The sequence below is a fragment of the Martes martes genome (assembly GCF_963455335.1).
Source record: "Martes martes genome assembly, chromosome: 3".
NCBI lineage: Eukaryota > Metazoa > Chordata > Mammalia > Carnivora > Mustelidae > Martes > Martes martes.
The window spans coordinates 160,978,989-161,123,167 of record NC_137890.1 but is presented as its reverse complement, the minus strand read 5'-3'; the positions used below and the strand labels follow the sequence as shown (position 1 = coordinate 161,123,167).

The window sequence follows — 144,179 nt, the reverse complement described above, 5'->3', positions numbered from 1 at the left end:
AGATGATGTGTCTTCTGCTTTTGTCTGTTAAAAGTCAGGTATGTTCCTTTGGCGATGGAAATGCCTCTCGAAGGGTGCTCCCAGCAAAGGAGAGTGCAGATATATTTGTCCCTGCTTCCCAGGCACTGGTTTTGTGCCCTCCAAATCAGGTTGCAAACAGAGAGTCTGTCCATGCCTGTGCACTGTTCTGAGCCCACCAGCTCATAACAGACACCTCCACTGAGGTATTTCTCATAGATCTACATCCCCGGTTTGCTGCACGAGGTTGAAAATAAGTTAAAATATCATCATCAAACAGCAGTGACTGTGTTTCCTTGACTGTCACCTCTCCTGACCTTTCTCCAGTCCCACCAAAAGTCCTGCCTCCTCATTAATAGGAGGGTCATGGGGGTCCTCAGCTGCACCATGGACAAGCTTCTCTGCCCTACCTTGGTAGGGCCAGCTTCTATAAGCTCTTGGTGAGATCTCCTTCAAAGTGGGAGTGGGCCACTGAGACCACCTTCTTACTGGCTTAGCTCTGGCCCCAGCAAAATAGCTCTCCGACAAAGCCATTGTTCTCATCCATCGTCTCAAAGCTGTTGGTTGGTCTCCAGCCAATCCCACTATTGCCCCTGTCCCCCAGCCCTGACCTTCAAGGCCCTTGTCAGATGCTAGTCTGTAGAATATATGTACACATTATACAATGCATTCTGTAGGGGTTGTGTGTATGTATGTGTGTATGTATGTGTATATATATAGGGGTGTGTGTGTGTGTGTGTGTGTGTGTGTATGGGAGAAATTTATTTTTAGGTATTTGCTCATGAAATTGTGTACCCTGGCAAGTCCAGAGTCTGCAGGGCAGACCCATAAGTTGGGGACCCAAGGAAGAGTTGGTGTTGAAGCTCAAGTCCAAACGCAGTCTGCTGGCAGAATTCCCTTTCAAGCAAAAGGTCGGTCTTTTTTCTCTTAAGACCTTCAGCTAATTGGACGAGGCCCACCACATTACGAAGGGTAATGTGCTTTTCTCAAATGTTAATCTCATCTTAAAAATACCTTCACAGAAACAGCTAGGATACTATCTGACCAAATGGTTGAGCCTTATGGCCAAGCCAGGAGACACATAAAATTCACAATAACAGTGCCCTTCTCCTCTTTTATTTCACATTCTGCTAGCCCTCCTTGGTGATCCACTTTCCTTCTGGTTCTAACCCCCAAAACACATAAAACAATGTCTGGAGACATTTTTGGCTGTCACAACTGGGGGGTGCTGCTGGCATCTAGTGGGTAGAGGCCAGCGACGTTGCAAAACATCCTACAGGGCACAGGACAGCCTCCAACAACAGAATTTTCTGGTCCCACATGACAATAATAGCACTGCGGTTAAGAAATCCTGCTCTAAATGACCAGTCCACTTCCTGTCTCTCTCACCCTGTTCATTATGCTGCAGTCACTCTGGCCTCCTTTCAGGTTACAGAACATGCCAATTCCTTCCCTCCTCAGGGCCTTTGCAAATGTTATTCCAGCTGTCTGAAACACTGCTCCTTGCACGGCTGGTTCCTTGGCATCTTCCAGATTTCACCAAGAATCCCGACCCCTGCAAGCCCCTCATCCTTCTCCATTTCATAATCTGATTATTTCCTCATTGGTCAGCTGATATTTGCTTGGGTTACCTCGTTCATCTGGGATCTTTCCCACCTTGAATAGGGCAGGTACCTATAACTATCCCCCAGTGACAGTGCCGGGACGTAGGAAGTGTTCAACAAATATTTGCCAGATCAAGGAAGGAAGGAGTGTGTTAGACAGTGTGAGTGAATGCACTCCTCCCCATGTTTTTGGTTTCACAGCCTTCACCAACTCAGATGTGCACTTATAAGACCTGTCGCCATGACAATTGATTCCATGGACTGTCCCAAAACCCTGAGTCGCTTTCTATTGAATCTAGAATGTGAGCCCAGATCTTTTCTCAAGGGCATCCCTCTCCTAGGACACAACTTGGTCCCTCGTGACAAGATGCCTGGGCTCTCCCCATTTGTCTTCCTAACAGGCAAAGACATCAACTTGGATTCAGAATGGGACCCCTGCTATAGAAACAGTATCTCATTAGAGTCCTGCAAAAGGACTCTCCACAAAAAGAGAGTAGTATGAGAAGAAGTAACACATCATTCAAACAATTCACTTTAAAAATATAACCAATGGTACGATTGGTGACCACAGATCTCACCTCACAGAAATAGGGTAAAGGTCTTCTGGCCAGGACTGACTATGTCCGTATCCCAGCTGTCTATTCCGATTCATTTCCCCTTTCCACCTTTGTTACATTCTGCTCTGTTCTTAAGGGAGCAACTAAGAACTTATAGTTCCAAAGTGACTCAGCGTGTGGTTATTACTGCTTATTTTGGTCCTTTGCTATTATCCCTGTAAATCCTTATAAATGTCACTTCTTACTGCCTTGCACCCTTCAAGGCATTATACACACTTCTAGAAACATTCTCTTTCCTTCTGCATTTTCTCACTGGATCCCTCTGTTCTCAGTTCTGCCCACATGTCTGCCAGCCCCTGAGCTGACCCGGCCTTTGCATTTTTTTTTTAATTTTTTTTTTTTTAAGATTTTATGTTCTTATTTGACTGAGAGAGAACATCTGCCATTTCTAAGTCTGTACTCAATCTTTTTCTTAACTAAGCATCTATCAAGTGGGCAGGGCATCGATTTCACTCATCATACCCAGTGCAGGGGAATAAAGATCCAGATCTTTAAGACAGGACCACCGGGGAGATCATCCACAAGGGCAATAGCTCTAACTCTGGCCCCTCCTAGTTTCCTCCTCTCAAACATCCCCATGCAAGCGTGAGGCAGGACCCACAGCCACTCTGCCCCTACAGGTGCAGAACAAGCAGAAGAGCTGCCTACATTTTCCTCTTTACTGCATGTGAGCCACCCTGACCCTCTGGCTCTACAACTTCCATGGCCATAGCTTGGATTCTCCAACACAGCAAAAGGTGGTGCCAAGAATGGCAGACGTATTTCTTAAAACACTTATAAAAATGAGGGGAGCAGAAGCCACTTGATCAACAAAGGAAAGAGAAACCTGCCCAGTTTAATTTTTTGCCATTTTGTTACCAAACAATCTCAAAGTTGAGAAAGACATTAGAAACCATCTAGCCCAGGGTCGTCTGAGTCATTCAATCAGTTAAATGTCTCACTCCTGATTTCAGCTCAGGTCAGGATCTCAGGGTTGTGGGATTGAGCCCTGAATAGGGCTCTGTGCTGGGTGGGGAGTCTGCCCCCTACCTCCCCCTCCACTCTAAAGAAAAAAAAAAGAAACTATCTAGCTCAATTCTCTCACTGTACCGAGGGAGCAGCAAAGACCCAGAATGGTTGAACTGCATGCCCCCGGACACACACATAAGTTATGGCAAAGCCAAGTCTGGAATCCATTGCCAATATGATCCTATAACAACTGCCATAGCATCCTTTTTTTTTTTTTTTTTTTTTTTTTTTGTCCTGCCTCTGTTCACTTTGTAAAATACCCTGCTCCCGTTCCGTGTGTTTCTGATGGGAATCAAGGATTTCTACCTCTCCCCAACCCCCTGGAAACCCTGATTTCTCTAGTGTGTGGTCAAATAACCTCAGTTGAAATCATGACGATTCTATCCAGGAACTGATACGGACAAGGGCACACGCGTGCTATATGAGAGTAGGCTAGCTCCAGTAGCAAACAACATCAAAATCGCAGTGACTTCACACTTTAGCCTTTTTTTTTTCTTGTTCACCTAACAGTCCCCTATGGGTGTTTGGCCGGTGACCCTCCACACAGAGAATCAGGAAGGCGGGCTCCCTCTATCTGGGAAGTCCTCGCTGGGTCCCCTGCACCTACAGGCAGCTGGGAAAAGGCTGTAAGAGGGAGAGAGCGCGAAGGCCCATGAGGAAGGGTGCCATGAGTCACTCCTGTCCACCTTCCACTCGCCAGAACCCATCACGTGTTCACACCGCGTTGCCAAGCAAGACAGGGACTATCATCTAATTAGGCGTCCAGAGCAACAAGAAGTATGGGTAAGTGGACGAATGAGTTACCAGGGTCCCTCTTTCCTACCATGTGGAAAAGGAGCCTGCTAGAAAATGAAACCGAAACTCAGCAAAACAGGGCAAAAGCTGAGGGAAAAAATATCTATATCTACGTCTATATCCGAGAAACATTATTTGAGCCCCTGTATAGAGCTACGCATGACGTTAGACCAGCTCCTCTTCCTGTGGTCAAAGAAAGCATTCCTGGATTTACTAAAATGCATTCAGCAGAATAATCGTTCCACGGGATGGCGGATAACAAGAATTAAAGCTCCACTAGGATCTGGGTTGGCCAGCGCTTGCATACCACTCCAAACCCTCCGGGCCCATCATTTCCTCCAGCCACTGGGTGTGGAACATGATTCTCCCGTGGGAACTGCTAAGCAATCCTTGATGTGCAACCCAAAGGGGCAGGGAGTCAATACACATGAGGGTTGCCCTTGACCAACACGTTCAAGAGCCCATGGATAAACAGCCCCCTCTTGTCTCCTATATGGACAACTCTGAGACATATTTGATAGGGCTCTAGTCAGAGGCTAAAAGGATAGTTCACAAGATTCAACTCACTCCCTCTCCACTTTTTGCCCTGCTTTCCCATGTTTTGGTTTCATTTTCCAGCAGAAAGCCGGAAAGTACCAGGTGCCCTTGATGTTGCCTGACTCAAGGTTAGTAACATGCTCGTGTTGGCTTTCTCTCCTTCGTGCCCTTCCCTTCCCCACTCCCCTCTACCCTTCGCCCCTGCTGTCTGGCTTCACAGACCCTAATAAATTCCCTGCACACAGCTTTAGCAGCCTCTGTCCCCAAGGGAACCGAGGCTAAGAAGTTACTTTACTGAAGAGGGAAACTGGCACAGAGATTCTCCTAGAAGATGCACATTGCAGAAAAGGTATTTGACTAGGCCAATTTTTTTTTTCCCTTCTAGAAGATTGTGGAACTAAAGCAAACTGCCTTTTCATCAGTTTTGCTTCTTGATTATAAAATATCTAATTTTCTAATTGTTTTATATCCCCAGCCACATCACAAGTGCTGAGGGAACAGACATTGATTCATCCAGAAACCCACACTGCCCACCCCCCAGCACCTGACAAAATTAGACCCACAAAGAATATTCAGTAAACACTTGCAATTAGGTTAACAGGATGCTTTCAGATTGAATAAATACTCAAATTTTGAACCTACTGATATTTCGGTAATGCTTAAATAATCAGAATGATATTTTCAACTTTTGATTTTCAATGTTTTACGTACTTGGAACAAAGCAAAATGTTAAGTTTTGTCTGTAAACCTCTGTGACAGCACAGTTTTATTTTCTCTCCTTTCCTCTTTGTCTCTCATTTCCTCTTTTTTCTCACTGTTTTTCCTTCTTGCCATGCATTTCTTCTACCACCCTTTATCTCCTTTTTTTTTTCTTTCTTTCTTTCTTTTTTTTTTTTTTTTTTTTTGTTTAAAATTCAGAGAAAAACACTCCAGGGAGAGTGAGTCAGTAAATCAAAAACTGTGTTGACTCCCATGGTAGAGAAAGTGGTAGACTACTGAGAATTCCAAAATAGATGTATTTCTTATGGGAAAATCATCACTGCGCCTTCTGCTCCCATAGATTATGATGCTAATTTGCCTGCATCCTTCTCCAGTGGTTATAATTATCTTGGGCTAAGCACTCTTTAAAGGGAGGCTTTCCTGCTTCCCCACCCCCGCCTCCCGTGAACTGCGCTTTTTACGGATGGTGCTCACAGCTCCAAGACTGAGACCTTAATGAGAAAGTAATAAAGGGTTTAGAAGGAATGGTTGATGGCCGTTGGCCCGGCTCAGATTTGGGGATGTAGTTACGGGCAGAGTCCTTGTAGGGCCCTCTAATCTTCATGTTTAATCATGGTTAGCAAATACTGACCATCAGTCAAAACTGAAATGCGTGCATTCTCTCGTGGAGCCCTGAGTGGTGGGAGTTTTCTCTAGTCATTCACTCCTCTTTGATTATACGCAAGGAGGAACTTTGCTGTGTGTAACATGTGATAAATTTACGATCATTGCAAATAGCCACCGTCTAGTAAGAGATGACTGGTTGACTCCACACCTGATCCTTTATGTCCGTGGTTGCACTTAGCTTTCCTTTCACGGGATTGCTACCCCCACCTTGCAGAGGTTGACTAATTGGCCCGATAGCACCCAGTCAGCTAAGGGGCAGAGGAGGGATTTGGACCCACATTTATCTAACTTTAAAACCTGCATGCCCTGAATGAACCTGCATTTTCCTGATATGAGAAAAATCAGATTTGCAGGCTTAAGTGACAATATAGGTGTCAGCACTGCCCAGAGCACACAATAAATCCTCAAAATGGTAGCTTCTATCATTATTATGATGGTTTTCATCATTACTGTCATTTCTCCCACCACTACTACTCTTGTTAGTGTTATTCAAATACTCTGACCCTTCGAGCCTTGTTTCCAGGATGTAGAAATACCTACAGTGTTAAAATTGTAAGTGAAGCTTTAAATGCCTTAAACTGATAACAGGAGATAAGAGAGCAACAAGTCAATAGGCATCTCATCAAAATTCACAAATGAATAAACAGATGAATTTAAATAACAACTATCTCTAAAGGGCTCACAGTTATTCACATAATTTCATTTCCTTAATCCATTTTTCCATGAGCTCTTGAGATGAGAAGTGTATTTATTCCCATTAGGCAAAAATCTTGAAAATGGATAACTCAGTTACTTACCTATGGTAAAAGCACACTGGTCACAAGCTTCGGGAACATAAGGGACAAGTGTTTGTTACTGTGCAAACCAAAGACCCTCTTCCAGCTTCACAATGGACATGCAACCTGATGGGGCCACCAAAATGACAGGGAGACCCCTACAGAAGGAAGTCAATCTCAGCACGTTATTAAATGCTAAGTACTTTACCTAGAAAGACTGTAATTCTCCTTCTCTAGACGTATGAACAACTTCCAACTCACAAACGACCTGCGTCCCACCAACAGGAGAGCTACTGTGTGTCTGCCGCTCAAAATGCTCTTTCACACATTCGATGATGCCGTCAGGTCCCGGGGCCACCCCACGGAAGCCTGTTACATGCACCATGTGACTCAAGTGCTCTGTAGACCCGGCGACCTCACACCATGGCCAACAGGGGAAAGTATGTCTCTCCCATGCCACAGCCCTGGCCACAGGTGGGAGCCACCTGCCCCCTCTTACATACTAACCAGGAAGTAGGAGCTGAGGTCCACTGGGCCTCTGAGGCCTGGTACAATGGCTCTGGTAGAGAAAAGATCAGAAGTATGAGGAAGGGCTCAGTCAGGGATTCCAGACACCAATGACGAGGAAATTCTGGAGACTCTTGGAAGTCTCTGGTGAGGCTTCCTACCCTGTGTGAGTCCCGAGAGTCCAGGCTTTACCTCTTCCGAGGGCTTCACATGGAGATTTCTCTTTCACTTGTACATGGAAAAGAGATCCAAATTTCCCCATGTTTCTTTGGAATTCTCAAAGGCCTCTTATAAGATGTTTTATTGCATCTGACGTTTCTCAAAATGTGAGCTGCAGACACTGTAAGACAGAAGCCCTAGAATGGTGTGAGAACGGGCCTAGTTAACTCAAGCTAAATATTACAGACGGTTTCCTGCCACCCATTTCCCCTGCTTTGGGTTACAGCATGCCCAGTTCCTTTGGGGGAATCCTCCCTCCCAAATGGAAGGACTATGGGTAAAGGTGTCCTGCTCTGCCCCAACCAAGGGGTGGGACTGGGGCCCAAGCCAGACCTAATCCCTCCGGAGACATTAGTTCTTAGACAGAATGATACAGAATGAGAAAAAAGTGTGACTCCCTGTTAAAATTATCAGAACTGAATTGCATTTATTGAATAAATATTACTGAACTCCACTCCAAAACTAGAGATTCAGGAGTGAGCAAATCAGACAAAAACGTCTGCCCTTGGGAAGCTCACATTTCTAGTGGGGAGGTTGCAGAATGGGGGAGTTGTTGAACAAAAATAAAATATATAGTAGTGTAGTATGTTCTGTAGAGAAAAACAGACCAGGGAAGGAGACAGGGAAGGAAAATGGATGGGTTTACAACTGCAAACAGCTGAGAAGATGGTTTCTGAGTGAAGACCTGAAGGCCATAGAGGAGCAAGCCAAGAGGTTCTCAGGGGCTCAGAGATTCCAAATAGGATACAAATATAAAGGCCTGCATGAAAGTGGGCCTAGCAAGTTCCAAAAAACAAGCGAAGAGGCCAATGTGGCTGGAGTACAGCAAGGGAGAGGGAGAGTGGTAGGGAGAGACGAGGTCTCTTACGTGGATGAATGAGCAGAGCTTTCCAGGCCATTGGAATCACTCTGGTTTCTCTTCTGAGAAGCTATTGCCTGGAGAGAACCCATCATAGACTCTCTATAGCATACTACAAGCATTTATTTTGCTCATGTGCCTACAGGTCGGCAGAGCTGGCAAATCAAGGCTGGGCTCAGCAGGACAGCGTAAGTGGCAGGCTGTGTTCATGTCTGCTCCAAGTGTCTCTCATCCTCTCTGAACAACAGGACTAGCCAGGGCATGTTCTCTCAACAACAGTAGGGTGCAGAGGACAAGTGAAAACAGACACTCAAGGTCTAAACTCAGAAGTGATATATTGTCTTTTCTGCACACCTCTCCCCACTTCTGTCTACTTACTCAAAGCAAGTACACGGCCAAGCCATGACTAAAAACTCAGTCTACCAGCGAGGCTCTGTGCAGATAACTGACCTGATCCTTCATTTAACAACATCAGTCTGCTTGGTGTGTCGAAAACCAACCACAGGAGAGCCAAGGTGAAATCCGAGAAGCCAGTTAGAAGCTATTGAACTAACCCATGTGAAACACACTGGGTGGCATAGATCAGAGTGACAGCAGAGACATTAGTGAGAAGTGGTTAATTCTGGAAATATTGGGAAACGAGAGTCAAAGGTTAAAACTGATGGATTGAATGTGAAACATGATTTCGTTTTTGACTTAAGCAACTATAAATATAGAGTTGTCACTTTTGCCATAAAAGGGCTATAGGAAAAGTGAGTTGAGAGGAGGGTAAACAGGGAGCTCAGTTTGGAACACATTATGTTTACATGTCTATCATATATCCAAGCAGAGATATTAAGGAGGTGGCTGGATATCAGATGGAAGCTGAGAGAAAGGTCTGGATTGCAGAGTCATCCGCTTGTAGATGGTAGAGATTCAATCACCTCAAACTGAGGACCTTAAAACAATATCCATTTATGAGCTCAACAGTGCTGTGGGTCAGAACTCCAGACACAGTGTGGCTAAGTTCTTTGGGGCTCTCACAGGCTGAAATCAAGGTGTTGGCTAGAGCTACAGTGAGGTTTCAGTTCTCTCCCAACCCAGCTGCTTGATGGTGGAATTCAGCTGCTGGCAACTATCAGAATGAGGTCCCACTGTCTGGTTAGCTATTGCTCAGGGTCACTCTGAGATTCTGGAGATGCCCACAACTCCCTGACACACGGCCTTGTCTGTAGCAGTTTTCTGCTTCAAGGTCAGTAAGAGAATCTCTTTCTCATAAAATCTCTCATCCAGGAAAGGGCCCAGCCTTCATTTAAGATATCATCTGATTAGATCAGGTGAACCTAGGATAACCCTTCTTCCGATGAACTCAAAGTCCACTGATTAGTAAGTAATCTGTTGACATAAATGATACTCCATCACTCATAGTCTCACCCAGACTCAAGGGATTACATAGGATGCAAATACCAAGGCGTGATGGTTACTTTTACGTGTCAACTTGACTGGGCTAAGGGGTGCCCAACATAGGTAGTAAAACATTATTTCTGGGTCTCTCAGTGACGGTGTTTCCAAAAGACATTAGCGCTCAAATGGCAGACTGAATCAAAAAGGTGCTCCTCATCAAAGCAAGGGGTCATCACCCAATCTGTTGAGGGCCTTTGTAAAACAAAACACTGAGGAAGGGTGAATTTGCTCCATGTTAAGATAGAACATTCATCTTCTCCTGCCCTTGGACACAGGAGCTCCTGATTCTCCAGCCTTTTGGTTTGGATTAGGACTGTACCACCACCAGTGTTCGTTGATCTCCCTCTCGAAAACAGCAGACTGTGGGCTTTAGCCTCCATAATCCTGTGAGCCAGGACTCTGAATGTACTCTAGATACATGTTATATGTGTATGATATATATTTAAATATTTCAGAATGTATATAAATATATCATATATTTTTTATATTTTTATTTTGCTTATTTATTTTATAATCTATATAAAGATGTATCTATATATCTAATAATCTATATAAAAGATATACTTAAAGCAAATAGAAATATTTTATATTCTATAGATTATAAAATATTTCTATTTGCTTTAAGTATATCTTTTATATATATTTATTTTTATATTTTTAATCCACAATATACATAAATATTATTTATAAATATAATTTAGATTTTTTCGATATCCAGATATACTATATATATATTTACAAATACAGTTTAGATTTTTTAACATCCAGAATATATAAATATATAAACATTATATGTAGGTATAAATATATTTTATATTTTTATATCCAGAATATATATGTATATCCAGAAAATATATATACATATATGTATATATCCAGAAAAATATATATATGTATATATATTCTACTGGTCCTGTTTCTCTGAAGAACACTAAGACACAGCCGGTGGGACTCTTGAGGCCCATCGTAGAATTCTGACCTCTAGAGATAAGTTACTTAAACATCCTGGGTTTCAAAGACGTCGCAAACTTGAATGTAGATAAAAAACAAAATTAGTTCCTCCTACTTACACCCCTAGAGCTGCCCGTCTGTCTCCTTTTTCTGGTCCTTGTTCTCCTGGTTTCCCTTTATTTCTGCGAGCTGCCCAAATCCTTGCTGTTTACAGTGACCAGGGAAGAGTTCTGTTACTTGTTACTGAAGAACTAATTGACTCACTCCTGGATGAGTCTTATTCATAGGAAGGTTTGAGAACCACTGGATCAGATCCACACAGTAAGACTGAAATGCAAATAAATGATAATGGGTCTTTTGTAGCCAAAATTCTGAAATAAGATTTATCTACATTTCAGAGGAAATCCCATCTAAATGATTTTCTTGATAATTCGCTCAATGGAAAGCGCTGTGCCTCCAAGTTTAGAATTTGGGAACATGGCCAAATTGTGTCCTAAAGTCTACTTAAGAAGACTGGCTTCCTTTCCTTTTAAATCAGTGACAACCAGTAGTGTCTCTTTTCTAGTTCTGTTCCATTATTTCCTGCTTAGGTGTGGTGGGTAGAAAAGCAAGGGGGAAATGCAATGGGGAGAGAGTAAGGCCACTGTAGGACTCCTGTGACCAGCTGCCCCCGTCTCATCCTCTACCTTCTCCAAACATTGCTTTAAAAGAGCAGCAGGGCACAGTAACAAATGCACGGGCTTCGGTGGGCGTTGAGTCTGGGCTTACACTCTCACACGTTCAGTCACCAGCTGTGCAAGGGCGAGCCCATTTACCTAAGTTTTCTGCATCTCCTTCTCCTCGTCTGTCAAATGCAATAATATCACCATCCTTCCCAGGTAGTGCTAGAACTAAATGACGCAGTGGATGTAAAAGCAATTCTACTATGTACTAAATAACGGTGGTATTTTTTTTTTCTTTTTAAGATTTTATGCATATAATTTAAGAGACAGGGTGTGAGTACACCGGTGGGGTTAGGAGCAGAGGGAGAGGGAGAAGCAGGCTCCCCGCTGAGCAGAGAGCCCGATGACACGGGGCTCGATCCCAGGACCCTGGGATCATGACCTGAGCAGAAGGCAGATGTTTAACCACCTGGCACCTAACCACCCAGGCACCCCAATAGTGGTGGTGTTTGCTGTGGCTCTCGTGCCCGTTATTCTCTCTGAAGTAGGAACTGGAAGGATGACCTCCTTTTATCTCTCAGCATTGCCAGATACACACGCAGGAGAAAACTGAAGAGAGAAAAGCTTGAATAGCGTGGAGGTGGAGCATGGCTTACTCATATCCCTTGGCCTATTCGTAACTCACCAACAGTAGCCAGCCGGCATCCCTCATGTGAGCTTCGCTTCGGATTGGATGGAGATTAACAAGTAGAAAAACAACAACAACAACAAAAAGCAAAAACAAAAACAAAACAAAACCCCAAAACCCTGCACAGCTGAGCTATGCTATGTCAATGCACACTGCAGCAATGAAATAAGAATCGTGACATTCAGAAAAAGTAAAAGCAACTTAGAACATTACAAATCTTTCCTTAACGGGCACCTGGGTGGCTCTGCCGCTTAAGCTCTGCCTTTGGGTCTGGTCACGATCTCGGGGTCCTGGGATCCAGGCCCTGGGTTGGGCTCTGTGTTCAGTAAGGAGTCGGCTTGTCTCTCTCCCTCTGCCTTGGCTCCTCTTCCCGCTTGTGCTCTCTTGGTCTCTACCTCTCTCTTAAATAAATGAAATCTCTTTTAAAATTTTTTAAAAATTAAAAAATAAAAATCTTTCCTTAAGTGAATGTAAATTCTGAATGATTGCCCTGCCCATGGCTTTGCTTTTGTTACCAAATTCCCCTGAAATCAATACAGAAAAACACCACTCAGGGTGGGCATCCGTGTCTGTTCTCCTGAACATTTTTTACTGCATGAATAGAAATATATTGTATGCCAGCTTAAGGAACGCTGTATGGACAAACTTTGCAAATGTTTTCCCACACTTATCTACACTAAAACTCTCTCATCTGGTGTATTTAAAATCTTTTCTTATATTGCCTTCTGCATATTAACAATTAAGATACGTGCCAAATCCAAGTTTTAATTATTCTCAATAAATCTCACGGTTATACTAATGAAGCTAATCTGATGGATCCAGCATTACATGGTTTATTTGAATGTTCCTTGATTCCGAGGATTATCGTCATCCTAAAAGTCAAGATAAGGATGAGTCAGATGTTCCCTTCTAGAGTTGCTCTTATTCATCCGTGCTTTAAATAAATTGGCTGCCACCTGGTTATAAAAGACAAAGTTTAAGTATATCTGAACTCACCCTATCATTTTCTTGAGTGTAAACACCCCAGCACCCAAACCTCCCATGTCAGGAGATTCGAAGACATCATGAGCCACAAAGAGAGAGGTCAGAGTTCTAGGACAAATTTGATTGAACGTTCCCTTAACCTTATAGTTCCTGGTTGACATGTTCTGATTCTTATCCAAGTTTCACCTTAGCTAAATGATAATATTTATAAGGCAGAATAAAGCAACTGCATGCCTGGCTAAAGCAGGGAGGGAGAGATGTTAGCTATCGAAAATCCAAATGTGCACTGGGGAAAATGAGCAAAACAAGACTTGACCTATGAATTCCTAACCTCCACTTTGCATTTTAATTTGTAAGGGCTTATTGAGGGAAACTAAAATAAACAACTCTAAAAAATGATCACCACTGTCTTGTAATTTATATTCTGTACATGAGATTCACAAATAAACATAATAGGTATTTGGGGGCCAAATCAACCGTTTTGTGAGTCAGTAGGTTATTGATTACATCTGCCATTTCGTCAGCTGCTAACTCTATCAGCCATCACACAAATTACCGATTAAACGTGTTCAGGGGTACTTAAGAACCTCGGCGGAATGGCTAAGTGTGCTTACTAAGCAATGCCTACTTTAACTCAAAAATGGGAGAAAAACCGTAGAGATTAGAAAATTATTGCATATACGAACTCTGACTCCCAGTGTTTTTATCTATGTTTATTTTTCTGCCTTTCTCCCTCTACTCGTTCATTTCTGTTCGTTCTTTCTTCTTTTTTTCTTTCTTCCGCATTTACAGTCAGGCATCGACAGTCTCCTGGGTGTTATTAAGAACCAAAGAGCTTATTTGCTCTCAGCTCACGTTATTTAGGATTAAGGATATCTTTTTTACAGTTTCATCACATTTCCTGGGAATTACTTCAGATGTAATAATCCACTGAGTTCGCCATTGTGTGGAATGCATCCCACCCAGTTTCCTTCGAATCAAAAGCAGAAATTGACTCCAGTTGTCAGCCCACTGGGTTCAGAACTCAAAACCAACAGGAAGTCCAGTGAGGTCATGGAGAAGAGAGAGTGGATAAGGAAGGGGATTAGATGCCAAGAAATAAAGCCCTTTTCATGGTAAGAGAAGTCCAGCAACCACAAACAGATAAGGAAGGCCCTGGGGCTGCCTTCCCAAAGAGATGCCAACCAGGAAAACTAATTCTGAATGTCAAGGCAGCCACTGTGTCCCCAGGGACCAGAGAGGCCACATGGATGAGTAGAGAGGTGGCGTGGGTGGTCACAGCCGTGAAGCCCCGAGTCAGAACTCCAACATGTAGACCTAGATTCTTTATCTCCTGCTGGATGGCTCTGGGCCATTCATTCCGTGCATCTCCCTGCGTTTTCATCTTCGTTGCTGCATTTGTACAGGGCAGATGATACGCATTTAGTCCAGAGAATTGTTCTCGGGCTCGAATGAAATCAGGTAGTGGCAGCCCTTTGTAAAGTGGAAAATGGTTTATAAATGTTAATATTAGCTCTTACTATTTGCTGTACTTGTGGCCCAACCTTATGATCTTTGCCTGGAAACACTGGACAAGTCTCTCCATCCCTGTAGCATGATTGAGAGGGTTTCAAGGAAAAATTTCTGAAAAGGAGCCTTTATCCCTGATTGATGGGGGGGAAAATCATATCTCCAGGCTACTCGGACAGAGAGCTGGCCTCCAGTACATTGTGAAGCATGAAAAGTTTATTTCTGGTGTTCCTCACTCCCTCACTCTAGACTCTACCCTATTAGGTCCTCCTCTGGGAAATATTTTCCTTTGACCTCCTTCCAGGCTCTATTTATTCTACTGGATTCAAAGCCTGATCCCAGAAAAGAACACTAACCATCCCATTGTATTAGTTACATTCGCTTTTTTAAAGTTAAGGGTTTGAATGCAGAATGAATGACTCACTTCCCTGGACGTATTGATAAGGATTGGGAGATCCGGGGACTGGACAACGTCACGAAACACTCAGGTTCTTTCTATCTCTGTGGCTCATGTCGGCTTCGGACTATGGTTGTTTTCCCTGTGGTTATAGGATGGCTACATGTGTCACTTAGGGCCATATCCTTCTTCTTTCATGTCTCTCAGAGAGGCAAGGGAAGGGGGACAGGAGAGGGAGAGACAGATAGACACTTCCTCCAGCCTTTGAATCGAACCCTTCTTTTCTGTTTAGACCAACAGATGCCATTAACCCCTAATCTGTCATACATGGAACGTGGTGCTTTGCCTGAGTTCCTGAACCAACTGCTGATAAAGGGAAGAAGGGCCATTGCTGAATGAGACTAATCAGAGTCCTGCCCACCCTGGGGCTGGTGCAACCCCTAAGTCCCTGTTGGGTGGGGTGGCAGTGGGATGGATGTTGTAGAGTCAACCACAAGGCCTAACACAGCACACCCGCCCCCCCACAAAAACACATTATCAGTGACATTTTATCAAGGGAGGAAACAAGACAAGAGAATGTACTTCTGAAATTTAGATTTCAGAGACCTGATGGGGCAAAGCTCCCTTCGTGACTCTCAGGTCCCATACTAGAAGCAGGGAGACTTCTCAAAGTCATAGTATGTAAAGAAAGAGTCCTGGAGAATAGTGTTCCAGGAGGAGTTTTACTTAAAGGATTCTCGTTACATACACAGAGCCCAGAAGGAATGACAGTCCAGGGGTGGAAAAGGGGTCTCAGAAGTTGGATCGAGGCCAAGAAATAGCAAAATAAAGACAAGGCGAAGGTATGAAGACGTAGAGGAAGATGCAGGTCGGCCAATGGGGTCAGAAAATTGGGGACTCACATTAGAAAAACATGGGGACATGAGGTCTTCAGGACAAGGCTAACAGTGGTAGGGTAGCCCCCCTTTACCCACAGGGAATACATCCCAAGATGCCCACTGGATGCCTGAAACAACATCTGGTACCAAATCCCTATATATGCTATGTTTTTCCCTATTCATACATACTGATGATAAAGTTCAATTTTTAAGTTAGGCAGTGTAAGAGATCAACAACCATAACTGGGAATAAAATAGAACAATTGTAAAACACACTTTTATAAAAGCTGTGTGAATATGGTTTCTCCCTCACCCTTCTTTTTGCGATGATATGAGATGAACAGAATGCCTAATGTGATGAGATGAAGTGACGTTAATGAGGCCGACGTTGTGACATAGCGTTAGGCTACGACTGCCCTTCTGCCAACACAACAGACGGCTCATCTGCTTCTGGACCGCAGTCAACCTCGGGGAACTGAAACCCCAAATAAGGGAAAGGCTACTACCTTCTTGGAGGAGGTAGTATTTATAACTACAAGTAAGAAAGAAGTACGCTCTCTTTCGCTTTTGTTATTCTGTGTGTTTTCTGTTTTCTATACCCCTTTGTATGTATAAATCAGCAAATGAAATGAATCAGCTCACAAAGTGGAGACCTTCTATAAACACACAGTGTTTAGCTGAAGCAGAAATTACGTAGGAAAAAGTGTAAAATGGTTCCCGGAGGTCTCTAGCAACATTTATCGATATACTTTGTTGAATGAGCATGACTGTCTCCCAAACTTCCACCTTAGTAGAAGTCCCCTGTTTGGGTGGGATTTGTTAGTCATTATACTTAGGCTTTCTAATCAAGATAAGTGTGCTTTGAAAAAAAAAAAAAAAAAAGATAAGTGTGCTTTGAATGTTGCCCAAACAAACAGGTAACCCTCTGTATTAATCATGACTCCAAGTTTCAAATTATGGAAACCAACTCAAACTAGCTCTTGCAAAAAGAGGCAATCGAATGTTTCTGGAAGGCCTAGAATTATCCCTGATTTCAGGCACAGCTGGCTGGTGTCAGTAACTAAATAATGCCTTCAGGCCTCCATTTCTCCATTCCTCATCCCTTTTGACCTCGCTTGGCTTTATCCTTCCATTTATGTCTCTCAGACACAACCTCCATGGGCTGCCTACCATATTCTCTCAGGTTACCAACTCCAGCAGCGAACAGTTAACTCTGAGAGATTTTAGGGGATGTCATTAGTGATGGGCTCAAATTGGTCCATGTGCCAATCTTTGAATTAATCACCATAGCCATGGCAAAAGGGTACTCTGAACTATGTGTCTGACGAGAGGGCAGACCGATGTGACCCCCAGCCCCACAAAGTTGATGTGGAACGGGCAGGGTTTGCTCTGAAAGAAAAACAAAGATCTGTTATCAGAAGAACACTGGAAAAGCATGCAGGGCAGCAAGAGGCCATGGTTACCACAGGCTGACCTGCTCTCGGGGTCTTAATCTTTATTCTATGACTTCCTGAAAGGTAATCTTAATATGTTCTATCCCCCACCTTGAATACAAAATCATGGTAATAATTCCCATCCACATAAATCACAGTCATAGCAAAAAAAAATCACATAGTAGATTATTTTAAAATCTCACAGTAGATTAAGAGTTCAGAAAATCTAATATAACAAAATGTGGCTATTTAAAGTTTTATTTATTTATTTTTGAGAAAGAGAGGGGGGGGAGCATGAGTGGGAGGGACAAAGGGAGAGGGGAGAGAATCTCAAGCAGAATCTGCCTTGAGTGTGGAGCCCAACGCGGGGCCCAATCTCGCAACCCTGAGATCATGACCTGAGCCAAAAGCAGGAGTCAAACACTCAACCATTTATGCCACCCAGGCGCCTCAATATAACTAAATGTTTAATAATAAACATCATCAAGCAGACCAAGAATACTACCGTAATGAAAGTGTTTACTAACCTTGAGTGAAGTTTAGCCTCATTAGAAGGTAAACACATTGGGCTAGTATACAGAGTTCACACAGGTGATACAGGGGCAATAATCCTGGTCAGGTTTTCCATTTAGGCACATATGTCTCGAAAGGGGGAAACTTTAAAAATAAATAAATAAAGGAGGAAACTTTTACCTAAATAGTTTTGTATATGTTTTGCTTTTTTAATGATTAGCTTTGAAGGATAATACATTCCAGCAAATCACATCATATGAGCAGAAATACGTTCCAGCGTGCCTAAATGTCTTTCAAATAATTCTCCATTAAAATTCTGCCTAGCGCACTCTAACAAGTGAGCAGAGCCAGTGAAGCATAACAATATTGGTTTTATTGACAGATTTTACTGCTATCTGTTATCCAGCTGTGGGTTTTGTTAGTAGTTTATCACAGGGCAATTAAAGACATTGCTCCATAGACACATAGCTAGATTGTTTATTTGAAAGTCATTTTGTTAATTAGAAATTGCTACATTAATATGCATAACTCTTTATAAGTATACTCATCCAAACACTAACTTCAAGCTAGCATCTCTGAGAAACTTCCCCACTCAAAAGTATCTTTGGACACAAATATCTACCTAATACTTTATATATAATATCTTCACCTGGTAATATACAGCAGTTACATTGTTCTCACTTAAAAAAAAAAAAAACAGTTTACTACAAACAACAGTGGATCACACATACAATTTCTTTTACACTTCACAAAATGCTTGCAAAAATAAGCAAAAAGCAAACAAATTTAAAAAAAAGCACTCACCTCCAAAATGAAAAATGAGGCCTGTAGAACTATAAAATTCAAAATGGGTTACATTAACAAGATTATTTGTTATACTTAGAAAAAACAAAAAAACAAAAAACAAGCACAGGCTGTTTTTTTTTTTCTTTTTGGCAAGTGAATACTACAATATAATTCTCCCTGTATAACATTGGCCCCAAGCCCAAAACAAAGCAAGAAGCAAATGGCAACCTATTTGTGGGGCTGCAATGAGCTGTCATTTGTGTAATTGCCTATGCCCCCAGGGACGCCTGACCTTGCTTATCTGAGCATGAGCTTGCCACTGAGTTCAGTCTGGACCTCTCCATATCTACACACGCTGACTGGTAAATTAAGCAGGCCTCTGCACGCAGGTGGCCTGGCTTGCATATGTCCTCCTTTGTAGCCCAGTGACAAATGCTCGGTGCTATGGGCATGTTACACCGCGACGTCCATAGAGACATGGCAGAACTCAGTGGGTCTTAAGTCACAAGGGAAAAGAGGCACATACCCTGGGCTTTTTCATTTCAGTTTGTTTCTATGACTGTTCTATTTTATGCTAGCGCCCATAGGGGTTAGGTTAGAAAAATAGTGATGACAATTCTTAATTTGGAGAAGGAGGAAACTTTACAGGGGAAGAAATATTTCTTGTTCTTGTTCCATTTGTATTTGTGTGTTTGTGTACATGATTTTACAGAGAGAGACTAGCACACAACCTTACTGAAAGCCATGCTTCATAAATAGAAAGATCTAGATTTTAAGGGTAACTTAGGGACCGTGTCCTGCTTATCATTCTATCTCCAGTGCCTAGAACATGGTTGGCACATAAATATTTGCCCTAAGGGTGATCAAACAATAGCTCTCAGAAGTATTTGATTCATAAAAAGAGTGAGCTCAACAGGTGTTTATCTCCATCAACTCTTTTCCTCCTACTGTCTGAGCCTTTGAAAAAGGAAGCTCTGACCTGAGTATCCCACAGTGAAAGAAGCCTGTGTGCAGCCTTGATGTGATCCAGAAACCATCATGTTGTACAGTCTGCCCAGGGAGCTCTGAGAAGGAAGTGGCGTTTGGGCTGGATTGTAATGCCTCCACAGTGAATGGTGGAAGAGAAAGATACTTCTGGGGGGAAACAGAACTAAAAACACAGAGGTGAAAATCCCCATGGGACAACCTGTTGGTGAAGAGGCTAGCAAACAGTGTCAGATCCCGGCAGTTCTTAAAATCCTCAGTAATTACTCTTCTGCCGTGTGCTCCCCGGATTAGCTCAGATGTAGAGCGGTTTTGTGCATGGGGTGACATGCCCCGTGGCCAGAGGTAACGCCATGGCAGGATCCCTCTTCACACCCCGGGAGGCAGTGCTCAGCTGGTGGGCTTTGGAAGCCCTGTGCCTGCTCATAATCCTTTCAGGAGCTTCCTCTTAATCAGTCCTTGTGCTCTGCCTCTCCTGTGAGAGCCAAACGTGAAGTCTTCTGTGTCTGAGAGCTGAGATAATCAGACTTATTATCTGGGGACATAGCACAGAGGTTCAAGAAATGTCACAGACGCCATGATGTTTCCAAGCAGATAATCAGAAGCTTTGAATCTTGGTTGTTTCTGGTGTGTTTTGTTGTTGTTGTTTTGTTTTGTTTTGTTTTGTTTGGGGGAGGGTGGTTTGGGTTTTTGTTTGTTGGGGGGGGGTGGTGCAGGAGGTTAGTGATTGCTTCAGAAAACGGAAGTCCAAACCATTCGTTGAGGACCTTATATGGTCTCAACATCCAACACAAGTCCTCAGATACTCAATAAATAATAGACTTTTAAAACCCTTCCCTTAGCTGAAGGCACAGGGCACCTGGGTGGCTCAGTTGGTTAAGCGTCTGCCTTCGGACAAAGCCCAGGAGTCAGGGGGGGTCCCTGCTCAGCAGGGAGTCTGCTACTCCCTCTCCCTCTGCCCCTCCCCCTATTCACACGCACACGTGTGCACTTGCTCTCTCTCGCTCAAATAATACATAAAATCTTAAAAAAAAAAAAACGCCTGAAAAGACACCAAACAGCCAGAATGGATGTCAGACTTGGCACCACAGCAAGATCCTGGGGTCCCCTTTAGTTGGCAAGTTCTAGGGAATCTGGGGGGGATCCCCTTGGGGACTGGGAAACAGTAGCTATTTAACAACCAGTACGGAAGTATCCAGTTAAAGCACATGAAAATACTGATTTAGACCACATTTGGCCTACAAAACTGTTGATTTCATAAGGCTTCCCTGTTTTCATAACCCACCCACTAATATCGGTATAGGTAAAGGGGTTATGTCTTCCAACATAAGCAGAGTCTGACACTCTGGCAGCCCAGCCCAAGTCAGGATGATCTGGCAAATACCTGGTTAACTTAACACACACAAGCAACTAGATGTTAGAGATCTCCAGTAGAAGTCTGGAGTCAGGGTCTCAATCAGCAGCATCCCATTCCCCCACTCCCCACTCAGAATCCTAACAGCCACATTCACAACGTCATTCCAACTCCTTTATGTGGCTTAACTCATTATATTTTCATACAGCCCTATGGGGTGGGGTTCTATTGGCTCCATTTTACAAATGAAGAAACTGAGGCAGAGAAAGCATCCCTTTTTCCAAAGTCCCCGGCGGGTTGCAGCAGAGGCGGGCTTGGCGCCCAAGCTGTCTGCTCCCCAATCTATGAGCTTCAGCCACACACTAGGGCCGCCCGGGGATGCAAAGGGTGGTTGACCAAGGAGGCAGAACACAACAAGACATTTGGAGCTCCAGACAGTAGCTTGATTCCCAATAAGAAACTGTATTGGAAGACATGACTCAGTACCATCATAAAAGAAAGTGTGCAGGACCCCCGAAAGAGACAGAGCTGCCCACTTAGTGTCTGGGTCTCAACTGAGGGTCTCCTTTACAGGGCGGGCCTCTTTACGGGACAGAGAGACATGGGAAAGAACGCATTGTGCAGACAGGCTAACTGGAAGAGAGAGAAGCCTGCAAAGCAGCTGAGCAGAGAGGAAGAGGCTGCATTTCTTTTCCCCACAAGTCAGCGGGCAGATAACCCACCCCTCCTCCCCTGGAAATGAGTGAAGGAAGCAGAGCCAGAGGTTCTTAACAAGATCTCCCCGGAGAAAATTCAGGGGGCTATGAAATCGGAGAGGGAAAAATTACTTCTTTATTGTCATTGAACTCTATCTGACCGACTCACCTCTAGCTGAAATTTAGCATTTCCTCCAGTTATGAAAGGAGGCAATAAGCCAGACTTGCATGAGCCGTACATGTGACTCTGTAAGCAATAGATGTTTCAGATGCGTCCACACCACGTTATCACGGCGCAGGGAGGCAGAATCCCACTTGTGTGCACCAGCACTTTGAAATTAAGGAAGGCCGGACACGCTTGTAGACCTTGTTATTTAGTATCTACCAAGAAACATATATGTTACATCACAAATTTGGATTTGTTTCAGTATTTTGATAATGGCATTGTGATATAATTAATTTCCTCTATGAAAAGATATAATTTCCTCTACTCACACAGTATATGTGTATACGGTATATATATTATATAATTGAAAAACATTCTGAGGGGCACCTGGGTGGCACAGTCAGTTAAGCATCTGATTCTTGGTTTCAGCTCAGGTCATGATCTCAGGGTCCTGGGATCAAGCCCCATGTCGGACTCTCTGCTCAGCAGGGAGCCTGCTTCCCCGTCTCTCTCTGCCTCTCTGCCCACTTGTGATCTCTCTGCATCAAATAAATAAATAAAATCTTAAAAAGATAAAATAAAATAAATGAAAGAAATCTTCGAAAAACATAAAATAAAAATAAGAACATTATTCTGAGAAGGGGTTCGTTAGCTTTGCCAGACTTCCAGAAAGACCCCGCAACATCTAAGAATCTCTGCTTGAAATGAAGGACCTCCATGTAGAAATGCAGGGCCCTAGGAACCAAGCCCCTCCCCACCCCTGCTCTGCCCCCAAGCCATGTTAGTAAATAATAACTAACTAAATAATCTTGTTTCTCTAGGTTTTATGTCACCTCCCTCCTTTGCCACAAATCCTGTCACATCTTTCCGTCTGACCCCTCAAAAGTCAAGGCTGTGACATGGAAATCTCTTAGACCAGATGGGTGGGTGGGAGATTCTGTTTTCTTACTCTCCTGTCTTCTCTGATAACAGGTTGCTGAAACAAGGCAAAAGTGTTAAATGTAAATTTTTACTTTGCCCTGCCTTCTTCCGAAAATATTTTTAGGGATTCTTTAAATGCATGCCTTTTGGGGCCATCACGTGCCAAAATTCCTAATTACAGTGACTGGAAGTTCTGCGGCTTACTCATGCCCGAGTTCCGTGCCCTAGAATCTGCCCATTGCAGCCCTGCTTTCCACACAGAGAAAAGTGCCAGTTCTTCCAGAGAAACAGGTAAGAAACTGCACATACCAGCAACGAGGGGAGCTTCACCGTTACTTGACGAAAAATAGACTTAGAAATTCTCACTTCCAATACCACTTCATACGTGAACTGCATGTTTCTGGAAGGAAATTTCTTTCCGTCAAGCTCAGAGTTTGTGGGTATCTGCAGAAGTCACGGTGGGGACAGACTCAGCGTTACCCTCAGTGTCCATGACCAGGCAGAGTTCAAACTTTCTTCCCCTCACTATAATCTCATTGCCCAAACAGGAAATCAAAATTAAGAGAGAAAAAGAACAAAAATAAAACCTTGGTGATCTAATGCTGACCTAGTCTTAAAGTCTTCATGTGCATTTTATTGTCTTACATGAACCTCTTTTTTGGAATTTCTTTATTATTATTATTTGATTAATAGCACAAATATTTGCTCCTAAGATTCAAGTCTTTGTCCCTTTTTTCAATCATTATCATAATATCCAATTCTCTTCACTTGTATACCTATTTTGAAAGCCTTTAGAATTTAATTATCTTTTTTTTTAAGGATTGTATTTATTTATTTGACGGAGAGAGAGCACAAGCAGGGGAAAGAGGCAGAGGGAGGGGTGGAAACAGGCTCTCCACTGAGCAAGGAACCTGATGCAGAACTCGATCTCAGGATCCTAGGCTCATGACCTGAGCCAAAGGCAGACGCTTGACTGACTGAACCACCCACATGTCACTCGAATTTAATTATCTCTATCTCAAAACTCTGATTTGAGAAAAAAAAAAAAAGGAATACGTAAATGGGTTTCCTTCCCTATCTCTGGCAAATAGAAGCAATGAGTTGGTGAGCATGAGCAAGCTTGACCTTGTCTTGGGGTACAGGGGGGATACCCTCAGCACTCCGTAAGAACTCTGTCTAGTCTGCTTCCTCAGAGTATCTAAATCACCTGTGACTTTATCAATTGATTCCACCTGGTGCAGATATGTCCATAAAAATGTCTCAACAGGCTCTTTAACTCCGTCCTTTATAAAGAGTCCATTGAAAGTGATAAAACCCATGCAATGAAATTAAAAACTAGAGACAGGAGATATACTAATTCATATAAGCGCGTGCTCCCACACACAAGCTGGACCACAGCTACCACCACCACACCCAGAAAACAAACTGCAAACACTGTTTCATGAAGTTCTGGTATTCTCTTCTAAGTGAATTACTTTCTTACTGAAGATAAAGAGGACACGTATCGCATGCAGTACTGGGTGTTATACACAAACAATGAATCATGGAACACTACATCAAAAACTAATTAAGTACTATGTGGTGACTAACATAACATAATAAAAAATAATAATTAAAGAAAAAAAAAAGAATCGGTGGAAATTCGTAGCCGGGTAGGATTTAGCCTGTCCCTGGCTTCATCTGTATCCTCTCCTGCTGTTAGAGTCCCATTTCTGTCACCTGAAGACCATTTCAAGGGGCTCTAAACCTATGAGTCCTGGTGGACTGTTTCTTTGTAGCGAAGTATTTCATATCAGCTGCAAATGGTTCTCAGTCTGCAATGCGATAAGTGGTGAGTTTAGGTGAACAGTCTATCAACCCCAGTGCTGCTGCAATCGCTTTCATCTATGCCCTCGGAAACCCCGGCTGCTATCTGACATGGGCTTGTCGGGTGCTCTTGAGGCCCTCCAGCTCTGCCTTTACTCTGTACCTTGAGTGATCTTGGCCCCTGAGGCTCCATTCAGCCTCCGCCAAGGGACTGCAGTATCTGGGAGGGTTTTTAACGTGACTGACTGTAACTTACAAGCTGGAAGAGGTTTCCCAGACATGTGGAATTCCTGGTCATCTTGATAGTCCCTGGGCAGCCCCTAAGATATGCTCCCTGGGGCCCAGGCTCAAGGTGTTAGAGTTTAACCCCTTCATTCCCACGGACTAGTAGACAATGCTAGGGGTTCTCATCCATGGGGTCAGGACACTCTGTATATTAGGTATAAAATGCCCTGGAAATAATTCATTACTGATGTTAGAAAATGACTGACTTTTTAAATAAGAGCCAATTCTAGGTTATTCCTCTATCAGTGGTAACTCCACTCACCCTTTCTTTTGTAAGAGAGAGAGCTGTAGACTTCTGTCCTGGAATAAAATACACCTTCCGGCCCACATTCGCTAAGCCAGAGGCTCTTAATTCTTATAATGATAAAAGCCGTTTTTGTCCTTAGTCCCTCCCTTGACTCTCCTCCTATTTTGGAGTTTCAATAAAATCTGAATATATCCATCGAGAGTGTAGCACCTGGAAATGTCAACTTACCCTTGGAGTGCAGAAAGGAAGAGAGAGAGGAGGAAGTTTAAAGAGTCTGAGTTTCTGCTGATCAGTTTTGCAATATAAACTGGGAAATATCTCTTATAAGTAGGACTGCAAGGAATTGCCAATACTTGACCATTTCTGACCCGCAAAAGTAACAATTCCAACTGGTTCAATATAGTATTCACATTGTACTTCAAATGACCCAGGAAGAGACTGAGAAGAATTATCCAGTACTACCAGATGGGTCTGCAGCCTGTGGAAGGAGGCTGCCCACAATGTTTTTATTTTGTTTTGTGTTGTTTTGTTTTATTCCATTTTTATCCAAGGGGATTTCAACAATACACAGCGGTCAAAATGCTTCCTTCCCTGTTTTTACCCATGTTTGGGAATATACATCTGAGAATAGCAATGGAATGTCTTCCTCAGATCTGGACCCTTCATCACTGCAAAAAAGTGCCTCAACAGAGTTTAAGAATGGTCGGTCTCAATCCTCTAGAAATGGAAAGCTATTATTTTAAAGTTTCTGAAAAAGCATCCAACAGAAAGGAACAAATTGTGCTTTTATACTTGAACTTTTCTGACGGGGTTTCTCTACCAGTAACGGGGTACTGTGATACCTGCCACTATGACTTGACCCCAAAACGCAAATAACAATGACATAATGTGTGTAAAGGGTGTAAGAATAACTGTATTCTGTTTAGAATTTTGTTATATTTTCATTTCTCAAAGTGATCGGTTATTGTTGCTAGGAGGGATCTCACCAATTATGTTGTAAGTCACCATTACCATGGCGGAGAACCTTCCACGTGGGAAGTTTTATTTCCTTAATGTGTTTACAGGCATTTATGGAATCAGGTCATCCTCCATGGCCAAGAATATAACAATTATGATTTCAAAACAAAGGTGTGGGTATCAGTCATTGGAACATTGGTAGCCTCCCTCTTCCTCTTTCCAGTACTACACTGCCAAAGACAGGAAAATGCTTAGCTTCGAGGGTCTTGCCTTTAATTCAAAGTTAAAAACCTACACATGGTAGAAATGTTTTAGCAAGGGAAAGCCAGTCCAGATCCGAACAGGTATTAGGGGGAGAGCGTTACCTGTTGACATTTCCAAAAGATTTCATTCATCACGGAGGAAGGGGAAAAGAATATGAAGAGGGAAACAAACGCTTGATTGATCACTCCTTGATTACTCAACAATAGCCAAACAACTTATTTTTTTAACACAACAGTGTCAGTGCTGGTTGTGTGAGTTCGCTCGGGCTGCGAGAGTGGTGAGTGGGTGCAGCAACATACACTGATTTCCCAAAGTCCCCGAGGCTGGGAGGTTCAAGATCAAGATGCAAGGAGATTTGGTTCTTGATGAGGGAGCTCTTCCTGACTGGAAGACAACCCCTTTGCACTGTGTTCTCACAGAGTGGAGGGAGACAGAAAGAGCACTCTGGTGTGTCTTCTGATGGGGGCACTAATCCCCTCCTGGGTACCCTGAACCCATGAGCTCTTCTAGATCCCATTGCCTCCCCAAAGGCTTGACCTCCAAGGCCAACACAGTGGGGGTTAGGGTTTCAACTTAGGAATGGGGGTAGGGATGGGGGTGGAGCATAATTCAGTCCATAGCACTGGTTGACAACAACAAATACCTCTTAAAAGTTCTAATTCAGCTTAGAAAGCACTTCCAAGATCTCCAAGTTTAGCAAATATTACTAGAATAACAGAGATGGCCATTTTAAAACTAATGTCCTCAATGTTCTGGACATACCTGGAATCTTTAGTGAACCAAGGCTATAGACCAAGAAACTCACATTACCTTTCCCTTTGAATATTTATATTTCCTTCTTTCTGCTTAGTTTTTGGCCTTTAAAAAAAAAAACACACACACACACACAATTTGGTGAAGTGTGCTAAAAATAGCCTGTGTGCACTGTTTCTCCTTTTAGCTTCATTGTTACAAACTGATTTCTAATTGTCTTTGAGACTCTGAAAATCTCATATGAATGTACTAAGGGTATTTGGCTGAAGTTCCTGAGAAGGACGGATGCAACCCTAGATTTGGGGCCCTGGTTCTTCAGAGCCCTTCAGTGGGATCATTCCACCCTCCTCAATCACACACTTGTTTGGGATTCATTTCTGCCCATGGAGAAGCTGGGTATTAAATGCTCTGAGTTGCTATAGTTAGATAGACTCTATTTTTAGTTACAAACTGTTTTCCTGAGATACATACAGCTGCTCATTAACACTGGAAGCCTTTTTCACAAAGCTTGTGTTCTCGGCCTTCCTTCTCAATGCCCAACAGACTTATGAGGGAAAAATACAAATGCTGTTATATTTAGTTCTCTGCTCAGCCCTGTCAAGCCCTTAAATCAAGAGAAACTTATAAATACACTGCAAGGAAAATGCTCTCATTTACTTTAAGTACCATTTTAGGGCCACACAGTGTTGTGGTGTAAAGGGAAGTGAGGGTATTAAAAGGGTATTAAAATAAGAGGTCAAATAAATTAGAATTTGACTTTTCAATACATTATCTAATACTTGGAGTTAGTGTTCGCGGTAGAGGGCACTGAAGAGTGCCTGACACATAACAGGCATTCATTCCATGTTTGTGGAATGTGGAAGGATTGACAATCAGCAACAGATCTTCAGCAAAGGTAGATTGCTTGAATGAATGTATCATTTTTGCATGGTTTACCCTTTGAGGTCGGAGAGAATATTCTCTGAAGCAAATTCCCTGCAAAGTGAGCATTGCAGACCCACCAACGTTCAACACGTGTCCAGCAATGGGACCACCAGTCGGAGTCTGCAAGTTGTCTCAGTTGGTTCTCCCTGGTAGTGAGCTTTCCCTCACATGGAGGCAACAAGAGGCACTCCCCAGTTTGAATCACCTGGCTCCTTAAAATTCTCGTACTGCGACCAGCTAGTTGATCCATGATGGATCCCATTTCGCTCTTCAGGAGCTCATCACCCATTTCTGGACAAGCAGCAGGAGCCACCGACACCCTCTTTCATGGTCCTTTTCATCTCTCCAGAAAGGCTCATACACATCGTGACGCCCCGCATCTTCCATTGTTCACCAGTCAATGGCGTGGAAGGGAAGGGGCTTTGGTACTCATCAACCTTGCATTTTAATCCAGACTCACCTCCTTTTACCTGGAGGGGGTGAGGGGGGTAACCTTGAGTGAATTGTTTCAACTCTCAATTTTGGTTTCCCCAGTGAGGCACGCAGGGGGGAGGGGGGGGCAAGCAGAGAGGATCAACTTCATAGGGTTGCCATGAAAGTTACAAGAAGTAATTAATGTCCATCGTCCTGCTCAGTTCCTCCTGTTGGCAGGAAAGGCTCTGTACGTGGGGACAATTATTATCCCCAAGTCTGTGAATTTCACCCCCAGCAGTCATCCTAAACCTTCACTTGATCCTTTTACTTCCTTTCGACTTCTGTCCATTATATATCAGTCTATTTCTCTCTCAATTTTTCTTTCTCTCCAGCAATTCGTTCCAGTCACAAATCCAAACAAGGCTACTTAAAGTTTCTAAGAGCAACCCTACTGCTGTGCCCACAGACAAGAAAAGGAAGGTATTGACTTTAAATAAAATATTTGGAGTGAAGTATGGGACTAGGGCTAATAAGTGCAAACACTCTTGAAAATAAGGCCAGAATCACCCAAATACCTCCTTCAGAATGTCCTCCAAAGTCTCCTCCTCCTTCTAAATGTAATCTGCTTTTCTTTGAGCAGTCAACACTTCCAAACAAAACAAAAAATCAGTTCTTATGCAGTTCTTCAAACTTCATACGTATTTTTGGAGAGCGGAACCGAGTAATTAATATTGCTGTGCTGTGATGTCAGTTTCCAACCAGTATTCCACAGTAGTATTTTCTCCTATTTTTTGCAGATACATCAACTCTATGGTCAGTAAAACAGACTACCAGACATTAGCCTCGGAAGCTAGCAAATTATAAAAGTGCTTCCATAGACAGAGTGTTCCAGATTCCAAATAAGTAAGTTACAGTCACATATGGAAGGACTTGGTAGCAAGTTGAAACCTGCATCGTTAAGCACTTTCTCACACCTAGCACACCTTCCTCTCTCCATTTTATTGTTCTGTTTTGTTTTTCTAAGATGTGTCCCGGGAAGGAGTTAGACAGCTCTCCAATACAGATAAAGTGCAGAAACCCAGCGTCCAGAAACGAATGACAGTAAGAGAGTGGTCTGCTTGCTGAGACATTACTGCTTTTCATCACAGCAAATGCCTGGCCAAGAAATAATCATCAGGCATTCTCAACAAACACCTGTAACTTTAACTTTTTTTTTCTTTCCTTTTCATTTCAGTTCTTTCTGGTTTTTAATGAGGGCCTTATCATCTTGCAGGAATGTGTCTTGTTTTTATGATCAGCACTGCAGAGTCATGAGAAAAACAAACGGAAGTTCCCAGACTTTAAAAACAGACACCAGACGTCGTGCCCATGAATTCTGTATTACACACGAAGCAGGTGTTCACAAATATTCTCACTGTGGTCCCTCTAGAACTGTGTGGTCCAACAGAGAACCCATTAGATACGTGTGAGTACTGAAATTAAAATGAATTCAAAAGAAGCAAACGAAAGAAACTTCACTTTTTTCATCGCAGTAGCCACATGTGGCTTGTGGCTACCCTGTTGGACAGTGCAGGTAGAGAACAGGTCCTTCGCCATGGCAAGCATTGAACAACACGGCTGCAGAGCATGGAGTTTTCGTGGAGATCTGTGCCGGAGCCAGACTGGAGAGAAGCTTGCTGTTCTGGACCGGTTTTCCCATAAAGACGTCTCCATTTCACCACATGACTCTGTGGTCCTGCCCACTGTGTTGCACAAGAAAATCATCTCTCTGCTTGTCTGACTTAGTAGCTCGTTGCTTCAGGAGTCACTGAAGTCACGGATTTCAGACTTCTGACTCTGTTACACAACCCAGCAGGCGAGCGACAGCTAGGGAGTCAACCTTTGTTCTAAACCACTTTGTTCGCAAGCAAATCGGGCAAGGACAGCAATCTGTTGTCATGTTCTCCCCAAATACAGCAGAGATTATGCATCTGCAGCCAAGGCCAGAATGCAGTTCTAAAAATAAGGCTTTTCTTTTCCTCAGTTTCCTGGGTGGCCTTCAGGACACTTACAAAAATGACTCTTGACATTTTCAAGAATCGGAGCCCACGGAGCACCTGCTCAGGGAGGCAGGACTGAAACCAGACAACGATTTCAGCCTTGCCACTGAGCCAGTCTCTTGCACTCGTCATCTTGCTTCAAGCACAGACAATATTCCTCTGACTAACCCTTTTATTATTTGGACGCTAATTTCCACCTTCGAAAACACATCTATTAAATTGGGTAGTCCGATAAGTGTTTGATTAAATATGGGTTGAGCTGGCTTTCACTTAACTCTGCCATGAGCTTATTAAATTAAAAGAAAATTGTTAAGAAGATCAAAGTTCCTCCTTTTAATTCCTTTAGATCCTTTGGGGAAACCAGTGTTTATCTCTGTAAAGTTCAAGTCTGCGTAACTAAAAGTCAGCCAAATCTGACATCCAGCCACCGAATCTTGCAGAGGCCATTTCTCCCTCCTTCCACAGTCTTGGGTTCCCATTCCCTGCTTAGACTACAGTTTGGACGTTGCTGAATGAATTCACAAGGACTACCGTTTGCACTTTCACGCATGGTTTAAAGGCAGAAGTATTAGGTTTCACAGCGCTGGGAGGAAGCTGGCAACAACTTCAAAGTAATTTTGAAGCATCTATGACTTTATTAAGCAAGGGCAATAATGATCTACAAAGTGCCAACATGCTCGTGTTTTCCTGCTCTTCCGGCATTTCATTGCAAATACCGTGGTCTTTCTTTTCCTTCTTAAACACCGGCTAGTACGTTGCCTTTCAAATTACAGATCTGACAGTGATCACCAATAAAAAGCTGAAACCACATAGCTAAGGGACTTATATAGCTATGAGAACTATGGAGGGGTAGGAAAGTCTGTCTCTTGTCACTTTGCCTGTATCCCCACACCTGCTTCATTTCTGCACCGTGTATTTCTACAGATATTGTGAAACCCAAACATACATTACAAATGGTTAGTCCTCACAGAAACTCAACGTATTTAACTGTGTGTTTCCAAGTAGTCTAATACTTGCTAACCTAAGTGGAGGTGGCAGTAAGTGCACGTATTCTGGGTTATACCCAAGAAACACACAATCTAGTCTTGGAGATCCATCTAACTCACCTTAAGCAACAACGACAAATTGTAGATTAACTTACATGTGAATCTGGGGAAATGAATTCTTTTCCCAGTCCCTTTCTACTGTAATGCTCTATGTATTCGAGGACAGCATAAGTAGGGGGCTCCATGATGCCGTTCAGGCTATAAGTCTTGTGGGTATTAAGACCTGAGGTGACAATTGAACTGCTATTCCTGAAACTTGACCTTGCCCCCTTTAACAAGGCTGGTTCTTACCAAGTGATCCCTCGCACTTAGGATCTATGTGTCAGGAGCTAGTGAAATTCTAGCTGAGTGGATATCTGCACTCTCCTCTTCTCTCCCGATGGTCCACCCTGCGAAAGATGCATGGAAGTGAACCACTTTCAAAGCCACAGTGACTGAATTGGCCTTTTGAATATTCTCCAATAGCACTTGGTTCAGTCAAAGTCTTCTGCAAGCTGCTGTAATGAATAATTTCTATGGATGTCACATATCAAATGGGATTATTGGTATACCCATTTATACATAAAATAGAAATGGTTTGGTGATTATAATCCCTCTACCACCAAAAAAATCCAATGCTGAAGAACATGGAAATGGCATCCACTCAGGAACACTGAGGCCAAGTTTAGAGGTGATCGTGCACATAGCTAGCCAGTCATCGGAGCATCTCAGAACTCGGGCCCGAGGCCAAAGTTTGACACACACAGCTGGGTACAGCAGAATCTATAGGGACAGGAGAAGCGGGATGGGTTATGTGTGTCCCCAAGTGGGCACTGACTCTCGTTCGCATGATGTAGGCACTGCCTGATTTTTCTCTTTTATTAAAGACAAAGTCAAAGCTAATTATCTCCTTTGACCACACCAATAACGTCCATGTAATAATTAAGTAACAGCTGAGTTTGTGCTCTTTTCCCTATGAATTTCTTGAGTCAGAGAGGTCATTTCTCAACATCACAGCTAATTGGTCCAATGCCAATAAATACAGAAGCGGAGAAAACATTTCAATATGCAAAGGGCTCTTAGAAGGAATCCAGAGAAACTAGAAAGGAATCCATTTTTACAATCTTGAAGAGTGACTTATTAAGGTGTAATGCTGCTTTTTTAAGCAATTATTTATCCAAATGAGCAATGGCTCTCAACACAGTCATCTTAGGATGTGATGTAGGACAAAGACACAGTTCTCCACACGTTTTTGAACCCTGATTTTTGGGGCACCTGGGTGGCTCAGCCAGTTAAGCTGCTGCTTTTGGCTCAGGTCGTGATCTCAGGGTAATGGGATAGAGCCTAGTGTCAGGGTCCCTGCTCAGCGGGGAGTCTGCTTCTCCCTCCCCCTCTGCCCTTCCCCCTGCTCATGATTTCTCTCTCTCTCTCAAATACATAAATAAAATCTTAAAATAAAATAAACCCCAGGGGCGCCTGGGTGGCTCAGTGGGTTAAAGCCTCTGCCTTCAGCTCAGGTCATGATCTCAGGTCCTGGGATCGAGCCCCACATCAGGCTCTCTGCTCAGCAGGGAGCCTGCTTCCTCCTCTCTCTCTGCCTGCTTCTCTGCCTACTTGTGATCTCTCTCTGTCAGATAAATAAATAAAATCTTAAAAAAACAAAACTCTGGAGTTGCCTTCAGCTCCAGTATAGGAGACACATCTGAAAATCTAGTCCACTACTTTAAAATCCTACTTCAGGCGCGCCTGGGTGGCTCAGTGGGTTAAAGCCTCTGCCTTCAGCTCAGGTCATGATCTCAGGTCCTGGGATCAAGCCCCGCATCGGGCTCTCTGCTCAGTGGAAAGCCTGCTTCCCCCTCTCTCTCTGCCTCTCTCTCTGCCTGCTTGTGATCTCTCTCTGTCAAATAAATAGGTGGAAAAAATTAAAAAATAAAAAATAAAAAATAAATAAAATCCTACTTCAGTGGAGGCCCAAACAGTATTGTCCAGCTTGACCAGTCACTTTATTAACCCACTGTCTCAGTTCATCCAGGCCACTATAATAAAATACCAGAGACTGATGATTTTTTTTTAAGATTTTATTTATTTATTTGTGAGAGAGCATGAGCCGGGGCGGGGGGGGGGGTGCAGAGGGAGAGGGAGAAGACAATTCTCCACTGACAGGCAGCCTGATGCAGAGCTCGATCCCAGGATCCTGAGATCACGACCTGAGCCTAAGGCCGACACTTAACGGACTCAACCACCCAGGCACTCATAGACTGGGTGGTTTATAAGCCAACAAACATTTATTTCTCACAGTTCTAGAGACTTCAAAGTCTAAGATCAAGTCGCCAGCTGACTGTGATCTCAGAAAAGCCTTCTTCCTAATTCAGACCGCCATCTTTTTTTCTGTGTCTTCACATGGTGGAAGGAGTAAGGGAGTTCTTTGAAGTCTCTTTTATAAGGGCACTAATCCTGTGAGAGCCCTCATGACCTAGTCACTTCCCAAAGGCCTCACCTCCTAATACCATCACCTTGGTGATGTAAATTTGGGAGTGTGGGGGACACAAACATTCAGTCTATAGCATCTAGCTTGACCCTGAAACAGTATTGGCTTTTCTCAAAATATTAAATACATTCTCCAGTAACGAAGGATGTCCCCAGTGAAATAGTCCAAAAACACAAGTCACAGTCTCCAAAGATCATTTCCAAAGAGGCATTTCACAATGTTTGGAGCAAAGGTAGTATTACGGGAATAAGTTTACTGTGTCCCAAGATAACTTTGCTCAAGAACACTCATGCAAAAATCCAAGGGCTGTTTCATGCTAGAATATGCCACCCAGTCCCAAGGCTTTGCAGAGTTGCACATTTCTCTGCCTCCATCACCCCTGCCCCATAATCTTCCTTTGTTTCTCCCTAAATCCTGCACCCCAGATCAAGTCCAGTCTTTTCCAGGAAATTTCCCTGACCAACCAGCCTACCCTCCAACAACTCAGCCAAGGTTGCTTAGATGCTCCCTTAGCTCTTTCTCCTTTTCTTCAACAAATAAGTGAAATATATATTCTATCCAATGGTGACAGTTGCTGAAGAGAAAGAAAGAAAGAAAGAAAGAGTATAGACTACAGAGTGAGGGAGGGGGTTGGGGCTGGAAGAGTGCAGAAGATACAATTTTAAATCTGATGGTCAGTAGGAAGGTGATATTTGAGGAAAGACCTGAAGAGAACGGGCTATCAAAACTGAACATTTGGGAAACTCAAAAAATTAAGGATCCACATAGGTAGTTGTTGATCTTCTGAGCCTGGTGTTCCATGTCTGGAGCCCTGAAAATGGCTTTAAAGCCTCCTATGCTTACATATATCTATATATTAATTACAACATGCCATTATAATTACATATATATGTAATATACATATTACATATATGGGTGTGTATATATATATATATATATATATTTTTTTTTTTTTTTTTTTTTGAAAGAGAAAGAGAGTGAGCACAGGGCTGGCAGGGGGCAGAGTAGAGGTAGAGGGAGAGACAGAGAGTCTTAAGCAGTCTCCATGACCAGTGCAGAGCCTAACATGAGGCTTGATCTCACAAGTCTGGGATCATGACCAGAGCCAAAATCAAGAGTTGATGCTTAACCAACTGAGCCACCCAGGACCATTAATCTTTCATTATATGTCTCCCTCAAGAGACTGTGAGTGATTTGAAGGCAGAGATTATCTCACTTATCAATACAAATCTCATAGATTTTAACACAATTCCTGCCAACAGTAGGAAGTCAATAAATATTTGTTGAATATTGACTAAGTCTCCATTCTAACAAACAATTCATTCCATCTAAATTCAAAGCATAGCTTATCTTAATTTGAATCAAATACTGTTTGTGTAGATATATTTATTTTTAATGTAAACATTTGGTAAACATCTTTTAAAATAATTAAATTTCTTATTAAAATCAAATAAAGTTGGCCTCATCTCCTCTTTTGACACTGAACCATGGAGAACTTGCCAAATATGGATTTAAAACTGGGTAGCATATTTGCTACTGTTCAATAAAAGAAGAACAGCTAGTACCAGAAGCAATGATGCAGGTTCCCAAAGGAAAAGTTTAAACTAGCACACACAGTACCAATTTAGCCCTAAAGTTATTAACATGAGGAAAAAGTAAAGTTCAAGTCATCCAAACACTCAGGGACTAATAAGACAACCATCAGTCTCCCTGGTGTGATCATGGTTGTGTAAAGACACAACTTTCTTGCTGGCTTTTAAGTTGGGGGAGGTGAGGCATGCCAATTTCTTCTCAGCAGTGATCTATACCTCATGGGAGAGACACTTTCTTTCTCTCTTAACTCATCTTCAGTTGTCACTTTATTGACTCTTAGACCCCAGAGGCAGAGAAATCTAGCACTCTGTCATCTCGTCATGTGTCCAAATGGCTCTTCACCTGAGAGAGGCCGTCTACTGAGCAGCCCTGAAGGCTGACACCAACTCACCTGTTGATGAGCTCCCTGGCAACAAAGTATCACAAAGAATAAAATCAGATAAAATCACAATCAGATAAAATCTATTGCAACTATAGTCGATACTCAAGCCAAACAAAATCATTCAGTATCACTCAGTGTTCCACTGTGAGCACTCCACAGCGTCTCTCGAAGTGCTGAGAGAGAGCACAGATGACTCAGGGGTCCTGCCATATGTTCCTTGGCCCTGAGCTGGGGTGGCAGTTCCAGCGAAATCTGCTGTTGGCCGCTGGCCAGCCAGGATCCTGTTTACTAGTACTGCTCGAGTCATCAAATAGTTGGCCAGGTCCAGATGTTGCTCTTAATGGTAACTCCCTACGATCCCCAGAGGTGACAAGGTGCCTACAAAAAGCTGCTAGAACCATGCTCACAGCTCAGGCTCCATTGCCCTTCTACTTCTAACCCTCTGGACTCCTCTGGTTTCCCTCCCATCAAAAGGACTTTCTTCCTCTGATGGGCCCTTCTGATCATCAAACCAGCTGGCTGGTTTTATGTGATTTTGTTTTCAGTTTCTGCCCCAGATGCTGCCTCTCCAGACTGTTCCTTCAGTGACGGAGCATTAACACCCGAGGGCTTGGGACAGCCACCACTGGTCCCTCAGGACCATCCAATAAGTGTCTCGGCTCCTGCTCATCTAGGAGAGGACATAGATGGAGTATCATCCAGGACCCCACACCAGAAAATAATATAAAACAGATGAAAGAAAAGGCATGTACTCAATATCTGTGCAACAATATAAATCTTTCATTCTATCATGCTACCACACATTTTAAGCCAAAGAATAGTGTAAAAGGAATCAATATAGGCTCCTAGAGGCTCTGGACTCCAGATATGGCCAAAACATTGGAGGGGAAAAAAAAAAAAGACGTGGCATCAAGATCAGTGGGCAGAAGACAGATGGAGGCTCAATTTTGCCAATTTTAAGTAAAAAGTATTTTTTTAAAGAAAAACTAATCATAGACCATCTCAGGAAGCTTCCAAAATCTTATGTTTGTTTGCGAACACAAAGTTCTGCCTTTAGTGATCAATGAATATTATCTGGTACCCTAGAGATTGCCTCTAAACTGCTAAGCACTGATCCTGGAAGCTTAGATTTCAAAGACTGGAGCTGGGTTTGAATTTATAATTCTTTATTTTACAGGTGAAAAACCAAGACCTGGGAAAGTTAAATGGTGAGCCCAAGACCTTTGCTGGAGTTCACACATGGTTCATATGTTTCACACGTGGTTCACTGTGCTGTGTACATGTTTCACACGTGCCTCTTCTGTTTCATACATGGTTCCTATGTGTCTTGTACGTGCTTCACACATGGTTCATACATGGCTCACACATGCCTTATAAAAGGTTCACAGTCAGTCTCCTCTCCCTCCAAACTCTACCTAATGATAGTGAATATCCCTTCCTTAAAGAGAAGAAACAGCATGTCTTAAGAAATATGTAAATTACATATAGTTTCCTCCAATTTTCTCAAAGAAGGGAGCTCTGAGATTTTTCTCTGACTTAAAACTCCCAGATGGTGCTAGACTTTCACAGACCTCAGCCTGCCCCAATCAACAGTAAACACTTGATTTTTCTCAAAGCAGAAATTGTCCTCAACATGGTTTTCCCAGGGTTTGCACAAAATTCATTATTAGCACTCCATATGCAGTTATTGAATAAATACTAAATCTTTCTAGGGTTAACTGTAGGGTGGTCAGTATTTAGATATATTGACTCCACTGTTCCCTGTCCCCTGTGACTAGTAAACTATCTCAGTTAAAGGATTTCAGGAAAGTCATGTTTGTTTCTCCTATCAACTGGTTACATATGTTCTGCCCAAAGAGATAATTTTAATCTATAATTTCTACTAGTCGTCTTGAAGTTGGGCACGATAACGGAAAAACAATTTGTATCAATTTGGTGTTGTTTGACTTGAAAGTTGTACATTTATAGGATACAATTTTAAGAAATAATTCCCAAGGCTTGTGATTCATAATGCGCCCAAAATCATGCATAGTAACATGATTTATAAAAGAAAGAAACTGCCTGCAACTAGAGAGTAAACACGTGAATTAGAGTACATTTAATAGCTATCAAGTGTCTACAATGTCCAGCCACTAGCCAAACATCTCTGCCCCCATAGAGTTTACATGATTTAAAAATCATGTCCTTAAGAGTTTTTAATTATATAGAAGATGCTTAACATATGTTGTTAAGCAAGAAAAGCAGGCTACAAAATTAGATAGTCAATAAGATCTTATCCACAGAAATCATTTTTAAAGTCAAATTCTTAACAGAACTTGTCTCTGAGTGTTGAAATTGAATTTTTGTTTTTCTTTATGCCTTTCTATATTTCAATATTTAAAAAATTATTTTCAATAAACAACTTTTACAGTCAGATAAGCAATGGAGCAGGTTGGATAATGAGTAAAACATGCATCTGAGCCACAGGAATCTGGAGCTCTTGCTCTAAAAGTTCCCACTTTGTGTTTGTAATAAATAATATCACTTTTTTAAAGTATAATTTTCCCAATCCACAGAGCCATTGTTAGCATTCCTTCATCTGGCAGGGAGGCAGAGAAAGCAGTAACCTGCCACGAACAATTGCTGCTCAGTGTTCAATGTGTTTGGGGCTGATAAGGTCATAAACTGATAGGTCAGTGTAAACTGCATTTTGAGATATGACATATTCTAATACCAGGGAATTATTTATATAATACCACTTGTATACAAAGTATATGGAGTATCTGTGAGCATCATACACACACACACACACACACACACACACACACACAACCAAGGGTAAAATACAATAGTGACCAGGTACTAAAGATTTCCTAAAACAGCCCTAATGTCATGGAATTTTATTTTATCAATATGGGTAAACTTTATTTTTTATTCTTATTTTTAAAGTTCTTATTTATTTGACTCAGAGAGAGAGACATCGAGAGAGGGAATAAAAGCAGGGGGAGTGGGAGAGGGAGAAGCAGGTTTCCTGCTGAGCAGAGATCCCGGTGTGGAGCTCAATCCCAGGACACTGGGATCATGACCCAAGCTGAAGGCAGACGCTTAACAACTGAGCCACCCAGGTGCCCCAATATGGGTAGCCTTTAAACTAAACATTCTTTAATTTTTAATCCCTTTGGAAAACTGACCAAATAGATATTTATTTTTTCCACCTGCATTCATGTATTTAATATGTATTTTGTCACACAGAATTAGTATTTTTCAAAGTGACCATATTGTAAATGAGTATAGTATCATTTAGTGTAGACCTTAGTTTTATTCAGCAGAAATTTGGGGAAGATGTTCATAGATGCTCATAGATAATATCGGCCATTGATTATATTCTCAAATTCACCATGTTTCACTGCTATTTCAAAATAGATAATTAGGAATAACACCATTTCTTCCCAGAATTGTTTAGTGATTAATGTTCTAGGTTTCAAGAGAACTTTATTTTTTTAAGCATACAAGTGTTTAAGCAATCCATTATTTTTTATTTTAATTATATGTGAGTATATAATATATGTTACATATAATATATTTTTTGTATATTTAATATCTTTTTTTATTAACATATAATGTATTATTTGCCCCAGGGGTACAGGTCTGTGAATCATCAGGCTTACACATTTCCCAGCACTCGCCATAGCACATACCCTCCCCAATGTCCATAACCCAGCCACCCAATCCTACCCCTCCACCACCTCCCAGCAGCCCTCAGTTTGTTTCATGATATTGAGAGTCCCTTATGGTTTGTCTCCCTCCCAATCCCATCTTGTTTCATTTTTTTCCCTCCCTACTCTCCATGACCCCCTGCCCTGCCTCTCAAATTCCTCATATGAGAGAGATCGTATGATGATTGTCTTTCTCTGATTGACTTATTTTGCTTAGCATGATACCCTCTAGTTCCATTCACATCATTGCAAATGGCAAGATTTCATTACTTTTGATGGCTGCATAGTATTCCATGGTATATGTATACCACATCTTCTTTATCCATTCATCCGTTGATGGACATCTAGGTTCTTTCCATAGTTTGGCTATTGTGGACATTGCTGCTATAAATATTTGGGTGCACGTGTCCCTTCAGATCACTACAGCAAGTAGATATTAAACACTAGAATAAGATATACCACATTGCATATCTCAATTTTTGCTTCAAAATCTAAGGTTACCTAAACAAAGAGCAGTATATAAATGTTCATGGAGCACCCCAAATGGGAAGTCTTACATTTTAATCCCAAAAATGATTATCACATGTGTGCAAACATATTCAATTGTTCAACTGCCATTTTGCTGTTTGTCTGCAAGTCATACACACACACACATACACACACACACACACACGAAGTTGAGAAAGAAACAATGCTGAGCAGGAAGAGGATGACTTGAGGGCATCAATTAGGTGAAAGTGACTTATAGGACAACGGTATAAAGATAAAAAATTACAGCATCTCAGCTCTGACTAGTGGATTTGGGGAAGGTGGGATATAGGATCAGGGGAGAGTGGTGGTGGATTTTTCTCAAGTATATGGAACGGACCAATCAACACCACTGGGAAAAAAAAAGCTTCAAACACTTACTAATACCCAAAGCTGAAGAAGTTCAAAATTATCTGTCTGAGCAAAAGATTAGCTGTCAGGTAAAGCTAATGACTACATGACAGGGAAGAATGGCAGGCTCACCTTAAGTTCTTTACTACTTGTACACTAAGCAGTGACAACTCTATATCAACCCAGTGATTTGCAGAAAGGCACCACCGTAGAGAGATAGTAAGTAATACAAAAAACTGTTCAAATGTTACTCTAAATTGGTAGCTAAAAGAAAAGAAATCTCTTTCATCCCCAAGGTCTAAAGAGTTTCCCTGACTATGACATATGAACAAGGCGGGCCTGGAGAAACATTAGGGGGGTCAGATCTCAATGAAACAAGGCCACCAATGGCTGGATTCCAAAGACACAGGTGGTAGGAAGAGACCAGCAGTTCTGAGGGAGTGTGTGTGTATGTGTGTGTGTGTGTGTGTGTGTGTGTGTGTTTAAAATAGATTCCATTCCCTAAATAGTTTGCCACTGTTCCATGTAAGGAACACTACAGAAGAAAAAGAGACAGGGACTCAGATTATGTTTTTTTGTTGTGTTCATTTTTCCAATTTGTCTTTGCTGTCTTGGGATGATTTCTCTTTCTTTCTTTCTTTCTTTCTTTCTTTTTTAAGATTTTATTTATTTATTTATTTGACCAAGAGAGACACAGCGAAAGAGGGAACACAAGCAGGGGGAGTGTGAGAGGGAGAAGCAGATTTCCTGCTGAGGAGAAAGCCCAGTGCAGGGCTCGATCCTAGGACCCTGGGATCATGACCTGAGCCAAAGGCACATACTTAACGATTGAGCTACTCAGGCACCCCACTTGGGCTAATTTCTTAATATAACAGCCAGAATAATAATACATGTTTACTGCAGGAAATATAGAGATGCAAAATAACACAAAAATAGGAATAAATGCCACCTGTCATCGCATCATTCAGAGATATTTAATTTAACATTCTGACATGTATCTATCCAGCTGTCTTTTTTTCTTTTTTTTTTTTTTTACAATGTATAAAGTTGTTTGGGTTTTTTAAATCAGGGGTCATTATGAACAGACTACTGTGTAACATGCCTCTTAAATTTTAAATAATATCCTGATCATTTGGCAATGTCATTAAATATTCTTTCAAAACGTGATTCTTCACGGCTGTGTGCAATGCTATCATGTGGATGTCCTCTGATTTAACTGTTACCACACTAACATTTCAGCTGATTCTGATTTACATATAGTTTGTGGCACGTATTCCCTCATACATAGTTTTTAACAAATTTATTTTTGTTTTTCTTCCAGGTAACTTCCTAGAGGCCAAACTGGGTGAATAGTTGTATATGTTTTTCAGGCATTTGATACCTGATGTCCAATTGTCCTCCAGAAAAGTCTGCTGATCTACATTTTATCAACAGTGTGTTATACTTGCCTATTCTCCCCATGTCCCCACTAATAGTAAATATCACAAGATGACTGTAAAAAGAACCTATTGGGTTGACATTTAAATATAAGTATCAATTGTCATTTTAATTGCTATTTCTTAATTTATGGGTTAGGGTTTCCTTATAATTATTCACTCCCTGTGTTTTAACATTAAAGTAAGACCAAACTGCAATTGTGCATTGCACACATCTGTGTCCACAAAAGCACGTGGAGCATCCATACTTATCCCTCCTCCTTCCCAGCTCCAGAAGTAGTATTTTCCTTGCTGTCTTCCCCCTCCCAAAGTGATGTTAATAAAAAAAGAAGAGGGGAGAATGGCAGAAGAGGACACCTCAAAGTTTGAAAGAAGGAAAGTGATGGACAAGCAGGAAGCGACTTGGGTTTCAATTTCAGTGTCCCTAAAGGAGAAGACTAAACAAGCAAATAAATTTTTGCCAAAGAATATTGGAAAAACTCAGAAGTCAGTATTAAATAGAGTTCAATCCGGGGTGCCTAGGTGGCTTAGCTGGTTGAGTGTGGATTTTTAATTTTGGCTCAGGTCACAGTCTCAGGGTTCTGGGATTGAGCCCCACATCAGGCTCCACGTTCAGTAGGAGTCTGCCTAAGGATCCTCTCTCTCTTGCTCTCTTTCTTCCCCTGTCCATGCTCTTTCTATCTCTCTCTCAAGTAAATAAATAAATCTTAATAAAGGAGAAAGAGAGAGAGAATAAGTCAATCCTCACACTTCCTCTCCTCTCCTAACCCACATGGCCTGACAGATGCTCCTCCCAGGGGAAGATGGTGTATGCTTATCTAGAAGGTGGTCACACAGCCTGCCCAAGCAAGCCATACAGCATTCCAACCAGTTTAGCATTTGTCAATCCCAATATGTCTTGGCTTGAACAACAACAAGAGCAACAACAAAAAATGTGTGTATATACATATATACACATATGTATATGTATATATACATGTGGATATATTATATTAATTATATATTAATGGATATATATATATATAGTCACTGTATTGGGTTGGATTCTGTCCCCTTCAAACTTAGAATGTGACCTTATTTAGAGTAATCTTTACAAATGTAATGAAGGTAAAGATCTCCAAATGAGACCATTGGGAAAAAAGGTGGATCCCAAATCCAATGAGGAGAGCCCTTAATAAAGACAAGACAAGGAAGAGACACAGGGGAGGGTCTTGTGACAACTGGAGGCAACAATGGGGTGATGTAGCCACAAGACAAAGGGCATCAAAGATTGCCAACAGCTACCAGAAGCTATGAGAGAGGCATGGAATAGGTTCTCACAGTCTGTAGAAGGAACCAGCCCCGCCAACATCTTCATTTAAGACTTATGGCCCCCAGAACTGTGAGCAAATAAATTTCTGTTGTTATAAGCCATCCAGTTTGTGATACTTTGCTATATGGCAGCCCTGGGAAGCTAATACAGTCAGCCTGATCTGGAGAGGACATCCCAGGGAGTTGAAGGAGTAAGGATCTCCTGGATACAGAAAGGTAAAGTGGAATATACATGCTAAAAGGTCAGACACCTTCATCAGCCTGCTTTTCCTACTTTTTTCCAGAACTCAGTTTCCAGGCAGGAGATTGGCAGAGATCTCCCTGGCAAAGCCAGCTTCGCCAGCTTGTCCCCTAAGGAACTCTCTCCTGTGAGGCCACAAATCCACAGGCTCTGCCCATGCAGACTCAGCCTCCAATCACACCTCCGTGCAGCACTCTTAACTATAAATGGACACCCAATAATCATAAATGGAAACAAATTTAGAGAATTGAGAGAATGGTGTGTAGAGATTTACAAGTGATTGGAGAGCCACATTCTCTATCTCTGTCCCCTTATCTTGCCCCAGATTCCTAGAGGATGACCTAACTGCCTTAGCCCTGTGGCATTTATGAGATCTTTTATATCTATGTCACTCTGTAATTCAAATGCTGAGTTCTATGTTTTATCCATGTCTGTCTTTCTCACAGCACTGACTTCTGTCAAGAGGCTCCATAAATATGACTAAACATAGGATTCAAGGTGCAGTCCATTTTCCCCCATACACATATATTCAGCAGAACCTTGGTGAATCAACAAGCAGATCCATGCCCTGGAAATCTCCACAGCCAAACAGAGAGTTCACAAGTATGTCTGTGGACTGAGGGCATCTAGATGCTAGCCATAGTGCTAAAAGCTTGACTCGGATTATTATTCGTTCTTCCCAGCAACCCTAGAAGCTAAGAACTGCAATTGTCCCCCATTTTACAGCAAAGAAAACTGAGGCTCCCAAAGGTTTTGTCAACTTGCCCAGGGTCACACAGACCAGATCCAGACCCAGACAGTCTCACTCCACAGCCTGAGCCCTTGAATCGTAAGCCAGATTCTTCTTCTGACATCATCTGGATTATTGGTGGTATCCAGCCATCATCCCCTCCTCCATCTAGAGCATCCCTGCCTCCAGAGGTTGCGGGCACACATCCCTGAAGTCTAAAGGCTACTATTCAGCAGACCAAGAGAAAAGTCGCTGGCCATTACCATAGGTGGGGCTCCCAGTCATGGAGTGGAAAGCAGCCAAACCCAGAATCTCACACAGGATCCTTCCAGACCCTGCTAAGGTCTGGTAGGATCCCAGCTAATAGAGATTCCCATCAGAGCTCCTGCGTGGTGATTAGATGTGTATTTGGAAGAATGAAGAACACAAGAGGAGAAAGGAATAATCCTTCTCCTTATCTCTAAATCTGCACAAATTCAAGCAAACTTAGCCTACTTCTAATAGTAATAGACTGAATATAAAATAAGAGTAGTAGCTGCTTTGGACAAAAATCTAATCTAGTTCCAAAGCCCCTATCTGGGTGTGGATTGGGACTTTGGGAATGTAGATGAACTTCTTTGGTCTTCTAAGATCCACTTTGGCATGGTGATGCACCCAGTGGCCCTGAAGAATTAATTATCCTATAAATTATGCTTGGAAGTGGGGGCTCATGCATACCCTTGAGAAAGCTTTTTGACATTATAGACTATAGTCCGCTGAATGATGGCTCCCCAAATATATTGAGGGCACAATCTTTGGAACCTGTATATGTTACCTTAGATGGCAAAAGAGACTTTGCAGGTGTAATTAAATTAAGCATCTTGAAATGGAGAAATGATCCTGGGTTATCCAGGTGGGTGCTGAATGCAATCACTCCCTCAAAACTCTGAGGGAACACAGTCCTGCTGACATTTTGATTTTGGCCCAGGGAAACTGTCCAGACTTCTGATCTCCAGACCCATGAAAGAATAAATGTGTGCTGTTTTAAGCCATCAAGTTAGCAGTCTTTTGTTACAGCAGGGACAGAAACTAACATACAGACTCATGCTCATTAACGAATAACCGGTTTGTTCTGCATTCATTTAGTATGCCCATTTTCCCTTCCATTAAATAAGTAACAAACAATCATCAGATGTTTTGTGAACAAAGAAGGGCAGCAGCTGGTCAGTCCCATGCCCATTAGAAGACACATTTCTCATTTCTTCTGGCCTTTGGTGTGTTAGCTTGCAGGAAGCTGTGACTACTAGACTGGCTTCAGGAGGATTGTGTGTCCTAAACTCTGTTAAGATCATCTGCTTTTCCTCAATAGCAGTGAGGTAAAACACTGCAAATTCACAGAGATCATCATGATGCTGCAGTCCCAAACCATTGTTTCCCTGAAACCCCACCTTTCGAGGTAGATAAGGACAGAAATCACAGTGTTGCAATGATGTCCAGGGACCAAGGAAAAGGTATGACGTTCCTTCATCTCATCCACAGTAGGAAGGCAATAAAGCAACAGGACAAGATGGGCTTAGCTACCATAACTCCATTCCTATTGTCTGGGTCAAGTTGACGTTGAGTAAGAACTTTGAGGAGAGTGTTCAAGACAGTTGATAAATGGTGGCACATCTGACCTGCTGTCAGCATTGGGTGGTAGAAAGCAGGCTGGTCTTAGAATTAGACAAACTCACCTTTGACACATCATATCTGGACTTCAATGTCCTTGTCTATAAAAGGTGTGAGTTGGTCAGATCAATGCACACCAGAATCCCTTATTTTTGTTATTTCATTGTCCTGTGTTGTCAAATAGTTTAAAATCAGTGCTCAATGTATAGCTTACAAATAATGCTGGGTTTTTTTAGAATATAAATTCAGTGAAAATTATTTTTCCTTCCATAGATAAAAATGTATAGAATAAATAGCATCCCTTTAAAATTCTCAATAGAAATGATTATTTTTTGAAGGGAGTATCTCGGGGAGGGGGCATCAAAATAATCCCAACTGATGTAATTATCATATTCGTGACCATTGACTTTTATGCCTCTTAACCGAATACCATTATTCAAATTCCCTCTTTTGACCCTGGGTATAAACATGTGTCTGTGCTGTTAGAGCCTTTCCTGAACTTTAATGAATGATATAAACGTGTAGAATTTATCACAACATGCACTTTGTCTTTAAGCACCTCCTGAAATAAAATTATGAAGTCTCTAAAATCAAGACACTCTGTAGAAAGTGCTGATCGTTACTCGTCAAATAAATTAATTTATGCAGTACCATAGGTGCCATAGGTGAGAAAGTGCTTATCAGTGAATATTTTCTTCAGTCATCAACGTGCTAAGAAAATGCATTTGCAGCTCATCGGGCTGTTAACTGTGTTATTTTCCTTGCAAGGGCTACCCCTTTTTCTTCACCTTTCAGAGGAAAGCATTTAATTTGCTGGAAAGCAGAGCTGGAAGGTTGGCCAGACCCTCTGCACAAATGAACCTTTCCCAGAAAATGTGGGAGATGCACAAGGCTTCCCTTTATAGACTTCATCTAGGGGAGAGTCACTTGGGTCAGGAGTCCAAGAGAATCTGAAATATATCTTTTGAAATGCACATAATCTCTTCATAGGTCCATTTGGCATCTGACATTTGTCACATCTTTTTTTAATGGAGATATGATTTATAAACCATAAAATTCATTTGTTTAACAGTTCAGGACATTTGTATATTCATGAGGTTGTGCAACTAACACCACTAATTCCAGAACATTACCATCGTCCCAGAAAGAAACCCTGTATCCATTAGCAGCCACTCTGTAGCTCCTGGAAACTCCTCATCCACTCTGTCTCTATGGAGCTGCATGTTCCAGATGTTTCATATGCATGGAATCATTTACTATTTGGTTTCTTTTAGGTAGCATAGTGTTTTCAAGAGTCATTCATATTGTAGCATGTATCACTATTTCATTCCTTTGTTTTAAGTTTTCATTTAAATTCCAGTTAGTTTATGGGGCCCCTGGATGGCGCAGTCAGCGAAGCATCCAACTCTTGGTTTCTGCCCAGATCATGATCTCAGGGTCATGACATCAAGCCCTGCATGGGGCTCCATGCTCAGCGTGGAGTCAGCTTGAAATTCTCTCTCTGTCCCTCTGCCCCTCCTGCTCTCTCTCTCTCTCTCTCTTTCTCAAATAAATAAAGAAATCTTAAAAAAAAAAAAAAAAGGAAAAAAGAAAAGAAAACCTCCAGTTAGTTCATACAGAGTGTGATATTAGTGTCAGGTGTACAATATGATGAGTCAGTACTTTCAAGCAACACCTGGTGCTCATCACAGGTGTGCTCCATAATCCCAACACCTATTCCACCCATCCCCCCACCCACCTCCATTCTGGTTGAATAATACCATTATATAGGTATACCACATTTGGTTTATCCATTCATCAAGTTGATGGGCATTCGGGCTACCTTTTTTTCTTTTCTTTTTTTTTTTTTTTTTTTTTTTTGCTGTTATGAATAATACCTAAAACTTTTTGTGAGGTCATCTGTTTTCAGTTCTTTTGTGTATATACCCAACAGTGACTGCTCTGTTCCATGGTGACTCTATGTTGAAATTTTGAGGAACAGTGAGACTGTTTTTCAAACAGCCACACTATTTTACAATCCCAAGTGTGTGAGGGTTCTGATTCCTCTACATTCTATTCAGCACTTGTTACTGCCTGTCTTTTTTATTGCAACCACCAAGTGGATGAGAAATGGTGTCTCATTGTGATTTTGATTTGCATTTCTCTAATGACTGCTAATGTTGACCATCTTTTCATGTAGTTGTTGGCCATTTGTATGTCTTCCTTAGACAAATGTCTATTCAAATATTTGCCCAGATTTGAGTAACCTGCTTTTTATTGTAGACTTGTAAGAGTTCCTTATATATTCTCAATACTAGACTCTTCTCAGATATATGATTTGCAAATATGTTCAATTCCATGGGTTGGCTCTTCACATCTTAATAGTGTTCTTTGAAGCAAAAAACTTTTTAATTTTGATGACATCCAATTTGTATATTTTTTCTTTGTTTACTTGTGCTTTTGGTGTCATATCTAAGAAATCATTGCCTAATCCAAGATAATTAAGATTTGCAACCATGTATTGTCTTAAGAGTTTTATCATTTTTATGGTTACATGAAGGTCTTTGGCCCATTTTGAGTTAATTTTTGTATATTGTGTGAGCATTTAATTGTATCTTGACACCACATGAAAACCTCCAACTCAGCATCTCATTATACAAGCAAATCAATTATGTTTTTGTAAACAAAAGGTGGCAAAAAACAATCTATGCCATGAGAGAAAACTACCTTAAGTACTTTAAAGTATTTATTTGTTATACAAATTAAAGTATTTATTGCTATGTACATTATAAATTATCCTTACATATTACAAGAGATTTTAATCTCTTTTTTAAGAGGTCTTTATTAGGTAACAAATTATTGACCTTATTTTACTTACTGTTTTTACTTGAAACCAATGTGAGCAGCATTCCTTTTTTTTTTTTTAAAGATTTCGTTCATCCATTTGAGAAAGAAAGAGAGAAAAAAAGAGCACGTGGGCGCAAGCAAGGCAGGGGGGAAGAGGGAGAGGGAGAAGCAGGCTTCCCACTGAGCAGGGACCCTGATGTGGGGCTCCATCCCAGGACCCTGGGATCATGACCTGAGCCAAAGGCAGACCCTGAGCTACCCAGCACCCCCAGCATTTCTTTAAAAGCCATACTGCATAACTTTGAATGCATTTGAGTTACTCTAATATTCAATGATTTAATTTCTTTACCAAAAAAATCTTTACAAATTACATATTACTCTTATGGCTATAACCTATGTTAGCTACATGTTAGCAATATATTAGCCCTCAAAATTGCTCGTTAAAGTGTACGTAACTGACAAAGAGAAATAATCTTGTAGCGTTCTGATGTCTTAAATGAAGTCTTAGAGGGCACCTGGGTGGCTCCGTCTTGAAGCCTCTGACTTCTGCTCAGGTCAAGGGATCCAGGGCTGAATCAGGGTCCCTGCTCAGCGGGGAAATCTGTTTCTTCCTCTCCCTCTGCCTGCCTCTCCCCCTGCTCGTGCTCTCTCCTTCTCTGTCGAATAAATAAATAAAATCTTTAATAAATAAATAAATAAAGTCTTACATAAGTTGAAATGTCTAAGAACAGAACATTTGGTAGAATGCCATCAGAGCTTATTGATCAGAAATTCATGAGAATATAGACGTTTCTAACTCAGCAGGTATAAGAGGAGAAGTGGGGAAGGAAACTAGAGTCAGAGATATTAAAAAAAAAAAAATCCTCATGGCAGAGGCATCTGAGAAACAATGAAGGATGCTGATTCAGGAGTTAACCTTCCTCTGTCTTCAACTCAGTGCCATCAGTGACCAGTTCTTCCCCTCTGCAAGCATCAGTTTCTTCTTCTGTGAAATCGGTTTCATGACAATATCTGTCTCGTCAGATTGTCAAGAAGGTTAAGTGAGTTAATGCAGGTAGAGTACCTCGCTTGTATCCTTGCTTATAGAGAGAACCCAATACATGTTAGCTTTATTATTTATTATTGTTATTATTCCAGGAACAGAAATCCCCAAATTACTGAAAATTCTTAGCTCTCAGAATCAAATCTCTAGTCCTTGGAGTCATGCGAGACCTAACTTCAGAATAAGACCCCGAGCAAATTGTTTCTGTATACAGATGAATTTAGTTATCACTCCAGTCTTTGGCCATGAATTCCAAGAATCTAATTCCCTAGTGGGGAAAAACAAACTTGGAAGACCCATAGAGTAGTTATTACACAATTAATACTGAGGAAGAACCACCTACATAGAGCAGGGGAGTTAAAATAGCCTAAAATGTGTTATATAACAATAACTAAATTTGCCAGTGAATCAATAGGAAAATGCAAGATGCCTTCGTTCTCGCTTATCTTGGACAGCAGATAAAACAAACCACTTACTTTTCTGAGTCTCATGTTTTGCCCCCTGGCAAATGAGATTTTGGATTTCATCAAATGACCATTATTATTGTCCCCTCCAGATTTAAAAGTGCTATGGGGACACTCCCAAAATCATTGTAACCACTCATTTATTCTCAGTGTGATCCAAGATTGGATCAGAAAGCAACACTGGAGATATTATCATTTATAGTAAGAGCACAGATAACCATAGTGGCACAAACTTGTAACTTCTTTTTCAAATGATCTATTTAAGACTTTGAATAGGTAATAGATTCCTATGATCCAAAAATTAAAAATATGAAAAAGAGTATATAAAAAGGCTTCCTTCATCCATTTGGTTCCAACGACTCCCTGAAAACACACACATGTATGGGCACACACGGCTTACCATGACTTCACTTTGATATCTTTCCAGATATTAATTATACGTTTTTATATTCAAAGCAACACAAATACGTCTTTTTCCTCCTTTCTACATGCTAATAATACATAATGCTCTCTCTTCTGTACTTTCCTTTTTTTTTTTCCACCTAACAATATATCTTGAAGATATTTCCATGTCAGCAATGAAGATTTCCCTCATTCTCTCTCTTATAGGAACAGATCATTTCATTATGTGTACGCATCATAATTTATATAACGAATCCCCATGGAGTGCTACACGGGTTTCCAGTTCTTTCTATTTTATTAAGGATCCTCTTTAATTTAAAAAAATACACATTGAATATTATCAAATGCCTTTTCCACATACATTGAGACAAATGACTCTCATAGTTTTAGCTATTGATTTGCTAAATTATGTTAAACTTCTTATTTTGAAGTCATCCTTGTGTTCCTGAAATAATCCTCATTTGACTGTGGTGATTTATTTCCTTTAATAATGATTCTTCTTACTAGAGTTCTGTTTGCTAATATTTTATTCAGGAGTTTGGCGTTGATAGCCATGTAATACTGTTAATGGCTTTCTTTTTGTGCTATCTTTACTGGGTTGTGAAATCAATGTTATCCTGACCTCACTCGTAAGAATCACTTAGAAGCTGTCCTCGTTCTCTTTTTGAAGCTTTCCTTGTATTGCTCTGAAACAGCCTGAGTAACAGGGGAGTTCTCCATTTTTCTAAAGATTTGGGAGAACTTCTTTGTGAAACTGTCTGGACGTGGAACTTTCCGGTGCTTTCACAAACACCTCTGTCTTATTTATATTATTTGTCCAATGTATGTTTTGGTTTAGTTTTGTTTTTTAAGGCTCAGGAACAGAAGGTTGGGTTTATCTGAAGCCTCACTTCATGGTACATCATTATCCTTTGTACCTTAAAGGCACCTCCATGTTCATTTTTTTGAAAGCATCCTTCCTTTTGCCCCACATCTCTCTTCCCATTCTCCTTCCCTTCATAGAGGCAACCATTTTCATAGGTCTCATAAGCGTCTTTCTCAAAATATAATATAACCTTGCAAACTGCATTTGTGTGTGTGCATGCATGTGTGTGCGTGCACGCATTCCTTTATCTACAAAAATGGTGGTGTACTCCGTGCCTTACTCCATTCCTTACCTTGTCTCTCGAGCACTGTGTGTTAAGACCCATTCAGGTCACTTGGCAAACATGAAATCTGCTGCTTCTAACCGGCATAATAGACCCCAAAGTGTACATCCTCTTGGTTTCAAATCCGTATTCCTCCAGTGGTAAGCACCCAGGTGGTTCTCACCTCCTCCCTCCCCCACCATGTGGCTGTATAATTAATATCCTTGTATCTGGCTTCTTGGAAATCTATGTAAGAATTCACAGGTGGAATGACTGAAGCCACAGCAGACATACTATCTCTTCTGAGTAAAATGGCTGACCTGCCTACGCTACTCCTAGCAGTTTGTAAGGATTTCTACTTCATGAGTCCCACTGATTATCTAGTTTTCTGATTGTTGTCAGCCCAGTAGGTGCCTACCAATGATATCACTGTTACTTTAATTTTTATTTTGATTTCTCTTCAAACACCAGTTACCCAAATACTGGTCCTCTGTGTCCTGCTTGCACATTCCTTGCCCACTTTTCTAATGGACTTCCTCTATTTTTCCTTTTTGGTTTTCAGGGGTTTCTTGATTAATCTTGATAGTAACCCTTGGCTTTAGACATTGCAAATGCCTTCTCTTACACTGTCATCGATCTCTCTGCTTTATTCAGCATGACCTGTGTGGACTAGAAATCCTTAATTTTGATGTAGTTGATCTTTTCAGAATTTTAGTTTATGGTCTTGCATTTGAGGTTTCATTTGAAAAATTTTTCCTGCTAACTTTCTGATCACCAATTCTAATTGGGGGGAGCAGGGGGTTCCCTACACACCCAAGGGATTCTCTGGCACGAGCTGAATGTCACACTATACAACTCAATTTTGACCCCATTCACTTGGAGGTAACATCAGATCCCTCAGTTTAAGGGCTCAGTCCCGCAAGACTGCTCCCCACTTGAAGTGCCAGTCGCAAGTTTATGCTGTCACCTGTGCTTCTGACTGACTGGCTATAGATTGAAGGTTCCAATGACCCCCTTCCTTGGGTTCAATTAATTTGCTAGAGTGGCTTGAAAAACTCAGAAGAATATTTCACTCACTAGGTCACTGGCTTATTATAAAAGAGTATAATTAGGAATAGCCAGCTGGAAAAGTTGCAAAGAGCAAGGTATGGGAAAAGGGTGTGGAGCTTTCAAGCACTCTCTGCACACTCCACTCTCTCCACCCCTCCGTGTGTTTATCAACCCAGAAGGTCTCTGAATCCCATCCTTTGGGGGCTTTGTGGAGGCTTTGCTCCATAGACATGATTGATTAAATCATTGGCCGTTGGTGATTGAACTCAGTCTACAGCCTTTCTCCCCTCCCTGGAGGTTGGGATATGGGGCTAAAAATTCTAAGCCTAAAGGTCAGCTCTCCTAGCAACCAGCCCCCATCTTTAGGTTACCTAGGTGCTTTTCAAATTTATTTCATTAATATCACAACAGGCACAGTTTTTGCTCTCATGACTTAGGAAATTCCAATGGTTTTTAGGAGCTCTGTGCCAGAAGTGGGACAAAGACTATTTATTTATGAGCGTAAATCGCAATATCATACCTGCTCTAGGTAACAAGGACATTCTTTCATATTTTCTTCTATTAACTTGGTTTTTTTTCTCGAGACTCAATTACCTAATTAAGTCCATTTAAAGTTTACCTTTATTTGAGGTGTTTAGGAAGAATTTAGCTGAATTTTTCTCCAAGTTTTTCTAATACCATGTTAAATTGGTTGTGTAGTTGTGATGGTCAACTTTATGTGTCAGCTTGACTGGGCATGGTAAGGTACCCAGATATGTGGTCATACATTGTTCTGGATGGCTTTGTGAGGGTATTTTTGGTTGAAATTACCATTTAAATCGGTAGACTTGAATAAAGCAGTTTGCTCTCCGTAATGTGGGTGGGTCTCGTCTAATCAGTTGAAGGGCTGAAAAGAACAGAAGATGGACCTCCTCTGAGCAAGAGGAAATTCTGGGGCAGCTCGCCTTTAGACTTAAACTGCAGCATCAGCATCACTTCTATGGCTATCCAGTTTGCTGGCTCACCCTCTAGACTTTGGATCTGCCAGCCTTCATAATCATGTGTTACTACTTTGTTACAATTAACACTTGTTTAGTGAAGGTTCAGGGAGCTGGATGGTGAGTCATAGTTCAGTAAAAGACCACAGAAGAAATTGAAATAGAGAATTTTATTACTCACAGGTGCTAGAGGAAGTACACAGCATTCTTCGAAGTTCCACATGGGAAAGGCAAGGGAGGGAGCAGGCAGAGAAAGTGACAGGATCTAGGGCACATGCCTTTATTAGGATCTGCGGGTAGAGTGCTTTGGGGTTCTCAGATTAAGGAAAGACTGGTAAATTCAAATTTAAGAAAATCAGGGTTTTGGCAAGATGCTTGGGGATTCTATCCAAGGGGAAGGTCCAGGGTGTATGGGAGACTATTTGCTACAAGGACATTTGTGGAGGTCACATCAATAACCTACACTTACTTGTGACCCTGCGGGCTGTTATCTAGGGCATGGGCTTGCCTGAAGGACAAGAGATGGGTTAAGGCCCCCAGTGGCTGCTTGGCCAAATAAGATGGATGCCAAAGCAGCAGAACCATGGAGAAGTTTAGATAAACTATAAACATTCTGAGAGCCAACTCCTTAAATTAAATCTATAGACACACATACCCTACTGGTTCTGTCTCTCCAGAGAACCCAGACTTATACTGTAGTTTTAGCTTTAAACATAATTTATGAAAGACCATACATTCAGGGCTCTGGCCTTAAGCTCTGTATCTTGATCGTTGGTCTGATAGAACAATTTAGTATTAACCCTCCTTTTATAAAACTAAGTCTGTGACTTCTGTCATAACAACTGGTAGGACAAATTCCACACCATGTCTCCTTTTTGGATTGCTTAACAATTTGTAGAACTTCACTCCTCCGTGTACATTTTAGGATAAGTTTATCAAGTTTCTTTTTGAAAATCTAAATGTTATTTTGATTAGGGTTGTACCGAAATTAAAGGTAAATTCGTTGCAACCAAGAGCACGAATATCTCTCCATTTCTTTGATTAGCATATTTATTTTTTAATCTTCCTTGTTTCCAAGTAAATTTATTTCAGAGTACTGCTATGTTGTCACACGGTTTTAAAAACCAACTTTTTTGAGATGTAATTTAAATTAAATAAAAGGTAGTCATTTTAAGTGGACAGTTTGTTGTTTAAACTTGTGCATCCATCCCACTGAGTGACCAGCCACAGTCACATCACCACTACTTTCCAAAATGTTCCCTCATGCCCCTTGCCAGTAGGTCTTTTCTGACTCTTCACCGAAGCAACCACTGATCTACAGATCAGTTTTGTATATAAATGGAAACATACAGAAGGTACTACTTTATGCCTGGTGTCTTTTACTCAGTATAATGTCTTTGAGGTCCATCCCTGGACCATTATTAGCAGGTCCATCCTGCTGAGTGAATCAATACTTCATTCCTTGTTATTCCTGAGTGTTAGTCCACTCTACGGATATACCACAATTTGTTTAGCTGTTCATCTGCTAATGAGCATTCGACTTGTTTCCAACTTGATGTTAATACAGAGAAGTCTTCTGTGAACTTTTGAGTATGAGTATTTGTGATGTCCCACAAATTGTGAACTATAGTATTCTCATATTGTTCATTAGTAAATACTTCCCAATTTTCCTTGTAATTTGCACTTTAACTTGAGAGTTATATAATTATGTTACTTAGCTTCCAAATACATGAGTTTTAAGATTTCTTTCTGTTATTTTCTAATATTTCCAACTCCTACCTATTCTGGGATCAGTTTTTATAACTTGTTATCCTAGAAAAAGTATCCCTTACAACCAAGGTCACACATTTATTTTTATGAAGGGATGTAGTCCATTCCACGAATGTCTTTTAATCCCTTTTTTTTCCTAAGGTTCTTTCCTTTTCTTTTCTTTCTTTTTTTAAGTTTGTTTGTTTATTTGTTTACATAATCTCTACACCCAATGTGGGGCTCAAACTCACAACCCTGAGATCAAGAGTCTCATGTTCCTTGGACTGAGCCAACCAGGCACCCCTCTATGATTTGTGTCTTCTTTCTTCACTTACTTGGATTAGCTGATAGGTTTGCTTTGCATTGCTCCTATAAAAAACAAAACAGATTGGGGGGGTTGACTCTCTTTATTTTCTCAATTAATTTATATTTTCCTCTTTTATACTTTCTCCTACTTTCCTTTGGTTTATTCTTTCTTGTTAGTTTATTTTCATTTTTTTATTACATATAAAGAGAATAGAGTAGAATTTATAGTTTTATAACACAAGTTCTGTTAGGTAATATTTTCATTTCCATTATTTCCTAAACGTTCCATAATTTTGGTTTTGGATTCCTGTGTGAGCCAAGAGTTACCTAAGAAACATTAAAAAAAAAAAAAATTCCAGGTGAGTAGAGCTTTTGTTGTCATTTTTCCTCTTCTAATTTTTTTCCATAATAATCAGGAAATGATTTTGTACAGACAGGACTTTGCTTAGTTTCTCTGTGTCCTAATATATGGTCTTTTTAAATGAATGTTCCATGGACACTTAGGGAAAAAGGTATGCTCTGTGTTCATGGAACAGAGCATGAGATATAGCAGTTGGATTTCCATTGTTAATTTTTTGTGTAGTTCTTTTACCGCTTTTATGAATTTTTATTCCCTTGACCTGCCATGGACTAGGAGAATGCATGCAAGTCTCTTCCTAGAAAGTATTTTTTCCCGTATCTTGTTGTATTGAATATATTTTCTTTATGCACGTTGATACTACATACTTAGGCTTATGTATATTCAAAACTGTTAGAACCTTGCTCTGAGTTATACTCTTTATCATAATAAACTGTGATATATGACCAGAAGGCAACCAGTAGATCAGAATTATTATAGTTCTATTTCCTCCCCACGGTTCTTTCCTCCACTATCAATTTTAGTTCCGAATATTTATTTTTACACTTTGAATATACTTTTACTTCTACCATTTGGTGTATCAGCTCTAAATTATGTTTTCTCTATCTGAGGGATCAGGAAATCAGCTCACCTAGGCAACCTCTGCTACGTCACACTATTATGATCACATCGACATCATCAGGATTTATAACACTTACATTCCGTCCCATAACAACACATCGGTATGGATCTAAATGGAGTCATGGTGACGGCCAGGCCTTTTGCTGCGCTTTCGATTCTGGTTGCCAGCTCTCCGCCAACAGGTCGTAGGCTCAGAAGAGAGAAGGCCTTTGTCCCTGTCCTGTGAGGACCACGGCGTACAGCTCCAGTGCCAGGAAGACTGAGAGGAATGCAGCCGGTTTGGAGGCTGGGAATCTGGGTTTGGAGCCACAGGCGGGGGCTTGGCCCAAGGCACCGGGTTCATGAGCCTGGGAAGGCTGCAGTGCCCAGCAGCAGAAAGAGGGCAAAGTAGAGCAAGCAGGAAGGACTCGGCTACAAACACAGCTGATGTGTCCCTGAAAACTCAAGGATAATCGGGTCAGAGATTTCGCAGGGAACGGAACGTGTAAGTCCTACGGAGGAGGTGGGGACACTGAATCCTGAAAATTTGGGTTTCAGTGGCAACGTGGTCACATGTGACCCTCAGGCCAGATAGGCCTGGGAACATTTAGTCTACATCTGAATTTCAGATGTGACTCAGGAGGAAAATACATTTTTCTGTGTGTGTGGATAAATAGTGAGGCTTGCTTAAACAGAAATGTGAGATAATAGCTGTTTATTTGAAGCTCTTACCCTAATAGATACAGATGAGTGCTTTTGTCTTTAAATAATAATCAGAGTTAGGACTGGAGACAAGAAGAAAATACTCCCTAGTACAACTGCTAGCTTTCTCTGTATTGAATTTAAAATCGTCTTGTCGTTGTTGCCTTTCTGCCCTCAACCACGACGTGTGCATTCGTGTGTGAGCACACGTAGCCCTCTGGGGTTTGACTTCAACACACCCTGGGGTTTCACATCCCACCTCCCACTGTCCAAATCCCCCCCTCCCCCGCCCTCCCCTGAGTCGTCAGAGGCACAGGTCCAGAAAAGCAAAATCACCTTGTCACAAGGTTTTCCTGTTCCCTCTTCCAGAGGCCACTTCTTCCTCCTTTGAATTCCCATGATGTTTTATCTGTGCCTCTCATGGAGCTTATCTCTTTCTGGCTTGTATTATAGTTGTTTACGTGTATTAGACATCGTGGTCAAGAGGAAAGAACTTCTGGCTGTAGAGTCAGACCTGTCTGAGGACAGATCCCAGGTCCATCCCTCACTAGGTGGGTGGCCTTGGGAAAATACCGACTTTTGGAAGCCTCCTTTTGAGGCGGGGCGGGGGTGGGGGGCGGTGTGCAAAACACAAAAATAACATTCTCTCTCAGAATTGTTTTGAAGATTGGAGATAGCATACGCAAAACATAACGCTTGGTAAAATACCAAGAGAAGTCAAACGCTATTATTATTATCGTTATTTGTGACGTTATTTTGGTTAACTTGGTTAATTCTTACGTCCCCTACTAAAGTATTTATTTATCCGTTTATACAACAGATATTTATCGAAGTCAAAGTCTGTGTCAGGCACTGGGGGCCGGCGTGGAGCAAAAGACAGAGGGTTTGCAGGATAAAGGCAGAAGGTAAACAAGCAAACTGAGAAATACAGAGATAATTTGAGATGACGATTGCACTGTGAAGAAACTCAAAATATCCTGCGGAGGGCAAGAGAGGCAGGGGAGGGAGCGAGGGCCAATTCTTGGAAGGGAGCTTGGACAGAGCGGGGTCCTGGTGGATGAGAGGGAAGCCTGGGCATTTCAGAGGAGGGGGCAAGGCTGTGAAGGGTCTGGGTGGGGAATGAGCCGACAGCAGAGTGAGTGAAGGAGAGTATGCCAGGGATCAGACAGGAGGAGACAGACAGGGACCTTTCCCTCAGAGTCGTGCTGGCCCTGGTCAAGAGCGCGGGTTTGATTCTCTGTGTGATTGGGAACCTCCCGGATAGACACGGTGCGCTGGTTTGTATTCAGTGTTTTATCTGCCCTTGTGTTTGCCTCCTGGAGAGCTGTTAGCCAGCAGCTGGGTCCACAGATTTTTGAGAAAGTAGAGAGCAAGGGAAGGGAGGAAGCCAGGAAGAGAGAGAGAGGGAGAGAGAGAGAGAGGGAGAGAGGGAGAGCCCGAGGAGGGGTGGAGAGAAGATCCTAGTAGACACCCACACAGATGAATCTGATGGTTTTCCCCCTTGTTGGGGGTTCAAGGACAGACCGAGGCTGGCCTTGGTGGGTGGAGAAAAACCTCCATCCTCCTGTGAACATTTGGTGTCACACTGGTCTCTTTCCTGGGGTGGTCCCAGATGGCGGTGGGGGCTGGGGACCTGGGAGGTCTTCGAGAAGAACAGTCTCCTGGCTGCCTCTGGCTTTCAGGTCACAGATAACAACTGTCAGATGGTCTCACTGTGAAGCAATAAGCTTCCCCAAAACAAAGAGGCGGGCCAAGCTCCAGAAAAGCTGCAGTCTGGACAAAACACACAAGCCTGGAAAAAATTAAAAGTTCATGAGCGACTGAACAAAGCACCTCGGGGAAATGCAAGGGGTTAAACGTAAGCAAGCACACGATGTTCCCAAGCCCCTGAATGCAAGGCAGAAAAACAATCGCAATCCTTGGTAAGGGGGAAAGGAAAGCAGGAGAGAGAAAAGTCAGTGTTCCCCTGTGAGAACTAAAAATAATGCCATGTGAGGTTGGCCCAGCCCTAAAATGGAGGGAAAGAGAAATGAAAGGCAGGAGAAGGGATGAAACAGGATGAGAGGATGTTGGACAGAGACAGGGCCTGCTCAGGGCTGCCTGGCTCTTCTGTCTTGGGCAGAAGGCTCTCTCCACAACATGGGGTGCCTGAATGTCCCCTACTGGGGTCCCCTGGACACTCTCCTCTCTAAGAACTCTGTGGTAGGGAGAACCTATCCTATCAATGCAGCAGAAACAACAGCTTCCTCTTCAGTATTTTTTCTTCATGAAGTTTGATCTTAAATATGAAAAGAGTTGGACTCAAGCCCAGCCAACCCTGGGGGCCCAAGGGTGCAGGGGACATTTGCTAATAGATAAACATCCCCAAAAGTGTGCTTCGGTGAGACCGGAACAGCTGTGTTGAGATGAGCAGGGAGTGTGAGAGGGTGAGACCCGGGGAACCCTACTGGAATCCAACGGAAAGGTGATAGTGCCAGGATGGGAGGCGAATGTCCCTTCCCGGCTCTTATCTTGAGGAGAGTAATGCAGTAGCTAGAATGCAAGGCAGAGCTGGCTGGCGTGTTTGTTGTTCTTAAGGCCCAGTTTCCTCATGGGCGCCAGTCTTGCACTCAGAAAGCTGCACGAGTGCATTTCTGAGAAGCCACACAGAGAGATCACAAAATTCCACCTGAGGCTTTGTCATCAATTTTCCCTGGAGCACAGGACCTTTTTTTTTTTTTCTTTTTGGCCGGAAATATAGAATAAAGACCAGGCAAGGTAGACTTCTTGTGTCTAAGGCTTTTTAAACATTACATATATAAAACGATAGACCAACAATAGACCAGGGTATGGCGGGAGTCTCTAGAATGAGTACCAAACCTTTTCAGAGTAAATAACATCCCCACGTTATACATGGTAGAACGCAGGTCCGAGAAGCTACGCAATTTTCCCGTGGTCTCTTACGAAATAGGATTTCCTGGTTGGCCTAGAACTGTCTAATTCCAACACTTTCCAACCCTTTCCTAGAATAAAAACTTATCTCTCCATGACCACAAAAGGAAAAATTAAATGGCGCATTTCAACTGCGAGGTCATCTTTGTTGAAAATCTTTGAGCGTTGATGAAGTTTTTATTGGGGACTCAACATTTGTATGGAACATACACAGTGGGCATCGTCTTCTTACTCGGAATACTGTGGTGTGGTTTCCTCTTTTGAGTTTGTAATTTCCAGAGAGAAATGCTCTGTTACAATTTTTGCCTGAGGGTTTCTTTGTGTCATGAAGATCAGCTCCTTTGCTGGGGCACGGAAGAGTAAAAATAGATTTCCCGTTAGTAGCAACAAGTAGGAGTTGTTTGTCTGCCAGAAGGAAATTCTTTCATTCTTTTCCTGCTTCGGTTCTTTTTGTGCCAACAATTAAGTAAGGTTCATCACTGAGTGAGCCAGAGCCAACCTCACGGATGGGTGGTGTAGGTGGTCCCCTACCAAAATGACATCAGGGATGTGAAGACAAAGGCGTTGAACCCAGGAGAGACTTGAGAGCACCAGCCAGGAAAGGACTGCCGACTCCCCAAAAACAAAAGAGAGAAAAAGTTTAGCTTTGATGGATTTACCCAGAATTGGAATGATTCCGAAAATCTAGAAATTGAGGTTATTGTTAATTTAGCAAACATGCAAGTATTATGTCATCGTCAAAGTAAAGTTTTATTTTAATTACATGTAGAAGAAAGGGATCGCCTCATCATAATCCTTTCCAAGGCTCAGTGCCTATAAAGTATTTAATCTGCTTTAACTAAACTAAATACCCCTTATTAAACCCCACATGGGTACCTAAAATCCCACCATTAGCAATTACTTTCTGTTTGCCAAAGTGTTCTCTTCCTTCTGGGTATGTTTTCTTTTTTGAGCCAAAAACCCTGGGAGCTAATACATTCATTTTATATACCTCTGGAAAAAATAGTTTATCAGATGTGTTTTCTCCACTCCAGAAAGACCCTGGGCCCCACAAAAATATTTGGTGAAGGGGGTACCCCACTTCAACCAATGTGTAGAATTAAGGAGAGAAAACTCTAGAGACAAACTTTGCTGATGGAGGATTTTTGCCCTAGGCCAGTCCCTAATTCTATACCATTCGCCAGGGCATTATAAAAATTGTAAAATTCTGTGATTCCAAGAAACTATCTATCTGCTCTGAATCTTTGTTGAATCCACCAGAAATCACAATCCCTTCTTCCCAAGGGGGGAAAAAAAATGACCACTGCCAACCCTGTGAAAAACATCACATCAGATTTTTGTGTTGACAAGTTTCTGATCCCCAGGTTACAATTAAGTAACCCTCATATTTATATAAACAAAGAAGTGGACAGCCGTAGAGAAGCACTTTGCCCACAGTCACACAGGTAGTGGCAAGGCAAAGACAAGAAATGAAGTAGTCACACAGCCATTAAAAGAACCCGCCCCCTCGCCCCTGCCATCAGATTCCCATCTGTCAAACATTTCAGCAAACAGGAATATTAGGGATACTCTATTCAGGGAGAAGTTTGTTTAGCTCAGCCAAACTCATTTTATTTTTCAACAGATGAAGTAAACCAGATTCAGAAGTCTCCACTTTTGTTCACATATGGGGCATGGGTCCCTGCTAACTGGGATAGTTGGTGTGTGGTGGGGAAGAGAGAGGGATGTAAAATTAAATGAGCAATTCAAATTTAAACCAGAAACATGCCACTAATAAAAAAAATAAGTTGGCTGTTTTAGACGCCTCACTAACATTTCCTTCCTGGATTGGGGGCGGGGGGGCTGTGTGTGTGTGCACATGCATACGTGAGTGGGGTGTTGTGCATGTGTGTGTGCATTTGGTTGCCATCTTCTGTGACAAGCAAATTAGAAGCTGCATTTAAACTGGTGAGGAAAATCGCTTAATTAAGAATGGAGTTTTGAAAGAGACAGCCAAGGTAACACTTTCATCCTGACTTAACCAGAAACCCTCAAAAGCACTAGAGAAAGTTAGACTTGCAGGTAGGGAACTCAGGGAAGGAGTACAGGTTGTGTCTGGAGTATTTAAGTGTAAAATCAAGAACTTTCCACATGGCATTTTCTGGCAACCTAAGGTCATAAATGTAAACCAGGATTTCAAAGAACATGGATTTTTGTTGTTATTTCCATGTCTTTCCATTATTAAACTTTAAAAACAAAGCTCTGGGCTTCACTGGAATGGAGTGGGGCTTCCAGATCTGTACCTACTCACTGAGTGATCTTAGACAAGTTATTCTTCAGGCCTTTGATTTTTTTTTTCACTCTCTAAAATAGTGTTTTATATATCTACAAAGTTTTGGGATGAAAGGTTATGCAGGAACATGAGCTGATCCATGACCAGACACAGGCATGTAGCAAAATGCTCAGTAAAGTTGAGTTCGGTGGTGGGGAGGGTTCCTTGGGTTTTCAGTATATGTGATCCAGGAGAAGTTGTGAACTCATGGGACCCTAGTTTCTTGACCTGAGAATAAGAAGTTGCACCAGATGACAGATAAAGGACTCCATCCAGCAGTGACCCACTGTGATTCTAGGATGCTTTCTCTCTCTTTGAAAGTTATGACTTCTCAAATCCATGCATCAGCTTCGCACACTGGGTCCCTGGAAGACAACCCCCCTCCCAAAACTCGCCAGCAGTGGAGGGCATTAAGGAATCCATTTAGTCAACCTGCTATAAATTCAATTTTAAAATAAAGTCACAGCCAGTGAGAGTGGGACTAAAATACAATTTCCTTTATGTGTAAAACAAGTGGTCTGATCTGCGATTGCCTGCAGTGCGAGCTCCAAGGAGGCAAGAATGTGTCATTATGAGGGTATCTCTCACACACAGTATAGAATAGTTACTCACTAATATTGTGGGTATGATGAATGAATAAAATATTGATACTCTATAGCAACCAAAAAATACCCAAGGAATTGCCTTCCTAGCTAATGACTCAACTTATGACAATGACTCTTCTTTTTCTTTTTTAATCCAGTAATCCTGAAACCTCTTATCTTTGTCTTATAGTTTACCAGGTATTATCTTCCTGACTGGAATTCATGCCCTTGGCTCTGATTTCCAGTTTAGGCACAATAGTTGATGACAAGTTAGAAAAGGAGACTGGAAAAGGATGCCTGTTTGTTGTCTCTCTGATTGGTTGAGGATACCACAAACTACTTTGAACTCCTTTTGGAATTTCTTGAGGAAACCCAAACCTCCTTTAATTGGTTTCTTTGCCCCTCCCCCCACCTTTTGGCTATTAACCTAAAAGTACAAAAAACACACACAAAGTATTATCCTAAATGTACTCTAATTCAGCTCTGCTTGCCTAACTATAAAAGTACTTCAGTGTTTGTAAATGAGATTTAAAGAAGTCCTTTGGGAACCTCAGTGAGCAACTGTACAGGGATTAAGAAATAAACTCTGATAAATCTGATCATAAATTCTGTCCAACAGCAATATAATGGTGGCTGCAGAACTTCATAAGACTCTTTCAGCACATTGGGGAGAATTTCAGAATCCCAGGGCACAAACTTTGCCTCATCCCAAATATCTCTCTTGAAAAACATCAGTTCATAGGGATCAGCAAACATTTCCTATAATGCCAGATAGTATTTTATTTGGTGGGGGGCAGGGCATTTGGTCTTGGTCCCAACTGCTGTGATAGTGTTATAGGCAATACATAAAAGAATGAGCAAGACTGTGTTCCAATAAAACTTTATTTACAAAAACAAGCAGCTGGCTGGATTTGGTTTATAGACTACAATTGTCTGACCCATGACTGACTAATCATGGCATAGTGTGATGTATGAAAATATAGACATGTGGGGAATTCACTGAGATTCCCATCCAACTTCCTTTGTGTTTTTTAAATGTTTTGTTTTGCATTATTAAAGCAAGACATGATAATTGGAAAAACTTATGGAAAAATAGAAAAACTAAAATTAAAATAATTTATAATGCCATCAGACATACCACTTCTTAATATTTTGGGATATTTTGTTTCATTTAGGATTTTGTTCTGTAGAATCAGGATCATGTTGTATAATACTGTAAGTCCAAGTTTCCCTAATTCCTTTGTTTTTCTGCTATGTCCTACCTAAATTTAGGCCAATTTTCCTAACTTCTACTTTATAAATTGCTTTTTCCAGATGCAATGAGGATCTCCTGCAATATCATTTCTTTTCTCACATTTAGAAGCACATAATACTTAAGCACATGATGCTTAAGATTTGGAGCGACATACATACAGAAGAGAGCAGAAAGGATAATGCCTAGTGAACACCAACAACACATTCTTCTAAGGTCAGGGTATGCAATAACCCCAGAGAGATGTGTGTTCTGGGGAAACAAATGATTACTAATACAGTCTCGTGAGGTCTTTGTTAAAATCTATTTGGTATCAGCTCTTCAGGAAATTCTGTGTAGTTCATGTATAGTCCAAACTTTGAGAAGTCCTGTGGATTGGTGGGGTTCAGGACATACTACCCCAGAATAAGACACCTTAGAATATTAAATATTTTAAGCGGAAGAAACTGAAGAAAACAGCAGAAGCAGGAAGATCATTCTGACCTTCTCCCCTGGAACAGGTCATGACACACTTAAGTGAGTGGTGCCTGCCCCACACCCACAGGGAAAGAGCATACTTATCTCCAAAGACAAGGAGGTGTCTGAGAAGAACGAGAATAAGCTGGCTCTGCTGTTTCCCTGTTTACTACCATAGCCTCAGACTCCTTAACCTTTCGCCTTCCTCCACAATTGCCCACTTTTTATCAAACCAGGCCTAAAAACATCCTTCTAGCTGTTTCTTTGGGTCTTCATTTCCTGAGGAAAGCAGCCATGTTATGCAGAACTTACACTGAGTACATTTGGATGCGCTCCCCCTGTCAGTCTGTCTTTGCCAATTTAATTTTCAGAGACCTCAAAAGTGGAGGGAAACTCTTTCCTCCCCTGCAGGATCTAGGAGAGGGAATTCCTGGACCGGAGGTCCCATCATTCTTTTACTTCAGGTGAGGTCTCCCTCTTTAGTTGAAATTCATGTTTCCACCTCCTCTGGCCAATCTTGGTCATCTATCTGATCATCCATATTTCTAACAGAGAATTTGAGAAGCTCTGATTTACTTCCTTTTACAGAGTTAATATGTAAAACCGAACTCCTAAAAACCCAGGGGTTTGGATTTTATGTGGCTGTCACATTTCACCTGTCGCCCTATCTCATTCTTCAAATAAAGCTGAGTGTTTCTGTTCTGTTGCTGAAAAGGGGGATATTTATGGAGAAAAACAATAGGGAATCAGAAAGAGATTTTTGACCCGAATAAACTAAGCTAGACATAAAGGTAAAGGATGGAAACAACCCCAGTAAGGCCCTGCTACTTTGTAGGGTGAAAGTTGTTAAGTTGGACAGAGCTTCATTTTTGGGCTCCCATGAGATCATATTTGCTCAGCAAATTCATGACACAAGCCAGCTGCAGTGATAAATGCTTTTCATGACCAAAACTTAATTGTTTAAGTACTTGGAATCCAGAGACTTGCAGTGGCACTGATGAGAATACAGACTCGGCTGTCAAAGCCATCCTCGATGGAGAGGCTGGTCTGTTGCATCAGAGCTGGTGACACAGACACATCCCTTCTCACCTCTGCTTGCACATCTGGGAAACAGGCATAAAGGCAGTACCTACCTGTGGGTTACTGGAAGGATGGAGTGAGATAATTAATGTGAATCCTGGTAGCTAACCTATGATGAATGCAGCGTAAATGTTGCTATTTGTAGCAGAATCAGAGAGATAATCCTAAATTCTCGATTATTAATTCTCACAGGCCCCTTGACATTTTACTTGATATAGTGTGTTTCTGTATGTGTGCAAAAGGCAATAAGACGATTATGTTATAAATTGTACCACTGATTCATCCCAACTAGACTTCCCTCAAATGACCATTAAATAGTGATGTCTCTGTATGATTTCAACAGAAGTTAGAGTGATGTTTGCTGTGTGATACCACTAGGGGAGAAAAATTAGTTGTGGTCATTGTTTTTGTTTTTGTTTTTTTTCTTTTAAAGTAAATGGACACAGTTAATATACAGTGAAGATGAAAGAATGACTTCAAGCATTTATTCAATCATGTTCTGTGCTACCTATGAACAACGACGATATCATTTACATCACTGAGCAGAGGGAAGACCCCTCCAGCCTCGTGTGCCAAGTAAGAAAACTCAGGCTTCTTACTCTCAGTGGAGCATCATGCTGATTAAGAAAATGAAATTAAAAAATTAATTTCCAATCTCTTCCCACAACGTTCAATAATTTGAGTTTGCTCTAACAATGTGAGACACACCAATCATCTGTTTAAATTGTTTGAGCAAGAGAACTCAGTTTGGGAGAAGGTGGGGGAGTTGGCTGTTTCTCTATTGGCAAGGTGGTTTATTATTTTCAAAAACCATTGATGTCCTGTCCCTTCTAGTGGTGAAACAATCCAAAAGCTTCCACTGGCACAGAAACTGGGGTTTCCCAACTCGCCCACCATGAGCCACCTAGTTAAGCACACATTCCTAGAGAGCTCCAGGGAATCAGCATTTCTAAGTGACTCTAGTAATCCGACAAGTTTGGGCAACCCTTCTCCACAGTGGTTTTCAGCTCTGACCCTGTACTAGTCTCCTGGAGAGTATAAAAAGCAGCAGCTCGTAGCCATGATCAATGCCCAGACCCCACCCCAAAGTAAATCAGCACCTTGGACTTGGCCCCGCCATTGAAGTTTTTGAAAGCCACCTGGGTGATGGTAATGTGTCTCAGGCACCGTGCCCACGACCCCTCGATGCCAATCTGCATTTGAACAACCTCTTGGGGGGATCCATGTGCACACTGAAGGTTTCCACAAGGCTGTTTAAAGGGCCTATCAACAGAATATCTACCTTGCCATCTGGAGGAGGATGGAGTTTTGCTCCCTACTCCCTCTTCCCACTTACTACCACCAACAAAAGCAGCTTAAAATCTTTTCAGAGGTCTAGTTCTTTATCCTCTTGGTCATTGAAAGCCAACCGAAGAGGGATAGTGTCAGGCAAACCTCTCTGTTCCAAAATCATTTATTAATTAAGGTATATTAAATAGTGACACCACTCTTACCCAAAGGCCCCAGCAACTTTTCATTGGCAGTTTCTGTTTCACGTCCCACAACCAAAAACATTAAGGATCACTAACATTCACATCCGTGAATTCATTTAGACAATTTTCTTTAATTAACGATGAAGACACTACAGTTCTAAGTACCAGACAGAATCAGGGAGGAAAAAATAAAAACAAAAACAAAACAAAACTGAAAATAAGCATAACACTATAAAGAAAACTCAGAAAAGTGAAACACTTCTAAATAAAATTATATACCTGGCCTGGTACCCATGACATATATACATAATACATGTTATACACGTATATACAATAAATGTTTTGGTAGCAACACAGACCATGCATTGGTCCTTTTGTACACAGATGAAGTAGCACCATCAGCAGCACCACCATCTGAAGATGATAAACCAAACTGCACATACAGTAAATGAAAAAATATATATGTATTTAATTTGGCCCACCCTGCAGCCAAGAGGTGTAAGGAAAGAACCCTGTAAGAAAAATTGTTCTGGGAACTACATTCTGAAGCCAACGGCAAAGTTCTAAGATCAACAAACAAAACAAACAAAAACAAAAATAAAACAGCACTAAAAATGCTTATACAAATACAGACAAGTTGTTTTTTTTTTTTTTTCCTGTTTGCTGAATTTGTCCTATCGCGTGGCATGTTGGTTAACACTGGGGAAGTTAACAGAAGCAAAGGGAGATTTAAATGTCAGGTGAACGGCAAGGATCTAGAACACCAGAGCTCTTGGTGTACATATCACAAATGCCAAGTCATCAACAAACGATGAAAGGAAGACAACTCTCCAGCTAAGCCATGTTGTCTAGTCTTATTAGCTAATTATAAGCTAAATTCCTTAAGAATAGAGTCAAACCCCTTCACTATCTTTCTGCCTCCTCTCAGCATCCAACTGGATGTTCTGGTTACAAGCTGTGGGAAACCCAGCATAGTATCCGACCCACACATTCTCTACCCGTGTCTAGGAGACAATAGGACAGAGCTATGGTGGGACCTCCAAGATGTTATCTGGCTTGACTTTGGAGATGATCAAAGGTACCAGTGTCTAACCCTTGAAGTTCTACTGACAAGAAGGGTATTTTGCTCTCCAGAGCGAAGCTCGTAAGACAGAAGTTCTTTCTCTTAGTATTGGCAAGGCCATATTTTCTCACATCCCAAGAAGTGCATGCTTCTTCCCCTAAAGTTTTTTAGCAGTCTTTATGAATGCAGCATTACCTCCAACTAACACACACGATGTCCTAGGAACACCAACTCCCCCGTCAAGTCATTGCAAAGAAGCGATTTCATGTTTGGCTTCCATGCATCCTCCTTTGCGTCCCTTCCAAAGGGTCTCCTGTCTCTCCCCAGTCAAGGTCTTACTTCCCACAGGGTCTCTGGTTTCAGGGCCTCTCTGCATGATGGACTGACCCACAGAGCTCCAGCCAAAGCACTCAGAGCACTTCACATCTCTCCCATTTCCCATAGCTCTACCGCCACTGGACGATTAGCTCCCCTCCCATTTTTAAACCACCTGCAGTAAATAAAATTAAAGTTTTTACCTACCTAGCATATTGCATTCAGGATGCAAGACTGAACAAAACGGGGCTTCAGTATTGTACTATGCTGTTCATTACAGTATAGTAAAATTGTTTCTTAATCCTTTAAATGTCTCAAATTTAAAAGATAGGAGACAACAGGGGGAAATAAAGGGTAAAAAACCTCTACTTTTGGCTCAATGATTTTTAGTAAACCCATTTTTGCCGTCAACCTAGATTAATTGAGTCCCTGACCTTTGAAAGTCAGCAAGAAATAGCCACAAACGTAACATCAGTACTGAATTGTCATTATTGACTCAGGGGGTTGATCATTAATGGATTCTCTTCACTTCTAGCTGGTTCTAGGACTTTTTTTTTCCCCCTGCCCAGAATGAAGATATCATCAAAGTCATAAACTATATTTGTTCTTTCCACAAAGGAGAATTTTAAAACTCTGCCCAGGTCTCTAAGAAAGAACACTATAAAAGATTGGTCTCATGAGGAAAAAGCCACTAACTTATAGGTTAACCAGAGGCCACGAGAAGCCCCATTAATGTAATTCCTTGGCTGGCCTACAAATACTTGGAAATGGATAAAAGCCAGCTTTCAATAGGAACTGAACACAAGGATTTTAGCAGCTGATGTCGCTCAAGGTCAAGCCCTCTATAGGCAGAGCATGAGTTTTTGCCTTAAATACCGGCCACTTCCAGTTTTAAATTGGTGCAGTCTGACACCACCACCAAACCCAGCTCAGGGACCACTAGAAGCAGCTTATTACAATAGGATTTCCACCTTTATGCTATCGGACTCAACAAAACATCAGAGAAATTCACCAAGAGATGGCTTTTCCATTCTGTTGATTTCTGTTCTCACCCAAAACATGTTGGTACTCCACAAAGCAGAGGTATCTCAGTAATACATATTCAAAGTATAGTTTCCTTGAGAAATAATAACCAGCTTCACAGGAAAACGGTTGGGGCTGACCTTCTTCACTGATGTCTCTTTAACTACTTATGTCCTCAATGGAAGAAAGCAGGACAGCTTGCTCTCTTCCTACACTAGGCAGGAGTAGGAGTCAGAATACTTGAAAAAATTTAAGTTGGTTTGACCAAGAAAGTCTTTTTTATAAAAGTGTAAAAAAAAAAAATTCATAGCAGATTTTTAAAATCGGTAGTGTTCGGGGCGCCTGGGTGGCTCAGTGGGTTAAAGCCTCTGCCTTCGGCTCAGGTCATGATCTCAGGGTCCTGGGATCGAGCCCCGCATCAGGCTCTCTGCTCAGCGGGGAGCCTGCTTCCTCCTCTCTCTCTGCCTGCCTCTCTGCCTACTTGTGATGTCTCTCTCTCTCTCTGTCAAATAAATAAATAAAAATTAAAAAAAAAAATCGGTAGTGTTCTCTCCTCATAGGAAATGATGTAATTCAGTAAATGCAAATTCCTTGAAAACAATGGATTCTTAGGCCTACAGACCTATTCATCTTACAAATTGATGAGCATGCAAATGGTCAGAATCTGCAACAATGAACTTCGTACAACAGTCTGTGAGGTACATGCCATCCGGTTGAATTAATAGTAACACAGGCCTCAGCAGCGTGAGGGGTTCCATTTATCTCCACTCCCTGTTGAGTAGAGTAGGGATTCCCCCCCACCCCGCGCCACCGACTGGCTGGATGAGGGGCAGCAACCACCGCAGTGGTCCCCAACCGTGGCCCCTTCCTTGTAGCCCCTCCCCAACCCAGGGAGCTCAACCCATCAGAGAAATGAAATGTTGCTCCCCTCCACAGCAGGGCTGGGAAATTCTGATGCAGCGTTTACACAGACTCTGAGGGAGCCCGACCTTGGCATTAATTCACTTAACCTTTAGGAAGTTTCCTGGCAAAAAAGATGAAAAACACCGTGGGCAATATCTTTAAGTACATCCACGGCCTTCTCTTTTTCACAAGGAAAAATTCCAAGATGTGTGTGCTTTCCAAACAAGAAGAGGATTAACATCTTCCCTGCTGGCTAGATGTTTCAGGAGCCAGTCATTATGCTTTGACATGCTCTCTGTGCACTGGGTTTTATTAACTAAACGTTAATAGGCCAGTACCCACCAGGGCAAATGGAACCAGTTAGATCCAGTTCAATCATGTAACTAACACGGGATGGGCTCAGGAAACAAGAGATAAGGGTCTTGTGGGAAGTGACATGTAGCCCTGGTCATGATAAAAACCATTTTTCTGGAATTTTAACTCCTGGTTAGAAATCAAAGACAAGCACTCACTTGTCTTAACCACCTTTCTTGAGACAATGACAGAAATAAAATATCCTAACGTGTGCATGGGGGAAAAAAAAAAAGGTAGCAGGAAGCTTACAGAAGTGGGGGGAAGGGGAGAAGAAAAGATCAACAGTCTCTAGTTTATTATGAATAGAAAGAAATTTCCAGAATTTACAAACACCCACATTGTTCATTCCAAAGAGAGCTCTTGATTTAAAGGGATCACCCAAGTCTCCTCCTCCTTACAGTATATACAATGGAAGACTCTGATTTCCTTTGCTTGTAATTTCGCTTCCATTCAATGGCCAATTTTAAGCTGACACTTGAAAACACCCAGTAGAATATATCCTTCTTCAGTTTAATTAACGTGGCCTACTGCCTTACAGGAAAAAATACAAAATGAAGATCAATTCTTGTAAGGATCTCAGCTCAACATCAGGGCTATATTACAAGAGATAGTATCCACAAATAGAACTATACAACTGAGAACCATCTAATGGCACTATGATTCTTATTATATTATTTTTCTGAATTACAATCTTAAAACAAGGATCGTATCCTAGTCTACTCTCATTAGCCTTGTTTTAAGTATTTGCTCCACTCTTTACAACAGAACATAGTATACCTCAGTTCCACATCCAAAAAAAAGATGTGCTGTAAGAAAAGTTACATTTTAATTAAAAAAATTACACATAGAAATCAAAACCTATGTTAAATATTTAATACTCTCTCCACCCAACGCGAACAGTTTTGGATGAAATAATTTACAGCGATGCTTTGTCATACACAGTTTCAGCAGCAGATGAAATGGATCTTGTAAATGCAAGGAGAGTAAACCCAATCTCTCGTGGCATGGTGGTGGGCACATCAGCTCACGTGGCCAGCTATGTCCTTAAGGTTGACGATGAAGTTTATGCAGACTCATGGTTCTGGTGTCACAGTGCTTTTTTGCTTGGCACAATATAGTACGTGCAGTCCAGTCAAGGAACTCCTGAGGATTGTAGAAAGTAAACAAACTGAAATGGATGCATCGTACCATCTACTGAGGAAGAAGATGTGAGGTCCTGGTTGTGAATCGTGAAATATTCAGAGTCTGGGTACCCATGAGGAAAGGGAGGATTTGCTGAGGTCATTCAGGTCTTCATTCTGGAAAGGAAAACGAAAAGGATTCGTCACCACGGGCGTATCACAAAGTGCACCATTCCATCAGTTTTTATGGGTTTTTCTTTAACAAGGAGGCAGGATCAGATAGGCAGATGTCACAGGCACAAACAGTACTGTGTACTTAAATAAAATCAACAAAGTGTACTTAACTTTTTCCCCCCCTTTCAAAATGCAAGAGTCTAAAGCAAATACAAACTCAAAATAGTCAATATTAAATCAGTCAACAGATCGATGGGATTTGGAGGTTTCAGAGTTGAGTAACACAAAAACACAAAATACTTTGATGTTCTGAGGATCCAAACGAAAATGTGAATTAGAGGTGTTGCGTCAAAGTACTATAAAACATGGTGAAGAAGTTACGGTCAGGCTGTGCTTCATCTTCTTTTGGTTCAAAGTCAACTGCAGATTTTAGAATTTGAAGTTGCAGGGCCTAACATCACAATATCTGAAGTCAGTTTTTAACATGACATTGCTTGATATGAGGATTTCAGATGCAGAAGGAGACCCAGTGAAACAGATTTAGTTAATCATTAAATTAAAAAAGAAAAAGGGATTCTGATTTAGGTATAATAGAAATGTTATTCCGGCAGAAGCACATTGCTTCTATACAATTCCAGAAGGCAGACCTCAGGGGGCGTTACCCAGGCCCTTCCAGAGAGGAGACACCTTATTCAACCTCATAAGCCCTCTTTTGGTCTCCAGTATTAACATTAGATAGACCTCCTGAAGCCCACATTTACGTATTTCAAAGTTATCTACACATACCAATGCTTATAGAATGGTGCAGACTCGATAGTAAATATTGTCAAATGGGTAACAAGTTGCATTAGATATTATGGGGCATATAAAGCTGAGTTGTGCTACAGGCCCTGTTTTCTAGAAAATCTAGGAAGGAAGGTAAGCTCTGTTCATAAATAGAAAGAATACAAAGGAAAAAGGGGGTAAATCCCATGGCAGATGCACAGAAAAGATACTCTAGCTGCATGGAGGGAGGAAAGATGCTTCTAGATGGGAGTAGAAAGGAAGTACCTCACTGACACATCTGGCATGGACCGGGAGAAAAGGGATAGTTTGGGAATGTGGAAATGGGATCGTATCTTTGCTGCTTCAGGGCTGCATCCCCAGAGCCTCGCACCGGGGCTGACGCACAGTAAGGACTCACTAAGAGTGGAACGAACCAAAGGGACAAAGCACAGGTCCTGCTGAGACACGTGATAAAACGAGGCCTGGGGAAGGGTATGGCCATGGGCAGGACAAGTGGAGAAGGATGGATTGTGTTAGATCCCAAGGTATGTGAAAAGGGATCAAAGGAGGTAAATCTGAAGAATGTGGTGGGACCGATGGCGAAGAACCTCGAATGCAAGGCTAAGGTATCGCCATCTAAGTCTAGGGACACCAGGACATGGTTCAGGATCCGTCCAGATGTAGTAGTACTAATCCACGTCAGCTACAAGGAAAGGAACAGATTCTACAATCCATACAATGTATATGTTGACCAGCATGACTGGTTTTCTCTCTCGTCCCTTGAAGGAGAGTATGGCTGGCACCAGTTAGCGTTCACCATTTGGCGTTCAGGTAAGCTGAAATTTACCAGACATGGACTAGTTTTATGAGATTCCTGTCGACGTTTTTAAAATATTAACTCCGCCCCTAAGGGACAGGTAAACAGCCTATTTTTCTATAGACAAATAAAGACTTCCCATAGAGACGCCAGTGCAAAAACAAAAAAGGACTCCAGGCTTATCCCTCGGATTGCAAGCGAAACAGGACTGACTTTGTGTAGTTCCTGCAAGTGAAATGAAAACCCATCCCTTCAGAAACCCTGGAGACCCATCTCCAGATCTCTCAATACTTTCAAGTTTTTCCTGAACTCACACCGTGATCTATCAGAATGTTCCTACAAGAATATGTAGACAGAGCTTCACACAGCTTCATAGCTCTGGGCCCAAGATGAAGTGGGAAGTACATACTTTATTAAAGGGCTTGAGACAAACAAACTGCTCATTTATAGAAAATAGGGGGGTGGGGCGAGCGAAGGGCACACGGTATGCTTTTCGTTTTATACCTGGCTCTCATCCAGAATGGCAGGATAAAGAGCTCAGCACAGGAACAAACTGTATCCAGTTTTGTCCTCACACCTGCCAACCTACATGGATGCAGAGGGACAGAGACTGGGGGCCTCCCTGGGGAGGAAAAACCCTTGGGCTTTGCCAGATACTGATATCTATTGCTTTGGGCCACTCTGAACCCACCCCTCCCTATCATTTCCCACAAGTATGTACGTTCAAAGAGCAGTAAATAAAAGGGTCTATTAATGGCACCATAAACCTTCCCTCCAAGGTCTCAGCATACTACTTCTCAAAGCCCTTTATTGTACATCCTGATCAGCACATGTCTCAGTCACTAATGCCACCCACCGGTGTCATCACCTTGGGGATCTCTGAAAAAGTGAGCAAGTGGGCAAGAGGGAGGTTATGCGGAGGGGGAGGGGATGGGCACAGAGGCAATCAACAGGCCTCAGAGGCCGGGAAAAACTTCAAGTAAAAGTCTGAAGTTCACATCTGTTTTTCTTTGTTCAAGGGGTGTGTGTGTGTGTGTGTGTGTGTGTGTGTGTGTGTACATACAGAAAACGTAGCTCCTGAGTAAATGATACGGATTTTTAACAGACACCCCTGAGTGAGAACTGTCCTTCCTTGCAGCCTCTTTGGGGTCTGCACACTTATTTCAAGCGCACAGCCATCGTTGGAAGCATTTTTGGAATGCTTTCTCAAGTTCCCATTTCTTTTTTTTTTTTCTTTTTTTTTGCAACAGCCTTCTCAGCCTTGGGCATATTCCTTTGAATGGTCTCTACAGCAGCCAGTCTCGGCCCTTTGAGGGCACATTTGATCTGTGGAAATGGCCAAAAAGCTCTGAGAGCCAAATGTGGTGAATAAAGAGGCCGATTAAGCTGCGTAATGATTCCCCGTGACATACTATCTGAAGCCAAAGAACCCCAACACTAAAGTTCCCAAAACATAGCTGTTCACAACGGCTCTGGTGAGTTTTGTTGGAAATGAACTCTGAGGACTTTACAGACAGACTTCAGCGTAATGTTCATGGGGCTAAAGTTCATTTGCCTTTATCCCTGCCTCTACACAACAGCGGTTAAGAAGGCCACAACCGCATTTGAAGAAAGGCCCACGTGCATATCATACGCTTTGGAGATATGTTGCTCAAAAACCAATACCCATACTAGCCTCCCACAGTCATTCAACTTAAGAAACATCTGTTAAAAAAAAAAAATCTGTTGAGTGACAACTAAAAAGGCAGTAATAAGGACTATGCCAAGCAGTGAAAAAGGAGACATGGGTAGAGGTACCTTTGATTCCCTTTTTATTTACAACCCAGACTGACTCACCAACCACGCCAGGCAAATATTGCAACCATGTTTTACAAATACAAAAATTCATCTGTAACACCCACGAAGTGGAAACAAAAAAGCGAAACATTTCCTTGGAGAAGCGCTAGGCAAATATCAAATGGTGATGTTCCTGTGATCCATCCTCTCGGGTTCCCTCACTGGGGAATAACTTCTGAACCCAGAAAGACGACGCACCTGTCATGAGACTTAGTAGCAGGAAATTACATTTTGACAAAATTTCATCACCACATCAGCATCTCCTGCCCCCTTCCCTGTGTCTTCTTGTAACACAAAACCCACCTAATCCTGTTGGCGGTAATGAAAAATGTAATTTTTAAAGCATTATCAAATAAGTCAACACTTGAACAACGCTACTTGAGACCTATGGATTACTGCATTATTGCATCCGGTAGGAATTTACATCTCCTGGACTTGACCCACTTAAACTATGCCTACGAGAGCTGAAAAACAGATAAGGCTTCTGCCCTCCTCCAAACTCAGCCTACTGATGAGGCTTCACTGTAAAGCACCTGAAAACAGCAAAAGGTGATGATACTTGTACAATGAAGGATCCCCACCTTTTCAACAATGAATTTTTGGTCCAACCCATTGACTAAAAGTTTTATCTTGTATTCAAATGCCTCGAAACCTCCTGCCAATTTGAGTCAAGGGCAACACAGTTATAAATATCTGGTTAAAGCATAACTAGCAGTTTCTACTTCCACTAAGAAAGCAGGACTAAAATATTCTTAAGTCGCTTGGCTACCGCCATACAGCAAAATGTAGCCACAAAGTAACTCTTCCTCACCCAACTATGCCTGAAAAAAGATGACTATTGTAATGACTTTTCTTCAATGGAGATCATTGTTTGAAATCTTATATTGCAGATTCAACTAGAAAAATCTGTATAAATGAATTCTTCCACTTACATGTGTCAGAACGGCACATTTCTCTTTCACTTAAAATAAACAGCTGTGACTTAAAAAAAAAAAATTCTTCACTTTAATCTAGAAAATGTATACACCACAGGAAAATGCAAAGAAGGAATAAACATTTCTCAAATTCTTGCCAGCCAGGGAAAGCCACAATTCAGCGGTGGTTCTAAAGCCACTCTTTGCTTGAAGGACTTAACTTTTAAGAATTCTGCATTCATTGTCAAAAATGTTTCCATAGGACAGGAAAGTAATGTTCCCGTCATATTTATATCTTCCCCTTTCTTAAAAAAACCTGTGATGAGAAGATATTTGAAATGTTAACCAACTTTTAAACTTTCCTGGTATTCCATGCCTTTCCTCTCCTCCCAATTCATTGTATATGGGGAGGAGTATGGCAGTTTGATGTAGAAAAAGCCTCTGGCTTCCTGGTTTTAATGTCCAAAAGCTCAAGTCCTTAAGGGAATGGCACAGGCAAAGTATTCAGAACAGGAGGGGAGGATTCCTCTGAGAAGAGAAAACAGTCCCTTCGCCTGGGAATAAAGAGAGAAACAGCACGGTGTGTGGCTCCGTACCTGGTAGGATTCTGAATATGACGCCTGTGACCTTTCTCTGTATCTTGTCTTCCCAAACCTGTTGATTTCTTATTTGACACAATTACGTTCAACTGCACAGCACTACTGTGACCGCAATTTGTTTCTTCAGCCACCTCGCTGATGCTGATGCCATAATTCATCCTACCATTCATTTAGAGAAGATCAAATCTTCTAGAATGCTTACATACTAATAAGGCACCTTATAAAACACTGCGAAGTATTCTGTTTTTAAGCATACCCGATTCTCGTTAATAGGCCAATAAATTAAAAAAAAATCAGTATTAACTAAATTCATAGTTCTGGGAGTATATATGTGCCCTGCATTTTAACACTTACACTACTCAATCTCCAATGGGTAAAGAAGACCACTGACCCACTGGATGGGCTGTGAAATGCTTATTAAAGAAATCTCCTGGCTTAGAATTTGGTTCTACCACCAGGGGTTGGATGGTAGCATTTAGGGAGGAACTCAGTCTTCTTAGCTATGGACATCACCTAAGTAAAAAAGCTAACCAAGTTAACCAAAGCTAACACCAAACTTCAAGTTCCACACACAGGGAGAATTACTCTGCTCTTGACAAGATATACTTGGGAAATGTCAGGGCAAGAGGAGACTTGGGCAAAGGACAGACCTAAGTGGGGAGGGAGAGAGAGGAAAGAAGGAAGGAAGGGAGGGAGGAAGGAAAAGAAGGGGGGAGGGAAAGAAAAAGGAAAAGAGAAAAGAAAAATCAAGGTAGGATTGAACTGGAGGACTTTTTAAAGGTTTTATCTATCTATTTGTCAGAGAGAGATCGAGCGAGAGAGAGAAAAAGCACAAGCAGGGGGAATAGCAGGCAGAGGGAGAAGCAGGCTCCCCACTGAGCAGGAGCCCAGCGCGGGACTCAATACCAGGACCCTGGAATCATGACCTGAGTTGAAAGCATATGCTCACAGACTGAGCCACCCAGCAGTCCCAGGATTGAACTAATGAATTAAAGTTAGAGGTAAGACCACAAGATGCTTGCTACTCTATGTTAACAAGCTAAACCAACATCTTTTCCAAGAGGCCAGATCAGAGCTGGCAAGACCCAGTTTCATGGTCTTAAAAGGCAAAGGGTAAGTGACCAGCCAGGCCAGTGCTTTCATGGAGCTGCTTAAAGAGCACTTTTGCCTGGTGTGAGTCACAAGGGCGAGAGCTGGTGCAGATAACAAGGTTGCTGGCTGGGCCTTCCAGCGGCTGCCGGGGAGGAACATTCAGGGAGAGCTGCCAGCATGTGAGAGGCCACCTCGCTCCAGTTCCCCCTGTGTCCCAGTGAAAGTCCTTCTGGCAGGGCTGGTGGCTTTGGGGGCCCACCAGCAAAGAAAGGCACATGTATCACGAAAAGAAGAGAAGAGAGGGGCTGACCGGGGAGCTGCCCGTCCAGCCTGCACGCCCCCGCTGTGAATCTCGCCAGCACCGCGGACCTCTCCTGCCCACAGCAACAAAGGGCAGGAGCTGGGGCGGGAAACTTGTCCAGAGGGTTAGAGATTCATGGAGAAGATGGATGAAAACAACAACAACACCTTATGGTTGGCAACAGTTAAAAATATTCTGCCGGGGCGCCCAGCTGGCTCAGCCCGTGGAGTGTGTGACTCTTCATCTTGGGGTCCTAAGCTGGAGCCCCATGTTGGGTGTGGAGAGTACTCAAACAAAAGCTTAAAAAAACAAAATAAAAAACAGTATTCTGTCCATAATGTATTAAGAAAATATGAAAAAGCATTCCGAAATCTTTTAAGCTGAAGAATATTCACTTTAGTTATTTCCTATTCTTTTTATTAATAGGGAGTGTGCTGATAAAGCAAAAGGTAAGGCCAGTGGGGCCAACACCATAAGATCCCTCCCCCTATCCCCTCTGCAACAGAACTCAAAATGTCTGCAATCTCTCTTCTACTGAAATTAGAATGCATCCCCACATACATGACAGTCAGAGGAACTCAGAGAAACAATCCCTCCCCATCACAAGTCAGACCACATCATGTGGAACAGGAAGCTTTAATTTTAATCGAGCTCAACCAAAATAAACCTGTTGCTTGAAAACATGAAAGTAATATGATGCCTTCTTCCCTACTTGAGAAAGCAAGTCATGAAAGTCAGTCAGTCTTCTTGTTTCATGGGACCTATTTTTGCCCCATATTCTCTCTCCTAGGAATTAAATTCCAATTCTGAGGTTTATAGTTGATATTGTAATTTCACATCAGCTTATTGTTTTGTATTTTTTTTAAATGTTCAGAAATACAAGGTATAGGTTTTATTGGCCTGGCTTTGATACAAACCAGTAGACTTAAATTAAAATCACAACTTAGTTTACAATGTGGCATAGAGATAGTAAAAAAGTGTTGCGATACCGTTTCTGTAATTAGGCAAAAGGGAATGAAGCGGGCTCAGGTCGGTCGTACTGCCTTTAATTTTTCTGCTCAACACTAAATAGATTTTGCATTCTTTGCTGTCTCCCCAGAGTCCTATCAGAAATTGCTTCAAGAAAGCAAGTGCCTGATTTTACATTTGAGTAACTGTCTGACTACCCAATTGTTTCTTATCAACCATCAGCAGCTTTTCCGTAAGAGCCTAAGAAGCAGAGCACAGAATTGCGCTCACACAGACGGCCCCCCGTCTGCAGCGGGCTGAGGTAAGGATCATTAACACCACTGACATCACTTTTGGCAGCCAGAGAAAAGGGAAAACCTGTGTTTAATCTACTTCCTACTCACCACAAGTTTCAGCCGGAGTCCCCGATAATATGGGTTGTGGTTGACTTTATGGAAGAACTTGGTAATGCAAGAAAAATGTACTGCACTGAACAAGCATCTTTAAAAGGAACCACGAGGTACCTCAGCTGTGTGGCCCTGATCTTCTGGAGGTATTCTGGTCATTTAATGGGCCTCACGGAGGCCAGGGCCATTCCCAACTGTTCCCAGTAAGGTCAAGCTCAATAGAAGACTTTCCCTACTGCACACATCTAGTTAACATCTCCTGGAGGCCATCAGCATAAATCACGAAGAAAAGTTTTATCTTTTGTCTTCCTTCTTGCCTTGAGAACACTAAGGGGAGGTTCGTGGGGAAGAATTTAATCCAGATTCTTCAAAGTAATCTGAGCTGTTGCTATTTCTGGGGTCTAAAGGATGAATGAAAACTGTCTGAAACCAATCGAAACTGGTCATCAATATAGAAGTATAGGGCAGCATATTTCAAATGTATTCATGCACTATTGTGACTTTTTCTACCTTAAGAATTCTTTTTTTTTTTTTAAATATTTTTATTTATTTATTTGACAGACAGAGATCACAAGTAGGCTGAGAGGCAGGCAGGGAGAGAGGAGGAAGCAGGCTCCCTGCTGAGCAGAGAGCCCAACGTGGGGCTCGATCCCAGGACCCTGGGATCATGACCTGAGCTGAAGACAGAGGCTTTAACCCACTGAGCCACCCAGGCGCCCTACCTTAAGAATTCTTGTTAAAGAAGTGCAAGTCATAAAGATTTCTGGGCTATGAAAGCAAGTCTTAAAAGTCAATGTGAAGGATATGAAACTACCCCATCCATACTAGGCTACAGAAGGCCACAGGTGGGACCTCCACCTGTGTAACTGGGTTATGTTCATGATAAGCTGTAACACAGCTTGCAATAAAGTAACGCAACCTTGAGTTACCACTCCCTGAGTGAGGAGTATGCTGTATGGGATTCTGAATCCTAAAACGTAATTTAGGAAATTTAATCCAAAAAAGTTTACTTTGAGAATGAGGATGGTCCTGCCACATGGCGGTTATGGTTTTTAAAACCTAATCAATTTTGACTCAAAACTTATTCCCAAATTAAAATTTAAAAGGAGATTAAGACAATTTACATCTCTGTTCACTCTTCTCTCTGTGATTTTGGGCAGGTTACTAACTCTCTTCCATCTCAACGTTTTCATTTGTAACATGGGGATAACAGTACCCATTTCATAGGGTTCTCCCTTGAGGTTAAGTGAGTTGATACATGGAAAATTCTCATTGCTGTGCCTCACACACAATGAGCCCTCCAACATTAGCTCTTATTTTAAGAATTCTTATTAAGAACTAGATACCCCTGGATTTCCAATTTCCTCCTGATACCTGAAAACACACACTAACCAAAAATGTGCTGGTGGAACAAGCAACCAAGAATGAATGAATCCATTGGCCAGCCAAGGGCTGAGGCCAAAGCCAGGATCAGGATGTGTTCTGGGAAGGGAGACAACATTAGGTGAGAGAGGAGGTGGTATGGGGTGGGGGGAGCGCCACGACAAAGAGAAAAGGTAAAAGTAGTAGAGGTGAAGCTAAAAATAAGACCCTGGGATAGGATTTTAGACAAAGACCGTCTACCGACACAGGGACCAGCAGGGGTTAAATATTAGGACAGATAGCATTAGCATATCTTTGAGTGGATCTTAAATTAATGCTATCCACAGAAACACTGCTGAAAGCCTACTTCTCTTGCTTTCTCAGAAGAAATGAGAAGCCTGAAGCGCCCCCCCCACCCACCCACCAATCCCTTCTAAGTCGGCTAATGAAAGACTTATAATGCTCCATGAAAGGATTCACAAAGAATTCTCATGAATAGGCTTAAATGGATGTTCAGTGAGATTCTTATGCACTATTTCCAGGTTCCAAAGGAGCATGTTTCTAATTGTTGGGGGAGGAAATGGGTAGCTTTTGTTTCCGAATTCTTGTCCCGAGTCTTGCATCTGAAGAAACCGAACAGGAGTGACACAGCCAGTCAACGCGGCCTGACGAACTTGGTGAAAAACTGGAATTGCTGCCAGATGTCCCTGCCTAATGGCTGGGCAGCTGGGGTGGGGGGCGGACGCTGGAAAGATCATCTGAAATAATGGATAATGTATACATTGCTTGCATCTCAAGATCTTTGAAGCAGACAATGGTGCAGATTTCCAAGGGACAGCAAACACTTCTCTATTGTCCAGGAGAAGGAGGCAAATTCTTCCAGTTGACAAGGAGCAGCTGACCTTTCACCCACTGACCCTCGAGTGCGTGCTCCTTTGCTTTCATCTCTCAAGTCCCACTTCCACATTGCTCTTGCTCCTCTCTCTGTTCCCCATTATCTGACAGCTGGGCCTTTCACGTTTTCATTTGGAGAAGCGTGTCTGCCGAGAAGTTCCCCGGGACAGCGTGCTGCCCGTGAACTGGAAGCCCCCTGAGAACAGCTGGACCAAATTCTTCATTAAGAGGTGGCGGCGACTCTTAAGTAAGGGATTCTTATGAAGGCTATTTCTCAGGCGCGCCTGAGCAGCTCAGGCGGTTGAACGTCCGGCTCTTGATTTCGGCTCAGGTCATGATCTCAGGGTCATGGGATCGAGCCCTGTGCCAGGCTCTATGCTCAGCACCGTCGTCGCTTGTTCCCCTCCTTCTGCTTCTTCCTTTCCTGACTCCTCCACTAGCATGTCCTCACTCTCTCTGATAAATAAGTAAATCTTAACAACAAAAAAGAATATTTATCAGTGGCCCTGAGGGGATCGCAGCTCCAGGGGTGGTAGAGGTGGGGGGTCTGTGAAGGTGATCCCCAGGCCCACTGGTGTGCCAGGCAGGAGTCATCTGGATTTCAGCTGAAACATACTCGTGGGGCTAAACCACTTTTCTCTGTGGAGACCTTCTAGCCTCCAAGCATTTCACTAAATCTCGAGGTCTCAATTTGGGTGGGCGGGAGTAATTTCTCCCTGCAAGAGATATTTGGCAATGCTTGGAAACATTTCCGGTTGTCACAACTGGGGTTGGGATGAGGTGGGAGAGAAGCTGTTGGCATCCAGTGGGTGGAGGCCGGGAATACGCCTAAACCTCCCACAACGCTCAGGATGGCCTCCTGCAACAAAGAATGATCTGGCCCCAAATGTCAGTAGTGCTGAGGCTGAAAAACCACGCTCCGGGGCTGTTGCCAAAGCCACCAAACACGCTTGTTAACTGTCTATAGGGTCCACATCAGTTCTGTGGACGAGAGTGAGGGAAGAGGTAGGTGTTCCTGTTCCAAGACCTTCCTTTATTTATGACGGCCACACCTCAGAATCCCAAAGGGTACACTCCATGCTCCTGGCCTTTCCCCATTTGTCACTGCTGGAAATTTACTTCTCCTGCATCCCACTCCCTTCCTTTTCGACTAGAAGACAGCCGATCTGATTAACCAGTCCAGGCCCATGTTTCCCTATGTCCCTCCTCCACAGGGAAACAGGGATGTCTAGACACAACGCAAAAGCAATGACTAAAGCAGGGAGAATACCAGGCATGGCGGAGGCCAACGCAACAGCGTCTGGGTAAGACTCACGGGCGTGAAGCTGCTCCATCTACACTGACCATGAAAGAGAGATGACCCCACGAGGAGATACCCTTGATTACTCCCAAGCTTGTATCTCATCCCACTGAGCCAGTACTTTGCGGATGGTCTTGGACAAGTCACTTGACCTCGCTTTGCCTCCACCATTTAGTGAAACGGAGAAAATATCTAGTCCTCATGATCATTTGTAAAACTCGGTGAGAAAGAAGAGACTTTCCTTCTGTTATTTGTGACTGTTAGTCATGCTCATTGTCCTCAAATATCTGGGAGTAAATGGAAGTTAAGAATTAGGTCCCCTCTGTTCCAGAATTAGTCAACTTTTTAAAATAAACTCACTAACTTTGCTCTCTAAGAGGTGACTCCTAAGTCAGAATACTATTTCCTAGAGATTTTTTTCACTTTATGAAATACTCACCTTGGAAGATGATTTATTTAAAAAAAAAAAAAAGTCAAAGTTCAAGATAGAAATTTCAGTTGCTGTTTCTAAGTATAAGTTGTCTTTCCAGGGGCGCTCGGGTGGCTCAGTGGGTTAAAGCCACTGCCTTCAGCTCAGGTCATGATCTCAGGGTCCTGGGATCGAGCCCCACATCCGGCTCTCTGCTCGGCAGGGAGCCTGCTTCCAGTCCTCTCTCTGCCTGCCTCTCTGCCTACTTGTGCTCTGTCTGTCAAATAAATAAATAAAATCTTAAAGAAAAAAAAAAAAGATGTCTTTCCAGAAGGATACTTTTCGGGTCTGTTTTCCCTTAAACTTAAACTTGAAAAATAGCTGGGTGGGGGGCGGGGCACAGAGACCATCATCAATGAAGAGTCTGCAGGATTCAAAATTCTAAAAATCAGATGATGGACAGAAAGAACAAGTTGAGTTCCAGGTGGTTAAGTATGAAGCTTTTCAGATGGTACCCGACGGTAATGGTAATAAGAACAAATCCTCCTGAAATACAGCCACAGAAACGACTGTGGTGCTTTAGTTCATACGGAAAACAATAGCTTCTATTCTTTCCACACCATAGCTGACAGAATGCCTTCAGAGTAAAACCCAACCACACAATTTCACCATTACTACCCAACAGCAGACAGGCTATAATTAACATTTAATTAACATCCTTATGGTGCACTTTGCTTAATTCTGCTCAAAAACTGCCTTACGTTTTTCCCATAAAACCATGTCACAAATGGGCAGCGGTCTGTCTCTTCCTTTGGTTACTTTCCTTCCTGAACAGTACAAGGAAGAGCGTGACTACGTAAGTGTCCACGTCAAATCTCATTCTTAGGAGATGCCTCTCTTCCTTCCTTTCTTTCCACCCTGAGCTCTCCTCACTCCCAACCATCAGCAGCACCAAACAGAGCCTCTAAACACAGCCACTGACTTCACACACATCATTTCTGCTGGATCCTCCCCATAGAGCTTCCAGTAGAAACAAAGACCTTCCCAGAGTCTTCCAAACAGAAGTGCAAGGATGATGAGCAGCCAGATCCTTGCTGATTTCCTCCTTTAATGCATAGCTAGAGGGAATTAAAGGAAGGTGACTTGAGATCCATTCAACAGAAGTAAATAAGCTGATGGGAAGGGCAGCATATGAGGACTAACAAAAATATGCAACTGGGTGGCAATCATTCCAACTTTTGTTTTAGATGCTCCATTCCCATTTCAACAGGTGACGTCCACTGCGTGACCAAGTCATGGTAGAAAGGGTTCGTAGATTAATATAAAGAGAACAATCAAAGTAGTCCTACATTAGGGGGACTTCCTTGATCATATGGTTATGGTTAAGAGTTAGAATCATGTTGCCTGAGCCCATGACACTGGTGAAGAGTAGCACTGAGGAAAGATTTGGGGTCTCCTCACCCCAATAGTCCTCTTTCTAACCATGAGTCATTAAAATCTTAATAGATTTTATTAAGAGAAGAAAAGAGATCCCCCCCCAAAAGAAATGATCCCCCAAGGAGGAGAAACAAGGTGATACCCAATAAGGATGCAAAGCAAGATTCCTAGCAGCCAAGTCATTCAACTATACAATGGGGACTTCCATTAGATAAAAGGGGCAAACCTAGAGCAGAAAAGACCCCAAAAAGTCTCCAAAGACTACTAATTTATTGTAAATGAAGAATACACATCAATTTGGTCCAAAATTGTTATAATAGCATAGGTATCAAATTAATAGGGATTTGAGATAGGGATTTGAGGTATAGATAAACATAGGTATTTCCACGTATTTACAATACCATATCTAGCTTTGGTCTCCACTCTTCAGGTATACTAGAGAAAAGTACATAGGAAATAACTAAATTATGAAGCAATAAAACAGGATAGTCCTTTTCAAACTTTAATGTGCTTAGGATCTCTCGGGGGTTTTGTTAAAATGCAGATTCTGATTCACCAGGTTTGTGGGAGGGCCCAAGTTCAACCTGCTGCCGGGTGACCCCAATGCTGCTGGTCTGGGGACCACACTCTGAGCAGCAAAGGAGGAAAGAACTTTGAAGAAAAGGGGAAACATACTATTTAATTTCAATAAAGAATAATAAGAGGGCTTAACTGGGGACTTTAAGGAAGACTACGTGATAAGCCATCTGTTCTCCATCTCAGTAGGGTAAATGAGCTTAAATTACAGCAGTAGTTTTGAACTGAAACACAAAGAAAAATTTCCAGGCATAAAGGTTCTAAAAGAGTTAACTAGACAAGAATGAGAAACCTCTATGTCAGGGCTCCTGAAAAACACAGAAGAGATGGGGGTAACTGCAAAGAGGATACTGGAAAGACGACAACAACAGACTCCACACTGATGGGTTTCTACCTGCTTAGTGTTCAGGTTGTGGGAGACTAAAGACAGTTGGACTGGGAAAAGAGGGCTGGAAGCTGTGATCCACTACATTTCTTTCTCTTTAAAACACTGATGCAGATTACTTTGATGTCTGGAGGTCCCAGTCAAGAGGAAGTGAGCAGGGCCATGTGTGTTAGCTCACAGATGCTAGAACCCAAATAAACAAGCATTTACCACGACCCAAAGGAATACAGACACCCTGCCTTCCAGCTGTCTTTTACCAAATAAACCTCAAGGCACGAACTGGAGGTTAGTTCTTAACTCCCTGTCTTTATTATTTGAGGGGACCAGCAGGTAGGAAAAGCCACCAGACTGCCAATGCAGATCTCCTCTCGAATACAGGAGTAGAATCAACATAAACAACTGAATGCTTAGAGCAATCTGCAACACCTTCAACTTGGAAGCATCGAAAGTACTGATATCAAAATATGCTCCCATTTTTCCACCAAGCATTAATCTATCCTCCCTAATGTTTGTGTAGAGAAAGGCTGACTCTATGTGCAGGGATCTCATCCCCAGGACCCTAGGATGTGTGCAGAGCAAGATCTAGAAGCAGGACATTCTGCATCCGGGGAAGCAGCAAAGCCATCGTGACTCCAAGGTATCAAAATGTGGATATCCTGAGCACGGAAGGATGGTCTGTGGGTACCAGTAACTTCCATTCACATTAACAGACAGCAGCAAAGGAGAAGGCAAACAGCCCCGGATCAAGAGCATGCCCTTCAGTGCAACTTATTAGCAAGTTAGTTACTACAAGGTTCCATTTACACCTCAATGAAGCTTCACAGCAGTGCCAAGCTCTTCATTACTTGAAGGCAATTTCATTCACTGGGTCTGACCTGCAGCTCTGACCAGGAGGTGCAGCTTTACTGGTCTGGAAGACAAGCCCCAGGGAGGTATGGAGAGGTTTCTAATGGCTTTAGGAAATGGAAGGAACACGGGGTGGCCAGAGATACACCCCAAGAACTAATTCTAAAACCAGGGCTGGGGAGCGCAATTCACATGCTATGCAATTCACACGAGTTATTTTCCTAAGCAAGTGGGGTTAGAAGGAAAATACATTTCATCAAGGGTAATGGGATACAGCAGGAAGGGAATTTGCCCGCAAGTCACTTATCCTTCCAGCTACCTGATGGGGGGTAAGACCCTAGAACCCCCCAGCACTCAGGCATTCCATCAACCTCACTGAGCTGCTGTTCCTGGTAAAATGGCGATAAAAGTGCCCACCCAGCTGGGCACTGGGTTGTTGTGAGGATGTGTGTGCAAGCGGGGGAAGAAGCAGAGGGAGAGGGACAAGCAGACACTGTGCTGAGCTCAGAGCCCAACATGGGGCTCGATCTCATGACCCTGAGATCATGATCTGAGCAGAAATCAAGAGTCATGCTCAACTGACTGAGCCAGGCAAGTAACTCAGCACCCCAAACATTTATAACCTGAATTTTTATACTTCATTAGCTGAAAGGTAAAATTGTATCTAGGCATGATACAATCATACTATATTCTCCATATGCCACAAAATTTAATTTTCTGACTGAATAAACTTGTTTGATTAACATCATTTGTCAAATTGTTCTTGACACTTGTGATCTCCAGTTCTACCTGATTTATCACTGTGTTTCATACATAATTGGCACTCAATAAATAACTGTTTATAGATATTAAGGTATATGTAAGAAAACCAGATGCACACATGCACATATTCTAAGGCCCATATGACTTGAATAAGAGGAATTTTAGGGGTGCCCAGTCAGTTAAGCATCCAACTCTTGGTTTCATCTCAGGTCATGATCTCAGGGTCATGAGATCGAGCCCTGTGTCGGGTTCCACGCTCAGCATGGAGTCTGCTTGAGACTCTCTATCCCTCCCCCTGTGTCTCTCCTGTCCTCTCTCTCTCAAATAAATAAACAAAAAAAATTTTTTTAAAAAGTGATGTTAGGCAAAGAAAAATGGCTCTTAAGTTTTTGTGGTTTCCCCTACATTTAACAGTAAGTAGGCATTTGTTAACCTTTTAAAAGTATTGTCCCCCTTTTGATAAGTATTTTTTTAAAAATTCAATCTATTTTTTAATACTACAAATTAAACAGGACTTAGAAAATAAAGCAAATTTTATATTGATTATAATTGTTTTCAAATTTCATTTGTATCCTCCTCCATCCCTGAATATTTGAGTAAAACCACTCCTGGGGAGAGGATGTGATACGTAACACATCACACACACACGCGCACACACAGACACACACACACACAGAGTCCCCATCAGCAACACACCCAACATTTGTTCCTTGTCAACCACTACGTTAGGAGTTTGAATGCTCATTATTTCATCTAATCCTCGCGACCATCTTGAGGTTACATTATTATTCCTGTTTTAAAACTGAGAAACTGAGGTTTGGAAAGGAGAGTAAATTCCTCAAGATCTTGAAGCTAAGTAAACGGGGCCACCGGGATTCAGAATCCATGCTCGTGACCACAGATTTACAGACAATGCTAGAAAAAGCATGGGGGGAAGTATGGCAAGCCTGTCATCTAAACACCGTCCACCGGAATAGACAGAGTTATTTTTATAACAGGAAATGGGAGTAAGCTCTGTTGTTTACAAAGGGTAATGAAAAATTACATAGCAAAATGCCACTCGGATAAATCTACACGGAATCAGCTAAAACACCATTTCGCACAGCAGGCACCTGGGTATCAGAAAGAGCTCTGCTTCCGGAAAACAGTCTGCCAAAGAGATTGCCATCATAGAAGTACGCTTTTATCCCTTGTTACGGGCCCTCCCGTAAAAACACCAAACACGAAATCGCTCATTTCTTGAAGAGTCTAGACAGTGGTAGACGCAAGCAACTGGGTGTGACTAATAGATTCTGACAAACACACACAAACAGAGCCGAAAGGTAAAGTGCAAGACCTGACATTTATGGGCCCCATAAAATAGGAACCCCGTCCCCTCTCAAGACTGTAGGCTCTTCTGGCCCAGGGCTCCCAGTGCAGGCTCCAGTCTGTGGGGGGATATTTTTATCCAACTACTTTTCCTTCAGGCCTTCCGTCCTTTATTTAGAAAGCCAAAATAAAACCAGAAAGAGCATACATATCGTCATAAGCCATACACTATATAATATGTAAAGAAAAGTCCTTTGACATTAGCAGCCACCAAAGAACAGAAGACTAAAAAGTAAATCGTAAACAGCTGCATCTCCCTTTCCAACTGTTTACATCCTTAGACATCCACTTTTTAAAAATATTCCCTATGTCGATCAAAACACGCTGTACTCGAGGAGAGGAAAACAATGACGTTAGCTTTAAGACATTATACGGTTTACACATAAACAGAGCTTCGGTGTCCTTATTCTAGTTGGCAGCAACTGATCTAAATGGCTCAAGCGGAGAGCTGTAATTGTGTTAATTATCTCTGTTTACAGAAAACTCTAAAACATATATGTAACCTTTAAAATGGCACCTAGGCCGAGTGTGTGTTCCCCACTGCAGAGTAGGGGATACAAGTGGTTTAACAAATCAAAACAATCCGAAAGCTCTGCATGTTGAACTTGGGGGGCACCAAGCGTGGGTGACAGGGGATGCCATTATTAGAGACACTCTGTCCCTTCATCCCTTGCTTCCCCTCCCCCTCCTCCTCCCACCTTTTTTTTTTTTTTTAACTTTCCCTTAATAGCTTCTCCCTGTCGATGAGTGCCACGTATAAATACCCATCCGCCTCATTACTGCTACTCAGGCTTAGAAAACTGGGTGGCCCCATCCCAACAACCAGTTTTTAAATCTCCACCATCGAGCATGAAAGCATGAATGCCACAAAAAGCTAACCCGAAAAGCAGGGATCTCCCCATCGCAACACATGGAGGTGGACATGGAACAGGGAGGAGTCAAATCTCTAACATTCTGTTACGTTTTCAAGACATCAGCAATTCACCAAAAGTCTTCAAAACACAATGTCCATCTACAGCCCTCACACATGGACTTCCAGGTGTCCGTAGAAAAGGAAATATTTCATTCTAAGATATATTTTAAACTACAACACAAGCTCACTTCCATCAGGTGTCGCCAATTAATATGAATGGTAAGAGAGCCAATAAGTTCAGGCAGATAAAAGAGCTGGCTGTCCTGAACGGTCATTAAGAAAGCATTTATCCTATACCCACCTGTCTGAGGAATGAGCCAAGGTGAATCACCAAGATCATCTTACTGAGAAAATTTTGATGTTCAAATCTGGCATGAATGAGCTTACTGAAGGTGGTGAAACAGTCCTGGATACGTGTCTTAGGTCAGCCAACCGTCGCCCAAAAGTTACCAGGGGCTGTTTGAAAACATTCACTGTACGACTAGAAGTCAATGTCCTGACAACCAAAGCTCTGAGTGTTAACACACGTCGGCAGGTTTATGAGGATGAATACGCAGAACTAATATATTTCACCTTTAGAATACAAGTAAAGATAGTTTCAGAAATCTGATGACTTACTGATCAATTACCTCCTTATCGATGCATTGCAACAGCAGTGTGAATTCAAATGCAATGGTCCAAACCACAACTGGGATGGAATTCTAGGGAAGCCCCTAATTACCTCCTGTAAAATATAACGGTTCCTCCTTCCCTTAACAGGCTTCTGAAAAGGCAGCCATCTCGATAGCCAAAGACAGGTCTCACTGCCTGTGTGCTTGCTTTCAATGATGAAGGGTGTGTGTGAGAAGCATAAATATATTTGTCTATTTATAAAGTACTACCATGAATGGGTCATGACAATGACAAGTCATACTGACATTGGGGTGAAACCGCAACATACAAGATAAGAGCTTCCATCAGGGAGGATGATGGGTGCCCCAAATCCATGTACTCCTCCAAACCCAGTTCCGGGCAGGCAGTAAGCCGGCAGTACCAAACACATTCAATCGTGAGCTCCACGAGAAAGAAGGTTCCGTGGCTAACGACTTTTAGGAAGTATCTCCCTCTAGACTTCAGAGCCTTCGCATTTTCTTTAGCCCTGTGTTTCCCAAACTCAGGATCAGAAAATATGTAGATCTTATTTCATACTGTGGTTAATAAGATGTTAATGCACCGATAATTTATAATTTGGTATATAACTTATATGTGAAAAGAATTGTTGTCTGCTCAGATTTTGAAGGAAAATGAATTTATTTATTTATTTGTTTATTTATGGGTGGGTGGGAAGAGAGAATCAAGAGTGGAGACAGCAGTCTTCATCCCCTAATTATTCAGACTCAATCTGAATTCAGAAAACCATTCTTCAGGGACGTCTGGGTGGCTCCGTTGGTTAAGAGACTGCCTTTGGCTCCGGTCATGATCCTGGAGTCCCAGGATCCAGTCCTACATGGGGCTCCCTGCTCAGCAGGGAGTCTGCTTCCCCCTCTGACCCTCCCTCCTTTCATGTGCGCTCTCTCGCTCTCTCTCATTCTCTTTCAAATAAATAAAAAATCTTAAAAAAAAAAAACAAACTCTTCAGCTTTCAAGGCTCATGTATGAAAGCTCTTTTATTTTTACCTTCATGACACTGGTGAATGAACGTCATAGAAATGAAATGGTTTATTTCTACACAAATAATTTTAAATAATACTTGAGAAGCCCAGACAAAAGCAAAATGTTTACATTGCTAGGAAAACCAGCTCTACCATTAGCCTGCCACCATGACCAGAACACCCAATGAGTACTCTTTTTTTTTTTAAAGGTTTTTATTTATTTATTTGTCAAAGAGAGAGACAGCACAAGCCAGTGGAGCAGCAGACTCCCTGCTGAGCAAGGAGCCCAATGTGGGACTCATCCCGGGATCATGACCTGAGCCGAAGGCAGATGCTTAGCCAAGTAAGCCACCAGCTGTCCCCAATGAGTACTTTAAAATTACAAAAAAAAATCATAAACGTACTTTTTCAAAATATTAAAAAGAATGTTACATTCCCTTTTAACCTAAATATTTTCTCAATATACAGCTATGGATCCTGGAAACACGGCAAGTTTGAATGTCTAAATGTGACTATTCAGATTTGGATAGAAGTTTTACCATATGGGGTTAAATTCTGCTGTGATAAAGAAATAATTACAATGTAGCAGACTATTACTTTCATCCCTTTCTTGGTTTCCAAAAGGCTGGGATGATTTACATATTTTCTAAAATATCTCTATGTGTATAGATCATATACTGCCAGAAATATGGAAATGAAACACAATGAGCATAATGTTTATAGAGAGTAAAAAGGAAAAGGTGGCAGGGAAGGGATGACCTTAAATTAGCAGATGCAAATGAGAACAACCCCCACAATTAGCCAGATAGGACACAATCCAAGGTTCTTAAAATGTCCAAGGAAATGGAATTTTTGAAACTAAAGATAGATACGAGGATTGTCTTGAAGACGGTTTTGTAAACTGCTCTAACAAAGACACTCAGTGCACATTAGAAATTATTTTATCCAGTAACTGTGGAATAAGAGAGGCTCTACAATTATACATTCACTTCTGTTTGTGCCCAGAATATGACTCAGAGAGGCCCAATGGGGAATAATGAAAAAACAAGCCCTAATACCCCAAATTGCCTGTTTCAGGGGGAAAAATATTACACAAGGCTCAAAGCACAAATAAAAGTCACAACTAGCAAGTAATAATCATTAGGCATCCATGTGGTTTTGAAAGCCAGATCCAAATGCTTATTTATAAATCTGAGATAAAGTTGCTGTATTTTTATGATGCCATGTTGGTAAATGGAAAATGTTCTTTCTACAAAGCAAAACATTTTCTGCAGAGAAAACTTTTATGGAGGTCTGGAGCAAAGGAACTTCTAAACATGGCACCTGCATTTAATAAAGGGGCAACTAAGTACTGGGCTCTTGAGTCCTAAGTTACAAAGGTTTTGACATCGCCAGCAAACCATGGCAGCTGGCGAATGTCCTGAACGATTAACCACCAACAGCAGCTGAAGCAAGTCACATTCCAAACTCTGTAGCACTTCCTATAATACAGTAAAATGTTGATATGCAGTAAAATGTATTTCCTCACTAAGGCTGAATGAGATTATGTAAGCAGAAGAGGACTATTATGATCAAAGCAGATACACGTTTTTGAATGCATTTAAAAACTGAATGAAAAGCAACATAGCAACTTCTTATTTCAAAAATCCGGCAAAGACAAAATCCATTTTTTTATTACAATTTAAAACATGGGGCTTTCTTAACACTAGAGAAAACACAAGAGAACCAAAAGTCACAATAAAACCTAAAAACGGCACCAGCGCCCTGAATAACAAAACCATGAAAATACAACTGAAATACTTTGACCTTGTGCTGTTAGAACATGTCCACAGGCTTGGATGAGAAAGAAAAGTCACTCACAGAGGAAGCCCACCCTTCAAACAAGTCTTCTAATTGCACAAATTAAATTTGTTTTTTTCCCTTGCATTGTTTTTTGCCCTAAGACAAGATTAACAATTAATTTTAAAACCAAGATTCAATAAGCAGCTTTACTAAAAGGTCGCCTGAAATATTATTTCAACAAAAGGTGACATTAAGAATCTAACTTTCTATTCCTTGGAGAGAACTGAAAATACCCAGTGAGTTTATAAAATGTCAATAAAAGAGGGTCTCACAAAGAGCTAATCTAATGGTATCCGGTCCACACTTCCCTACAAATATATGCAGTCATACTTTTTTTTTTTTTCCTCCCTCTTAATCTGCTGTGGCTCCATTAGTAAGCCCCTAAAAATGTAACCTGGCATTTACACTCTGGTCCATCTGGAATGTCTCTACGTCAGAGGAAAACCCTCACCCCCGTGAAAGATGAACAAGTACACAGCTGGTCGAGATCTGGGCACGTATGAAGGAGTCCACTTACGTGCCTGCACACACTGCCTAAATGGTGAATCCCTCCAGCACCCTCTTCTTCCCACTTCTGAATCAACCTAGAAAAAAAAATGAGGGTTTTTTTTTTTGTTGTTGTTGTTTTTTAATTCTCTACTTTGGGGCACCTGGGTGGCTTAGTCAGTTAAGCATCTGCCTTCAGCTCTGGTCATGATCTCAGAGTACTAGGATTGAGCCCCACGTCCAGCTCCCTGCTCAGCAGAGAGCCTGCTTCTCCCTCTCCCTCTGCTGCTCCCCCTGCTTGTGCTCACTCTTTCTGTCAAATAAATAAATAAATAAATAAAATCTTTTTTTTAAAAAATTAAGTAAATTCTGCACTTTTTTTTTTTAAGATTTTTATTTATTTATTTGACAGACGGAGATCACAAGTAGGCAGAGAAGCTGACAGAGAGAGAGGAGGAAGCAGGCTCCCGGCTGAGCAGAGAGCCCGATGCAGGGATCAATCCCAGGACCCTGGGATCATGACCTGAGCCGAAGGCAGAGGCCTCAACCCACTGAGCCATCCAGGTGCCCCAAATTCTGCACTTTAATTAGACGCCCAATAATTCCTTGTTGAAAATACGTTGCAAGAACAAAATTTGAACAGTTGTCCTTGAAGCTAGCCGCAGCCCAAAGTGCTGTCTTCTACCCTCACTAGAAGCCTTGGGAGCAAAGACGCAGCAGGATGAGTCCCATCTTGTGAGCCCTTGACCAGCAGCTCAGGGCTCCCCAGAGTAGTGGACTCATGCATGTGCATTTGGACAGACAGGCAGGAATTGCTGAGGTTTTCCACACTGTTTCCCTGAAAACCAATACTTCTAGGTTTCACTGCTGGCTCAGGATGTGAAGTTAAACTTAGAATCAAGCTGACTTCTGCAGCAAGCTACACCACCTAACTAGCAGGAGTGTGAACCTACACACAGTGCCAGTTCTCAACTCACAGTTTTACCTTCTTTATTTTTAAAGATTTATCTATTTATTTTGGAGCAAGAGGCCATGAATGGGGGGGAGGGGCAGAGGGAGAGAATCTTTCAAGCAGACTCCAAGCTGAGTGGGGGAGTCAGGCCCCGGGGCCCGATCTCATGACTCTGAAATCATGACCCCAGCCAAAACCAAGAGTCCGAACCTTAACTGACTGAGCCACCCAGGCGCCCCTTAACTCTCAGCTTTAATGAGCAAAGCAGGACAATAAAACCCAGCTCTCCAGGTAATTTAACTAAAACAACGACACAATAGCTTTGGAATGTGTTTTGGTATTAATTTGGTGTTTGTTGTAAGGAGGTTAGGATGGACAACTATAGGGGGCGCTATTTATACCACTGTTTGTGTGAAAACAGCCCTGTGAATAGCACCATACACAGTCCGATGGTTATGAGATCTACTAAGCCATTCTAAACCAGTTACCGAGACCAAAGCCTCAGAAAAAGCTGGAAATTATCCATTTTGTCCCTGATACCTTCTTATTAATTCTTAGCAGCCACCTCTGCCACACCAGTCAACTGCCGTTCACAGTGACGAAGTTTTGCTTCTTATCAAACCTTATACTGAATACAGGCTGGTTGAGGTTTCAAAGAGCTTTCACAAAGAACCCAAACTGTGGATCATACAGCTCCTAACACTTGAACAGAACTAAGAATTTATAGGTATTCCAATAAACCTGAAATTCTCCAAATCCAAGGAATCTACCCAACAAAGCACTGTCTAACCCAATTCAATTAGGAACCGTGACTCTTGAATCTTGAATAGCTGTTTCATGAGTGCAATTTAGAAATTATGACTGAGCGGTAAGCATAGTCATGAACAGAGGTTGCCCAGTGCTACTATGTTGCATCATAAACTACAGGAAAGTTAAAGTTTCTCATTAATTTTTAGCAAAGACCCCTGTATTGGATCACACAGGCACTTAATCCTGATTATCTGAAACATATAAAACAGGACTAGGATGATTCATCAGTACAAAGGTTGATCTGTAGCCCTGTATCTAGCCAGGCCTTGTTCCTACAGAAACACTCCAAATACAAACTAGAAGTCTCCCTAAGGTTCGCTTTCCTTCAACAACTGGCAATCGTTACTCTTCAGAAATGACATATTCAAATTTCGTACGATTTACTCATTTAGTTATATTTTTAAAAACCTTGCCCTTAGTGACTATAAAAAGGCACTATCACCATTTGAAGGTGGCGTCCTGACTTGGAATCATGGTCCAGGATTCTCTGGGAAGTCATAACAGATGTCACGTTAAAGACACACAGCTCATGCCTCCTGTGATACAGCCGTCTAAAATGCCACGAGCCCACAGAAATGCACAGAATCACTAAAGAGCGATCACAATGTAAGTTTTACCTCCCATCTCTACCTACAATCTCTATGGAAACAACTCCATTCTGTTCTTACAGCTCGAAAGCAGCCAGACAATACATAAAGAAACAGAGTGGCTCTATCCCCATAAAACTGTAAAAGACAACCAACAGCCAGATTTTAGCCCACAGGCTCTAGTCTGTCAATCCCTTATGTAGTGTAAAGTAGAATTACATATTTTACTGTAAGTCAGGAGTAAAAACACAAAGGGGGCCATACATAATATCCAGATCGGCTCAGAGTAACAACCCTGCAAGTATGAATACCTTTCGAATGCAAGGAATCAAGCAAGCCAACAGCTAACAAGGAGTCCATCAAGGACAAATATGTATTTGTTATTCTTACAAAATATTATAATACTCTTTTGATCATCCAGAAGAGAGTAAGACTAACTTAGAGCATTCTGTGTCATCATCTTCATTTAAATGCTTTTTTAATTTTTTAAAGATTTATTTATTTATTGGAGGGGGGAGAGGAGGGGCAGAGGGAGAGAGAGAATTTCAAGCAGACGCTTCACTAAATGTGGAGCCTGACCGGGGGCTCGATCTCATGACCTTGAGATCATGATCTGAGCAGAAATCAGAGAGTAAGACGCTTAGCCGACTGAGCCACCCAGGCGCCCCTCTTCTTTTAAATGCTTTTTTATTTTTTTTAAGACTTTATTCATTTATTTGATAGAGATCATAAGTAGGCAGAGAGGCAGGCAGAGAGAGAGGGAAAAGCAGACTCCCCGCTGAGCAGGGAGCCCGATGCGGGGCTCGATCCTAGGACCCTGAGATCATGAGCTGAGCCGAAAGCAGAGGCTTAACCCACTGAGCCACCCAGGTGCCCCTTAAACGCTTTTATAGTTAAGAATGTACAGTAATTTTCTGAATGGAAAAACAAAAGGAGAAGAGACAATACCCTTGAAGACAAGGAGGGAAATGGCTGGCCTAAGAAATACAGCTGCCAGCCTCATACTGGAGGGTCTTGTTAGTTTTAACTCATCATTCCCTAAACATTTCCCATACCATCCTATTTTGGGTTCCTTTTTATTCAAATAACTACATTTTGCGGGTTTTTCTTTTTATACCATGGTGCGGTTTCTTCAGTCCTGAAATTATGCAAAATTCTGAGAGTCCTGTATTAAGGCTCCCTGAAAGGCTGCTACCCACATTTCTGACAAAAATATTACAAACAAAAGCCACAAAAAGTGCCACAGATGCCACATCTCAGATCCCAGTGGTTACCCCTTGTAATGCCAACGTGAAAATGAAACGAGCAATCCAGTGATCTTGAATTCCAAGGGTATTTTTAAAAAGATGCCATCTTCTTTCCAAAAGCAAAACAGCAAGAAAAATAGTTTTCTTCTTCTCTAGCACCAGCAATCCAAAGTATTAGATCATCGTGCATTTGAGTTCTAATGGCCCAGGTATCAACATTTTTATGGTCTTTTTGTCTTGGTTTCTATGATATAAGTTTTACTCCAGCTGGAACTATTCATTATACTCCCAATAATTCTAAATCAACTTGAAATGCCATCAAAAAAGACCCTACATAAATCCTCCATTCACAAAAACTTTGACTTTGGAATCAAACTTCAAGCTATACCCAAGCTACTATTCTCTTCATTATCAATACCAACAATGAGCCTCGGGGCATTAATATGTCCTACTTCCTATGACAATCTGGAGGTCCATCACTTAGTCATCAGGGCTTCAAAATGCATCTGTATCAATGTTTTACAGTAAATGAACTTCAAATACCAATAAAACGAAAATCCCTATACATAACTCTGTAGTTCATGCCAAATGATGAAAGACAGAACATGGAAAACTTTAACAGCACCCAATCCAATACCATTTCATCTGAAAATATTCCATCTGAAAATAAATTCTATGGTTTCTCCCTCTACCAGATTTTCTAAGCAATATTTTGCTTTTGTTTTCACTGCACTAATAGAAGTACGCTTTCACTTGGCAACAATACAGAATCACCAAAAGAACGTTACAAAGAATCAGATTTTAAAATACGGATTTTTAAATTGCTATGGAAAGTATTCCACACGACTGAAACATGAAGACCAGAAAAAAGAGAAAGAATGAATGAGGATACTGAGAGGAATCCAGAAGTAGGAGTTAAAGCAGATCATGGCAGCCATCTGCAGCATCATCTCTGTATACAAATGACTCTTCAATTTACCCTTTGTGTTGCAGTTCTTAAGGTCTTAATACTCATCTATGTGTGAGCAGATCAGAAACTGGTCAGCTAACTGTTTTCTATAGGACACTAATTAAGCGCTCCCTGAAATCTAACTGCATCATTGCCCTGAAATGGTGGTTATGGGAATGCCATTAACAGAGTACTTAGAACTCTATCAAAATAATTAAAAAAAAAAAAAAAGTTTGAGAGAACTCTATCAAACAAACTTCATTTCTTGGTAATTCTCTCCAGAGCCAAGAAAATCTGTTTGTATTTTCATTTCCCTCCCCTTGAATTATATCCCTATCTAGCTCTACCTCATACTCTGGCTTCATCGATTCCCATTCCTTTCTTAGGAAAAAAATCTACTCTAACTCACCTCCTGCAGGAAAAACACAGTTGAGCTGAAATGGGAATTAGACATGAGACAATACTCTTACAAATTTTAAATTTTATCAACTAGCCAGTAGCAAGCTCTTCACAAATGGCTACTTGTTGTCAGACAAATATCTTTAGAAGGTCCTTTCTATGGACGGATCCATATCCAGTTGGAAGAGCCAGGAAGAATTTTTATTGGGACCCTGTGGAATTGACAACATATTTGTGTTTTCTATAAAGTTGGCTAGCATCACTCTGTTCCAACGAGTTTTTAAAAACAACCCATGAGCACTAATGGTCTTTCTTGGGCTCACAAGACTGAAATACACTGTATTTTGCTACCTGCCTACTCAACAATGAGAAACTCCATTTTCTATCGGTTCTACTTTGCAAAATTTGGGCAGGAAAAGGGAAGGGCTCCCTATGGCTATCTTATGTCACATGCATAAAAGAAATACACAGAATGTCTTTATCAGCTGAATATAACTGGTACCAGAAAAAGGCCATTTAAAAAAGTAAAATCCACTTAAAAGAGGGAGCCCATTTTTATAGCAAAAAGCACTTTGATGGAATTTTATATCAGAAACTTAAATATTATAAATATTAAAACTAAAATATATGAGAAAAGCCATCTTATCTATCTTTAACAAAATATAAGTTAGTTGCATCTACTGGCAAAGTCTTAGCATGTAAAAGTCTTAGCATGTGATCAAAGTGTTCATTTTTTGGAATACTTTTCCTGCCTATTTCATCTTTGAGTTCTGTGATTTGTATAGAACAATCATGAAAAAGATCCTATCTATAGAAATATTCAAATATTTATCCATTTCCCCCATGGTCCTCTCTTAATCCTGTATTTTTACCATTCCCTAAAGGAGTCATCATCTTTTTGTTTTTGTTTTAAAGATTTCTTCATTTTAGAGGGGGGTGGAGGGGGAGGGGCAGAGGAAGATGGAGAGTATCTCCAGCAGACTCAGAGCTGAGCAGGGTGCTGGAAGTGGGGCTCGATCTCATGGCCCTGAGGATCACAATCTGAGTAGAGAGCAAGAGACAGACGGTTCACTGACCCAGGAAGCCATGCAGGAACCCCAGGAGTCATAAGTTTTTGTTTCTTCAATAGTTAGTTCATCTAATTCTGCTAGATCAGTACTTGTCACTGACTACTCAGAAATCCCAGCAGTTCTACAACATCATTTCCACAGACTTCATGAAATCCTGCATCTTTTGCAAAATGTACATTTTCAAGGCTGAACAAAAACTGAGGGAGGAGCATTCCTGGTTATAAGTATAGAGAGCTAATAATCAAGAAGAGACTCTAGAAGTGGTTAGTTCATTAGTAAATATTTTTATAGCTTCTACTTCCCTGCTAAATCCTTACAATTGCAGGACCTCAACTAATGATCACTCTCCCCCTGCCAAGTACATATTCCGGGTCTCATCAACCCATGAGCATGCCCCCATGAAACTACCAGAGCCAGCTGTCCAGAGTAGCTCAGGACAAGAATGATCACAAAATTAACACCTAAAGCAAATGGCATATCAAAAACATCACTGAACGTGAACTTCGCCAACATTTTCCAGGAAGTAGGTAAAATCCAGTTAAAAAGCAAAAACAAAAACAAGGCAATAAAAGTCAAAGCTAATTCACTCAACCTGATTGGTGCCATATTTTTCCATTATAGCTTTTAAATGTCACAGAAAAAAAAATGCTCTGAAATGTAGGTGTTAGAGCAGACTATTATCTAGCATACGGGTAGATTAAAGGATTAAAATGAACTAATACTGTACTTCCTAAAACATACAGACTTCTACTCAGTGCCAGTCCACTGGCAGCCAAGTGTTATCAGCAAGTCTAAATTTGGATCTCATAACCTAAAAACCACTTAAGATAAAAGGAGGCCTGAAATAAGTGTGAGCACTCACAGGACCAATATGCAAACGGGTCATGGCAGGTGACACAGATTCCAAAACAAAAATGACCAAAAGTAGACAGATCAAAACTGGATTCTTTACAGCTAGAATGCTTGCTGGAGGCTTACATTGAGGATCCTACCCAAGAAGGAAGGGTCCTCACCATTCTTTATGGAATACTTGTGATCTGGCCAGAAAGAAACAAGAGTAGGTGTGTCTTGCAAGGAATGTGTCAACAATCATTAGGTGGGTGGCCAAGCATCTAGACAGTCCTGGAATGAGGACGGAATTGTAGTCACAATACCCCAAGGGCCTGCTTTGGTCCAGGAGCATCTCAGCAGCTGAGGCAACATGTTGCCATGGCAAGATTAAAGATGAACTCTCCTGGAGGTACCCCTAGACTGCCTGCCTGAGGGATGCTGGGAAGGAACCTATGAAAATATAGGTCAGAGATAACTTTAGTTCATAGAAGAGGCCCCAGCCGATTGGCCTCAATCAAAAGTGAAGACGTGGGGAGTAAGAAATTATACAGAAGAACTTCATGTCTCTCCATGGTAGACGACGGCAGGCCTGCAGGGTAGTCCCGGAACAGAAGCTAACCTTCTAACTGGGCTTCCCATCTCACTTAGAATGAAATACAAACCACTCAGCATGACCTACCAAGCCCTCCAAAGTCTGGTCCTAACCTGCTACTCCAACCGCATCTGCTACCCCAGATGCACCAGAATATGCTAGAATTGTTCCCTTTGCAGAATTGCATCTGCTGGTCCTGAGAACACTTCTCACCAGCACACAGAAAGTTGGCTTTCTCCTGCACTTCACACAGGTGTTTGCTCAGACCCTTCCTTTCTGACTACCCTTCACAGATAGAGCCCACCCTCCCCCTTCTTCTCCATCACTTTAATTAATTAATTAAATTAGTTTAATTAATTAATTAAATTTAATTAATCACTACTTAATTTTCCTGGTAGTTCTTAGTCCCTGAAATTACATACTTTTGTTTACTTGTTTATCATTTCCCTCTTCCACTAGGACAATACATACCCCAGGATGATAAAAACCTAATTCTGCCTAATTTACTAGACTCCCCATCTTCCAAAAAAGTAGCTGGGTACACAGTAGCCACTCAACAAGTAAATATCTATGAAATGAATGTATGGATATACATTAGTTGCAAGGATACAAATATATTTTATGAAATAATGAAATAATAATGAATATAGTAAGTGAATAATCACTGATAAGATGGAAATAAACCAAATCAAAGCCAAAGGGGTAATCAAAGACTTAGGTGTTTGTGTACTACAGAGTATATCAAGAGTTAATTGGTAAAATTGACTTGAATACCCCCCTATATTTGCTGATCTCAGAATCCATTTGAAACTAGCCTTTGGCTGTTACCTAACCAATCTGGAGGCCCTCAGAAATTCACCAAGATTCTGATTCTTCTTTGAAGTCATCAGAACTGATGGAGGCAAGGATAGATGTTCCTATCGGCAACCTACTCTCCAACAACATCCTAACACTTGTTTACATAATGAGACCACTCACATTCTATGTATTCTATGTAACTATGTTCAATATATTTCAAAATAGTTTATGCAAGTGGAAAGACAATCAGAACCTAGAGACTGATACCAGAATTCTCCATTTTTTAAAGATGTTTTTCAGATAGCATTCAAGTACTTTTTTTTTTTTTTTAAGATTTTATTTATTTGACACAGACAGACACAGCGAGAGAGGGAATACAAGCAGGGGGAGCGGGAGAGGAAGAAACAGACTCCCCACCGAGCAGGGAGCCCCATGCGGAGCTTGATCCCAGGACCCTGGGATCATGATTAAGCCTAAGGCAGATGCCTAACGACTGAACCACCCACTGCCCCTGGAATTCTCCTAATTCAACTTTATCACTATCCCCAAATTGTTCTGTGGCCACAAGTATGCTCTTAAAGCACAGAAAACATGCCAAAGATTGTAAGCAACTGAGCACATTCAGAAAAGAATCATGAACAAACAACGAAACTGAAGACAATCAGGACACGGGCCACTGCCCAGCCAAGAATGTGAGACTGGCCATGCGGGACATGGACACTAAAATCAGGACAGTCCAGGTTCAAATGACCAGTGACCAAAAGGAAAAGAAGTTCAAGCCAAGCTGCCCAGAGTGTCTTCAGAAAGTCCAAACATCAGGTCAAAACAGTATAGCCACCCCCCCACCCCGCCCCAGCACCCCGTGGGACCAGAGAGCCATTTCTGGGTCTGCCCTTCCAGCCACCCAGCTTACGGATGGAAGACCTAGCCATGCAGGGCATGCCATCTTAGGCTTCCTGAGAGTTTCACAGGAGGTTCCAGACTTCACGTGCATTCTAAAAGCAACAACTTATCAACTCATTATTACAACATCAGAGTAGTCTAACAGAGCGAGCTTTCTAGTGGGAATGGGGGAGATAGTAGGGAAGGACTCCTCTGTTATTATCTTCAGGAAACTTTTTATCTGTGACTGCAGAAAAACAGGTACCTATAAAAATAAGTCATAAGCCAATGAAATAAGAGTCTTTGACTTTTCAGAATGGGCTATTCATGATAACAAGCATACATTTGTCTTAGTTAAGACACATCACCCATTGACTGCCTTACTATTATTTAAGGTATGGCCTGCCAAGTTTTATAAAATACAGTGTCACTGTTTTCAGGGCTATTATCTGGTCTCCCACGTGGGCAGAGCTGTGCAAGCACTTCTTCCCCCAGAAAGGATACCGGAGGTTGAAAAAAGAGCACTAATAAAGTCTTAGTAGTCATAAATGCATTTTTAAAACTTTATGGATAGGGTTGACTAAGTCATGGATACAAGCACTTAATTACCAGTGCTCATAAATAATTTTCATGGATGGCTAATAATCAAACACTGTGCATATAAAAGAAGAAACTGCATTTAACAAGCAATCTTTTAAATCCTTTAATTATTCTCATAAATTTACAATTTTTTCCCAAACATATCTTTGAAAATCCGAACGCTTCTGGCCCAATACAAGTTTTCAAAACTACTTCAAAACCAAAAATTAAAACTAAATCTGAGTGCAGTTTGCTTAGCTTCTTTGATAAACTGAGGATCATGCATGTTGCCCATCACCTCCAACCTGCTCCATTTTTCCTAAGAGTACTTACCACTATCTGAAATACACGTATCTGCTTAGTGTCTGTCCCACTAGAATACACACGCCACGAGGGCAGACACTGACACTTATCGCTAGCACCCAAAACAGTATTGGTTCATTTATTTGAGGAACAAATAAATGAACAATTAAATGTATGACATATATTCTCTGTACACCACATATATATAAGAATGTAACATAAGTAACATTATATACATATATATATAAAAATATAAAATTGGCAAAGCATTATATGCATATACATCTTTATACAGTATAGCATGGGGGGAAAAGCATCAGGCTGGAGATATATTAGGGTTCTTTGCTGATTCTACCATGAAACAGCTGTACCATCTTGGCCAATTTACTTACCTTCTCTGGGCCTGAATTTATTTATTTATCTATAGAATGAATGTTTTAAGTGTTATCATCTTCAAGGACATTTTTAGGCCTAATATTTTTCATGATAAATTCAAAGAGTCATATAAGGTTTACAAAATCCATTCTACATGGAAAACAAAATAGCAAAATAACAAAAATTAACTAATAACTTCTGACCTCTGGGTAATTATGATTAATTAATTAATTAATTAATTAACTATGGTCAATGGGTATCTACCAAACTGTCATATGAATTTTACTCCTCCTCTAACATCTTTGTTCTTCTCATTTTATCTCTATTTTGTTTTTCCTTGACCAATGGAGCCAATGGTCTGAAATAATTCTGGAACACAAATGAGCCTAGTGAGCCACTGGAGTAACTGTTTGGGATAGCTGGCTAATCTCATACAGTTGAACACAGCAAAGGGGACCTAACTGTGAACCCCTCCACAAGCCATGTGTACCCTATCATCGTCATCTTTCCCATAAACCTGTGACCTTGACAAACGCCAAGTCAGGACCAAGAATGAGCTCACTCTGAATAGTCACATAGAAACATGGTACCCTATAAAATCACCACACAGCCAACACTACAAAAAGTCATTCTGTAAGAGCAAGGGTGAAGTAACAGATGATTTAACTGGTTCCCACTCTCCAAAGCTGCCTTTCTTTATGAAAAGTAAACTACATCATCCAGATTCTATGACCAACTTTACAGAGTTATCTAGGTCCTTCACTTAAATAAGTGAGTCATGCTGTTGACTTTCCTTTACCAGTCTCTTCAAGATGGTTGTCCAGCACGTAACACTGGATCTCTCAGGCGAAGAAGGCAGATACTCTAGAGTAAAGACATTTATCAACAAGAATTTTGTGGAAGAAAACATTCAGTGTGACCCAGTAATACTTTTATTTTCTGTATTTAGTATATAATTAAATCCATAGGAACTATAAAATGTATGTACGTACTTCCTTTTAAAATTTAATAAATACGTTTCAGTCTTTAATCCTGATTTATACTTACAGCTTATAAAATAATTTAGCCCATGTGTAGAACTTTGATTCTTCTATGCCAAGCTAATAAATGCAACCCAGTTCCCTTGAATTTAACAATACAACACACTCCCACTTCACAAAACAAATACCTGAAATAGAGAGTCAACGTTGATGCATCTTTCTTCGGGCACTCAATCACGATAGTCATCCAGCCAAGAAGTCTAGGAAGCTGACTGAATTTGAAAAATATTTTTAATAAGAAAGGGACATGAACCAAAAGCACCCTTGTGTTCTAAGGGTGAAAGGGGAGTGGTAGGAATTGAGTGAAACCACTATAAACTTTAAGCTCAAGATGAAATTCACAGTTCATGACTGAACTTCCACACCGTCCTTTGCTTGCTCCTCAGGACAATGCTACCAGACAGATTGGGGAAATATTACTACCTCTAATTTTACAAACCAGAAAACCAGGTCAAAGAATGGTAGAACCCAGGAAGTGGCAGAATCAGGAATAAAATTCCCATCTCTTTCCTTATCCATGCTGGTTCTATCATGTGCAATAGTCATATGCATTATTCGACCTTTCGTATACAATCGCCAACTCAGGCTTGCATCAGACGAACCTGGAACTGATGCCATGTTCACATACACAACAGATGGAGCCGAAGGAATGAGCCAGCAGTGGTAGACAGTTTCTCTCTTAGCCTACCAAATACTATTGAGTGGTAGGAAATATAAGAATCTTTTCGACACAGGAAAAATCATGCTAGTATATTCTTTTCACTCCCCCTCCCCCAACATTTGCCCTTTTTTTGTTTTTTGGGTCCCCCCCCCCATTTTTAATCCTCTTATAGGTGCTGATTACAAGAAAAGAAATCTTGGGATCAGGAAAGCAGAACTGAAACCTAAAGCTTATCATAGTGATAAGAATACTTACACAGGAAGCAATAAATTACCACTGCTTCCTGTTTTAAGTATTCTTATCTGTAGGGCACTAAATTTTTTCACCACAGAACCTCACATTTAGGACACTTCCCAAAATAGAATCTTCTGATCTTCAGCTGTCAGCTGAAGTTGCTTCATAAATAGCCCAGTGTGTATACTCTGGAGGGTTGCTAACACTCTACATGCAAATATAGTCCAGTCATACCAATTCTTTTTAGACTCTGGTGACAATCTGTAACGTGCAAAATCAAGTAGCCCCAGAAACTCTATGGAATGTCTCTAGTCAATGACCTATGGAACACTCCTTGGATATTTCTGGACATTTTGAAACCATGGCCATTACAGCAAAAAATATATATATATATATACACACATATATATATTTATATTTTATATATAATATACAAAATATAATAAAATATAATTTATATTTTATATATATGTACCTATTTCTAATATAAGTTTCAAAATGAACCTAAGATTTGCTTTAGGTCGGTTAATTTTTAAGCAGTTTTAAAAATAACTTTTATCCAGAGATTCATTTCAGTGAAAAGGATACGTATCAAGAAATCCCTGAGTCCTGTATTTTAAACAACTTTTCCAGAGGCTTTTATAGCCAACAAGTACAGGCAACAAAACTGATTATAAGTGAATGTTTGAAAAATTACACATGTAACCCAAGGTTAAATATATGGAGAAAACACACACACACACAGAGATATAAAAGATGCCTAGCTGTAATCTTTATGATCTAGTATGTCAGGAATTCCACTGCCAGAAACACAAGTCCAGACAATTTCAGAGAGAGAAAGAGAAAAAAGTCAATGTCTGTGTTTTTCAAGGGGAGAAAAAAAGGGCTGTATGGAATGAGACCATGGAGCATAAACGACCTGGATTTTATTGGTCTTTTGCGTCTTAGTATTTGAACAAAACATCTGTGCCTTTATGACCCCCTGGTCACTCCCTCCTCTGATTACCTGCCCCACAGCACACCCATTCTGGGGTGGCTAGGAAGGGGTTTAGTCTTGGTCAATGGCAGCCACCCTAGGAGAGAGTAATCTTAAGGCAGATTACACCTTGAATGTAGTACATGTTCAAAACAACTCACTGAGTGTTGAAAGTGTATAAGTAGGATCCTGAAGCCCCTTTCAGCCAATTGCTAAGTAGCTGCCTTTCCTCATGCAAAGGTGATCTGTGTGAATTCACCACAGAGTGGCCCCTTTATAAGCCCAGGAACAATGTCCTGTGGTCCAGCAAGGAAAAACCAGTCCCCAGATGACAAATTCAGATGGGGATGAACCCTGTGGCTGCCTCACGTGACCCACGCTGTGCCTGGCCCAGCAGGAGTGTGCGGCCAATCCCAGATTCCCACTGGGCATCTAGAGCAGATGATGACCAGGCAAAAATTGAGTGTACTCACTGGATTCCCAGAGGCCAGGAAGTCAATTATGCAGAGGCAAAAATGAAGATTTTATAAATATCTACCATGAGGCAAGATTACAAATCATTTTTTAAAAAGACTACCAGTAGAAGGATTCAAATAACAACAGTTTCAAAACATCCAAAGAGCCAGGTCCTTCAAGGAAGAGGCCTGAAACGGGCTCTGACAATCACAGTGGTACAAAGGTGGTACAAAAATCTAGAATGTTCTGCTGTTACTGCACAACTCAATACCGATTAAAGATTAAATGGGGAAGAATGTGAAGAAAACAGGAAGCAGATCTCCAGCTGTACCCTGGGTTGGTCTGAAACACTCAGCTATAGAACACTGGCCAATTCTGGGCAGGAAAAATTGTGGGAACATTATAGATCTTGGAAAGAACCACAAAACTGACTGCAGGTTTGAGAAATTAGAATGACGAGTAAAACCTAAAAATGGTTAGTATTAAGGGAAAACTAAGAGCTCACTTCTAAGATCTTCAAAGGCATGTAGGGAAATATCCTGTAAAAAGCCAGTGGGCTGGATGAGCAAACCGTGGTAAATCCACACAATGGAATACTATTCAGCAGTCAAGAAAGAAGGAGCTTATCAAGGTACAAAAAACCTTGGATGAATGTCAAGTGCATATTGCTAAGTACAAGAAGCCAGTATGATAAATGTATGTATGTATGCATGACTCCAATTGTATGCCACTTAGAAAGAGGCAAAGCTGCAGAGATGGTAAAGGGATCGGTGGTTGCCAGAGGCAGGGGAGAGGGAAGCAGCCCGGCCTATTTTATATGACACTATTGTAGCAAATACAAGATATTAAGTACTTGTCTTAATATCTTGTCTTAAAGAAAGCACTAGCCCTTTCTTTGGCACAAAGAATAAGATTTATGGATGCAAATTATTTTAAAAGATTTTATTTATTTATTTATTTATTTGACAGACAGAGATCACAGAGAGAGGGAGGAGGTCAGTGATCACAGGTGGAACGCAGAATGTGACAGAAGGATAGAAACGTTATCACAAATGCACAAGCCTACCTCACTGAAGGGGGCAAAGGAACAAGGCACTGACCAAAGTGTAACTTTGGAAATGAGGGGAATCTGTAAGACTTAAGGCAAAAGAAACTGTACCTAAGCACCATGCCCTGGTTGATAAAGTCATTTCCTACAGGGCACAGGTTAACAATTCTGGAAGTGTTCTGTGTTTGCATGCAGTAGAATTGAACAAGTCAGTAAATGGAAGATGGCGACAGCCAAGTTTCTCACTGTGGGGAGTGGGAGGTGACAGATAAACAAGGGGAAATGCTAGAATAATCCATATGGAAATCCATTAGAGTTAAGAGACATCAGTATGAACTTATGCTTAGCTTAGTACAGATACAGATGGTTACATATAGAAATATTTATAGATATGTGTGTATATGTGGTGTAGTACACACACATGTATTTCCTTGCTCTGGCAACCGAGAGGGCAGAAAATAAATGACAAGCCAGGAGCAACAAACACATCTTGTGCCAATATGTGGGTGTCTAATACAATTCTCCAATAAACAGAACCAGGGCCTCTTGGAGAAATGGAAGATTCCAAGATTAGGGCAGGAAATAAATAAGATGATCCTGGAGCATCTTAGAGAATCAGAAAGTAAGGAAATGCTTAAAAAAAAAAAAAAAAAAAACCTACTGAATTAAAAATGAAGGAGGGGCACCTGGATGCAACAGTCAGTTAAGTGACTAACTCTTGGTTTTGGCTTGTGATCATGATCTCAGGGTCCTGGGATCAAGCCCAAGTGGGGTTCTGTGCCCGGCATGGAGTCTGCTTGAGAGAGTCTCTCTCTCTCTCCCCCTCCCTCTGCCCTTCCCCCCTTTTGGGCACTGGTGATCTCTCTCATAAATAAATAAATAAATAAATCCTTTAAAAATGAATGATAAGACAAGTTTGCTTGAAAAAACAAATTCTATAAATATTCATGACTTCTGCTAAATGGTTTTCAAAAACCTTTAAGCTTCCTGGCCACTTTAAAGAATCTCAAAATGATAGTACCTGGATGGCTCAGTAGGGTGACTCTTGATCTTAGGGTTCTGAGTTTGGGCCCCACATTGGGTATACAGACTACTTAAAAGTAAAACCTTTAAAGAACCCCAAATTATAACTGTATTAGGTGCACTTTTTTATCAAAAATTTGGATGATGCAAAGTTTGACTTGACTCTGTAATTTCAGCAAATGAGTGTATGTTGTATTTGAAACCCAGGAAGTCATATCCAGTTTAGTTAGCATTTCCAATCACGTATGAAATGCTTTATGTTTACGGCTATTTTAAGATTTTTTTTAATTCATTTCTAGCCTTATTTCCTCTTTTAGAAAACTGACTAGTACACCAAGGTTGATATGATTTCCTGTTTCATCTTCTGCACATTTAAACATTGTCATTATGTTTTATTTTTTAATTTGTTTTTACAACCTTACTGTCCCTTACAGTCAATTTTATATGCATATGTAAATCTCTGGATAAAAATAAAATTTACATGCCCAATTTAAAAGAAAAAAGGACAGGGGCCATCACTTTTACCCCTACTAAAATCAGAAAGAAGGAAATGCTCTCCCTTGACAATAAAGTCTTTAAGTTAGCTATAAAGAAGTTTCCTCACCATAAAGACTTTAAACCATTAGAAAAAGTTACCTCAAACTATAGGATTTCCTCTTGTGATACATGGATCCAAGAGGGATGTACTTGAAGACCCTTACTAGTAAAATACACAATATCAAAATAAAAGTTTTTATATAAGAGTAGTTTCAAGATGTTGGTCTTTCCTTGCAAACATTTTGTACAAGGAATAAATGTAGAGAAAAGCAAACATACTAAATACTTATCCAAAAGAATTTTCAGACAAAATTTCAGAAAAGGATAGGTATTACACATTACCAATTCTGCATAATAATGCTCAAAAGAAAAGCCTGAATACCCAGTGAAAATTACTAACCTTAAAGCTGCAATGTAAGCTCTGATTTATGATACCAGCACACAATGATGGCCATACCCGGTCAATCCCCATCTTTTCCAGGGCCCCCCCAGAGATATCACATACTCCTCACCCTCCTTCCCTAGGTGTCACCTGTTCCAGATCTTGACTTTACATGTCAGACCATTTTTTCCAAGCAGACACATACCAACTTCAACTCTTACTTCCTGCTCTTTCATATACTGCCCTATTACAGCAGAAAAATCTGACTTTGCTCCATTTATGAGTCACAAAGTAAACTTAATCATGACTGATAAGCCGTGAAGAGTGCAAATGACATACTTACATCCAGGCAAAGGGATTGTGATGAAATTTAAGGTAAAAGTTTTATGTATAAATCAATGTTGTCAACCTCTCCAGTCCATGAAGTGGGCCAGAAACCCTTGTCCCATCTCTCAGTGGGTCTCATCTGTCCCCTAGGGAAGCTGATCCTTGATGCCTTCTCCCTCAACTGGTCCCCAGAAAAGAAGCTCTACGAGGGCCTGAATTAGCATGTTTTCTTTTCATTTGTAACTTCAGAACTTAGGAATATGCCTGGTACTCAGCAGCAACTCACTAACTCCTTGTTGCATTAATGAACCAGAACATTCTCTCATGTCTGGTCTATAAACATTTGACTCTTTGGCAATTTGCCACCACTGTCTTTATGACCAGTTATGATTTCTTCAGATGTCCAGGTTCAGTAGTTACAACAGCTTAATTATGGAATGAGCAGAAATATTTAAGACAAGAACCCCCGAGTATGAGGCAGTGGTAGCATAGTTAAGAAAAACTCTCTGTCCTCCTGAATGGAATATGATTCTGGTCTACAGATAAATGAAGTGCTTGCATACTTCTCATACTGTGGTTTAAAAACATATGGTCCCACATTCATTCATTCAGTATCTACAACAAACAGTAACAACCAAATGCCAAACCCATTGCACTAAGCATTCGAACTTAGTCACTATGCCGGCAGAGAGAAAAACAGCCTAGCTTGATACCAGCCGCATACCTGCTAGAAAACACTACTAAGTTTTAGAAAGTAGCATAAATGTCAAATGACTGTGAAGGGCCAGGAAAACGGAAATCCTCTTTAAAATAAAACAGAACACATTTATATTACAAATCTTGGGGAGTTGCAGGGTTTTAGAACAAAGGTTGATAAATGCTTTGCTGTGTGTCACACTGTTTGGATCCTATGTTTTAGCTTAATACTTGAAATGTCAAGCAATATTTAAGAAGAATTGCTATAAGAGGTGATAGTTTAGGACACACATTCTATCACAGCCATCCAAACAGCCCAACCTCAATGAAGTGTGGAAACAGAACGCAGGCAGACTCCTACCCTGGCAATCAGGATCAACTTCCCAGACCAAGCTTAGCATTGTAGCTAACAAGTGCCACAGTGGCAAAATGCACTCATGTAAATATAATTCCTTTTCCCAGATCTTACTGGTACTTCACAGTAGAGGGGTTAACTAGCAACCTTATTATACTCAAGAGGAAGAAAAGGCATGAGCATAGGAGACAAATTAGAACGGGATTCTTCCAAATCACACACTGAGTAATTGGCCTCTTTTTAAAAATAGAGGTAACTATGATATAACAATTATTTTCCAAATCACTTTCTTATTGCTTTTGGTATCTTTAAACCTCCGTGAAAATGCTAAGCTCTGACCTACATTAGTAAACTGCAATTAACATCAGAACAACTCTACTAGTATAAGAAAAACTGGTAAAAGACTGCTGGAGGCAGAGAAATCAATCTCCTTAAAATAAAGCAAAGTTTCCATCAATCTTTAAAAGAATGGTTTGGGGGAAAACAGAGGAAGTATCCCAGGATTTCAGACATAGGAATGATGCAATTATAATTAATTTCACCACAGCTTGGATTTCTACTCCTATTAGAGTACAAGAACCCCTGCCATTTTGTTTGTTTAATATCATGTGGAATCTGAATTTGAATTTGATTTTAAGATTTTATTTATTTGAGAGAGAGCACACAAGCAAGGGTAAAGGGGCAGAGGGAGAGGGAGAAACAGACTCCTGCTGTGCAGGGAGCCCAAGGACATGGGGCTCAATTCCGGGACCCTGAGATCATGACCTAAACCAAAGGCAGACCCTTAACTGACTAAGCCACCCAGGTGACCCTTGAATTTGATTTTCAAAATATCTAGTCAATGAAATGGTTTGAGGTACCCAGAATATATCCACAGCATTATTTCTGTTTGGGACTTTCCTAAAGCTATCCTCTGCCTTGATTCAACAACTATCCTCTGGACTGTTGATAAACAAGTTTTTAATTTGGCAAGAGTTCAGTGGGTCCTCTCCTCCTCAGACACTGGCGTCTGCTTTCAGTGTGCTCACAATTTTTATTAGCAAAGAGTGCTGGGAAATGAGTAACTAGAGCAAGGATAGGGGTTTACATCCCTGAAGGAAGGGGTAAAATTTTTGAAAGCAAGGTGGGAGACAGTATGGTAGGTGTACTTGAACCCAGCCAATAACATACAATAACAAACAATAATGTTTTCTTTGGTCGTTTAAATGTATTGATTTTATAATGCAAATGGAATCTGACTTACTTCCCATGGAAATGCATTCTCAATTCTACAGAGCTAAGAACTCTTACCTTCCTAAATACCTCTGCCATTATTCTTTTAAATAATAATCCCCAAGTCCACCCCCCCCCTCAAATGAACCTAAAACTTTTCTTATCTAGTGAGTAACTATAAATCACCTCAATTGGGGTAAAGAGGGAGGAGTAGAATGGGGCTCTATTCTTACAGAAGAGACACATTAATTTAAAATGCACCTAAAGTAGCCATTGAATTAGATCGAATTGGGTGGCTTGGGATTTTGTTGTGTACTTGATAATGCAAAGACGCTTTCCAAGAGCCCATCTAATAGAGCGCAGTGGGAAAGAGGCTTTGAAGGCACAATAACATTCTTCCAGCTTTTAAGCTAGAGGCTAAAATCACGAAAGAACCATTCCCTTTTCCGACTTGAGACACATTCCTCACCCAGTTCAAAGGCCCGAGAACCAACAAGTCTGTACACTGTCTGAAGGTTGTCCCTTGTAGGAACTTGTGAGGGACCAAAGGCTCAGGCTGCAAAATATTTTTAAAGACCTCGTTTTAGGAATGTAAGCTTTTTTATTGGAATGCAGTTTCCACTCCCTAACCCTCCTCACCTCCAAACACACACACACACACACACACACACACTCTCGCTAGTGAGACAAGCTTAGGCAAAAGGGAAAGTTTTCATTATAACCCCAATGACTTCCAGGATTTCCTACCAATGGAAGTAAAATATTTTCAGAAGTCAAGTCATTACCCATTCTTTAGAAAAACATGCGATATTTATATTCTTTTATCTAACCAGAGGGAATGGGATCAGCTTTGAAAGGAAGGTATTGTTAACTGGGGTTCAAAGAGTGCCTTGGAATCGGGAAGGGGCACAAAGGGCAAGCCAACGAGGAGCTGGGGGGTAGGTGGGAGCTGCCAAGACCAGGATATAAATACACCACTCAACTGGCCCCTCGAAACCCTTTAGGGACCCCCTTCCCTCCTCCCAATATTACATACATTACCCAGTGTCCCGATTTTGTTTTGTTCTGTAACCTCAAGAACGTTTAAGGCATTCGAGGTTCTGGTGTAAGAAAAATGTAAATACTGGCTGGTAAGAGATCTGAGACGGGGTTCCAGAAACCACTGCCGTGGCTTTGAGTGGGATACTGCCAACCATCTGCATTTGCTTCCGGAGATTCAGCAACTCTGCGTTACCAGAGTCAATAACTGTGCTCAGGTGGGAACAATTCTTTCCGACCACTGATGTCTCTGGTCCCATTTCACCCACTGCTCCCCACCACTCCCCACTAAAAGCCTCCTTCTCTGAGCAAGCGCTGCTCTGGTCCAGCTTCCTGTATGTGCGGAAAAGGCAGTTTTGGCAAAGGGATGGAGGGAGGATGATACAACATGTCCTGTGGCTCGGGGCTCCCTTCTAGTACCATATTTCAAGTCCAGGCCTGTGGGAGCTGCCTAAGGACTGCTAGGAAGTGTAGTCCTCTGGCCTCGGGCAAATAGCAGAACTAATTTCACCAACCACCACTGGCATTAAAAATATAGATGACAGTCTCTGGTAAAGAAACCTCAGAAGTCATCTTTCATGTATTTCTTAGAGGTGAACTTCCAGCTTTTACTCATTCCTTAAGAGGCCAATCTCAAGAGGGAATCAAACTCTAAAGAAAGATCTGAATCTGTGATATAAAAAAAATCCTTGCTATCCCTTCGTGAACCTGAATGACAGAACCACATTATTTACTATTTTCTCAAATCATTTCCTGTCCCCACACTTTGCTGTAACGCAGTTCATTGTTTCCTTCTTTGCCTCCTACAAGCACTGGGAAGACTGGGACACACCTGTTTCGGTCCCCAGTGCCTGACTCACATTATGAACTCAATCAAAGTTTAGTGAGTCAGTATAAGCTTCGTGTTTCTCAAAGAAAAACAAAACAAAAAAAAAAAACCCAAAAAACAAAAAGGAAAACAGTGATACCACCAATACGAAGGAAATCATTGTATTTCACCCAAAGCTAGGAATATTCATTATAAACATCTAAGAATAACTTTATTCTAGGCATTCAACATGCAACTAATAAATGGTCAACGATGTATTTATAAATACACTTGTACAAGGGTTCTCCCATTAACAAGTAGGATCTATTTTTCTATCCCTTGAAACTGGGCACGGCTTTGTGACTTGCTTTGGACAATGGGAGAGGAGCAAATGTGAAGCAAGCAGAGGCTTGAAAAACACGTGTGCCCCCCTCACTGTTGCTGGTTTGCTCATCCAAATACTATGTTAAGTTTGGGTTAGCCTGTTTTGGTTCAAGCAGCAGCAAACACCAACTGACAGTTAGCATCATCCACCAGACAAGTGACAGAAACCATCCTGAACCAACCAGTCCTCAGCCAACTGTCCACGTGAGCTTCCCCAAGTGAGACAGACACTGCCCCACTGAACGAAGCCTAACACCAACCCTCAGAACTGCGATCTACCAAATGACTGATGTTCTAAGGCCATCGGTTTTGGGATGGTTTGTTACAGATCAAAGCTAAATGGTGCAGACACCTAAGGAACTAGCTTATTTCACAGAGTAAATTCTTTAACAGCTTTCCTAAAAGTTTTCGGAGGTGGTTGAATTTCATTCCTCACTCCAGATGGTCTGGAAGAAAACTGATATTATTGTTTTAGCGTATTCTTATTGCCAAGTCCCCCTAAAGGATATAATATTGGTAATTGTGATTTAGAAGTCATCTGTTGGGGCGCCTGGGTGGCTCCGTGGGTTAAGCCTCTGCCTTCGGCTCGGGTCATGATCTCAGGGTCCTGGGATCAAGCCCCGCATCGGGCTCTCTGCTCAGCGGGAAGCCTGCTTCCCTTCCTCTCTCTCTGCCTGCCTCTCTGCCTGCTTGAGATTTCTCTCTCTGTGTGTCAAATAAATAAACAAAATCTTTAAAAAAAAAAAAAAAGTCATCTGTTACCATATTCTTGAAAGTTTCTATTTTGTAATAATAACTTCTCCATCCTCTTTACACTGAACCTGGGCCAGAATCAGCAAGAACATCAGGACATTAGCTATAAATATTTTTAACCATTGGAGTTCCTCTCTAGTTCAAAGTAGAGATTATTCCAGTCATACCTGTAGTAATACACATCCCCTTAGGAGACGGAACAGATTCTCTAAATCCCACTAATTTCCTCCAAAGTTATTAAAACTTGGAGTGAGAGGAAATCACTAAACAATTTATTCTATTATTTGCATGCAATTATTATGGCTAAAATAACCTGTTTCCAGAATTTGAAATGGTTTTGAAATTTGAAATTCTTTCTGCTTATTCCAACAGAAAGCTTTAATTCTTCTGAACTCCAAAAATATGAGACTTTGGTGACCAGAACGTCCTTAAAAGGCTCCTTAACCTTTAGAGTTAATCCTACCACACTATATTAAGAACTAGTTATTCACTCTGGTGGAAGGGCAGGGAAGTGCTGACATACTACAGCAGAAGGTACAGAGGAGAAGAGAGAATAATAAAGACTCACACTTAGATGCCCTCCCCTTCACAAATGCTTCAAAATTAGAAAAGCAGATCATTTCCTAACTAATGCTCCCCCGCCCCAATCACTGGATTATACTACATGATGCTTTTCTAGAACCTGAAGAGTCACAAGAGGTATGGGAATTAAAGAGTACTTTTCTCTTTCCTTTCAACAACAACAAAAAACCAGTGAGTCTACTGTAAGAGGTACGTTGTCTGCTGTGTTTCTTCAGTGCACAACGTTGGGACCTAAGCAACTGGGCATTTCAGCAACTCTCTATTACTAAGCTCCAAAATTTCTGAGCAGTTCATCTCTGGAAACATAAACAAAATCCAGCATTGATGGTGGCTAGTGAGAAGAGAGGCAGAGGAACACGAGTGAGAGAGAATCTTATTTTTTACTTTATACCTTTAAGAAATTTTTCTAAACTACTTGAAACTTATAGCATGTGCATAAATTGCCAACACCAAAAAATGAAAGGAAAAAAAAAAAGTGAATAGACCCAGCACACTATCCTAAAACTATGTGTTCTTTAAAAAAAAAAAAAAATGCCTTTTTTAGGTTTCTGTAAGAAACTACTCTGAACTTAAAAACAAATGTGACTGCCCATCATCAAAGCAGAGAAAGCACAAGCAAACACACTTAAGAAACAGCAATGACAAAATCTCAAAGGAGTGTATACTTCCAGCCAGAAGCATGCACAGGAACCAGAGGTCAGAGGGTTAAAGCTTTTCACTACTAAAAATAAAAACCACCCACCCAAAGGGAAAAAAAAGTTCTCCAATGATAGAGCTTCTAGGATGGAAAGAAAGGACTACAATGTCTTTTCTACCCCCACCTTCATTCACCCCATGCGTCCTACTCATGAACTTCTGCTCCTTTAACACCTGGACCGCTCTCCTGGCTGCTTCGCTTGGACAAAAGAGCCAAAGATGTTTTTTTCTGGCGTCTTGCTAATATTGTATTTGCCAGCTGAATATCCAAAAAGAGGCCACTCTTCCAAATAGTCTGAACAGCCTATGAACTATTTAAGTAAGCTGGTGTGATTGCCAGCCAGGAAGCCAGGGTTGGAATGACTAAGAAAAGCATAATACTTTGAGGTAGATGGGCACTTTCACCTGGAAAATATAAGAAAAATACTGACTTTCATGGATTACATATCCTTGATCTTGATTTTTTTTTCCCCCAGATAAGTTGTGCCATAAGAAATTTGGTAATTACTTGGATGAACTCCCTTCACTACCTTTCTCCTCGTTCCATTTCCCTGTGTCCACCACCACTCTCTTATTGTCTTAGAACAACTGCTGTTTACTGAAGAAAAGAGGGAAAGGGACCCAGAGGAAACTGAGGCCTGGGGCCTATTTGACTGAAGGCAGACCATTCATGTTGATGGTGGGAGGCAGGTGGCCTCTGATCTTGTACCAGAGAACTAATGTTCTTCTGATTATTCCCCCAACCCCTAAAATTCAAGGGTAAGTATGATTATTTCCAGAATCCAAATGAGCCCTTCAAATAATTTTAAAATAAACAGGGACACTGTCCTTAGAGAATAACAGATGAATAACAGTGGAAGACAGAGTAATTACTGAATATTTGAGACCTTAAACTGCCTGCTCTGTTTTTATAAATGTCTTCTCTTATATTTTCGCCTGTTTCACATGGATCTGAAACCTTCCTAAAACCAAGAATAATGACTTTCTGTTCAAAATAGATTTTGTTTGCCACACTGTATACGTTTAAAGAAAAAGAGAGAGAGAGAGACAGAATGCTTCTTTAATCCTTTCAACAAACATAACACAACTATCAATTTCTCAAGATTAAGTGAAACTGTTCAGCAACATGACCTAAATACGTCAAGGCAGATCAGAGAACTCACATCAAAGTATTTTTTAGTCAACAGAAAACAGGGGGGAAAGTTTATGAACTTGGGTTTACTGGCATCCTCTTCAGGCCAACCAATTAGCATCCAATGGATGTGTGCTTGGTTCAGACAGGACGAGGGTGGATGGCAGAAAGTGACACAGGGTGGGGAGCAAACAAAGGAACAAACATGGAACAGCAAAAGGAAAGCAGTGAATACTTACCTAGTAAAACTTTATTCAATTAAACATTCAGGGTGGGGTAATAAAACCACAAAATTTCCTCTCTGCTTGAAGACAGATTTGATGATCTAAGTAAAATTAGAGCCTGACCAACATATTCAATTCTCCTGCCATCATGAATGAAAATGCAAAAAGGGGCCTGAAAAAGAAAAGCTGCCTTTTCAATACAAACACATCATTTTTAAAAGCTCTATTATTCAAAGATCACTGGCTCATTGAGGAAGCACAAATAACATTTATCTAACCAACTTTATTTTAACAAATAGATTATAGCAGAGCCTGCAGCAAGAATATTAAAATGGAAAATGTTCCTTTCCCCATAGATGACAGTACCTTATACTCATCTAATCTATCTTCTTCTTTTCTGTGAGAAATGGCAGAGATGCTACCATTTCCACAATGTAAGACAAAGACACGATGTGAGACAAGAGCATTTCTTGACCATCATTTAAAATAGCTTCACAATAACTTTTTTTGCAACTATTTGATATTAGTTAGAAATTAGCACACTAACATACCATACACATATTAAAATGTAATTCTATTAAATTAAAACTCAAAAGTGATTACAACTTCTAAACATGTTTTAATAACATTTTAAAAATTATTTTTTGGAGTTGGCCTCATAGCTATGGACTCGTAAGGCAGGGGATAATAAATCAAATCTATAATTGTAATGTGGTAAAGAGAGTTACAGAATCTTTAGTGTGAAACTGACTTCAAACTGAATTCATGAGACACTATTTTCCTTGAATACAATTTCCAGTAACTCTGTAATGGGAGGAAATCATTGGGAAAATAGCTTTCTTTGAAACAAAGCCTTACAATTGTGAAGTGTTCCATCATCTTAAAATTACCAACCCACCAAAATAAAAGGAACCATTGATATATTATACAGCTAAGAAATATATATGATTGTAGCAGAAGGACTGGAAAAGAATAAGTCAATGAAGTTCTGAATGAAAGAGTCAATAGACTACTCTAATGATTTATGCAATCCACACAGAGGTACCCAAAGGGTCAAAATTTCTGAATACACTGACAACTTGACAGCCAAGATAATACTAGGTCAGCAAAGCAGCATACAGCTCAACTAGCAAACCAAAAATCCTAAAACACAAAAAGCTGGACAACACTCATGCTGTCGGCAAGAGAAATATTGAGCTTTTTCACACACCTGACAGAGAAAACTGGAACTAAACAAAAAATTGTAGAAGACTTCTTACTAACCTCACTTGGCCTCTCAGATTTCCTTTCTCTTCCCTCCAGTGATGTACCTCACTGAAGGAAGGATTCTGATGGTACAAATGAGAAACATTATCCATAAACAGAACCCCTGCAGAAGAAGGGATGATTTCTAATTGAGTAGACAGAATAATGTCATAAACATGGATTGGTTAAAGCTTGACCTGTAAGGTGGGTGGGTTGCTACTAACAGCTGACCTTAGGATGCAAGGAACTGGCAACTAACTTGCATTCTCACACACACTGAATATTTTAAAAAGAGAGGAGGGGGAGCAACCCAGTTCAGTCTAGAGAAGGTTCCAAAAATTTAGACTTGTGCAGTCTGGAGGGTTTGTCTTAAGGTCTGTTAAAATCTGCTTCCCTCCAAACTAGAAAGGTAAAAATAAGCCCTGAATCAAACCTTAAAGAATGATCCAAAAGCTAGAACAGGAGGAAACAGAATATTCTAATACACTTCATTCTGACCCCATCAACAGCTTCTTCAGAAAGAATCCTCATTACAACTGACCCATTAAAGAATATCAGTCATTCTCTCCAAAATATCCCTATGTTTAGTGCGGCAAAGGAGGTCAGAATAATTTAGAACAAAACTCTCAAGTTACTGATGAGGAAATAGGTCCAGAGAAATTAAGTGACTTGCCCAAGGTCACTCAGCTAGTGAAGGGCACAGGCTGTGTTACAACTCAAGATCTTGGGCTCCCAGGAACTGCTTTTTTTCCATTGCATCATTCAAGATAAGACAAAGCTATTTTCCAGGAATTTTGATAAACAATAACAACAAAAAAGGCAAAACAAAGCAAAACAAAACAAAACAAAAAAACAAACAGCAGGGAGCAGAAGAGGCATGGATTTTGGAATTCCAAGTCCCTTACTATAGTAGGCAATATAATAGATAGTATTTCGGGGGGTGGGGGGGATCAGAGAAATGATTACAATATGTGGAATTTTTTATGAATTTTTTTTTAACACAAAAAGCTACTTAAGCAGTGGCAGAGATTGAGAAGATTGTTAGATGCTCCAGGTTTTCTGGAACAACATAGACACTCTCTCCCATAGTTCAGGAGCATGAGGCATAACATTTACACCAGGGCGGTCCCTCTTCCTTACATTTACACCTTATGGAAAAAACGCTGCCTTTGGGGCTTATGATTCAGTGAGGCATGAGGGATGCTGGCTGGCGACAAAGACTTGTTGGAGAGGGGATGGGGAACACCTCCATTAATTTCTCTCTTACTTTCCTTTATTTTAGAACAGAAAATCAGAACAAATTTTCCATCCTATAAAGTAATACATCTCAGGTAAGGTTGGTTATGTGAGGGCCACAACCCAAATCCAGCAAGCTTTCAGGAAGTTAGCCCAGTCTGCCCTGATGGGCTTTCACTTGGGCTGTCACTGATCAAAAAACAAATCTGGTTTTGGGAGCTAGAGCAGCATTTCCTCCAGCCTCAGCACCAAACTACCCAGCCACCCCCTCCAGCCTCAGCACCAAACTACCCAGCCACCACCCCCCCTCCCGCCATGAATCTCTAGATTCTCATGATCTGCAAGCTATATCCGGCGTTTTCATTTCACTGTGAGCTCCCCTGGGCCTAGAAGGGTCAGTATTTGCTGATCTTATCTGGCTCCAGGCTTTGCAAACTGCAGTCGCTCTGGATATATAGTGTTGACCCTAATACAATTTCCACCCAAATGAGTTTTTCCTGAATGATCCCCAAACAGTGCCAGCCACAGCACTTGTGTTTCCTTCTCCGTTTTTTTCTTTTCCCCTCCTCTTTCCCATTAGTAAGGGACATAAATGTTAGAATCTTGAGCCAACTCAATCAATCCTACAACCACGTGCTCGTGGATTTCCAGACAGGAAGATGAAGGAACGTGGCGTCGTAGTAAACCGTAGTAAAGAGAGGAGGGAAACAAAATGGGGCACGTCACATGGTCATGGCCTGGATTTTTCTCAATTAAAAATAAGAGGAAGTGTGTGTTTCCGGCCTCTGTCAGTGGGCTGGTTGGACTTTCTCATTCTTAGGATTCTGGGCTGGATGCACGAATAAGGCTGAGCGCATAACATCCTCTGCGAGGGGGAGTGGGAGGGGGCGCGTATTTGGCTCAGTTCCGCTGGCACAAGAGAAAAGAGGTGGAGGGAGGGAGTTGGGAGGGCTGGTGCCCCCGACGCCCCGCTAAGGGGGCCACCGTTGGACCCAAGACCCAGCAGGAGGCCACGGCCCCCTCCCTACCCCTCCAATTCAAGTCCCACCCCGCGCCCTCCGCAGCAGACAGATATTCACGCTGATTGGCTCTGGCAGGAGCCAATCAGGGCCCTTCCACCCCGCCCACTCACAGCCAGTCCTGCACTGAGGGCCCTGGGCTCACCAGCAACGCGGACCACGCGGCGGGGCGGGGATGGGGCCAGGCAGCCCGGCGCCTCCGGGCGACCGGAGTGGGCGGGGTGGGAGATTTGTGAAGGCGGCCTCAGCCCCGCTACAGATTCCCCAACCCCCGGCTAAAGGGGCTTGGAGGAGGGAGGGAAGCCAAGTGCCAAATAAATAGGGAGGAATGCAGGAAGCGGAGGTGACCCGGGAAACGGGAAAGTGCCAGAGCTGAGACGGTATGCGCGAGACAAAAAAGGCCACACAGGGAGGGGAAGAGAAGGAGGGAGGAGGAGGGAGAGATGGGAGGTAGTCCTGGAGGTACGGAATCCTTGAAATCACAACAAGGAAATGTAGCCAAAGGAAGAGAAATGCCCCCCCCCCCTTTCTGGGAAGGGGGCATAACAAAATGACCAAAAAAAAAAAAAGGGAAGTTAAACGGGTGGCTTGGGTCTGAGCCTTTGCCAAAGCCTGCTCTATCTGCCCGAGCTGCAGTTTCAAAACTAAAAAACAAACTGGAGGTAAAGGCTTGTTCAAGATAACTGGGCTGCTGTGTCCTTTCTGCCCTCTTTCTTGGACTCTCAATCCACTCTTTGCAGAGAGAAGGCCACAAGGACTGCGAAATTCTGAAATGGAGAAAAAGAGGAAAAAAAGACAGGGCAGAAACATGAAATAAGAGGTGGAAAACAAAGAGAATGGGAGAAGGGGATGCTGGAAAACAAGAACTCAAAATCAGAACGAAGTTAGGGGAGGCACAGGTTGACAAAAATTAGAAACTGGACATAAGGTCAATCAGGACAACCACCAGTCCTGAGAACCTGAGATGCCTCACAAATGTTCTCATCTAACAGACAGTGAGAAATACTAGACAAGCCTCAATGTTTAAAATGAGGGGTTAGGAGAAAGCACACACCCCTTCTAGCACCCCATTCCCTTCCTGTTCCAGGGTTTTACCTGAGCCATGAGCAGGAGAGGAAAAAATAAGAATTGCTGAGGAAGTTAGGAAAAGGATGTTTTCACAACCAAAATACTCATTCCTAGGAAAAGCTGTTTGCCAGGGCAGGTCGGATTTTTTGTTTCAGACGATAACTGACGATCTGATCACATCTTTAAACCCAACAGGGCAAAGGCAAGGGAGCAGAATTCAGGATGGAAGGGTGTCAGGTAGCATTTGGTGCCTCATTTAAAACACGGATTTTTCTGGCATGGGGCTGTCAAGGCACAGTACATTGTTACTCCAACAGTATTAGGGATACGACTACAAATTTATTCCAGAATCCTACACTGTCCCTAAGAGAGCTAAGAATAGAAGATCATTTTGCTTTGGTTGGTTTGTTTTTAATGTACCCTCCACATAAAGAGGATTTTATTTCAAAGCCCCTTTAAAGATGAAAACTCTATTTGGTCATCACTTTCTTTCAGAGCAAAATATTATTTCTTCTCTCTATAAAAAGAAACCTGTTCAAACCAAGAAAACAGGTGAGGAACACTTATTATTTCCTAGCCTCTTTCCTCTTCTCTAAAATGAAAATTTTGGTTCTGTTGGGTTTGTTTCCTTCAAATCCTCATTAGTTTATAAATGAAACATCTTGCAACACAAATGGTTAAAGTATTAGAGGGATTCACATTCCCTAAAACATTATTTTTTTATCATTTAAAAATAACCAAAGTTTTTAACTGTTGGTGTTGACATATATAATTAAATCTGTTGTAGTGAATCAAGAAAGTAAACACTGAATGCTAATCAAGTGATACTTGTATAGCATACCACCTAAAATCTTAGTCTGAATGTTTGTGTACCTGTATCTTGTTCTAGAAAACAGCGAATGATATGGGTCAGATATTAGAAACTGGTTAGAATCAAGGAGACTGAGACCACATAATAAACAAATACCTACCAAGAGGAACCCAATGCACAATTTCTGATGAATGGACACACACTTAAAAGCTCGTTCTATGAAGCATCCATCAAAAAGTCTATCACAAGATAATGAGTTTGTCAGAATAAAGTGTTTCCAAATGCTGGAAACTTCTGCATTGCCAACTCATAGCATTATTTGCAAACTATACTCCTCTTTTCTTCCCACAATTATGACCACCAGAAAACAGGCTCAACAGAATGAAGGACAGGCAAATTTCCTGTTACAAGTGTTTTTCATTTTCAATAGAGCCTTAGCCACCAAAGATGGAAAGCCAACTTTCAACACGTACTGGGGTGCCTAATCTTACACTGAAAGGCAAACAATAAACGCTCTAAAAATGGAAGAGTACTCCTAGCCTTTCCAGCAAATGCAAAACAAAACCATTTCCCTAACACAATACTCCTTCTTTTCAAAGTAAAAATGTTAAGTAATTTCACAGAAGATGTACAGTAGCCCCCAAATGATCTGTGTGATGTCTCCCTGCAGGCCTTTGCAAGAGCAGACAACTGTAAGGCAGACATGCTGGGATGAATTTCCATAACTCTTCACTAATAATGGGTCCCAGACACACGCAGACTTTACTGCAGACCCCGTGCAGAAGCAGCCACACCTGTGAGGTGGTGGGTCGGTGTGTGAAAGATATTTCACAAACCCTGCTCAGGAGCAAAAAGAGAATGTCACCCATAATTACTTTCTACAGAGAATCATAAATAGACAGGCATTTCTCCCTAAATATGTAAGCCTAAACAAGCTCTTACTCCTGAATCTTTTTAAGGCAGCAAGAATAAAAACTGATATTTCCGCTGCTATTTATGTTGCCTCGGTATTGTGAAATCACAGAATTAAAGTACACGGAGCAACTTGATAAGATCATCCTTCAGAGCTCCAAGAAACTATCTGAAATGAAGAGTTTGGTTCAGCCCCTGTGCTAACAAATATTTCTGTTGAGCTGTTCCTTCTAGGGACTGACCTAAATATATAGTCAAAAGAAAACTTCAGTAAAGAGAACAAGGTTCTTATATATGAACTTCACAAGCCTCAGAACTGGTATAGGGTGTATATTTTGCTAATGCTACAGTAAGTACTTCACTTGGAAGCCTCAAATGAAAGGCCTCCGGGGCCGCAGCTCCAGCGGGCTTACTGGACAGTAAGCCAAGTGTCCTGGTGGGGGGAGCACCTTGTGTGCCCTCCCTTCCCCCATCCTGTGAAAGCACTCCCTAAGGAAGCAGTGAGCAGGAGAGGAAAGGGGCCTAGGCAAAGAGGAAGAGAATTCCAGCACAATGTTAAAAGCAGTTTTGTCTTCTGACTTTGTCACCATGAAACGCACCTGCTGTGATGTCCAGTTGAGCTACTGGAGGTCCTCTTGCTGCTTCTGGAAACTGATGCTGGCATAGGCGCTTAAATCCTCACTGGAGCGGCTGGTTGAGCTGCTCTCACTGCTGCCCAGAGGCTGATGAGGGGGCGGGGGCGGGGGCGGCTGCGGTTGAGTGGGGCGCTCCTGAGGGCGCTGTTTGAAGTCCTTGACCAGATCCAGGTCTATGTAGTTAAGCCCATTCTCCAAACCCCCAGCAGCCCCACACACTGGGGTCGGCTCCTTGCCAGCTCCCCCGAGCTCCCCAGGCCTCAGCCACACATTCTCAAAGGAAGCAGAACTGTGGCGTTTCATATCCTCCGTGCTGCTGCTGCCACCACCGCTGCCCCCTACAGCTGCCCCCCCTCCAAAGGGCACCGTGTTGCCCGCCCGGGTGGCACTAGGTGTGGAGGAGAAGGTCTCAGAGCTATGCCTCCTCCGGCACCCTTGTGGGTCCGCACGGATCACTTTGGCACTCTGGTTCCGGTTGGGACTGAGGTTGACCCGGGTGAAGGCGCTCATGGCCCCAGGTCCCTGTGGGGCTCCCAGCAGGGAAGAGCGAGCCACCAGCTCCCCTGCTTTCTGAGGTGCAGTGGTGGGGGAAGCAGAGGCTGCAGAGGACGAGGGAGCCGCTGCTGTGGCCCCTGGAAGGCCGGCCTCCTCCACAACGCCTGTCCTCATGTCAGCATAGCTGATGGGGGCAACTGGTGAGGTGTCCACGTAGCTCTGCCCGGGACAACCCATCTGCATGGTCATGTAGTCCCCCCGGCTGCTGGGCACTGCCCGGGTAGGCCGGCACATGCTAGCAGCTCCAGGAGGTGCAGGGCCCACTCTGCCTGGCCGGACCCCAGCGCTCTCCTGCCAGGTCGCCCTCCGGCCTGGCCCCAGGTCCATGTTCATGTATTCCTCCGTGCCAGTCTCTTCCTCTCGGGGAGCTGGCTGGAGCTGGGACGGACACCTAACAGAAGGCGAGCTGCGGGAAGCCACAGGACCAGACAAGTATCCCGGCTGATCACTCCCAAATTCAATGTTCACATATTCCCCCGGGCTCTTGGGCTCTGGAGGGTGCAGCAGGGATGGCTGCTGCTGCTGCTCTCGGACCCGAGGTAAGGTGCTGGCCTTGGGATCCCCCAGCGACAGCCTCGTGGGCCGAGCCAGGCGGCTGTTGGTCTGGGCAGCTGTGTCCACCTTTCGAGGCAGATGGGGCTGCAGGACCTGATGGTGGATATGTGGGAGGCCAGGATCTGGCCTCACCCCACAGTATCCCCCTCCCAGGCTGTCACTGCTGGTGGAGGAGGAGGAATCTTCTGCCGCTGCAGCATAGAGAAGGCGACCAGAGCTGGAGGAAAGGCGAAGGTGTTGGTGCCGAGCACTCTCCTCCAGCTCCCCAGGGCGCTGGGTGTGCTTAAAGGACCTTGGCAATGAGTAGTAGGAGAGAACTGGCTTGTGCTGGGGGTCTTCCGGGCCATAGTAGCAGTCGGAGGGGCTGCTGGTGTTGGAGTCCCCCACTGGTGACATGTTCATGTAGTCACCAGTACAAGACAAGAGCTTGCCGCTGCCACTCTCCCCAGGCAGCTTGGGATGCGGCAGGGCAGAACCATGGTGGCCCCCAACCCCATTTGTCCACAGCTTGCCATAGCTGCTCCCAGAAGGGGCAGCACCAGTGCTGCTGCTGGGCCCACCTCCAATGTCAGGGGAGCAGCTGCCGCTCGGGGACATCATCATGTAGCCATTGGGGTCCACTCGCTGGGGATGGCGTCTGATTGGGTTGATGATCTGCTGGGGTGCAGACACGCTCTTGGGGCTCATGGGCATGTAGTCCCCACTGCCCTTTCGGCTGCTGGGTACTGGCGCCACTCCTGGGGACATGGGCATGTAGCCATCATCAGTATGGAGAGTGGAGGCATCTGGGCGGTGGTGGCCCCCACGCCGGTCCAAAGGGTGCATTTCCAGACCCTCCTCGGGGTAGGAGTGGGTGGGCACGAAGGCAGAGTGCCGGTAGCCAGGCAGTCGGCCTCCACTGCCACCTCCTGGTGGGTAGGCAGGCATCATCTCCGTGTATTCCTCAATGGAAGCCACAGAGGACTGGGATGGGGTCTTCTGGTGGGAAATAGTAGGGGACGTGCCAGCAGAGTGAGTCCGCTTTCGGAACCGATTATCCAGATCTGTAGCACTGGCTGCTTCATCCCCAGCCAGAGCTGGGCTCGTGCCCAAACCAGTTCCTGGGATGTAGCGGTGACCGTTGCCACCCCGAGGCAAAATGTAGTGACCATTGGGGGCGGCGAGGGTGGAGGACCCTTTGCCCCCCATGCAGATGTAGTTACTCAGCTCCTCTTCACCGCGGGCTGGTGGGGTGTGGCCCAGGGAATCTGGGGTGACACTGCGGAAGGAACTTCGGAAATCGCAAGGGCTGGAGCCGTACTCATCCGAGGAGATGAAGCCGCCATCGCTGGGGGATCCCGACACAGAAGCACTAGATCTCCGTGGGAAAAGACAGTCCGAGGTGGAGCCGTGGCCACTGGTGCTGCTGGACGACAGACTGACCGGGCTGGTGGCAGAAGGTGAGCAGCGAGAGGAAGGCATGGGGATGGAGCGGCTGTGGTTGAGAGGGGGGTGTAGCCGGGAGCTGCCGCGATGCCGGTGGGCGTGGGTCCTGTTGGTGCTAGGACTCACGGGGCTGCCGTCCACCGAAGCCGGCCGGGACATGGTGCCTTCGCCGTCACTGGACGCACGCACACGGAAGGAGCCCTGCTTGCCGCCCACCATGCTGGCCGGAGAGGTGGCGGTGATGCTCTCGGTGCGAGAGCGGCGCGTCAGCCCCACCTGGCTGGGCGGGGGGTTGTTGAGATGGTGCCTGCGCAGGGGGACGCTGATGGGGTTGGAGCAGTTGGAGGAGGACTGGCTCTTACTTCGAGGACGGAACTCATCGCTCATGGCCCTCATGGCCTCCAGGATTGTCTCGTGCATGTTCTGGGCCACCACAGAGTCATCCACCTGCATCCAGAACTCCCCAGGTCCCGTCACTGCGGAACGGCCCACCTCGATGAAGAAAAAGTTCTCTGAGTGGCCGCAGCGTCTGATGTTCATCAGCTGCAGCACCACAGCCGCTGCCTCGGAGTTCAGCTTCACGAAGCTGATGGTCTTGCTGGTCAGGCAGAGACGGTAGATACCAATCAGGTTCTTTGTCTGACCCAGGCCCTTGGGTTTCAGGATCACCTGCCAGACCTCCTTGAACGCAGGTCCTGGGGGCACGTCCCCGTAGCTCAAGTCCTCCCCGGCCTCCCCGAGGCCAGAGCTGCCGCTGCAGCTGCCCCCACCTCCTCCTGCCCCGGGGGCTGCCGCCCCGTCGTGGTGGCCCTTGGCCCGGTTGTGCAGCTGCAGGAGGGCCTGGTACCAGCTGTCCTGCTCCGCCTCGCTGTCCGCCGCGATGGCAAAGTGCTCGTCCCGGGTGTAAAGGGCCACCAGGTGCTTGTTCTTGGAGTCGGCCCGCTTGTTGATGTTGAAACAGCTCTCGAGGGGGATCGAGCGTTTGGGGGCGCTCGACTTGTGTCGCCACTTCTTCTCGTTCTCGTAGTACTCGAGGCGCGCCGGGCCCCCCGCCTCGCTGGCCGCCCGCAGCACGAAGAAGCGCTTGTGCATGCTCTTGGGTTTGCGCAGGTAGCCCACCTTGCGCACGTCCGAGAAGCCGTCGGTCTCGGGAGGGCTCGCCATGCTGCCGCCGCCGCCACCGCCGCCGAGGAGAGGGAGGCGCCGAAAAACAACCGGGTGGGGGGCGGAGGCTCCTCGCCGCGGCCCCGCACATGCAAACAGGGCTAGAGACAGCCGAACCCCCGACTCTGAAAGCCACGCCGCCCCCCGCGCCGGGGAGGGGCAGCCGAAGGGGGACGCAGCTGCTGCGCCAAGGAGACGGCCTCGGCTGAGTTTACAGGCGTTTCATGCCCTGGGGGGAGGCAGTGCGTCCAGGGTGAGTGAAGCCCGGATCCTCCGAGAGCCGAGTCTCCTCGCAGCCGCCGCGGCCAGGAAGGGGCGAAGATGCATCTCTTGCCACCCGGGCTGGAGTCTGGCGCAGACAGGCGGCGGCGGCCAGGGGTCCCCGCGTTGCCCCTCCAGGCGCGCGCGCCTTCCCTCCTGAGTTCCCCTCTGGAAGTAGCGATTCCCGAGGCAAATTAAATATCCTTGGGCAGGGGGAGGCGAGCTGCCAAGTCCCAACGTTGCACGGGGTTCTCCCTCCTCCTCCTCCTCCTTCGCCTCCTCCTCCGCCTCTTCCCACCCCCCAACCGCCCCGCCGCCACCAGCCGCCCAAATACCAGCTCAATCGCAGAGACCGCGGCGCTGCGGCCGTTGCTGCTGCTGCTGCCGCCGCCCGCAGACGGGTCCGCTGCAGCCCCCATTCGGGCCCATCTCGGCGGGCGGAGAAAGTGCCTTTTCCACGCAAAACGCTACTAGGCAGCCGAGGGAGCTGGGGACGCGCCGGAGGGACAGGCTCATCCCTGCCCCTCGCTCCAGTCTGCAGGGGAGGAGGGGAGGGGACGAGGGCGGGAGGCAAAGGGGGAGGTTTGGGAAGGAGTCGGGGAAGACGCCTCTTCCCCGGGAGGCGCTGCCTCTGCAGTTACTTCTCCCCTCCTCCCTCCTCCTCCTCGGAGAGTTGCCGAGAGCCCCAACCAAAACAAGCGGCGGCGTCTGGCTCTGCGCGCCGGCCCCCGCCGACCGCGCCGCCGTCTCACTCGGAGGAGAAAAACACGTGACGGAGCCTCCGCGCTCCGCAGCCCGGCCGCCGCCGCCGCCGCCGGGAGGCTCCCGCCCGGGTCTCTACATTCCCGGCCGAGCCCGCCCCGCGCCCGCCCCTCTCCGCCCCCCGGCCGTGCCGCAGCGGCGCCCGCCCTGGGCCCCGGCGCAGCGCTCGGGCAGCGCCCCTGCGCGGCCGCCAGCCCCGGCGCAGAGCCCTCCTCCCCGCGCGCCACCCAGGGCGCCCCCGGCCCGCAGGAATCCCCGCCGCGGGTGCGGGCGGGTGTGTTTGGGTGGCTACCCGAAAGCACGAGGGGAGTCTGGGAAAACGGCAGCGGGGGGGGGGGCGAGCTCGGGAAGACGCAGGAGTGAGGGTGGGGGGCGGCGGGGGGGGGCTCTGCGGCTACGGGGCCCTGAGTGGGAGGGTCCAGGGAGGAGGGGGCGCGGGAGCTGAGCTAGATCTTACCTAACAGGTAAGATCGACCCCTAGAGAGGCAGGTTTCTAGTCAAGCCTTTTCCTCCCAGAACATATAAAAGCTAGATTTCAGTTTCAGGGTGATAGGCCACTGTGAGGAAATCTGTATTTTTATAAGGTCTACTAAGGGACTTCTGGGCCAGCCTTCCACCTTGGAATCCCCGAAATCACTGCAGGGAGGTACCTCGAAGGAACAGAGGGACGCCCAAGGGCATATATTGGGAGATTCTGGTCACTCCGAAACGAAAAGAGGGATCCGGGTATTGTGTCCACTTGTCTGGCTCTGTGGGGCTAGCCGCTGATCAATTAGGGAGAAAATGTAAATATCACGGCTCCCCCCACCTTCTTCCTAGGGAAGGGGCGGGGATCCACAGGGGTAAAGTCTTGGCGAAAAAATGAGATGCCCCTTATCATATTCCGGAATCTATCTGAGTTTTTAAAAAGATGTTAGGGACCTAGAGAGGGTTCATAAGGCCAAAACCCTATTGTGTAAATATTGGCTTAAGTGTTTGTTTCACGCACAGCTTCCACACCCATTGAACCGCCCTATAAAATTTTTACCCTTGACCACAAGGATAATCGGGAGAAAACAAGGATCGTGCCAGCTCGACGCTAAGGGAAAATGGGTACTTCACGAGTAGAACAGGCCAGCATCCTGGATCTACTTGAACAGACTCTTACAGTTACCTTGGGGTATCATTCTCACCACAAGCAAACGCTCGCCAAAGTTGTTTTTTCTTTTTCTTTTCTTTTCTTTTTCTTTCTTTCTTTTTTTTTTTTTTTAAGCTGACCTATAAACAAGCAGTGTGTCCCTTGCTTGTCCGGCTGGCAGTAAGGACCCTACGAAGATGACGTTTGTCATTTGGTGTAGTGCTGTCTTATTTAGCCCCCCTCCCCATTCCTGGCCGGTTTGGGGTTTCCGTCCTCTCTCCACGCCGGAGACCGTCCTTTGCCTCCAGCTCTCAGACACTGCGGGATGCTTGCGGGGAAACGCAGCGGTGGAAGTGCTGGGCATGCTCGGTGGCCCGGCCCGCTGGGCGGCGAGGAGCGCGCCTGGGCCTAAAGCGGGGGTGGGGGGCGGGGGCTGTTTCTTGAGGAAGCCTGCTGATTGGTAGGCCTGCCTGTCTTTCAAGCCTTGCTTTGCAGGAGGGGAGGTGGGGACAGAGGGTGAGGGTACCAAGGTAGGTTGCGAAGCGTAGTAAAAAAAAATAAAAGAGAAGAACCATAGGCGCCATTCAGTGGCGTATGATACGTGAATTGGGGGACCTGGCATCTGCGGAAGTCTGGGAGCTTCTCATTTCTCCTCTTACCTTCAGGCTCCCCAACATCATGCGGGCTCATCTAAACCTGGTTAATCTATAATTTGTGTACACACTGTTGAATTGAGAGCCCGCCCTTCTCTCCCTCTGACAGCTTGGTGATGAGGGCACACGTGCCCACTACTGCAAAGCTATAAATAGCAGATATTTGGAGCTGGTAACGAGGCGGTAACAACAGGGGCCGAGTTGCTGGGAGCATAGCTTGCTTAATGGGGAGCAGCGGAGGGGGATGCGAAGCCAGGAAGACTGAAGTTAGTAGTAAAGTATAATTGTGTGGGGTTTTACCCTTGGCAAGAAAAAAGTAAGATAAAAAGATTGTTTTTTTCAAAAGTAACGACGTAATCTAAGGCCAAAGGGCTTTTTACAGGTTTGATGGTTAGCGCGGGTCGAGTGGAGGATATTTCACATAGTGCATAGACTTTAACTTTTCAAATGACCTTCTTCCTCCCCCCATCTGCCCCCCAAAACTAAAGGGAATATACCTCTATAGAAAACAAAATATTCATTGCTAAAAGGAGGAGAAGGCAGGAAGATCAATTTAATTTGCAAATATTCTGTAATAACCTTCACAGAAAGGTTTGTATTTTAATCATATAAAACAAATTATTACATAATATAAAAATCTTTTTAAAAAATATGTCTCAGTGGGAAAGGATTTCTGCCCTAAAAATTTAATTTCAGGGCTAAAATGTTCTATAGAAATCACGCAATATGCCAGATTGCTGCAACAAATTCTGTTCAGACCAGCGGGTTTCAGGCGGAGGGTAATTGCTGATCATGGGATGTTACTGCCATTTCTTCCTACTTTCTGATGTTTTACTACCAACGTTAAAGATGGTTGGTATTTACTCTAATTATACTATAGTAAGTTAATTTGTTCTTCACTTTTTTTATTAATGGGTTGAGATAACTCTGGAAACGCACATTTGGTTCATATAAGATACAGACTAGAAAGAGATGCTTTTGTGGAATCCGAAGTAGTTTGGAGCAGGTACAAGTATTATCCTGTCACCGTACGCTAAATTAGTCTTGTGGCATACTGTAATGAAATACGCTGTATGAAACATTAAGTCCTAGCTGAAAATTCACAGAAACCAAAAAGCAACCTATTACCAAATATATTGCTCAATGCTGCCATCTATAGGCTAGAGATGATTTGTGTAATAAACTAAAGTGCATCTTAAAAGTGAAACAGCTGAAATGGCTCATCAGAACACTGGGACAGTTATGTTGATATTCACAAAGGAAGTTATGCTTCTAGGAGCTAAAACTTAGTATGCCATGGATGCACTGTTGGGCAATATGTCTAAAATTAGCTTTGAAATGAAAAAATTGATCTATGTGTAATGCTATCAGGGACATACACAAACTTTATAAATTATTACATATATCCTTAAAGCAATCTCTAACTAGAAACTTATTTTGGTTATTAATTAATATGTTGTAAGTTAAACATTTTATATTTTGTCAACATAGAGAAGTATAAGTTACTGTCAAAAATAAGTTACTTTTCAAAAAAAATTTGAATTGGCTGAAGGCACAACTAAGCATTTGACAATTAGAAAGTATGTCCTATATCAAAACATGTTCTACTTAGGATAAATAGCTTGTACCTGGATGAGCTGCTTAAATATTGTCATCTGTTAAAAAAAAAAAGTGGCACCTTAGAATGATTCTTGAAGGGAAATAAAAACTTGCCAATTTTCCCATTGTAATATCTATTTTTTATTTTAAGATAGCTTCATAGTAACAAATATTTGAATGCCTACTCTGCAAGGTGATATGAAATATATAAAAGAGACAGCTTCTTATGGCTTTCATGGGATATTAAGAGATACAAAATAAGGATGAATGATACCCAAAGTAGTGTGTGTGTGTGTGTGTGTGTGTGTGTGTTAAATGTCGGATAACGGGTATTTACTGAGAGCATGTGGAGATCATGGTGGATGAAATAACTAAAGAAATCTTTGTGAAGGAGAGAAACTTTAAGCTTGAACTTGAAGGGTGGCTCTCACTTAGGTAAGTGATAGACAATTTTTTCCTCATTTCAGGTGCTATGGAGTACCTCCTTTATCAGGCATGAAGCTGGGCACTGAAGATTTAGATTCCTGACATATGATCCTGCCCACAGGAACCTTACAGTAAAGGTGAGAAACAAATGAGTACAATTACAGAGCACTGTGATCTCTCTTTAAAAAACTAGGCACAGCACAAATGAGATCCAATAACAACCTATCACCCTCTGATTTAAAAGTCATCGATCACAAACAATATGATTTGGGAGCCTGGAGATGCCCCTCCCTTAATAACCTTGTTCTCTCGCTCCCTCTTTTTAAGATTTATTTATATATTTTAGAGAGAGAGAGAGAGTTCGCAAGGGGCGGAAGGAGCAGAGGGAGAGAAACCTCAAGCAGACTTCCTGCGGAGCATGGAGCCCAGCTGAGGGCTCCATTCTACAACCCATGAGATCATAGCCTGAGCTGAAATCAAGAGTCCACTGCTTACCCGACTGAGCCCCCCAGGTGCCGCAACATTGTTCTCTCTTGTAATTAAAAGCTCTCCTCCTTTCAGATTAAAAAAAAAAAAAAGTGAAGTTGGGAAATTGAAAGTGATCTAGAGAGACACATTGGGCTTGAGAATCTGCTAGATCAAGGCTTCCTAAACCTGAGAATGTGTTAAAGCGCAGGTTCTGATTCAGAAGGTCAAGGGGAGGCTGCTGTCCTACATTTCTGACCCATTCCCAGGGATACTGATTTTGCCTGTATGTGTGGGCACCACCTTTTCTTTAGCATAGTTTCAGATAACTAATAATTGGTCAAAAGGCATGAGAATATGCTGCTGGGAAATGCAAGCTGAGTACTTACATTTCAGTATTCCAGACATTCCAAGAGAACAACAGCAATAAAGATTCTACTTAACTGAGGCGCTATTACATTGGGCCTTCTCTCTTTTCATTCACAGGTATCAAATCTTTCTGACAAGTGTGAAGAGTTATTGTCTCTCTTAAGCACTTGTGTGAGTGTCTTCCAAAGTGTGATTAAAAATGTAGAGTTCTGGCTACATCCAAGTCCTACAGAACCAAAATCTCTTAGAGAATGCTGGACCCCCACCATCTGCATTTTATTTGTATTTTTCACCATCTGCATTTTAAGCAGCATTCGAAGAGACTCTTATTCACACTAAATTTTAAGAATCAGTGGCTTAGGTACAAAGGAAAATGTTTAATTAAATATCTTGGGAACAGGTGAATGCACAGCCCTAGCCAGTAAACAAAAGTCTTTATCTGTGGGTTATTTACTGTATCTGAGGGGAGCAGGCAGTGACCCAGGCCTGGTACGTCTCTTGAGTCTTTGAGAAAAATCAGTTACAGGCAGTCAGCCAGTGAGAATCCAGTTCTGCTCTGATTTTGATTTCCTCCTCCCTCTATCCTAAAGAACTCAGAGAAGATCAACACACTGAGAACTAACACAGGATTTTAGAAAGGTGTTAACACCCTCAACAGACTATTTCAAACCTTTTGCTGTTTTTGGTATAAACAAAGCATCAAATAAACAAATGACTGAGGTTAGAAGAGAGGGAGAAAGTGAAAACTCTATGTCATTATTTAATTCTTCGATTTTGGAAATTTTGTTGATGGGTGATTTTTTTAGGTTAGTCCCTAATCATACCTATCTAAGAGACTTGCTTTGTCTTTTTAAAAATTTTATTGATTTAATATATTCTCATTTTCTATATTCTTTGGTAAGAACTGGAGGTTTGCCAGTCAATTTGTCATCTTAGATAATGCTACCAAGTCTTTTGGCCACTTAATCCAAGGAAGGAATCCCAGCTGTTTCTTGTATTCAAAGAGACATCTGTTCTATCTAGAAAAGCATGTGCCTAGAAAGATTTGTAGACTTTACAACACCTCTTGTTGGTTTCCCCCCATTGTTCATCTTAAAGTTGTCTTTTTGGTTCAGTATGTTTAGTCTAAAATTTGATAACCAAAAAATGTCTTCAAAATAATTCTGCAACTTTACTTGTTTTTTAATAAGAATGTCCATAATGATGAAGTTGTAATGCCTTCTATTGAGTAGTCAGGACCTGGAGGTAAAATATTGGTTTTCCTAACAAAGAATCCCCAGGTCTCCCAAGGCCCCTCACTTTTCTCCCACCCACCCCGCCATGGGAAGATTAATAATCACATCTTTTATTTCTTTTCTCCTTCTCCTTCTTCTTCTTCTTCTTGAAGTAACTCTTCAAATTGAGGCTGGCTTATGATTTCAAGTTCCTTTACTTAATAACAAAAACCAGGTATGCCCGGGTGGCTCAGTTGGTTAAGCGTCTGCCTTCGGCTCAGGTCATGATCACTGAGGTTCTGGGATGGAGCCTGGTGTCAGGCTCCCCATTCAGTGAGGAGTCTGCTTCTCCCCCCAACCCCCACTAGTTCTCTCTCTCTCTCTCTCTCTCAAATGAATAAAATCTTAAAAACAAAAACAAAACCCAACTGATTAAAAGCTTACGAATATGTGTGGATTAGGAACATGTGAGTTGATTTGAACTCAAGACGTGTAATTACATCGATAGCTCTGGTGTTGCCTGGTGCGGTTCTACATGTGGGCAGAGGGTCACCCACATCAGAATCACCTGGGCGCTTGTTGAATGTGCCGCTCTTTCTATCCCACCCCTGGCTCTACTAAATCGGGTGCTCTCTAGGTTAATGTGCACTTCCCCCATTGAGTTTTTAAAGATTTTTTAAAATTTATTCATTTGAGAGAGATACAGAGACAGAGCAAGCACAAGCAGGGGGAGGAGCAGAGGGAGGGGGAGAAGCAGACTCCCCGTGGAGCTGGGAGCCTGACATGGGACTCAACCCCAAGACCTGGAGATCATGACTAGAGCGGAAGGCAGATGCCCAACCAGCTGAGCCACCCAGGCGCCCCTCCCCCATTGAGTTTTATGTGTGCTAAGATTTGAAAACCACTCATCAGCCTAAATATAAAACCATATATTTTAAATGAAAATATTATATGAAATACACAAGAACTAACTTTTGGTCAATAGTTTTATTCTGAAATATTCTACTGCAGTGACTTAAAAACTTTTTTTTTTTTTTTGGTAAAAATTTCATTATTTATTAGAGTGAGAGAGAGAGGAGAGAGGGAGAGAGAAACCTAAGCAAACTCTAGGCTGAGAACAGAGCCTGACATGGGGCTTGATCCCACAACCCCAAGATCAGGACCTGAGTGGACATCAAGACTTGGCTGCCTAACCGGCTGCACCACCCAGGTGCTCCATGACTTAAAAACTCCACAACACTTGGTAAAAAATATTTGCAAACACATTGTACATCAAGCCCTGTACACATGCAGGCAAGTGCCTGAAATACAACCTATCCTTGTGTCTTGCAGTGCACTCAAATCTTTTTACTCTTCCCTCTCTCTTTCTCATGCTCTTCCTCCTTTAATGCTTGCTAGGACCCACTAAATTAGTTTCCCAGCACATGAAGGTGTCATGATCTGCAGTTGCCTCACTATATGAGTATTTCTGAATTCCAAATCAGTCACCACTTCTAGTTCCTTCGTTGTGCTAACCATCAAGTCTCTTAAGGAGGAAATGCATATCATACTTCCAATGGATTCTAGTTCATTTAAATTTATACTATTTTTAGTACAAACCAAATATGATTTTTTCACTACCTTTTTTCTTAAGCTGAAGCCACTCTGTCCCTGCTAAGCCATGAACTCTGCTACACTCGAATTTTCCATGTATCTTAACAATAGAAATCTAAATACAGATGAAAGGCGAATTGAGAACACAATGTAATTCAGTTACTATTTTCTTGAAGATTACAGGCATTTATTATCATGCCCCCATTTTATTCTCTTGTAATATTGAGTGAATGTCATTCACCTTGCCCTGTGTATAAAGCATTTGGGGGAGAGAGGTGAAGTAGACATAAATGCATGTAAAATATATTCATGTAATTTTATATTTTATTTTCTACCAGTTTTGGATTGAGGCTACATAGGAAAGGGACTCTCCTTTTTTGTTGTTGTTGTAAAGGAGATGTATTTAAAAATGAATTACTTATTAGTAATTAAAAATTACTTTTATTGACATTAGTTTCATTAAACTAGTTAAAATGTTAAATGTCATTTTCTAACCAATTTACCAAGCATAAATTTCTCCAAGTACTAGGAAATTCAGTTTTTAAGGGCTAATTCTCATTCATTCACTCAACAAATATTTATTGAACATTTACTATTTGTCAGTTGCTATTATAAGTGCTTGAGATACAGCACAAAGCAGATAGGTATCTGCTCTCAGTAAGGGAAGACAAATGGCAATAAAACTAAACATCTTAAATGATCAGAACATCTAGTATGTCAGAAGGTGATAAGTGCTATGAAAGAAAAAAAAATAAGGCAAGATTAGGAGGTTTGGGAGTGCTGGTAGTGGCAGAGGGTTGCTATTATAAGTAGGTGGTCCATCCAGGTACATCTCATTCAAGGAGGTAACATTGAGATCCGAAGGAGAGACCTAATAGCCAACTGGAAAATGGTGAAGTGTTTACGCAGAGGAAATAGCCAGGGCAAAGGGCCCAAATTAGGAACATGCTTGGCACATTCGAGGAAACAGTGAGGAAGGAAGAGTTGTTGAGGCCAAGTAGGGGAAGAGAGACTAGGAAGAAGAGAGATTGAGGATAGCACAGTAGATAAAATCAGAGAAGATCATGTGGTTCATTTTAAGGACTTTGGTTTTTACGCCGAATGAGATCGAAGCAGCTGGAGGGTGTTTCACAGAGCACTGGGAGAATCTGACTTATATTCCAAAGACCCATTGTGGCAGTTCTGTTGGGAACAGGCTGTCAGGGGAGAGGAGACAGTTGTGAAGGCAGAGGTGGAGAGACCTGTTAACAGGCTACTGCAGAAATCTAATCAAGAGGTGGAGATCCAGCTGGCAGCGGAGACAGGGAGGAAGTGGTCAATTCTGAGTATATTTTGAAGGTGGAGCAAGTAGGATTTGCAGGTAGTTTGGATGTGACATGAAAGAAAACGGTTTTTTGATCTGTGCAACCGGAAAGTTTAAGTTTCCATCAGCTGAGGTAGCATGTCAGTTTTCTATTGGTGGATTAACAAATCACTCCAAAGGACGTCTCTTAAAATGTCAGCTGCTTCATTATGCTCAAGGATTCTGTGGGTCAAGAATTCAGCCAGGGCACTATGAGGGTGGCTATCTATGTTCCATCATGTCTAGGACCCTGAATGGGATAACGTGAATCGTTGGGGGCAACTTGAATGGCTGGAGCCTGGAATTGTCTGCAAGTGTCTTCACTCCTATGTCGGGCACCTGGATTAGGATGACTGAAAGGCTGGGTCAGTCAGAATCCTTACACCTGCTCTCAACATGTGGCTAGAGCTTCTCTTGGCATGAAGGCTAAATTCCAAAAGGATCAAGGCTGCAGATGGAGCACCCCAAGAACAAACACGCAAAAGGGGGTGTCCCAAGAGAACCAGGCAGAAGTTGTGTAGCCTTTTATGACCTCATCTCAGAAATCATAGAGCTTCACTTCTGTATGTACTTGGTTGGTACAAACAGTCACCAACCCCTGCCCGATTAAAGGGGAAGGAACCTGGACCATATTTCTTCCTGGGAGGAATAACAAAGAACTGTGGCCATTTTTTAAAGTACCACAGATTGGATGACTGTGAGTAAACAGGTACAGGGATGATAGGAAGATCAGGAAGATTCAGTTGCTGATTGAAGAGAATGTTGATTTTCAGATGCTTGTTGAACCCTTAAGTGGAGATATCAAGTAGGCATTTGTATATATAAAGTTGTCATTGAAAAAGCTGGTCTAGGCAGAAGATGTAAATATGAGGGTTGTCAGCATATGTGAAATTGAAAGCCCTTGATACTGGACAAGACCACCAAGAGACAGAAAGTAGAGAATAGAATAGCACAGAGGAACCAGCAAAGGAGACTCAGAAGAGTGACTACTGAGGTTGTTCTCTTCAAGGAGAAGGGAAAGTACTATATCAGCAAGAAAAAAATCAACTATTGAGTCAATTGCTGCTGCTGATCCAGTCAGAGGAAACCTCAGAATGCGCACAGGCTTTAGCCTTATTGTGTTTGTGTTATATGTGAGACCAATCAGCATGATCTCAGGTGCACACAAAATGCTTGGGATAGGATTTGATTCTTCAGGGAAATCACTAGCATTCAACCCATTCCTCACATGAATATAGCACAGTAAATGTGTATAGAAAAATCTGTAGGGCTTACCTGGATAATTATGGCAACACATTTCATATTTCCTAAATAACTCTAACTTGAAATATTGCCATAGGATAAAGGTATTGAAGTATATTTGTTTGATGTTATATTAGATAATTCTCACCAAGGACTTTTACCTTCTTATCTCTGACACCTAGACTTCTAGACATTTCTTAAAATTCAGAAAGAAGGAGGTAAGGGGTGGGGGGTGGGAGGAGAAGGAGAGAGAGTCATAGAAAAAATTTCCAAGAGTATATGCCTTAATTTTTTTTACCAAACATTTAAATAATATTTTTAGATGAAAGCTTATTTCTGGAAACTTACTTCTAGATTAATCAAATTTTACTGATTAAAAAAATTTCCCAAATAAATGATAGCTCTTCCTTTTATCTTGAATTACTATTAAAGATCAATGGAAAGAATACAGTACATCCAAAAAGCAAATATAATGCTAGCACTTAATTTTAAGCTGGAAAAATAATAAATAAAATATTATGTAAAATAAATCAATGCCAACAATATAATTATGTGAGATAAAAATGACTGTGTCATTGATAGGCACACAATCTACCAGAATAGAAACCATACCTCTTAGAATCTTTATAGAACTGCAGAATAGACTTAAACACAGCTTTGTGAATTATGAGACTTTATTATTATTTTAGTTCTGCAGTTTTCCCACCCTAATATAAAAGTGAAAATAAAGAGAGTCCATATAATTTGTTTTATGTCCACTGTGAATGACAGTTTAACTATCCTGCCTCTACCCAGTGATGATCGTCTGATTCCCCCACGTGCCTGTGCTTGTGCTGACATTTGTATACACACTTCCCACAAAACTGCTTGCTCTCTTTCTGTTTGGCCAAGGTTGATCATGGTTTCTTTGTTGGTTACTGAGAGTATTTAAAATTAATAAAAAATATTTTCTTTTCTCTCTCAACAGCTTCCTCACTTTCTCTATTCCCTTTTCTTCCTCCTATCACATTTCAACTGAATCTAAAACAGTGCACTATGTGGTAGTTCAGGACCACGGAGAGCGTGACCGAAGGGGCGTTTCCAAAATATTCTAGTCATGTAGGTGGGGGAAAAGATGATTCTGGAATTGTTGCTGGACATCTTTCACTTAAAGGACATTATTATAAAGAATAACAGTAACATTCCAACTCCCTGATATTTAGGAGGAATGATTTTTCTGGACATTCTACCAGTGCTTTCTGAACATCTCGTTTGAATTCCATCTAAGGAGAAGATTCCAAAAGTATGGATAGCCAGAGATTCCAGAGATTGCCAGTGCAAAACATCTTTTGAAGTTTCGTGTTTATACTTTGCCACCTTTTCTCCTTTCTGACAGTTGTGAGACCCACCAGCCTACCACTGAAGAAAATTGAATTATACAGAGATGGACAGAGTTGTAATTGAATAGTTAGAGCCATGTGTGCAAGCTCTGGTCCTAGGTCTCTAGAACTGCTCTAGAATCTGCAGCTCATCCTTCAATTCTGTGAACCACTCAGAATTCATTCAATCATTATCCTCCCCTCTCTCTTAATTTTCCTGAATCTAGTTTCACTTGAGTTTTCTTACTTGCAACTGGACATGTCCTACTAACGCAGATAGGTAAAATTTAGATAGACAAATGAGAACAAATATAATTCTAGGCTAGGAACAAATAAGATTGTAGTCAAGGAGGTAGGGATGCAGCTTGGGTTGTTCTGGGATAGTGAGAAATTGGCTTAAGAACATTGAATGTTTTATAAGGAATGTATTTAAATAGCTTCTTTATACTAAACTGAGTAGGAGTATGAATTCTTTCAGCCTCTTCAGAAGGCAGTTGACAAGGGCTGTACAGATTTCAAATGCATATAACATTTGACCCAGCAATTCCACTTCTAGAAATGAATTCTAAAAAATAAATATATAAGGATATTCATCGAAATGTTCTTCTGTCATAGAAAATAACTGAAAACAACATACATGTCCATCAGTAGAAAATTGGTTAGATCTACATATTGAATTAACACTGTTATTGAAGATAATTCAGTAGATCTGTAGATTCCATTATGGAATCATCCTTGCAGGAAAAAAAAATGGTAAGACACAAACTATAATAAATGCTATCATTTTTTTTTAAAGAGCACATGTATATTTTCATACAGAAAAATTCTAGAAGGGCAAATAAGAAATCTTAGCATGGTTTTCTCTGGAAGAAGGACTTTTTATCCCATATTCAAGCAATCTAAGATTGTTTGCTTGTCTTTGCAACAACATTCACATATTACTACTTGAATTAAATTACTGTCAGTAAATACAACAAGGTAGAACAATGAACATTTTAATGATATATAATGGTTATCGCTTGCTTAGGAATTTCTATGTAGACGTTGTTTTAAGCTCATTAATATATTATCTTATTTGATCCTCACAGCAACCTTCTAAAGAAGAAAAGATTTCCTCAAATTGCACTAGTGGAGGTAATCAGGCTACTGGAACTCTAAGAGTCATCATGCCATGATTCCAAACTCTGGCTCCAAAGCCCTTGTGTTTCTTCTTTTTGCCAACCTGAACTGCCTCTGACTTTGTTGTTGTACCCCTGAGGACTTATTTCTGTGGATAAAAACTAAATCTCCAAAGCACCTGTGTGGCTCGGTGGGTTAAGCAGCTGATCCTGGGGTCCTAGGATCAAGCCCCACATGGGGCTTCCCTGCTCAGCAAGGAGTCTGCTTCTCCCTCTCCCCATCCTCTTGCTCATGTTCTCTCTTTCTGTCAAATAAATAAATAAAACCTCTTAAAAAAAAAAGAAAAAAGAAAAAAACCCTAAATCTCCCTGCAACCTACCAAGGATATCCAATAAAGATTTTCTTCGAAATGACTAATAAAACGAATCACTAAATAAACTTTCCCTTCTGTACCAGGTGCTTAGATGTGGCATAGAGATTTTCTTAAACTGACAGCCAAGGTATACACCACCTTATAAATTTTATTAGAGAGCAAAATTATGAAAACGGTTTCTCTCTCCAGCACTGGAAGATATTCAGTTGTTTAATCGGGATAATGACACAGTTGGACTTTCATATTGAATAGATCACTCTTGTAGTTTTGAAGGAGGGATTTAGAAGAGAGGAGATTGGAGGCACAGAGGTAGTTGACATGGAAATTTGTTGGGTATCTACCCAGCATTGTGTTTCTCCATCTTTTACCAAGAACACCCTGATAT

The 144,179-nt window shown here is 42.2% G+C and overlaps 1 protein-coding gene and 2 long non-coding RNA genes across 7 annotated transcripts; 2 read left to right on the top strand and 1 right to left on the bottom strand.

The window, feature by feature from the left end:
• The first annotated feature begins 57,065 nt into the window (after positions 1-57,065).
• LOC308340517 lies at positions 57,066-67,678 on the top strand. Its single transcript, XR_013966613.1, has 6 exons — positions 57,066-57,212; positions 57,863-57,960; positions 58,230-58,314; positions 64,550-64,703; positions 65,315-65,407; positions 66,457-67,678. It is a non-coding gene; the product is annotated as an uncharacterized lncRNA (long non-coding RNA).
• Positions 67,679-71,424: 3,746 nt separating this feature from the next.
• IRS1 (insulin receptor substrate 1) lies at positions 71,425-130,123 on the bottom strand. Of its 4 annotated transcripts, none has more exons than XR_013966610.1 (3): positions 126,167-130,035; positions 105,881-105,964; positions 71,425-72,451 (listed from the first exon to the last, which is right to left on the bottom strand). XR_013966610.1 is itself a non-coding variant. In XM_080799749.1 (2 exons), the coding sequence occupies exon 1, from the start codon at positions 129,899-129,901 to the stop codon at positions 126,188-126,190; it is 3,714 nt and encodes a 1,237-aa protein (XP_080655875.1). In that variant the 5' UTR covers positions 129,902-130,123; the 3' UTR covers positions 71,425-72,451; positions 126,167-126,187. The 4 variants fall into 4 exon arrangements, 1 of the variants encoding a protein (XP_080655875.1); XR_013966611.1 differs by lacking the exon at positions 105,881-105,964 and adding an exon at positions 94,370-94,436; XR_013966612.1 differs by lacking the exon at positions 71,425-72,451 and adding an exon at positions 105,048-105,576.
• Positions 126,878-143,878, top strand: LOC308340518. 2 transcript variants are annotated; one of them, XR_013966615.1, is made up of 3 exons: positions 126,878-127,296; positions 134,761-134,856; positions 143,391-143,836. It is a non-coding gene; the product is annotated as an uncharacterized lncRNA (long non-coding RNA). The 2 variants fall into 2 exon arrangements; XR_013966614.1 differs by lacking the exon at positions 126,878-127,296 and adding an exon at positions 132,872-132,960 and having other exon boundaries at positions 143,391-143,878.
• Positions 143,879-144,179: the final 301 nt, after the last annotated feature.

Excerpts from the sequence above, each read along its gene's own strand:
- IRS1 (XM_080799749.1), bottom strand. The coding sequence starts at position 129,901 with ATGGCGAGCCCTCCCGAGACCGACGGCTTCTCGGACGTGCGCAAGGTG.